Source organism: Marmota monax, unplaced genomic scaffold (genome assembly GCF_021218885.2).
Source record: "Marmota monax isolate L192 unplaced genomic scaffold, Marmota_monax_Labrador192_F-V1.1 WCK01_AAM20220418_F8-fsc00499, whole genome shotgun sequence".
In the NCBI taxonomy this organism is placed as follows: domain Eukaryota; kingdom Metazoa; phylum Chordata; class Mammalia; order Rodentia; family Sciuridae; genus Marmota; species Marmota monax.
Window position 1 is genome coordinate 221,372 of NW_026693013.1, and position 144,179 is coordinate 365,550.

Sequence of the window (144,179 nt, forward strand, 5' to 3'; positions counted from 1 at the left end):
TAGCATCTTCAACAAACAGTGCTGGGAAAACTGGAAATTCATATGCAACAAAATTAAATTAATCCCCTATCTCTCACCATGCACAAAAGTTAACTCAAAATGGATCAAGGACATAGTAATTAAACCAGAAACCCTACATCTAATAGGAAAAAAGTAGGCCTTAATCTCCATCATGCAAGATTAGGCCCCAACTTCCTTAATAAGACTCCTATAGCACAACAATTAAAACCAAGAATCAATAAACGGGATGAAACCAAACTAAAAGTTTCTTCTCAGCAAAAGAAACAATCTGTGAGGTGAAGAGAGAGCCTACATCCTGGGAGCAAATTTTTACCCCTCACACCACACATCAGACAGAGCACTAATCTCTAGGGTATATAAAGAACATAAAAAGCTAAACACCAAAAAAACAAATAACCCAGTAAATACATGGGCCAAGGACCTGAACAGACACTTCTCAGAAGAGGATATTCAATCAATCAACAAATATATGAAAAAATGTTCATCATCTCTAGAAATTAGAGAAATGTAAATCAAAACTACTCTAAGATTTCATCTCATTCCAGTCAGAATGGCAGCTGTTTTGAAGACAAACAACAAGTGTTGGGGAGGATGTGGGGAAAAGGTACACTCATATGTTGCTGGTGGGACTGTAAATTGGTGCAGTCAATTTGGAAAGCAGTATGGAGATTCCTTGGAAAGCTGGGAATGGAACCACCATTTGACCCAGCTATCACTCTCCTGGGTCTATACCTAAAGGACTTAAAAACAGCATACTACAGGGACACAGCCACATCAATGTTTATAGCAGCACAATTCACTTTAGCTAAACTGTGGAGCCAACCTAGATGTCCTTCAATGGATGAATGGATTTAAAAAAAAATGTGACATATACACAGAATGGAATTTTACTCATCAATAAAAGAGAAAAAAGCCATGGCATTTGAAGGTAAATAGCATTGGAGAAGACAATGCTAAGTGAACCAATCCCAGAAAAATAAATGCTGAATGTTTTCTCTAATATAAGAAGGCTGCCTCATAGTGAGGTAGGGAGGGGGAGCATGGGAGGAATGGATGAATTCTAATTAGACAAGAGGGTGGTAGGGAAAGGGAGGGGGCATGGATTAGCAAGGATGGTGGACTGTGATAGTCAATGTTATCCAATGTACATGCATGAAGACATGAATTGGTGTGAATATACTTTACATACAAACAGAGGTATGAAAAATTGTTCCATATGTGTCATAAAAATTGTGATGCATTTTTTGGTCATATATTTAAAAAAATAAAACAGATTTAAAAAAAACACAAATATAAACACACAGGGACACAAAGATTAACACGTGTACTGTGCAGCCTGACCTGAGATAGGTGGGGAGAGAGACATTCCTGACTCCGTAAGAGAAGAGCATGGGATGATCTGAGGCAGAAGAGACCTCCAGATTCTTCATAATTGGATCCAGGGAGATGCTGATCACCTGGAGAGAAACCATCCACTGTCCTATGCTGCTCTGAAGGGGGCACCTGAGGTCCTGTGTGCTGAGTGCCCCCTGCTGGCCCTAGGCGCCCTGCAAGAGGTTTGTGTCTGGGCTTACACTGAGGTCTCCTCACTGTGTCTCTAGTGCAGTAATAGGTGGCTGTGTCCTCAGTTCTCAGACTGCTCATTTGCAGGTACAGTGTGTTCTTGGAGTTCTCTCTGGAGATGGTGAATCGGCCCTTCACAGAGTTGGCATAGTTTGTTGTACCACCACTTGGGTTAATTTCTCCAACCCACTCCAGCCCCTTCCCTGGAGCCTGGCGAACCCAGTGCATCCAGTAGTTACTGAAGGTGAATCCAGAGGTTGCACAGGAGAGTTGCAGGGAACCCCCAGGCTGCACCAGGCCTCCCCCAGACTCCACCAGCTGCACCTCACACTGGACACCTGCAAACACAGAGGCAGCCTGGTCAGGACACTGGCACTCATCCACTCTCTCTCTCACTCCTGTCCACTCACACACTCAGGGTCTCTGGTTCTCCATTCATTACCTTTGAAAACAGCCACTAGGAAGACCCAGCTGAGCACACTCTCCATGGTGAGCAGCTGTGTTCAGTCCTGATCACTGAGTGGGCTGAGCTGGGAGTCCAGGGCTGGGCTCCTGTGCAGAGCTGCAGGGTCAGGGGGGCTGGTTTTCATGAGCAGAGGGAGGCCCTATTTGCATGTCCTCCTGCTATATAGCAGCTCTGGGTGGAGGCCCAGGTACAGCAGCACTGAGAGCAGATGGGAGTGTCATGGGGCAGCATGGTGGGCAGAGGAGAATTCAGGAAGGTACAATTGCTTCTGTTATGATCTTATTGAACATAATCTTAATTTATTTAATATAAATACAAAATCATATGATGGAGGTATCAGTGTTAACACCCTGATGCAAATGTAAAATAATATACAGAAGAATGAGTGCTGGTTCACTGTCCAACAGCTCGTGTGTGACAAGAGTGACCAAGTATCTGGGCTTTTGCTCTCACCCGGGACACAATGGCTCCTCTGACCCTCCTCCAGCTCCCAGATGCACACACCTGGTGAGATCCTCAGAACCGTCCTGCATTGGAAATGTGCTGTGTGTCTTCTCCCCTCTGCTGCCACCTGCTCTCCAGGGAGGCATCCAGCTGAGGGCCTCAGAGGCTCCCTGCAGGGGGAAGGCTGTGCCTCCCTCTGAGGGCCTCCTTCAGCTCAGGAGCATCCAATTGGCACAGAGCCCTCATCTGCACATGCTGCTTCCATCCGTGGTGCGCACAGGGTGCAAGTGTGGGCAGGGAGAAACCCAGTCTCTGTTCTTATTTTCAGTTGTCATGAGCTGTGTCCACAGGGGGCCACATATATGCAACTCTTGTGAGGGACCTGGGAGAAGGACCAGCCAGTGTCTACACAGGCTTGGTCTATCTAATATCTCATCTGTGATCCAGGCCCCCTGTCCTCCTCCTGTGCCCTTAAGACCCAGGGGAAGCAGGGACTCTCTGTCTGGATCAAGTGTCTTGGAATCTTCCTAGAATCACAGCCACATGCCCTCAGTACTGCTGCCCTGTCACTCTTCACATGTCCACATGGTTCCAGAATGCAGAGGACAACTGAAACCCTGGTCCTGGTCACCTGGATTGCCCTAGGGCTGGTAGAGTCTTCCTGACACCCTGAGCCTCAGTGTGACACAGCACCACTCAGGGGGTCCAGCCCCGTCTGCCTCTCTTTGCCTCCTGCCTCCTGCCATGTGGTGCTGCAGCCTCAGGAGCCCTGGTCAGGAGCAGCACCTGGGTCTTTGCACCCTGGTCTCCAGAACTTGCTGCAGCACAGCTCTCTCCTTGTGAACTCTCAGCCTCAGGAGCTGCTCAGAGCAGCACAAACTGGACTCAACCACACTGGTGCTGGGGCCTGAGGTGGTCATAGTGAACATCTAAAGGTGTGGACACAGCCCTGTGACTGGGTAAAGGGTTGGTTTGTGCTTGCTATCATCTGGGACCTGAAGTAGTCACCAAGGAGCTAACCTGGCAGCACCCATGAAGTTCATTCTGCAGGCACACAGGGTGCCAGATTGTGGAGATGGGTCATTCTCCAACTGCATTCCAGGGGATGCCCTGGGTCGGCCTCGGTTAAGGCAGAGCTTTGTAGGTGTGGTCCCTAGAGTCCCCATATGCCATGCTAGTGGAGCCTGGGAGCATGACCTTTAAGGCCCAGCAGTGTTGGTCAGCCAGCTGCAGGGCCAGAGTGGAGAGTAGCAGTCAGGCTGCCCAGCGCCTGTGCAGTGTGGCCTGAGGTCAGCAGAAACATGGTGTGGGTAGCCTGAGGCTTGGGGACAGGACCTCTGCCCAGTGTGCACATTAGGTGGGAAGTGAAGTATATGAAGCCTGCCCTTAACTAAAGTTCCATGTGTTTTGAGGACCTTTTCATGATCACCAAGTTGTCCTTTAAATGAGATGTGGAAAATATGCTGTCCCCAGGGGAAGAATAAAGTTAGACCACAGGAATGGCATCCTGTCCCTACTGGCTCTGGGAATGGCCCTGGAACACATGGACCTAGCTGAAATGGGTAAGGCAGAGGGAGACCATCACCACACCATCACTCCTGTGGGGAAGCTACTGCAGCAGGTCCTGGGAAGAGAGAGGACAGTGGCCTTTGGAGATGGGAAGGTGCAGGGAGGGCGAGGGTGAGGATGGGTGATGAGGGCCACGTGCAGAGAGGGCCTTGTCTTGGGGCTCTGCAGCTCACAGGGCACCTGTGGCCCACAGCCAGGCTGTGCTTCATAGTGACTGGGGCAGAACAGCTGGTGGGCTCCCCTCACCAAGAAGGGACAGGTGATGGACAGCTGGGTGTGCACAGCCTAGGACCCATCATGGCGCCTGGGACCCCTGTGTCAGGGTGTTGTCCTCTGCCTCACTAGAGCTAGGTTTCAGTGTAAGTATGAAAATACAGCTGGAATGACCAGCTGTTGACTGATGGAGAGAGATGCTGACATTCTTAGTGATGTTGGTGATCAAGCACCCTCACATGAGAAAGACAATAGCATACAAGGTATCAGTACTTTTCAGGTCCTTTAAAATGTATTAATGTCTCAAGTCATATGTCTGATTTATATAAGACCAAATATTATACTCAGAAAAGCAGGCTTAAGCAATCAAATATAGTGTGTCTGCAAATGAGGGGCATCATGTTTAGGTAAAGTGATCCTGCACCTACCTGGAGCTGGAAGAAGCTGAGTGAGACCCCCAGGACATAAGTTCTAATGTGTCCTGAAGAAAAGGAGACAGAAACCAAACCATTAGGGAAAATTAACCCATCAGAAAATGCCACCCAAATGCAGAAGCGATATGTTTTTTGTTAATTAAGACACCAACATTTGTACAGTGTACAATTATTAATTAGGCATTTATAAGGACATCATAGCCACACAACAAAGGAAACGCATTGTATTTGCATTTGGTATGACAAAACATATATAATAAATCGAGGAGATGATGACAGGTAGAGAAATTTAAAATATACAAGATACAGAGGAAATATTGCTCTGCTAGAAAATTATGTATGCATCTATAATTACATCAAAACAAACCACAAAAAATTTATTTTTATCATGTACAAATAAAATAATAAAAAATAAAAACATGAAATTATTAATGATAGAAATAGAAGTGACAAACATTGTTACAAAATTTAATATTATGAAATTTCATATCTAAAATCAGTGCCTAGCTCTCATCCAGCACATATTTTTAAAATACTCTCAGTCATTTAATATTCTGAAATGAACCAGGAGTACCTTTGACAACCTGTATATAAACATTGCCACTGCTCATCCTCACCCAGGCTGGAGCTGGACTCAGGACAGTGGGCACTGACATGAGCAGGGAAAAAACCCAGGTGTCCCTCTCTGTGACCCTGCAATGCAGCCACAGTGGCTGGAAACCCAGGCAGGCTCCATGCTGCCTCCCAGATGCTAGGTGTCCTGGGGCTTCTCAGGCTTGGAGGCAACCCACAGCAAGGTGGGGTCACAATGTCCCTGGATACAGTGTGTCTTCAGGGTCCTGAGGCCAGTGGCAGAGCAGACCTACAGTTCCCACAGTCCATGCTTTATCCTGGGTCTTTGCCAAGGGATCCCCTTTCTCCCCAATATCTCACTCAACTCACCCCTGTGCACAGGCCATGTGCAGATGCAGGAAGAGTGGGTACCTTTGACTTTGGGGGCCTGGCTGTGGGGTGTGGATGTCACCGAGCTCATGGTGATGGAGGCAGCTCACACACAACAAATTTTTATTTGTTTTAATTAGTTATACATGACAGTAGAATGCACTTATATACTTTGGTGTATCATACATAGATGGGATATAATTTCTCACTTTTCTGAGTATACATATTGTAGAATCACATTGGTCATACAATCATATACAAACATAAAGTAATAATGTCTGTTTCATTCTACTATCTTTCTTATCCCCAAATCCCCTGCCTTCCCCTCCTTTAACTTCTCTCTACCTAATCGAAGGTAACACTATTCTTTTTTTTTTGTTTGATTTTGCATTACAATTTTAATACACATATATATCACAATTTTTGTATCTCTCTTTATATATAACGGATGTTGACACCCAATTCAAGTCTTCATACATGTACTTTGTATAATGATGTCCATCACATTCCACCATCCTTGCTAATCCCCTGCCCCCTCCCTTTCCCTCCCACCCCTCTTTCCTATCTAGAATTCATCTAATCCTCCCATACTCTCCCTCCCAATCCCACTATGAGTCAACTTCCTTATATCAGAGAAAACATTATGTATTAGTTTTTTAGGGATTGGCTGACTTCACTTAGCATTTTCTTCTCCAACACAATCCATTTACCTGCAAATGCCATGATTTTGTTCTTTTTTAATGCCAAGTAAAATTCCACACATCAGATAGAGCACAATCTCTAGGGCATACAAAGAACTAAAAAAGCTAAACACTGAGAAAACAAATAACCCAATCAATAAATGGGCCAAGGACATGAATAGATACAGGTCACTAAGGGTGAGGGAGGAAGGACAGAAATTTGGTGGAGCCAGGAGTGAAGTAAGCAGATGTGAATGGCCAGTTCTGGACACGTGTGATTCCTGCACATGTAGTGTGTTCCACAGTGAGTTTCTCATGTAGATATGCATACACATAGTGATAATTTAATTAAAAAGTATAAAAATATGGAATAAAACTTAGGGGGGTAAAGTAACTGAGGAGTAATGGAGGAAGGACAGAGGAGGTCCTGGGACAGACCAAGGGCTTTTATATTCAATGAATGAATGTGATAATGTCAAAATGTATCCCAATCAATATATGTAAGATGCACTATTTTATTTACAATATTATTTAAAATAAAACACTATTTTAAAAGAAAAAATCACAGAAACAGGATAATTACCTTCAGACAAATAAAAAATAAGCATAGACCACAAGGCCACAGAGCTCCCCTGGAAAGCTGGTAAACAGAGAGGCCCCCATATGCAGGAAACCAGCCCTCAAACCCACTGTGCTCTTGCTCCTGGCTGACCCTGAGCTCCCTGTGTGCTGTACTCCCCCTGCTGGCCTTGGGTGCCCTGCAGGAGGTTTGTGTCTGGACTCACACTGAGGTCCCCTCACTGTGTCTCTAGCACAGTAATAGGTGGCAGTGTCCTTGGTTCTCAGACTGCTCATTTGCAGGTACAGGGTGTTCTTGGAGTTGTCTCTGGAGATGGTGAGTAGGCCCTTCACAGAGTCAGCATAGTTTATGTAAAGACTACGCTCACTAATGAATGAGATCCACTCCAGCCCCTTCCTTGGAGCATGGCGGACCCAGTGCATCCAGTAGTCACTGAAGGTGAATCCAGAGGCTGCACAGGAGAGTCGAAGGGAGCCCCCAGGGTGCACCAAGCCTCCCCCAGACTCCACCAGCTGCACCTCACACTGGACACCTGCAAACACAGAGGCAGCCTGGTCAGGACACTGGCACTCATCCACTCTTCCTCTCACTCCTGTCCACTCACACACTCAGGATCTCTGGTTCTCCATTCATTATCTTTGAAAACAGCCACCAGGAAAACCCAGCTGAGCACACTCTCCATGGTGAGCAGCTGTGTTCAGTCCTGATCACTGAGTGGGCTGAGCTGGGAGTCCAGGGCTGGGCTCCTGTGCAGAGCTGCAGGGTCAGGTGGGCTGGTTTTCATGAGCAGAGGGGTGCCCTATTTTCATGTCCTCCTGCTCTATAGCAGCTCTGGGTGGAGGCCCAGGTAGGGAAGCTCTGAGAGCAGATGGATGTGTCACGGGCAGCATGGTGGACAGAGGAGCATTTAGGAATTTCTTCAATTTGTTCTTGTTTTCCATTATCTTAATTTATTTACTAAATACAAAAAAAAATCATATGATGGAAGGTTCACTGTTAATTCAATGGTCTAAATGTAAAATTACACACAGAAGCAGGTGTGTTGGTTCAATGTGTCCAGCAGATCATATCTGGCAAGAGCAAGTTGAGTATTTGGGCTTTGCTCTCACTATGAACATGACTGCCCCATGGTGGATACACGTAGTGAGGTCCTCTGACTTCCATTTCATGGATGATCCCACACTTGGTGGGAGCTGGGCTCACTCAGGCTGGAGCAGACTGTGGGCTGGACTATCTCAAGGGCACAGGTGAGGCCCTGGCGTGTGACCCCCTGACTGATGTCAGGCCATGTGCAGGACAGGGAGGGGCAGAGAGGGGCAGTGCAGGCAGAGCTGGGGCTTTGCACTTTGGCCAGGAGAGCAGCACACTTGTGGTGCTGCCCAGGAGCTGTGGCCAGGAGGGGGAGGCCCGAAGCTCCACTGGGAGCAGCCCAGGGCTTTGCACCCAGAGGATGGAGGGTGTTTTCAGGATACAAGGGATCAACAAGGCCCAGCTTCCCCAGCTCAGAGGCAGAGATGAAGACCTGAAAGACCCTCCAGGGCAGGGCCTGTGGGAGAGAGCTCTGGGCTCCTGACCCAGGACTGCCCAGGGCATGGTTTCCCCTGTTCAGCCAGCAAGGGGCCCAGAGGTTCCCAGCCCTGGTTCAAGGGAGGCCAGGACCTGCTCCCTGCTGAGGGTGACCTTGTCCTCAGCCACACCATTCTGGCTTTGCAGGTGGCAGACTGTGAGAGCTACAGGGTCATAGAGGCTTACATGGATACTTGAAAGGAAGGGCTGGGAGGTCAGATGGTGTCAGGGTCAGAGCCCCTGATGGCAGCCCTGGCAAGTAATGCATGGGGCATTGAGATGAAGCCAGTGTTGCTGTGGAGACCCCTGGATCAGAGGAGGCAGCATTGAGCAGCAGTTGCTCAGGAAGTTGCAGGCCAGGCTCACTAAGCAGGAGGCCAGGGGGCTATGTCCAGTTTGGCTGTTTGGTGGGGCTGCTGAGAGCCCTCCATAAAAGTTGGGAGAATGGAAGCCCTCTTTGATTTTAAGGCCTACAGTAGGATTTTCCTGAATCTTTTGGAGTCTGTGGACTGGACTTCTGAGCTAAGCTGAAGTATTTTTTGCCTTTAGGGACTCAAGGATGAGGACTGAATATGTCCTGCATTATGAGATGGACATGAGAGCTTTGTGTCCAGGGAGAGAACAATTAATGTGCATAATTGTCCTCTCAAAATTCCATGTGCTAAGGTTGTTCTTCAGCCCCTTGAGTTTTGGGTAAGTGGGGATCCCTTAGGACATTGGGACTCATGGAATATCTGTCAATCACTGTGAACAGGCCCTGCAAAGGGACTGTCAGACCCCATCTCTGCTTCCCTCCCTTTGGAGTCCTTCAAACTAGGTGAGTGGCTGTATCCACAGTGGGCTCTCTGCATTTCCCCTGGCACACCCAGGAAAGGTGTGAATGCAGTGGACTCCTCTCTTCATGGACTAGAGCATTGGAAGTCAGGAGCCAAAGGAAAGCTCCTCTTCATGTGTTGATGGCCTCAGGCATTTGCCACAGGGGTGCACAGCTGAGGAACCCAATTTAGGTTACAGTGCTAGGAGAAAAGGCCAGGCCTGAAGGACAGACTCTTCCTGGCCTCAGTCTCCTGTCCATGTAAGAAGCTGGCCTCACAGGGCAGATCTGGACAGTGGCTGTGGTGGTGAGCAAGGTCAGGAGAGGGAGGGGCTGAGACAAGAGGCACATGACCATGGCTGACACAGGAGCACTTGTCTGTTGTCACCCAGAGGGTGGCTGTGGGCAGCACGCTCCACCTTCAGACCAGCAGAGCCAGCAGGAGGGATCAGGAGGGCTCTTCTCCCAGGAGGGAGAGTGTGGGATGATGGGTGGACCACGTGTCCTCAGCTGACCAACAGGCCATGCTCAGGCACCCAGACCTCTGCTCCTGCCTCCCCAGGATTGTCCAATGGTGCAGCAGGGGTTGGAAGTCCTCAGACCACGAGGACAGGCATGAGGCCCTCATTCTTAATCAGAGACACAGAGTCCTGCATGCAGCTGTCCCTCTTGATGAGAACACAGCAGACTGAGCTTCAGATGAGGGTAATGACTCTGATGCTTCCATTCTCCAAAGGCCCTTGAGTTGTGCAGACTGCAGTCTACTTTCAATTGTGTACAAGTGGTGTTTGCCTCTCAGAGAGATTCATAAGAATGAGATGAAGAAAACATGTACTTATAAATGCAGGAAAATTTAACAAAGAGTCTGTTCTATGCCAGGGGCTTGGACATTCCCCAGGTCCTCCACAGCAGGTGCATTGCAGGGTCTCTGAGGTTCTATAAGGTAGAGAAGGAGAGGAAACCCCACAGGCCTACAGGAAGCCCCTCACTCCCAGCTTCCTCTGTGCACCTGCTCCTTGGTCCCTTCCTGTCCCTCATGGTTCCCCAGTGCACCTGCTTGTCCTGAGCTCCACCCCTGGTCTGAGTTTCCCAAGTTGCTCCTGATTTTCTGCTACTGATTCTGATTCCCTGATGGTCCTGAGCTCCCTGCTGGTCCTAATGTCCCTGCTTGTTCTTCACTACCAATCAGGGAGGATTGTGCTTAGGTTCACCCTGAAGTACTCTTGAAGTGGTACCTCCTTTCTCCACTGAAAAGTCTTAACTCTACCTCTCCAGAAATCTTCACCTAGACTGATTTTAGGACTGTCAGCAAAAGAGTCTCTGCAAAAGAGTTCTATGTAGATAAACTTCCTATTTTTGTGTCTCCCTGTTTACTTGGCCACTGGCCGAGAAGATATCAGCACTCCAGGTGCTGGATACCTCTTACTAGTTTTTCACAAACATATCCACTATAGTACTTTGAAGAAATGTGCAAACAAGGCCCCTGGCCTTGAGCTGAGCTTCACAGAGATGTCTACACTTTTAAGATAAGAGAAGTTATCAAGTTGGCTCCATGGTAACAGTTGGCAGGGGGAAAATAAAAAGGGGAGAAGAAGCTCCCCCCTTCCCAGGTGTGGTCCTTGAAGAGTTCACTTGCCCAGAACAGTGGGAAAAAAAGCTGCTTTTATGTGAACTTCTGCAAACTGTGAACTTCTGAGCCCCTCCCCTTACACACTGGGTATAAAACTCTGAAACTATCTGAACTCAGGGTTCAGGGGATTGATTGATTACAGCAAAAGCTGTGCCCTCTGAACCTGGCTGCAGCCAAATAAAACTGTTTCCTGCTATCGTCGGTGCCTTGCCTCATTTGTCCCTACAACACCGTCACTGTGGTCCTGCACAGTCATACACAGCCACGTCCTTGTCGGTCACAGATCTCAACTGTAGGGAGAACTGGTCCTTACATGGTCTCTGCACATGGAGACTCCACTCTTCAGGGAGGGGTTATAAGTTGTGCCTCCATTACCATCAGTGAGCCCCATTCACAGCAGCCCCACCCCAGGAGGCTGATGGATGAACCTCCAGCAGTAACCACTGGTGATGGAGAATCCAGAGACATCCAGGTTAGGGACAATGTCTTGGAGAGCTCACCACCTGGGTCCTGTCTCCTGTGGCTGCACCTGGGAGAGGACCCTGGGGACAGAGAACCAGAGTGAGTCATGAACTCAGATGTAGCTGCCCCAGGTCTTCTTCCCTGAATCCCTGAGACCTCACATCTGGGAGCCTCCAGAAAAAGGAAGTAGGACCAGGATGTTCCACGTTCCCCAGAGCATGTTCCCATCCTAGAAAACCCCTTCCAGCTGGAGAAGACCCTGAATGTGAGTGAGCAGGTCTGTGGTTCAACCTGGGGCCTCATTGTGCATCTGCTGTGGGGAGACATGTGTCAAGGATGTGGAGGGAGGGCCAGACACCTTTCTTTGGGGGAGACTGCTGGCTGCACCCTCAGGAAGGTCCATCAACTTCCTGGGGTGCATGTCACCAGGTCCAGGGAGCCCTCATTCTAAAGCGATATGTGGTGGGACTTTCCAGGGAGCAGGATGTATCCACACATGACAGAGGGCTTTGGGACCTGGTGACCAGGCTCACCTCCCAGAGGACATAGGGTAATGGCTGTGTGTGTGTGTGTGTGTGTGTGTGTGTGTGAACAGATCACAGAAATTCAGGCTATACACACCTATATCTTACCCTAAGTTACAGAATTATGATTCTAATACATGTGCAGTCACCATAAGCTCATGTTCAGCTTTGGGGTTCCAGAGTTTGATGGAACATCTGAATGTTGCAATCTATGTCATTCAGAGCAGATTTCCTTAGACCCAAGGCTCATCAGGTGCTGGAAGACTTTGGGTGACTCATGACTGAGCTCCACATTTCTCCATGTACCTTGCTCTGGACTGTGTGGTGACAAGGACGTCCCTGGGAGGGTTGGTGCTCACAAGCTGCACACACTGTGATTCAGTGGGGTGTAGACCCTGCTCACCTGGGTCCACTCCTAGCACTGTGGGCAGAGCACTCAGGCCTGGTTCTTGCCTTTTCCTGTGGAGAGACGAGGTCCTGCAGGGACAGCTGGTCCTGTGGATTCTGCCCTTGGTGGGGAGTCATTCTGTGACTTGCCCTCCATGGCCACATGTCACTGAGTCCTGGATTGTGGTGAGATCTCCTGAGAGTGGTGGTGGCACACAAAGCCCAGCCCAGCCCTCCTCACCATGAGACCCTGAGGAGGTGGACTGCACATGTGACCTCCAGTCTGGAAAGGCACACATTGGGGATTGCACCAGGAACTCTGTGTGTCATCTTTTAGCAGGGAGCTTAGGAATACAATATTGTCCTCTACTTTTACTGCCATGATTCTCTTTTGGACACTTAAATTGTCTCTTTGACCTTCATCAGGGAGCCCACAAGGTCAGCTGCTCTGCTGTTGCCCTGACATGCCACAGCTATCATTTGGGCACAGATGACTGCACAGAACCCCAGCCTGTGCCCTGTCACATGCATCTACTGATATAGGTTCAGGATTCTCTGAAGGTCCCCTTCTGGGCATTTTTTTTAATGAGCCACGTTGGAAGCTGAGTATCAGCTTTAGTTTAGATATGAGGTGCTCCAACCCTCTTGTGTGAGACATTGGAAGAATTTGCAGAGGTGACAGGATCAGATCCTGAAGGTTGGGATAAATCAGTGGATTAATGCACCAACAGGGATTGAGTGGGTTTGGTAAATGTAGACAGTTAGGGTGTGTCTGTAGGATACAGGTCCCTAGAGGCATTTATATTTAGGGGTTTATTTTTGATTACTGGAGTGTTATTTTGATGTGGGGAGTGCTTCTCTCTCTCTCTCTCTCTCTCTCTCTCTCTCTCTCTCTCTCTCTCTCTCTCTCTCCCTCCCTCCCTCTCTCTCTCTCTCACTTTTCAAGACACTGTCCTGAGCAGCTTTTCTTCTCCCAACACCTCTGTCATGATGTTCTGCATTAACTGTGTCCTGAGCAATGGAGTCTTATGGTGGTGCACTGAGTCATTTTTATCCCACACCATGTTCTTGACAGGTATTTTGACCTCAGGAATGCAAATATTCACTAAAATAGAAATAGGAATCTATAAAAGGTGACTCTGCAACTAACCTGGTTGTGTGGTTCAGAAGCTTTTGGAGCTTTTTGGTGTTTGTGGAAGATTATAGAAAGATTTACAAACACTCACTGGAAAAGTGTCAGACCACTGTGTGTGAGTTTGATACAGGGAGGGGCTTATGGTGGGAGCTGAGGAGACCATAATTCTGCCACAGAATTGCCTACTTTCCCCCATGTCCTGATTCCTCTTGTGAAGCTGGTTTAAAGGGATGGACTTGTTAAAATAGCAGAGGGACTTTCAGGACAGCACAGTCTTCAGGCAGAGGCATGGAGAAGGCTGCCTGGTTTTAGCCATTTAGTGTGATAATGATGATGAGGAGGAGCAGAAAGGTGTGGAAATCCTGCAGTACAGCTAGAAATGTGTGAGTGTAACTGAGGCTAAAGAAACTGGGGTTGTTCAAGACCACACTGTCATTAGGGAAATGTTAAATACTCTCCCTGGAAACAAGATAAAAGACGGCTTTACAGCACCTCAGACATTGGCAGGACCACCCCCATCTCAGGCTCAAGGTGAGAAGAGACCATTGGACACTCTGCTTGCACAGGGGGAGTAGAAAGTCGTTTCACCATTCTCAGCCACCCAGGCAGGCAGAGGCCACTGTGGCCATGGTCCCAGGAGGCCAGGTCACTGCTGGAGATGGTGGCAGACCTGGGAGCCAACCACATGGTGCAGGTTCTGCAGGATTGCTGGATACTGGAGTTAGGGACAGGTCTTCCAACAAGACTCCAAGGAAGGTGGGAAGGACAGAGATTGGAGGGTCACTGTCCCTGTGGTCTGCCCCTGAGAGGACGGTGCATGGAGACATGAGGAGAAAGGTGAAACTCCAGGGGCACAGTCCCCAATAAGAGATGCCAGCAACATGGAATTTATGCCAAGGAAACTGTATGAATTCAGCAGAGACCAGCCCCGAGAGAGGCCATGAGGCTGCACCCAGCAAGGTCACTGGAGCTGAGCGGCACAGCGCTGTGGGTAAAGCAGAGGATGCCATGTGCCCCAGGTGCTGGACACGGAGCTACAGGACCTGCTTGTCCAGCTGGACTTTGGTCTAACTTTGCTCCCATCCCTTTATTCTATGCCTCATTTCTAACTTTCAAATTGGAGATGTTGACTCTGCACCTTTATGTATCAGACACCTATAACTTGGTTTTGAACTTTACTCCCACAGTGAGGAGTTTGCCTTGAGCCTCAGAAGAGATTTTTACCAGGACTTTGGGTAACCCTGGGGCTGTTAAGACAGGGGTGACTCTTGAATGTGGCCTCAGTGCATTTTGAAATGTGAGATGGGCCTGAACATTGAGGGCCTGGGGAAAAATACTAAGGTTTAGAAATGGAGTGTCCCGAAGAGATCGTGTGTGGCAATGCAATGATTTGTAGAGATGGAAAGATTAGATCCTGAGCATTGGATCCTAATAAGTGGACTCATGCACTGATGTGGATCATCTGGTTGGCAGCCAAATGTATTGTGTTGGTGGAGGTAGGTCACTGGGGGTGTGATTTTGGAGTTGTAATTGTGTCCCTAGTGAGAAGAGCTCTCTCTAAGCTTCCTTATTACCATATCCTGAGCTGGTTACCCTTCTTCCATGATGGTCTCCCTCACCTAGGACTGGAGCTGTGGAGTCAGCTGACTGTGCACTGAGACCTCTGAAACTGTGAGTCTGAATAAATGATTCCTCTTTGCATGGCCCTTGGCATGCCTATTAGTGACAGCAATGCAAAAGGTGACCCAAACACCACCCAGCACTATTTAAAGAGAGATTTAAACAACAATCAGGCTGCCTTCCTCCAGGACATGGTAGGATGAGAAGCAGCAGAATGAGACAGAAGGACAGTGTGACTGTGCAACATCCTGTTAGGACCTGAGAAGAGGGGAGGGCTGCTGGGGGACAGGGAGGGGAAGGACAGACTCCTCCCTGCAGAACCAGGGGAGCCTGTCACTGACCAGGGCCTTCCTGCCATGAGGGAGCAGCATGAGGTGGTGGCATGAAAAAGAACAAGATTAACCACATTATTTGTGAATCAAAAATATATACATGTGCAAAGCACTTAGGTGTATAATTAATCTGTTTAAAGAGAGATGTTGAAATTCATGAAATATTCTAGAAAAAAAAGAAGGAAATTGAAGGTAACCCAGTGTCCCAGAAGTAGAAATACAAAAATCATGAATGTGTTTTAATTCCCAAATAGATCTATGGTTTTAGTGCACTTCCTATTAAAACGAAATAATAGCCTGTGTTACAGAATTGGCAAAACTATTTTACAATATAGTTTAAATAGAAAGGGATCCTGAATATATAAAGCAGTTTTTTTAAATAAAATATTTTTATTAATTCATCATAAATACACATAATATTGCAATTTATTTGTTTTGTATTTTGGTACTGGGGATTGAACTCAGGGGCCTTGGACCATGAGCTACATCCCCAGCCCTATTTTTCATTTTATTTACAGACAGGGTCTCACTGAGTTGCTTAGTGACTTGCTTTTGCTGAGGCTGGCTATGAACTTGTGATCCTCCTGCCTCAGGCTCCCTGGCTGCTGGGATTACAGACGTGCACCACTGTGTGCAGCATATTTTGATGTTATTATACAAGCTTGGACTCTAACTGGTTCCAATTCAGTCCCCAGCCCTTCCACGGTCCCTCCCCTCCCTCCTCCTGTTCCCTTCCCCTACTCTGCTTACCTTTCTGTTGCAGGTGGGAGGTGGACTGTCCCCCAACCTCCTGTGTTTGGGCAGGAAGATTCAGAGGTGAATGATTAGATAATGAGATCTTAACCTGATATGTGCATCCATCCTAGTTTGATGGACTAGATGGTGGTGATTTCATGCAGGTGGGGCTTGGCTGGAGGAGGGGAGTCACTGGGGTGTGTCCTGGGGAGTTTCCTCTCCACTGTAAACTGTCATTTCCCTTGTGTGTGGCCTCCACGAGGTGAGCACCTTCTTTCCATTGGTGTCCTTCCTCCATGACGCTCTGCCTCCCCTCAGGCTCAGAGCAATGGAGTGGGCCAACCATTGACTGAACTTGTACAACCCGGAGCCAAAACAACATTCACCTCCTCTACATGGGTCTTCTCAGGGGCCGTTCTCACAGGGAGGGAAAGATGATGGTCACAGCAATTATCACCAAGAAAGGGGTCTGTCTGTGACAAACTTCTCCATGAGATCCCAAGGCCTCAGAACTGTTTGTAGGATATAATGTGGAGCAGTCTGAGGATGCAGGATGAAGATGTCTTACAGGTGTAAGTCGGGTTTCATGGGAAATTCTAATAGCAGCTCCTTCCTAGGTCCATATACCCAGTGCCCTCTGTGCACACTGAGACCAAGTGAGCTGAGGGTGTCCAGGACAGTGAGTCAAAGACAATTCACTTTGTGGAATGAACTGAGATGAGGCTTAAGGTGGGCACAGGGTTTCTGAGCCTGGCATAGCTGGCATTTGGGCCCTGAGATTGTGAGGTGGGAGGCAGCAGGGAGCTCTCTACCACCCAGGGCCAGGAGAGGCCCACTGCCCTGCAGACACCCAGACTGACTCCAGACACTGCCATGGTCCCTGGGGTGGAGCCCAGCAGCAGCAGGACCTGTGGACACCACATCCACATGCAGGAGGCCACCTGCCCAGGGAAAGGCTCAGGCAACCCATGAACCAGGGTGGGAGAGGTCACCAGGGAGAGATGAGGAGGAGATGTGGCCAAGGGTGGAGGGCAGCTGTGCAATCACCAGGAGAACCACTGTGTCAAAGGACGTTTCTATGATGACAGCTAAGGACACTGTGTGGTAGGCTGAGTAGCAGACACAGGTCTCCATTGCAAGTGTGAGTGTCTGTGTGTGAGTGTGTGTGCACGTGGGCTGAGGACTCTGGGATCCCATGCTCTGGTCTGGAAGAGGAGGCTGCAGCCTTGGTGTGAACTGACAGCTGCCTGCCCTGGGGAGGGTGAGCCCAGGTCAGTGTGTAAAGAGCACCTGGCAGGGTCAGGGTCATGGCTGCGATGGGTGGAGGTGTCTGAGAGCCTGCTGAGCCTTCCCCATGTGAGTCCTCTGCAGCTGCCCAGGGACTGGCTGCTGGAGCAGAGGGCAGACCTGGAGCTCAGGGACAGCAATGTGACAATGTAGCAGAGTCTGCCTTCCAGGGGTCTCACCCATACTGTGTCACACAGACACACACACACACACACACAGACACACAACACTCCTGCACATACACACATAACATACAGATATATACACACATGGACACACAGACTCACATATGTACTCTGCAGCTTGACCTGAGACAGGTGGAGAAAGACACTCTTGACTCCATAAGAGAACAGCATGGGATGATTTGAGGCAGAAGAGACCTCCAGATTCTCCATGATGGGATCCGGGGAGACACTGATCACTTGGAGAGAAACCATTCACTCTCCTCTGCTGCTCTGAAGGTGGCACCTGAGCTGCTGTGTGCTGAGCGCCCCCTGCTGACCCTGGGCGCCCTGCAGGAGGTTTGTGTCTGGGCTCACACTGAGGTCCCCTCACTGTGGCTCTGGCACAGTAATAGGTGGCCATGTCCTTGGTGGTCAGGGAGCTCAGCTGCAGGGAGAACTAGTTCTTGGATGTGTCTCTGGAGATGGACACTCGGCTCTTGAGGGATGGGTTGTATTTAGTATCACCATCAATACGTATGCCTCCTATCCACTCCAGCCCCTTCCCTGGGGTCTGACGGATCCAGTTCCAGCGGTAACTACTGGTTGTGATGGAGAATCCAGAGACAGCACATGTGAGGGACAGGGTCTGCGAGGGCTTCACCAGGCCAGGTCCCGACTCCTGTAGCTGCACTTGGCCTAGGACATCTGGGGACAAGAACAGTCACACCCTGTCAGTCACTTGTAGTCACAACCTCCCCATGGATCCAGGTCTGACACTGGGGACACTCACCTTGGGGAGCTGTGACCAGGCACAGGACAAGACCCAGCAGCCTCATCTTCTAGATCACACCTGCCTTCCCAGAGACCTCAGCCCTGTCTGAGCAGAGAGCTGGGAGCTCCCACAGCCCAGAGGGCCTTTGAACCCAGAGCAGGAGGAGGGATTTGCATGTGGGTGAGGCTCTTCTGATATATGGAGAGGCTGAGGTCAGGCTGCCCAGGGCCTCTGTGCTCCTGAGATGTGTCCCTGTCTGGAACCCAGGTGGAGCTTTACCTGTGAGAGGAGAGCAGGTGGTTTCAGGGGTGCTGGAAGGCTGTTGGGGGGGGCACCCTCCTGAGCCCAGCCCTGCCTCCTCCAAGCCCTTCCTCCCTGCACCTGTGAGGGTGTCAGAGTGGCATGAACGTGCCCAGCATGCAAGAGGCCCAGGTTCACCTCCCAGCCCTGAAGGAGAAGCCCTCAGTGATGACTGAACAGAGCCCAGGGCTGAGGATGGGGTTCCCCACATCCAGGAGAAGAGCCCCCTTTGTTCTCAGGATGAGTTCTTCTCTTTCATCTCTGTGAGATTTGGGGGCTGCAGACTGAGCAGGAGAGGAGGGAGCAGGGTCTCAGTAGGGCAGGGGCTTCCTTCTGTGTGCCCACTGCCTTCCCCCACCCTCTGCCCTGCTTGTCGTCCTGACTGTCCAGCCAATGCCTGTGGACAGCTGTGGGTGGGAATCTGCCCTGAGCTCTTCCCCTCACCTGTCCTGCCCTCTGGTCTCCACCAGGAGAAGACAGGATGGAGGTGCTGGGCCAGGGGAGAGTCCTGGGAGCAGAGGCAGCTCTCAGCTGCAGCCTGAGGCTGAGAGCCCCTGAGACCCCCAGAGCAGCAGGGCCAGGCTGACAGCAGACAGGATGGCATGCAGGGCAGGCTGGGTGAGGGAGGAGGCCCAGTCCCCTTCCCTGTGCATCATCACTGCAGTGAGACCTGCCTTGCCCACAGCCCAGCATTTGGAGACAACAGTGGACACTGTCTTTAGTGAGGTGGGGTCACTGAGATGGCAGGTGTAGTTGCTGACCTCCTGATGAGGTCCAGGAATTGACCTCCTGCCTAACTGAGTGAGCACAGCACACTAATAAGACATGTGGGCTCCTCTCCTTGTTCCCTGTGTTGTTGACCATGAACTCCCTGAAGACACTGAGCCTGCAGCACCCACCTCCTGGTCCTGGGGTGGCTCAGGTAAGACCTGCTGGTCTCCATGTTTTCACCACCTGCAAGACTATGTGTGCCCCTGGGGGAAGTTTCCAAGTCCTAGCAAATCACCTGATTAGAAAGCTGTTCTTCCAGGTATCTAAGTAGGAGGAATCCTAAGATGACCCCACCTCCTGACCTGGGTATCCTGGAGCCCTCCATGTGACAATCTTCCCCACCTCACCTGTGCCAGGTGTGAGGTCTTCAACACGTCACCTGTTCCAGGGCTTCAGTTTGCTTTCACCATTCAGCACAAAGTGTTCATGAAAATAAGAAAAACGTAGTGGATGTAAGATGTGGCCATAAGGAAACCTCCTAAAAATATATCAGTATTTGACAGCATTTTGTCACTTGACCAAAATTCTGAGAACACAGAGAAGGAAAACTTTCTTTTGGTCGTGACTTAGGAGGTTGGAGTGCAAGGTGGCAAGTCCTTAGCTCTGGTCAGGGAGGGATAACACCATGGCAGAAGGGCGTGGAGGAGGATACCAGCTCAGGAATGGCCACCAGGAAGCATGTGAACTGCACAGAGTGTCCCCCAAAGGCAAACCTCAGTGATCCAAGTATTCCAGCCCACCTCTGCTGCCTACAGTGGCTGCAAGCCAATCCATGTTAGTGGATTAATCCACTTTGGGTTTGAGCTCTGGTAATCTGGTCCTCTCTCCTTTGTCTCACACGTGAGCTTGTGGGCCACCTCATATGTGAACAATGACAGCAAATTCCTGGTCCTGGTAATCCTTCCACCTAGTCAGTTTCCAGGGATTTAATCTCCTCATTTCATATTGACATAAAGATCCCATTGAAATAACTGACTGTGTGAGAGGCTCATGTGCAGGGAGGGGCAAGTTGTGTCCAGGCTTTTGCTGTCCAGCAGCAGCACCATGTCTGCCAAGCCTGTGGTCTGCATGTGGAGCGTGCAGAAAGAACTTCTTGTGTCCACACAGACGCAGGGCACAGAGGATGGGAAGATGTCATGGGCAGGACCATGTTGATGTGTTAAATGGAAGAAGAATTATCCAGGAACAGGGAGTGACTGTGGACAGAGAATGTGGACGTGTCATCCAGGGAAGGCCAGGCCTGAGGGAAAGGCAGCAGGTGTTCTTCCTGGAAGATCACTGCAGAATAGAGCCAGCAACAGCAACAGCAGCCAGATATCCTGGGACAGCTTCTGGGGTGCTCGAGCTTAAGGGTCGGAGCTTGCACATGAAACTGTGGGTCTCTGTGTGGTTGTGCAAAGTGGCCCAGATGTTCTGGGCCATCAATTAATCTATGGCTAGAAATGCCAATAATTGCAAATTTAATGATTTCAAATTACTCTTTGAGGAAATATATTGTATGTTCAGGGACCTTTATAAATTTAGAATTTCTGTACATGAGACATGAAGATATTGCTCTCTGAATATTCATTTGAGGACTAAGGAATTCAAGGTTATGCCACCAACCCTTTTCAATCCATCCCAGTTAATCATTATTTTTTAAATTGATAAACATCTATTGAAGGCCCAGAGGCATAACTGTTGAGGCTTTTCTCAGGAAGTGTGTCACATTTACAGAAAAATGAGAACCACAACTGGAAAAAATCCACTACCCAATCAGCAACTCCTTGCTCCTGAGCGCCCTCTGCTGGCCACAGGTGCCTCCTGAGGGAGGTTTGCGTCTGGCTCACACTGAGGTCCCCTGAGTGACTCTGCACAGTATGAGTTGGCCATGTCATTGGCTGCATTCTGCATTCCTCCTTGGGGGCACTGCAGTGTCCCTAGGGCCTCAGTCCTTTGAGGATGACCTTGTGGAGGCCTCTGCAGGGACTCCCTCCTGCAGGGCTCCTTTCCTGTCCTTGGGGTTTCTGTGTTTTCTGAGGACTGTGTCATGCTGCCATGCCCCACAGATCTTGGACTCTGGCCCTGTCACTGTGAGAAGCACATGGACACCATCTCTTTGCATGCACTGGACCTCTGTAGGGGCAGCCACAGAGGCCCCCAATGCCCCTGGACACACTGAGCCACAGCTGCTGTGACTACATAATAAAACTAGTCATCTGTGGCAAGTAAGAGCCAACACTATGGTCCTGTGGTAGGTGAGTGTCTCCCACGGCAGTTGTTGGTGTCATGCACACTGTGTCCAGTCATACTTCCCTGTGAGGTGAACATCTGAGTCTGCAGAAGAGCCTCTCCAAGTCGTGAAGCTCAGGACTGCAGGAGAAGCCTTGCCTGTGCCCAGGACCAAGGGGACAAGCCCTATGGCAGGGGAGCAGGCACACTGGCTGGGCTCACCTTGGTGCTATCAAGCACAGAGCTGTGGACAGGCCATGACCTCAGAACCCAGTGCCCACTTGGAGAACCAGGGCATCCACGTTCGCCTCACATCTGAGGGGCCCAAGCTCCTGTGGGTTAGACATTAATTTCAGGGACCCATCCTCTGTATCTTGACATACGCCTGAAAGTTCACTGTCAGACTGAACCATCAAAAATTTATTGCTTTTATCTGAAAAACTGTGGACTTCTGTTTCAAATATAAACCTGTAATCCAGTTACTTTCAAGATGTTTACAAAGGATGTTTGCTGTGTGTTTGCGTGTTCTTGAACCAAAAACGTCCACACACTTAGCACATGTGAAATTTGCACTTTAGTTTACACGGCCAGGTCCCTGGGAGGCTGCCTTAGTGGATGAGGGAGTTGCAGAGGGCCCTGCTCTTCTCCCTGCCCATAGGCCTGGGTCAGTCTATGGCCACTGATGCAGGACAGAGCACTGTGGAGGGAGGGTGTGCTCATCCTGACCCACCACACAGAGCACACGAGTGACAGGCAGGACCTCTGCTGAAGCCACCCTCAGTGGGGCCCCTTGTACAGGTGCTGTCTCTGCCCCTATCACACACGCAGCTTTCAATCATCCTTCACCCCTGACAGGGGGCACCTGTGCTGCTGGAGCCACTGAGCCCCCAGCCCTCAGCAAAGTTTGGGAACTTCTGGGAAACAGGCCCCAGCAGTGGTGGGGACAGAGCAGAGCCAGCCTGGGCCCCACACCAGGCTCCACTGCACAGAGTTATGCAGGGACCCCACCCAGGGTCCTGGGAAGCAGCTGGCTGGCTGCTCCCTTCAGCCTCCCTCCCCAGCTGTGTGCTGCACAGGGAGGAACTGTCCATCTACCTGCAGACACAGGATGCAGCTGGCCATAAGTCCACACTTGTACAAAGGGGGGAAGAGCCTTGATCCCTCCCTGAGTGGCAGGGCATGCTGAGAGCAGGGCCAGCTGTAAGGGACACACACCTTTCCCAGGACCCCAGGTGGCATTGCAGGATCCTGTAACCCCTAACAAGGTCCCCAGGGCAGCTGAGCAGGCCCTGAGAAGCCACTGAACAGAGTCCCCCTGGAGGTGCAAAGCCAGCCCTGGGTGCTGAGAGCATCTCGCCCTTGTCCCCAGGTGCTGCCTGCCCTGTGCTGTCCTCTAATCTGACAGCCACCTCTGCACTCATGGGGCCTGCTGCACTGCTGACCTGGGCCTGCTGCAGGGCCACCCCAGGCAGCCCTTGGGGACAGATAGACTGCACCTCTGCTGCTCTGCCAGCAGCCCCTCAGCTGTCCAGGCTGCCAGAGTGGCCCCAGCACAATGCAGCCCCCAGGACTGTGAGGCCCAGCTGCTCCAGGAACACCTGACCAAGGTGCTGTGAATGCACTCCTCAGGTGGAAAGAACAAGGAGCCCATGGGACTCTTCAGCCACCATTTAGCAAAGAATTATTTATGTTATGGGTGACACAGAGGGGGGAGAATGAAAGACATAATACCTGCTCAACCAGGTGTTTCTGAGACCTTAGGAATACAAGTGGTCATGAGGCCACCTCTTTATACTTCCCCGATGGCCGGAGCAGATGCATGCATTTCCAGAACTGTGCACTCTGCCCAGCTGAGCCTAGGAGCAGCAGACAGCTTGAGCAGAGCAGGGACAGACACCCAGGTCACATCATGAGTCCAAACCCAGGAAAGACAAAGCCAAGGCAGATGGCTTCACCAGAGGTGCATATGAATTATTAAGGACAGACAGTGCCACTCTAACTGAATTAGGTAGGGTTAGTTTTATTCATGCAGATGTTATCCACTTGGACAGGCCAAATGGGGATGCTGTAACAGGGATGGGATTACCCACTGTGGAAAGGCAAGCTTGGGGATCAAGTAATACATCAGATAGTATCCACTGGGTACAGGGCCAGTGTGTAGATGGGTTATGAGGCCAGATAGTATCCACTGGGGACAGGACCAACGTGGGGAAGGAGTAAGTGTTCAGATAATATTCACTGGGTACAGGCCAGCATGGGGTAACAGGTCAGGTGTCATCTACTGTGTACTTTCCAGCACGGGGATGGAGGGACAGGTCAGATATTATCCACTAGGGAAAGTCAAGTGTCAGATGGTGTGACAGCTGTGATATCAAGCTCTGTGGACAGGTTTAGCATGCAGAGGCAGCAATATGTTTTATATTATCCACTTGAGATAGAGTGAGCACGGGGTGGAGTAACAGGTCACACAGAATCAACTGAGATGAGAGAGTATGTGGATGGAGGAACCTGTCAGATTTTGTCCCCTGGGGTACGGGCCAACATAGAAATGGAGGAACAGGTCAGATATTATCCACTGGGACAGGTTCAACATGGGGATAAATTAACTTGTAATGCAGGGATTGGGCAGTTGTCTAGGAATCCCCTGAACCATCCTAGCAGTGCCCAGGTGGTTATTCCCTTGTCCAGGGAAGGTCTGTGGACAACTCCCAGAACTGGCATCTCCTGGGCCCAAGATCTCATGGAAAAACGAGGTCTTGAAGGATTTTCCAGGAGAGAAGCAACACTGGCTCTTCAGGAAGAAGATGAAATGGCCAACTTTCCAGCAGAAGCTCTGACGGGCTGCACCCTACAGGGGCTGGTGTAAATGAAGAAAGCTTGGAGTCTGTGCACAGTGGGTCTTCAGCCAGGAAGACAATGGAATAACAGCATTTGCTGGGAAACAGGTGGGACTGGGACCATCAAGCTGATGAGGTAGGCCAGACGCAGAAGCCAAGGGCCAATCTTCTCTCCCAATTTAGGAAGCTGGGGAAGAGGGAGAGGAGAGGAGGGTGATGTGGACAGAGAAGGAGATCAGTGGGTCCAGGAAGGGCCTGCAGGTGGGCAGAGGGGTAAAGGGAGGAAAGCAGAAGGGAACTCACCATCTATGCTGTGAGCTGATGTGAAGGAGCACATTGAACTCCACCTTCATGAACATCCATGAACCTCCAACTCAGACATGTGCAACACATAGAAGAAAGACCACAGAGCCCAGGAGGGGAGCAGGGAGGGAGAAGGGCAGGAAGGGGAAGGGCTGCCCACAGAAATGGGGGTCCTGATCCAGGTCTGAATCACTATGGAAACCAACTCCAGTGCTCTGTTTCCCTACAGTGCACCCACAGTTATAAATACCACAGGAGAGAGTCAGAGGACACAGCCACAGCTGTGGGGCCAGCAGCCCTGCTCCTGCTTCATGGGCCAGAGGTCATGGTGAAGGCCTGGGCCTCTTCCAAGTGCTGAGGATGACCAGGAAGGAGGATGACCAGGAAGGAGGATGACCAGGAAGGAGGATGACCCTCGTCAACATGGACAAGTGATGTGGTCCCTGCTGGCTCTACTTGGGGGATGTGTTACCCTCTGTCCTTCTGATGTATTGACATGGATGGGACCATGTGTGCCCTACGTCTGGCCTCCACTTAAGTGTGGAAGTAGGTAGGTCCTTTTCACTTCCCTGGAAGTTGTACAAATAGCAACAGCAAATTGATTCAGGAGGATTGGTTAGGAGGGAGGCTATGGCCACAGGACCAAGGAGAGGACTTGACTGACCCTAATGGCCCCTGGGGTCTGGAGTCCCCTAGACTGTGTCCTGATTGTCCTGGTGAGGGCTTCCACAGCAGAGAGCTCTTGGCTGTGCTGGTCATGGTGGTGGCTGTTTTCTGGGCCAGAGTCCAGCAGGGCAGCAGTGGAGGACATCTGAGTCACCCTCTTAGCAGCTCCTGGCACAAGGATCATCAGAGTCCTTCCCTGGATGCCCATCAAGTCACCCTCTGCCCCTCCTAGGACTGCTGTGGGGAATTCAGGGCAGGGCCACCTGGAGTCTCAAGGAGGACCTGGGCAGTCAGGCTCCTGTTCTCAGGTGCCAGGTCTGGGGTGGGCAGACATTGGTTAGGACAGGAGTTGCTGAGTGGTCTGGTCAGATGGCCCCCTGCCACTCACTTTTACTGGGCTGCTGTGATGACCCAGCCTGGCTGCCTGTCCCTTGCAGGAACATCACCTGATCGTCAGCACCACACCTTCTATTAACAAGAAGCAAAAGTGCCAGAGGACCAGTGCTGAGACTGAGGGACTTGGGAGTCATGAAGACCATGAGCCTGGGGTTCATCAGATGTCCAGGTCACCCACCCTGAACTGGCTACCTGTTTGCTGTACTAAGAATCCCAAGGACAGCCCTAATGAGGAAAGCCCAGTGATGTCCCTTCTCTGAGTTGATGGAAAAGACTCACCTGTGTCCTCTGAGCTTCCTCAGCCTCTGATGACCACAGAGCTGTCACTTCAGCCTCAATGATGCTTCTCTGCATTTGGTTCATGTGAAAATGCTCCTGCATCCAAGTGTGCAGAGCAGGGACCCCGGGGAATCAGAGTGGGAGAGAGAACACCTTTGTCCTGTCCTGAGCTGAGAGGAACAGTTTCTAGGATGTCTCACTTCAGTATGGGGGTGGCCTTGGGTTTCTCACCTGCAGCCTTTACGAGGTTGAGGTCAGGCCCTTGGATGTCTAGCTTCTCCAGTCCTTTAAACATGAGGGGCGCTGGCCTCCTCAAATGCTGTTCCTGTACCTGTTGATGTGACGGTGTGACCCTTGTCCTCACTTCTGTTTACGTGGTGAATCCCATATTGATATTATTAATCTGTATATGTTGAGCCAACCTTCCAACCTGTGGAGAAACCCACCTGGTCATGGTACCACCTTCTTGTGTGTCCTTCAAGGCTCTGTGTCCATATTCCTGTGTCCAGGAACCTCACATCTATGTTCATCAATGTTATTGGTCTGGAATCTCCTTTCCTGAATGTGTTTTATTTGGCTTTGGGTCAGGGAGTAACTGACTTCACAGAATGATTGATTCAGTGTTTTCTATTTTACATTTCAAGAAATAATATAAGGAGGTGACTTATCTCTTTCTTATGGCTTCTTTAAAGTTCTCTTAGAGTCAACTGGGAATTAATCTTCTTCTGGGCTTTTCAAGCTTGGAAAGTCTTTAATGGCTTTTCAACTTCATTGCTTGAAATTTTTCTATGTAATTTTTTACATTCTTTTGCTTCAATTTCAGCAAGTTTCATTATGTTTATAATTCTTTAAATCTCTTCAAGTTTTTCTAGTTTACTGGAGGATATTTTATATTTATTTATTTTTTAGTTATTGGTGGACACATATCTTTATTTTTTTTTTTATGTGGTGCTGAGGATCGAACCCAGTGCCTCATGCATGCTAGCGGAGCGCTCTGACTCTGAACTGCAATCCCAGCCCCTGGAGGATATTTTTAAAAAACAGTTTTCAATAATTTTCTGGATTTCAGAAGAGCTTGTAGGTATATCTTCTGTTGCATGTAACTTTGTTAATTCTTAGCTTTTGTATTTTATTTTCTATAGTGTGCCAATGGTTTCTCCATCTTCTTTATGTTTTAAAGGAACCATGTCCTTGTGTCTTTGATAGTGTGCATTGTGAACACAGTCCCTACAATCTTCAGTCAGAGCAATCACACCAGAGAAGGAAATTAAAGGATTACAGAGGAAAGACTGAAGTCTGAATATGCTGCTTGCAGATGGTGTAATCCAATGTCTGGAGTAACCAATGTCTCCATCAGAATGCTTCTAGATCTGATGCCGCAGTCTGGCTGGGCACAATCAGGAGCCACTTGTCAAAAGAAACTAACTTTATTTTTAGAACCACACACACCAAACAAAACAGCCTCTCAGGAAAAACCCTCAGAGCCTCAACTGCCAACACCGGCTTTCCACAAGCCTCTCTCTCCCCCACCAGCTTCTCTCCACCTCCCACAATCCTCCTGCTCTTGAGGCCGATTGGCTGGGTCACATGGGCGGAGCCAAAAAAGTCCCCCAATGAGCAGCTCCGTGGTCTGAAAGGGCAGGGAAACAGCCCAATGAGCATCACCACAGAGGAGCCAATCAGCTAGATGTTGCTGGGGCCGAGGAGCCAATCAGCTAGATGTTGCTGGGGCCGCTGTGAGCCATCATCAGCCAGCAGCTGGAAGTTTGCTGGCAGCTGGAAGTTTGCTGGGGCCCCTTCGGCTGTGGCTCTCAACAATCTGATAAAAAAAAAAAAAAAAAAAAAAAAAAAAAACTTTAGCAATGTAGGTAAATACATCATGCATCCATAAATAAACCACTTTTGAATATTTCTAAAACAGGTCTGCTGAGAAATAAATAAGGAAATTGTTCCCATTCTAAATAACTTAAAAAGTAGTTGGAAAGAAATCAACCAAGGAGGTGAAAAATCTCTACAATGGAAACAGTGAGTAACAACACAGAGAAAAACTGAAGACCTTAGAGATGGAAAGAACTGCCAATTTCTGCGATTGTCAGAATGATTATTATCAAATGGCCAAACTACCAAAAATGTCACAGAGATTCAATGAAATCTCCAACAAACACCAAAGACATTCTTCAAACAACCAGAAAAAAAGAATCCTGATATTTGTGTGGAGAAATTAAAAACACAAAATAGCCAAAGTAATTCTAAGCAGGAAGATTGAACCTGAAGTTGTGAAAATATCTGACCTCAAATGATTTGACAGAGCTGCAGTAACAAAACCAGCAGGCACTGACCCCAAAGCAGACATGAAGACCAACGGAATAGAAGGTACAGAGACAAGCCAACATAAGTGCAGTTATTTGGCACTTGACAGAGTTTCCAAAATCCTGTGGGAGACATGACAGTGTTTTCAACCAAGAGAACTGAGAAAATTGAATATCCCAATATGAAAAAGGATGCAATAGATCACTATCTTTCACCCTACAAAAGTCAACTCAAAGTTGATCAGAAATTGAAGAATTAGACAAGACACTCTGCAAGGGCTAGAATCAAATATTGCACCAACCCACCTCTGGACTGACACAGACACCGACTTCCTCAACCAGGTCACTAAAGTGCAAGGATCAAAACCAGGAATCAGTAAGCAGCACAGTATCAAATTAAAGCCTTCAGCACAGCAATGGAATCCAGCCACAGTGTGAGGAGAGAGCCTGGGGAAATGGGACATCATTGTCACCTGCTCCCCAGATAGGGCACAAATACACAGAATATATAGAGAACCCCAAACACTTAATGACCAGACCAAATAGCCCAATAAATAAATGGGAAAGAGCTAAACAGACGTTTATCAAGAGAGGAAATCTAAGTGTCCAACAAATATAAGAAAACATTGTCAATAGTCCTAGAAATCAGGAAATGCACCTTGAAACTGCCTTGAGAATTCATCTCAGTCCAATCAGAAGGCAACCATCAAGAACACAAATAATAAAAAAATGTCAGCAAAGATGTGGGAAAGAGGTGTACGGATGTGTTATTGCTGGGACTTCAAATTAGTGCTGCCATTCTAGAAAGCAGAAAGGACATTTCATGAACACCAGGAATGGAGCCACGATGTGACCCAGCTGCCACTCCTCGGTATTTATCCAAAAGACCCCAAATCAGCACAGCACAGCTATCTAGCCACATCAGTGTTTATACCAGTGGGCCTGAAAAGAGCCATATTACATAACTTTCCCAGATGTCCATCAACAGATGAGCGGATAAAGGGAAGGTGGTGTATACACAGAACAGGGTTTCACTCAGCCACAGGGAAGAGTGGAAATATGGCATTTCCTGGTCAATGGATGGAACTGGAGAGTATCAAGTTTATTAAGCCTGATTCAGAGGGAGAAATGTCACGTGTTTAATCTCAAATGCAAATTGCAGATCACAAAAAGGGAAAAGTTCTGGGAGGAGTCCCCTGGAAACAGAAGAGGGAGCAGGAAGAGAGGAAGGAGATCAAGGGTGAGGTCAGGGAACAGAAATTGGACAAACAGTGGAATGACATTGATGAAGCATTCCTGTGTCCTGTGTGAGGATGGCACAGTGGATGTCCCCTTTATGTGCTCTAAGAGGCACTAATGAAACTAAATTATAGAAAAGATCTGTCAAGAAAATAAAGGGAAAAAGGGTCAGGAGAGACGGGTAAAGAGGAGGGGAGGGAAAGGGAGATGGCAGGGGACAGAGTGGAGAAATTATATCCCATGATTGTGTAGCTGTATCCAATTGAAATGCAATATTATTTATAATTATGGTGCAACAATGAAAAAAGAAAGTATAAATTAAAAACCCAAATTGTTCTCTTCAGAGACATAAGAGATTAGTAAGAAAATTATGCCCAGAGAGCTCTCCTAGAAAGCTGGATCATAAAGAGGAGGGGTCCCAGAGGGAGGAAATCAGCCCCACCCACTCTGCACCTGCTCCTGGCTGACCCTGGGCTCCCTGTGTGCTGAGCACCCCCTGTTGGCACTGGGCACCCTGAAGGGAGGTTTGTGTCTGGGCTCACACTGAGGTCCCCTAACTGTGTCTGTACTACAATAGTAGGTGGCTGTGTCCTCAGTTCTAAGACTGCTCATTTGCAGGTACAGGGTGTTCTTGGCGTCCTCTATGGAGATAGTGAATCGGTCTTTACTGATGCAGCCTATACTGTGCTATAACTATTAGCTTTGTGTTTTATAAGAGCAACCCACTCCAGCCCCTTCCCTGGAGCCTGGCGGAACAAGTAAATCCAGTAGTCACTGAAGGTGAATCCAGAGGCTGCACAGGAGAGTCACAGGGATCCCCCAGGCTGCACCAGGCCTCACCCAGACTCCACCAGCTGCACCTCACACTGGACACCTGCAAACACAGAGGCAGCCTGGTCAGGACACTGGCACTCATCCACTCTCTCTCTCACTCCTGTCCACTCACACACTCAGGATCTCTGGTTCTCCATTCATTACCTTTGAAAACAGCCACCAGGTAACCCAGCTGAGCACACTCTCCATGGTGAGCAGCTGTGTTCAGTCCTGATCACTGAGTGGGCTGAGCTGGGAGTCCAGGGCTGGGCTCCTGTGCAGAGCTGCAGGGTCAGGTGGGCTGGTTTTCATGAGCAGAGGGAGGCCCTGTCTGCATGTCCTCCCACTATATAGCAGCTCTGGGTGGAGGCCTCCTAGAGGAGCATTTAGGGTAGAGGTGAGCATCAGGTGCAGTTAGGAGCACACAGCAGCATTCAAAAAAGTAAAACTGCTTTTGTGTATTTTCTCTTCTGCCTACATCATCCATTAACGTGTTTTCCACATCTACATAATCATGACAGAAGGATCAGGGTGAATTCCATGATGCAGTTCTGAAATCACACAGAAGCTAGACTGGTGATGCTTGTGCCCAACAGCTCATATCTGGCAAGAGCAAGTTGAGTATTTAGGCTTCTTCTCTTACCCTGGACAGGAGTGGTCCCCTGAACCTCCTACAACTCACAGGTGGACACACTTAGTTACGTTATCAGAATATGTTTTGTCGATGATCCCAAAATTGGTGGGAGCTGGGCTCACTCAGGCTGCAGCAGACTGTGGGCTGGACAATCTCAAGGGCACAGGTGAGGCCCTGGTGTGTGACCCCCTGACTGATGTCAGGCCATGTGCAGGACAGGGAGGGGCAGAGAGGGGCAGTGCAGGCAGAGCTGGTGCTTTGTGGTTTGGCCAGGAGAGCAGCACACTTGTGGTGCTGCCCAGGAGCTGTGGCCAGGAGGGGGAGGCCAGCAGCTCCACTGGGAGCAGCCCAGGGCTTTGCACCCAAAGGATGGAGGGTGTTTCAGGATCCCAGGTATCAACAAGGCCCAGCTTCCCCAGCTCAGAGGCAGAGATGAAGATCTGAAAGACCCTCCAGGGCAGGGCCTGTGGGAGAGAGCTCTGGGCTCCTGACCCAGGACTGCCCAGGGCATGGTTTCCCCTGTTCAGCCAGCAAGGGGCCCAGAGGTTCCGAGCCCTGGTTCAAGGGAGGCCAGGACCTGCTCCCTGCTGAGGGTGACCTTGTCCTCAGCCACACCATGCTGGCTTTGCAGGTGGCAGACTGTGAGAGCTACAGGGTCAGGGAGGGGTTACATGAATACTTGAAAGGAAGGGCTGGGAGGTCAGATGGGGGTCAGGGGTCAGAGTCCCTGGTGGCAGCCCTGGCAGGTGATGCATGGGGCTGTGATATGAGGCCAGGGCTGCTTAGGAGACCCCTGGATCAGAGGAGCCAGCAGTGAGTAGCCCTTGCCCAGGAGGCTTCAGGCTGTAGGTCAAGCTCACTGAGAGTGAGACCAGGAGACTGTGTTCACCTGGGCTGTGTGCTGGGCCTGACCAGAGCCCTCACGTCTCTCTCACTACAGTGACCCTCAGAAAAGAATTGGAGCAGTCCAATTCTGAGCTTCAGCAGTCCTGCTGAAGTCCCTCAACATGTCTGTGTTTTTTTTCCTTTTGAAATGGGAATATTCACTCCTTAGCTTAGGAGTATGGAAACCCTCTTTGATTTTAAGGCACAGAATTGATTTCCCTGAATCTTTTGGAGTGTTTGCACTGTACTTCTGAGCTCTGCTGAAGCATTTATGCCTTTAGGGTCTCAAGGATGAGGACTGAATGTGTTCTGCTTTATGAGATGGATGTGAAAGCTTTGTGTCCAGGGATAGAATGATTAGTGTGTATCATTGTCCTCCCCAAATTCCATGTCATAAGGTTGTTCTGAGATCCTTGGGCAGTGGGGGATCCCTTAGGACACGTGGACTCGGGGAATTTATGTCAATCACCATGGACATGCCATGCAAGGGGATTGACAGACCCCATCTCTTCCTCCCTCCCCTTTGATTCCTAGCAACATGGAGAGTGATTTCCCCATAGGGGGCTCTCTGCATTGCCCCTGGCACACCCAGGAAAGGTGTAAATGCAAAGGACTCAGCTGAGCATGGACTGGAGCCTTAATGTCTTCATCCATAATAAAGATCCTGTTTATGTGCTGATGGTCTCAGGTACCTGCTTCAGGGATGCAAAGCTGAGGAGCAGAGTTTTAGGTCCTATGTTAGGAGAAGAGGCTGGGCCTGAAGGACACACTCCAGGTGGTGGCAGATGTCAGACCCCCTCAGTGAGCTTCCCCTGGGGTCCAGCTGGGCCCAGGTCCCTCAGGAGAGCACTGCTGAGCAGAGGACCTTCTGTCTTTATGTTGTGGAGCTTCTCACCTGGGCCTGTCTTGAGAGCCAGGGCCAGTTCAGGTCCTGTCACCAGAGTGAGTGTGAGGCCCAGGTGAAGGCCTGTGTCCATGGAGCTGGGAACATCCAGGGCCCTGGGTCCCTACAGTCAGCTGTCCCTGGTTGGTTTTCTTGCTGACATGTGCTCCTGCCATGGGATTTCCAAGTCCCCTGTCCTTTCCACACTGGAGGGCTGTGGGCTGCTTCTTCTTATGACACACAGGTGGCTGCCATCTGCAGGATGTCCTGTGAGCCTGGGGTCTCCCTGGTCCACAGCAAGTGCCCAGGAAGGCAGCTCCCAGGCCTGAGTGAAGGTCCCCCCTTGGAGGAGAGGTGCAGTCCACTCTGTCCTCCCACAGCTCCCCCCAGCTCCAGGCCCTGCCTCCACCTGCACCTCTCTGTCAGGTTTTCCTGGTGCTCTGAGCAATCCCACCCTGGGAGGAATCTCATGGGTGTGGATTTGGACTGTCCTGGGGGCAGATGAAGGAGAGCTTCTGCTCAGGAGCTGCAGTGTCCTCTTGGGCACTCTCCCCAGCATGTGCAGGTGTGACCCTCTTCTGCTGCTCAGTGGTGAGGCCCTACCCCTGCCCTGCACGGGCTGTTGGTGTGTGGTGCAGATGTTTCCAGGGTCTGACTTCTTCACAGCCATGTGGGGTGAGGTGGTTTCCAACTTAGTGGACCACAGGGATCCTCTCTTCTCCTGACCAGAAGTTCCCTTTTGATGACCTCTGCCTCCTGGTAATGATTTCCTGGTGCCACAATCCACATGCACACCTTGATTTACCTGGTCCCTCCTCATGCTGACCTGGTCACTCTCAGAACCCAGCCCACTGTGGAATGGCAGGAAGGTTCTCCTAACGTTGTGGGCAATTCTGTTTTCATGCCTAAATTTCAACCTAGAGATTCTCATAATGTGTTTCCACATTCCTGCTTTATTAACTCTTTGATAATTAGCTAGTGTTTCAGTTTCTGTTTTATTAAGTTCTTTATAACTTGCTAATGTGGCTGGTTATATGTGCATCTGTCATGGAGCACACACATTCTGCTTCAGCTCTCAGGCTGTCCCCTTCTCTGAGCACCCAGTACTCTCCTGGCCACGAGCCCCATCAGGAGAAAATCCCAGGGATCCCTGGATTCAGGTTTGCACAGTGCCTGCACCAGGCCTGCACAGCGGGGAGACCTTGGACCTGCCACCACCTCATGGGTTATGTCCTCAGTGCCCCTAGGGACACATGTGTCTCTTCTTCACTGCAGGAAGTGGTGTCTGTCTTGCCCTCTTGCATGGGCTCTGACCCCCAATGCCAGTGCAGCTCCTACACAGCAGTTAATGAAGGCACAGCTGGTGCTCAGTGGTGTTCTGCCACTGCATGGGGTTGGAGCCCTGTAGCAGGTGGCCTGTGCATCTGTGTGACCAGGTGCTAGGAACCCTGCATGATGTCCTCATGAATCAGAGCACAACAGGGCACCTGCTTGTGCAGTCCAAGGGACGTGGCCAGTGAATTAGATGAGGAACAGGATTCCAGGGCTCTGAGGCTCCGGGTGGAGAGGGAGACACAGAGGCTGGCCAGAAGGCACTTTCTCCACACTGTCCCCATAGGCAGAGGGGCAGGTCAGAGCTAAGGCCACCTGAGCCCTGTACAGGAAGCCCCAGGCTGTGCCTTTTGTACTGTGAGCACAGTCATGGGGGCTGCATCTGAAGGGTCCAGGCTGGTCACGGTCATGGGGGCTGCATCTGCAGGGTTCAGGCTGGTCATGGTGAAGACCTCCTGGTTGTTGCAGTGGTCCTAGGAGTTTGTGATCCAGCTCCTCAGGGCTGGGTGGACCAAACACTGGCCAGCCCCTGCAGGGCCTTCCCTGGGTGAACACCCAGCCCAGTCTCTGTTAGTAGAGCCCAGTGAGGACCCAGAGTAGGAGCAGGTCAGCCTGTGGTCATGGTGGATCCTCCAGCCCAGGGCCAGATTCCTCCAGGGAGACTGGGGGCAGGTGCTTCATCACCCAGACCATGACTCTTTCAGCTGCACCTGGGAGAGGACCCTGGGACAGAGAAGCAGAGTGAGTCTTGAACTCAGATGCAGCTGCCCCAGGTCTTCCTCCCTGAGTCCCTGAGACCTCACATCTGGGAGCCTCCAGCAAAAGGAAGGAGAAGCATGGAAGGTTTTGTGCTCAAGTTTTTCTGTCAGGTCTGTTCATGACAGTGACCTAAAGCTGACTCAGGGTATGAGCAGACACCCAGAGTCCTGAAGATCCAGGATCTGGATGTGTGGTCACAGGTCAGAGTCTCAGTCCTCTCTTGCCTGTAGCACAAACCCCCAGAGTGGGCAGATGCTAATGTCCCCTGTTGATCTCAGTCTCTGAGGTGAGCAGGCTGAGCACCTGGGGCAGGTGAGCTGTGTGACAAGGGCCAGCTCCCACTGCCCACAGTGCTCGGTGGCTGCAAGCTCCCAGGACAGAAGATGGCCATGGATTCCTGAGATGGCAAAGGCAATGTCAATGTCCTTCCCTCAAGGCCCTCGCTGTGGCCCTCATCCTATACAGGGGTGACAGCCATCCCAGGTTCAATCTGACCCAGGTGAGCACCTCTTAGTGGTACCAGGGGTTTCAAGTGCCAGCACATGAAGGAGAAGAGGTCCCTGCCGTCAAGCCCTGTGGATTCCAGGAACACCCATCCCAATGTGCTAAATGCTCCAATTCCTCCCCAGGGCCACAGGGTTTCACTCACTCCAGCTCCAATTTTGGAGTCTGGGTCCACAGTTTCACCTAGCCCCCATCTGGGACAGGTGTGGGTGTCCCCCAGGTTCATGCTCCTCAGGTTGGAGCTGGGAATCAAACACGTCATGTGCTGCAGACACAGTGCTGGACCTGGCACAGGTCACACTCCATTACCACCATGGAGATTGGACCAGGTCGTCCAATGGCAGCTGGACCAGCATCAACCTCAGGGCCCCAGAAGGCCCTGCTGATGTTACACTGGCCACCCTTCCTCACTGGGCAGGTGCAGGGCTCAGACTCCAGAAGCCCCACCCTGTGCCTTTCTGGGGCAGCCAAGGGGGGTCCCTCCTGCCTGTGATATCCTCCCATCAGCTCCCGCAGCCTGGCTCTGTGTGTTGGTGGCTGTGCAGGCTGGAGTGGGGGAAGGGCCTCCTCACAGCTCCCCTCTGCATTACTCCTGGGGACACTGCACTGTCCCTAGGGCCTCAGTCCTGTTGAGCACAACCTCGTGCAGGACTCCTGCAGGGACTCCCCTCTGCAGGACAGCTTGACCTGTGCTTGGAGATTTCTGGGTTTCCTTTGAGGACTCTGTCATGCTGCCATGCCCCACAGATCTTGAACTCTGTGTCTGTCTCTGTGAGCATCACAGGGACACTGTCAGTATGCATGCACTGGCCCTCTGGAGGAGCAGCCACAGAGGATGACATTGCCCCTGGACACACTGAGCCACAGCTTCTGTGACTACATAATAAAGCTTTTCATATCTGGCAAGAAAAAGGCAATGACAAGGTCCTGTGGTAGGTGATGGTCTCCCATGGACAGTGGTTGGTGCCATGCACACTGTGCCCAGCCATACAGCCCTGTGAGGTGAACATCTAAGTCTGCATGAGAACATTGCCAAGTCCTGAAGTTTAGTACTGGAGGAAAAGCATTGCCTGTGGCCAGGACCAAGGAGACATGCCCTAGGGAATGTAGTAAGAGTGGGGAAGGAGTAATATCTCTGACAATATCCACTGGCAGAGGTCAGATATTACCTACTGTGGACTGACCACCACAGGGATGGAGTAACTGTTCTGATAGTATCCATGGGGGAAAGTCAACCATCAGAATGGAGTAACAGGTCAGATATTATCCACAGGGACAGGGACAGTATTAGGATGGAATAACAGTTCACATGTTGTCAACTGGGGACAGAGAGCATGGGGATGTGGTCACATGTCTGATATTATCCTCTGTGGACAGGCCAGTGTTGGGATGGGGTAAGAGATCAGATATCATCCCCTGTGGGCAGGATTAGCATGTGGATGTAATGACATGTTAGATATTATCCACTGGGGATGGAGTAAGTATGGGGTGGGGTAACAGTTCCAATGGTGTCCCCTGAGGACCTGGCCAACATGGGATATAATATCATGTCAGATATTGTCCACTGGGGACAGGGTCTTCATGGGGATGGAGTGACTGGTCAGATTTTATCCCCTGGGGATAAGTTTTGGAGAGTCTTTAATGGCTTTTCAACTTTATTGTTTGAAATTTTTCTATTTAAATTTTTACATTCTTTTGCTTCAATTTCAGCAAGTTTCATTATGTTTAGAATTTTTTAAATCTCTGCAAGTTTTTCTAGTTTACTGGAGGATTATTTTTATATTGATTTTTTTAGTTGTAGGTGGACACATATCTTTATTTTATTTTATTTTTTTATGTGGTGCTGAGGATCAAACCCAGTGCCTCATGTATGCTAGGGGGGTGCGCTACCTCTGAGCCATAATCCCAGCTCTTGGAGGATATTTTTAAAAAACAGTTTACAATAATTTTCTGGATTTCAGAAGAGCTGAAGACATATCTTCTGTTGCATCTAACTTTGTTAATTTTTGGCTTTTTAAATTTTCTATTCTGTGCCAAGGGCTTCTCCATCTTCTTTATGGTTTATAGGAACCATGTCCTTGTGTCTTTGGTAGTGTGCATTGTGTATATAGTCCCTACAATCTCCAGTCAGAGCAATCAGGCCAGATAAGGAAATTAAAGGATTACAGAGAAAAGACTGAAGTCTGAATATGCTGCTTGCCGGTGGTGTGATCCAATGTCTAGAAGAACAAATGTCTCCATCAGAAAGCTTCTATATCTGATAAAAAAAAAATTAGCAATGTAGGTAAATACATCATGCATCCATAAATAAACCACTTTCAATTACTTCTAAAACAGGTCTGCTGAGAAAGAAATCAGGAAAATGTTCCCATTCTAAATAACTTAAAAAGTAGTTGGAAAGAAATCAACCAAGGAGATGAAAAATCTCTACAATGGAAACAGTGAGTAATAAAACAGGGAAAAAGTGAAGACCTTAGAGATGGAAAGAACTGCCATTTTTTGCTATTGTCAGAATGACTATTATCAAATGGCCAAACTACCAAAAATGTCACAGAGATTCAATGAAATCTCCAACAAACACCAAAGACATTCTTCAAACAACCAGAAAAAAAGAATCCTGATATTTGTGTGGAGAAATTAAAAAACAAATAGCCAAAGTAATTCTAAGCAGGAAGATTGAACCTGAAGTTGTGAAAATATCTGACCTCAAATGATTTGACAGAGCTGCAGTAACAAAACCAGCAGGCACTGACCCCAAAGCAGACATGAAGACCAACGGAATAGAAGGTACAGAGACAAAGCAACATAAGTGCAGTTATTTGGCACTTGACAGAGTTTCCAAAATCCTGTGGGAGACATGACAGTGTTTTCAACCAAGAGAACTGAGAAAATTGAATATCCCAATATGAAAAAGGATGCAATAGATCACTATCTTTCACCCTACAAAAGTCAACTCAAAGTTGATCAGAAATTGAAGAATTACACAAGACACTCTGCAAGGGCTAGAATCAAATATTGCACCAACCCTCCTCTATACAGACACAGACACTGACTTCTTCAACCAGGTCACTAAAGTGCAAGGGTCAAAACCAGGAATCGGTAAGTAGGACAGTATCAAGTTAAAGCCTTCAGCACAGCAATGGGATCAAGCAAGAGTGTGGGAGAGAGGCTTGGGACATCATTGTCACCTGCTCCCCAGATAGGGCACAAATACACAGAATATATAGAGAACCCCAAACTCTTAATAACCAGACCAAATAACCCAATAAATAAATGAGAAAGACCTAAAGGGACATTCCTCAAGAGAGGAAATCTAAGTGGCCAACAAATATAGGAAAACATTCTCAATACTCCTAGAAATCAGGAAATGCAAATTGATACTGCCTTGAGAATTCATCTCAGTCCAATCAGAAGGCGACCATCAAGAACACAAATAATAAAAATTGTCAGCAAAAAATGTGGGAAAGAGGTTGTGGTGAGCCGCTTCTGCCGTTTGTGCAGACTATGGTCACCATTACAAGATGGCGCTGGCTCCGCTGTGGTCTGTGACAAGCAACTCCTTATTTGGGAGAGTTGGCGCATGGTTTTTCACCACCCTATGAGAAAGCTCCACGTAGCAGCTTCGCATTGGGGCTTGAGATGCTTTATTAAGGCTGGGAGGGGCATCCGAGAGAGAGAAGAAGAAATATCAAGGGCCTGAATAAACTGCTGAAAGAAGATTCCTGAGTTGCGTCTTCCTTGTGGGCAAGGGGTCGCGACAAGTGGTGCCGAAACCCGGGAACCAGAACTTTCAGCAGTCAGGGGTGGTGCACCGGTTAGTCCCAGGTAAGTGGGATCCGCGACCAAAGCGGGGCAGCTCCTCTGTAAAGAAAGAGAGAGCATTACATTTTATTGCAGCTGCACTGTGTACTTTCGCTTCTACTTTCGCTTTTGTTTTCTGTGTTTCTTTTGTTGTTGTGTCATGGGTGCCGCATCTTCAAGTCCGCTTCTCCTGGCCCTAGATGGCCTGTTATGTTCCAAGGGCCTGGAAGTGAAATATTACCTGTTATCTGTCTGAGTGTTGGAACGGCTCCTGGACTATGGCAGTGGTTATGAAAATTCCAACTTTTGTCCCGATCCCGGTTACTGCGGATCCAGAGTTATTTCCTATTGTTGAACTGATTAGAGGCCGTAGAGATTTTGGTATTACGGCAGCTATAGTGACAGCTGTGGCCGTGTCTGCTGCTGCAGCAGTTACAGCTGGAGTAGCCATGGCCAACCAGGTTCAAACTGCTGCCACTATTAATCAGGTTATTCAACAAACATCCACCATACTTGAATCTCAAAGTAGAATTAATCAACACATTTTATCTGGGATTCTAGCTGCTAATCAAAGGATAGATCTGCTTCAAGCTCAAGTTGAGGAATTGTCTGACCTAGTACATTTGGGTTGTATTGATCAACGTGCACATTTATGCATAACCTCTGTCAGATTTAATGATTCTAGGAATGCCTCCCGCATCATTGGCGAATATTTGGCCGGAAATTGGTCCATGGCAGCGGAAAACATGATCCAGTCTCAACTAACCCAGATAGCTGTCTTGAACAGTACCGTGTCGATCCCGTGACTTTGGGTCAATTCACCGATTGGATATCTTCTGCTTTTTCCTTCTTCAAAGAGTGGGTGGGGGTAGGCATTTTTGGTGCAATGTGTTGCTTCAGTATGTTCCTCTGTTTGTGGTTTCTCTGTCGCCTTAAGGCCCGCAGTGCTCACGATAAGGCTATGATCATACAAGCTCTTGCAGCTTTAGAAAATGACAACTCACCTCAAGTCTGGCTTGTGCATCTTAAACAGTAAACCTTTGTCATGGTCGTTACACCCCAAGTTATTATAACATTGCACTGGGATCGACATGACTTTCCTTGTTATTCTCTTAGTGTTGGAAAGCCCTTGCACTCTGCCGGTCTTACTGCCATTGCACGCAGATGGGTTTCCACACTAGTGCTTTTCTATCGCCTTAAAGTCCGTGCCTTTCTTTCAGGGTGCTGTCAACTTGTTTGTCGTTATAAACAGCCACAGTTCAGCCTCAGCTATCCCCCTTCGTCCACCATTGTCACGATACAGGATGCGAGGCAAAGCACTGCACTTGAGTGATCCTTGACGTGGACCTCAAGGAGAGCATGTCCTTTTGCATGCGGGTTAGACGCATCCACGCCCCGCCCCACGAAAAAAGGCGTCGGCTGATATGGCCTCAGATCTGGGGAAGGGCCCTCCTTAGGACTGAGCCATACTATGCAGCCACTTCTGCACAGTGGGATAGGACCTCTACTCTCGCCTGTATTGTTTTAAGAAAACAGAAAGGGGGAACTTTGGTGAGCCGCTTCTGCCGTTTGTGCAGACTATGGTCGCCATTACAAGATGGCGCTGGCTCTGCTGTAGTCTGTGACAAACAACTCCTTATTTGGGAGAGTTGGCGCATGGTTTTTCACCACCCTATGAGAAAGCTCCACGTAGCAGCTTCGCATTGGGGCTTGAGATGCTTTATTAAGGCTGGGAGGGGCATCCGAGAGAGAGAAGAAGAAATATCAAGGGCCTGAATAAACTGCTGAAAGAAGATTCCTGAGTTGCGTCTTCCTTGTGGGCAAGGGGTCGCGACAAGAGGTGTACGGATGTGTTATTGCTGAGACTTTAATTTATTGTTGCCATTCTAGAAAGCAGAATGGACATTTCTTGAAGACCAGGAATGGAGCCACAATGTGACCCAGCTACCACTCCTCGGTTTTTGTCCAAAAGACCCAAGATCAGCACAGCACAGCTATCTAGCCACATCAGTGTTTATACCAGTGGGCCTGAAAAGAGCCATATTACATAACTTTCCCAGATGTCCATCAACAGATGAGCAGATAAAGGGAAGGTGGTGTATACACAGGACAGTGTTTCACTCAGCCACAGGGAAGAGGGAAAATATGGCATTTCCTGGTCAATGGATGGAACTGGAGAGTATCAAGTTTATTATTAACCCAGAACCACAGGGAGAAATGTCAAGTGTTTAATCTCAAATGCGAATTTCAGATCACAAAAGGGGAAAAGTCCTGGGAGGAGTCCCCTGGAAACAGAAGAGGGAGCAGGAGGAGAGGAAGGGGATCAGGGTGAGGTAGGGGGACAGAAATGGGACAAGCAGTGGAATGACACTGACGAAGCATTCCTGTGTCCTGTGTGAGGATGGCACAGTGGATGTCCCCTTTATGTGCTCTAAGAGGCACTAATGAGACCAAATTATAGAAAAGATCTGTCAAGAAAAGAAAGGGAAAAAGGGTCAGGAGGAGGGGTATAGAGGAGGGAGGTAAAGGGAGATGGCAGGGGACAGATTTGGAGAAATTATGTCCCATGATTGTGTAGATGTGTCCAATTGAAATGCAGTGTTTATATTTATAATTATGATGCACTAATGAAAAAAATAAGTGTAAATTTAAAAATCAAATTGTTTTCTTCAGAGACATAAAAGATTAGAAGGAACAATATGTCCAGAGAACTCTCCTAGAAAACTGGATCATGGAGAGTAATGGCCCCAGAGGGAGGAAGTCTGCCCCACCCCCTCTTTACCTGTTCCTGGGTGACCCTGAGCTCCCTGTGTTCTGAGCGCCCCCTGCTGGCTCTGGGTGCCCTGCAGGGAGGTTTGTGTCTGGGCTCACACTGAGGTCCCCTCACTGTGTCTCTGGTACAGTAATAGGTGGCCGTGTCCTCGGTTCTCAGACTGCTCATTTGCAGGTACAGTGTGTTCTTGGTGTCCTCTCTGGAGATGGTGAATCAGTCTTTTATAGATGCAGCATATGCTGTGCTGTAACTATTAGCTTTGGTTCTTATGTAACCAACCCATTCCAGCCCCTTCCCTGGGGCCTGGCGGACCCAGTGCATTCTATAGTCACTGAAGGTGAATCCAGAGGCTGCACAGGAGAGTCGCAGGGAACCCCCAGGCTGCACCAGGCCTCACCCAGACTCCACCAGCTGCACCTCACACTGGACACCTGCAAACACAGAGGCAGCCTGGTCAGGACACTGGCACTCATCCACTCTCTCTCTCACTCCTGTCCACTCACACACTCAGGATCTCTGGTTCTCCATTCATTACATTTGAAAACAGCCACCAGAAAAACCCAGCTGAGCACACTCTCCATGGTGAGCAGCTGTGTTCAGTCCTGATCACTGAGTGGGCTGAGCTGGGAGTCCAGGGCTGGGATCCTGTGCAGAGCTGCAGGGTCAGGTGGGCTGGTTTTCATGAGCAGAGGGAGGCCCTATTTGCATGTGCTCCTGCTATATAGCAGCTCTGGGTAGAGGCCCAGGTAGAGCAGTTCTGAGAGCAGATGGGAGTGTCATGGGCAGCATGGTGGACAGAGGAGCATTCAGGAGGGAAGAATTTCTTCTAATTTGATCTTATTTTCCATACTCTTAGTTTATCTAATATAAACACATAATTATATGATGGAGGTGTCTGTGCTAACTCCCTGGTGCAGATGTAAAATCACACAGAAGCATGAGTGCTGGTTCACTGTCCAACAGCTCATGTGGGGCAAGAGTGACTGGTTACCTGGTCTTTTGCTCTCACCCTCGATATGACTGCTGCCCTGACCCTCCTCCAGCTCCCAGGTGCACACATTGGTGAGGTCCTCAGAACCGTCCTGCATTGGAAATGTGCTGTGTGTCTTCTCTCTGCTGCCACCTGCTCTCCAGGGAGGCATCCAGCTGAGGGCCTCAGAGGCTCCTGCAGGAGGAAGGCTGTGCCTCCCTGTGAGGGCCTCCTTCAGCTCAGGAGCATCCAGTTGGCACAGAGCCCTCAGGTCCACATGCTGCTGCCATTTGTGGTTGGCACAGGGCCCTAGTGTGGGCAGGGAGAAACCCAGGCTCTGTCCTCACTTTCAGGTGTCATGTCTGAGTCCACAGGGGGCCACATATGGGGGCGCCCTCTGTTGGGAGGGGCCACATCCCCTTGGACTTGGTGCCATGTCAAGGCACAGTTTTAATTTAGCCTCATTCACTCTCAGCTTCTATCTGTGTATCTATCATCCACCAAACAACTACCATCTCCCACCTATCTATATAAGATCTATTAACAGTTATCTATCTATCTATCTATCCACCCATCCATCTATCTTCTGTGGTCTCAGCCTCCATTTCTCCCATGGGCACTGTAGGCTTGGGGAAGCAGGGTCTCTCTGACTGAAATAACTGTCTTGGTGTCTTTCAGGAAGGACAGCCACCCACCACTAATGCAGCTGCCCTGTCACCCTCAGCATGTCCATGAGGGTGGACAGAATGGAGAGGACAGCTGACACAGTGGAACAGGCCACCTGGATTCCCCCAGGGCTGGTAGAGCCTTCCTGGCACCCTGAGCCCCAGTGGGACCCCAGCACCACTCAGGGGTCCAGCCCCATCTGCCTCTCTTTGCCTCCTGCCTCCTGCCATGTGGTGCTGCAGCCTCAGGAGCCCTGGTCAGGAGCAGCACCTGGGTGTTTGCACCCTGGTCTCCAGAACCTGCTGCAACACAGCTCTCTCCTTGTGAACCCTCAGCCTCAGGAGCTGATCAGAGCAGCACAGACTGGACTCAGCCACACAGGTGCTGGGGCCTGAGGTGGTCATAGTGAGCATCTAAAGAAGTGGACACAGCCCTGGGACTGGGTAAAGGGTTGGTCTGTGCTGGCTCTGATCTGGGTGCTGGATAGTCACTCAGCAGCTAACCTGGCAGCACTCATGGGGTTAACTCTGCAGGCACACAGGGTGCCACAGTGTGGAGGTAGGTCTTCCTCCACCTGGATTGCAGAGGATGCCCTGGGTAGACCTGGGGCTCAGGCACAGCTTTGTCCCAGGTGTGTCCCCTACACAGAGGCCCCCTAGGGCAATGGCTAGTGGATCCTGAGAGTAAGTCCTCCTAAGACAGCAGCACTGTAGGTCTACTAGGAACAAGGCCAGCTTGTAGGGCAGCAGGCAGGAGACCCCACTTTGTGCAGCATGGCCTGAGGCCAGCAGAGACATGGGGGAGGGATAGCCCAAGGCTTGGGGACAGGACTTCTGCCCATTATGCCCAATACTTGAGTCATAGGGCCCAAGAGGCCTGTCCTTAACTCCAGTCTCATGAGTGTCAAAGCAGTTTTCATCATCACAGTGTCCCTTAGTGAATATTTTAAAAATACACTGTCCATAGAGGGAAAGAATGTAATTTAGCAAAAAGCAATGGCATCCTGTCCTTCCTGGCCCTGGGCATGACCCTCGAGCACATGGACCTACCTGAAATGAGTTACGCAGAGGGTGACCATCACCACACCATCACTTATGTGGGAAAATACTGCATCAGGCCCTGGAAAGAGAGAGGACAGTGGCCCCTGGAGATGGGAAGTTGCAAGGAGGGTGAGGGTGAGGGGGGTGGTGAGGGCCATGTGCAGAAAGGGCCTTGTCCTGGGGCTCTGCAGATCACAGGGCACCTGTGGCCCACAGCCAGGCTGTGCTTCACAGTGACTGGGGCAGAGCAGCTGGTGACTGCACACACCCAGGAGGGACAGGTGATGGACAGCTGGGTGTGTACACCCTGGGACCCATCATGGCACCTGGCACCCCTGTGTCAGGGTGCTGTCCTCTGCCTCACTAGAGCTAGGTATTAGTGTAAGTGTGAAAATACAGCTGGAATGGCCAGCTGTTGTCTGATGGAGAGAGATGCTGACATTCTTAGTGATGTTGGTGATCAAACACCCTCACATGAGAATGACAACAAAATACAACATGCTTATTCATGTTTTTAAATTATATATTCAAATGTCAAATCCATAAGTCTAGTTTAAGTATCTAAGTGAATATATTATACTCATAAAAATAAACTTAAGCAATCAAATGCAAGCTTTGTGTTAGTGAGGGGCGTTTTGTATGTTAAAAGTGCTCCCAGCATCTACCAGGCTCAGGGAGGAGCCTAGATCCCCCAGAGCAAGTCCTGAGAGACAGAAACTACACCACTGTGGAAATTCTCTCTTAATTAAAATGCAATATTTCTTTGTTTGCTAAAAACCAAAAAAAGTGTAGAATTATGATTATAGTGAGTTAATTGTAAGGATACTAAGGCAAATCATTGCATTTATATTTTGTGTAAAGTTAGATAATAAATTGAAAGGAGTAAGCCACATATAGAAATGTCAGACACACAGAATACACAGAAGCATTTCCTCTTCACCATCTGTTTATCCTCTATCAACATGTGATAATGAAGCACCATTTTTCTATGATTATGATGCTCAAATAGAATATTAAAAGTGATTAAAACTTGGATTCATTATTAATAAATACATAAGAGGCTTATGGTGATACAGAACATAAAACTTTAACTTAGCAAATTATAAATGTTTTACATAAACTCAGTGCTGTAGCCCTCAAAACATAATTTGAAAATACATAAAATGATTCTACTTAATGGCATGGTCCAGGATAAGCTTAGGACAATCTGGGATGTTAACTTGATAATGCTCATACTCACCCAGACTGGAGCTGGACTCTCAGGACAGGGTGGGCACTGATGTGAGCAGGGACAGAGTCCAGGGTGTCCCTGTCTGTGACACTGCAATGCTGCCACAGTGGCTGGAAACCCAGGCAGTCTCCAAGCTGCCTCTCCCCAGCAGCCAGGTGTCGTGGGTCTTCTGAGGCTCAGGGTCAGCTCCCAGCAGGATGGGATCAGACTGGTCCTGGGCACAGCATGTCTCAGGGTCCTGAGGCCAGTGGCAGAGCCAACCTGCAGCTCCCACAGTCATGCAGAGCTAACCATCCTTGGGTCTGTGCCAAGAGATCCCCTTTTTCTCCAAGACCTTCCTCAGGTCACACCTGTCCACAGGCCACACAGCTGCATGAGGAGTGGGCACCTCTGCCCTTTGGGGCCATGGGTTGGAGTTTTGGTGTCACAGAGCCTCTTCATGAGGTTAGAGCTCACATACGCCAAAGTTCACTCTGAATACACACGCTCTGTGCATTTAGACCAGGTTTAGGGATTCCTGTCGGCATCCCTCAGCTCAGTCCTGCTTATGTTTAGGGACAGAGGAAACCTTGTTGTGCCTGCTGATGGTGGCTTTAGACTATCAGCTGCAGACATGGTCTCTATCACCTAATGGTGACTCAACCGTCTGTTCATTAACCTGTGACAAGACAGACTGTGCCTTGTCATTGTCAAAGGTCCCCTGTGGCTGGATGGCTCAGGAACAATGTGGGCTATGACCTCTACATGTGCCAAGTGCACAGATCAGTCACAGGAAGGCCACTGGGAACACTGGATTGGGAGGGACACCGGGCAGGAGAACATCCAGATCCTTCTGAGAGTGGAGGGAGTTCCCCAAGCCACGAAGTGTCCACACAGCTCACGTGATGGCCCTGAGCAGTGCCTGTCATTGCACAGAAAGCCTCAGCTAGAGAGGAGACTGTGCAGCCGCTGCTGAAGAGGAGCACTCCTGACACACCTCACCTGGAGGGAAATGAGGGGTGTCCAAGGGGAGGAGGCTTCTCTAGGACCTCCATAGCTGGTGCTCTCAGGAGGAGCTGCTTGGTGAGGAGGCTCAGGACTGGGGTCAAGTTCCCTCCACCTCTGCACCTGCTCCTGGGCTGACCTGAGGTCCTTTGTGCTGGGCGCCCCTGCTGGTCCTGGGCGCCCTGCAGGAGGTTTGTGTCTGGGCTCACACTGAGGTCCCCTCACTGTGTCTCTGGCACAGTAATAGGTGGCCGTGTCCTCAGTGGTCAGAGAGCTCAGCTGCAGGGAGAACTGGTTCTTGGACATGTCTCTGGAGATGGACACTCGGCTCTTCAGGGATGGGCTGTAGTAAGTGTTACCATTATACCATATGTTCCCTATCCACTCCAGCCCCTTTCCTGAGGGCTGACGGATCCAGTTCCAGTAGTAATCACTGGTTGTGATGGAGAATCCAGAGACAGCACAGGTGAGGGACAGGGTCTGTGAGGGCTTCACCAGGCCAGGTCCTGACTCCTGCAGCTGCACCTGGCACAGGACACCTGGGGACAAGGACAGTCACACCCTGTCAGTCACCTGCAGTCACAACCTCCCCATGGACCCAGGTCTGACACTGGGGACACTCACCTTGGGGAGCTGTGACCAGGCACAGGACAAGACCCAGCAGCCTCATCTTCTAGACCACACCTGCCTTCCCAGAGACCTCAGCCCTGTCTGAGCAGAGAGCTGGGAGCTCCCACAGCCCAGAGGGCATTTGAACCCATAGCAGGGTGAGGGATTTGCATGTGGGTGAGGCTCTTCTGATATCTGGAGAGGCTGAGGTCAGGCTGCCCAGGGCCTCTGTGCCCCTGAGATGTGTCCCTGTCTTGAACCCAGGTGGAGCTTTACCTGTGAGAGGAGAGCAGGTGGTTTCAGGGGTGCTGGAATGCTGTCAGAGGGGGAGCCCACCCTCCTGAGCCCAGCCCTGCCTCCTCCAAGCCCTTCCTCCCTGAACCTGGGAGGGTGTCAGAGTGGCAGGAACGTGACCAGCATGCAAGAGGCCCAGGTTCACCTCCCAGCCCTGAAGGAGAAGCCCTCAGTGATGACTGAACAGAGCCCAGGGCTGAGGATGGGGTTCCACACATCCAGGAGAAGAACCCCCCTTTGTTCTCAGGACTAGTTCTTCTCTTTCATCTCTGTGAGATTTGGGGGCTGCAGACTGAGCAGGAGAGGAGGGAGCAGGGTCTCAGGAGGGGAGGGGCTTCCTGCTGTGTGCCCACTGCCCTCCCCCACCCTCTGCCCTCATTGTCCTCCTGACTGTCCAGCCAATGCCTGTGGACAGCAGTGGGTGGGAATCTGCCCTGAGCTCCTCTCCTCACCTGTCCTGCCCTCTGGTCTCCACCAGGAGAGGACAGGATGGAGGTGCTGGGCCAGGTGAGAGTCCTGGGAGCAGAGGCAGCACTCAGCTGCAGCCTGAGGCTGAGAGCCCCTGAGTCCCCCAGAGCAGCAGAGCCAGGCTGACAGCAGACAGGACGGCATGCAAGGCAGGCTGGGTGAGGGAGAAGGCCCAGGGACACTTCCCTGTGCAGCATCAGTGCAGTGACACCTGCCTTGCCCACAGTCCAGCATTTGGAGAAAACAGTGGACAGTGTCTTTAGTGAGGTGGGGTCACTGAGAGGGCAGGTGTAGTTGCTGACCTCCTGATGAGGTTCAGGAATTGACCTCCTGCCTAACTGAGTGAGCACAGCACACTAATAAGACATGTGGGCTCCTCTCCTTGTTCCCTGTGGTGTTGACCATGAACTCCCTGCAAACACTGAGCCTGCAGCACCCACCTCCTGGTCCTGGGGTGGCTCAGGTAAGACCTGCTGGTCTCCATGTTTTCACCACCTGCAAATCCAGGTGAGCCCCTGAGTGAAGTTTCCAAGTCCTAGCAAATCATCTGATTAGAAAGCTGTTCTTCCAAGCATCTAAGTAGGAGGCATCCTAAGATGATTCCACCTCCTGACCTGGGGATCCTGAGCCCTCCATGTGACAGTCTTCCCCACCTCACCTGTGCCAGGTGTGAGGTCTTCAACACGTCACCTGTTCCAGGGCTTCAGTTTGCTTTCACCATTCAGCACAAAGTGTTCGTGAAAATCAGAGAAACTTAGTGGATGTATGATGTGGCCATAAGAAAACCTCCTAAAATATATCAATATTTGACAGCATTTTGTCACCTGACCAAAATTCTGAGAACACAGAGGAGGAAAAGCTTTCTTTGGGTCATGACTTAGGAGGTTGTAGTGCAAGTTGGCAAGTTCTTAGCTCTGGCCAGGGAGGGAGAACACCGTGGCAGAAGGGTGTGGAGGAGGAAACCAGTTCAGGACATGGTCACCAAGAAGCAGGTGAACTGCACAGAGTGTCCCCCAAAGGCAAACTTCAGTGATCCATGTATTCCAGCCACCCCCCACCTGCCTACAATGGCTTCAAGTCAGTCTGTGTTAATGGATTAATCCACTGTAGGTTTGAGCTCTGGTAATCTAGTTCTCTCTCCTTTGTCTCACACATGAGCTTGTGGGCCACATCATATGTGAACCATGACAGCGAATTCCTGGTCCTGGTAATCTTTCCACCTGGTCAGTTTTCAGGGGATTTAATCTGCTCATTTCATATTGACATAAAGATCCCAGGGAAATTATCGACTGTGTGAGAGGCTCATGTGCAGGGAGGGGCGAGGTGTGTCCAGGCTGTTGCTGTCCATCACCAGCACCGTGTCTGCCAAGCCTGTGGTCTGCATGTGGAGTGTGCAGAATTCACCTCCTGTGTCCACACTGATGCAGGGCACAGAGGATGGAAAGATGTCACAGGGAGGACCATGTTGATGTGTTGGATGGGAGAAGAATTACCCAGGAACAGGGAGTGACTGTGGACAGAGAATGTGGACGTGTCCTCCAGGGAAGGCCAGGCCTGAGGGAAAGGCAGCAGGTGTTCCTCCTGGAAGCTCACTGCAGAATAGAGCCAGCAACAGCCACAGCAGCCAGATCTCCTGGGAGAGCTTCTGGGGTACTCGAGCCTGAGTGTTGGAGCTTGCTCATGAAACTGTGGGTCTCTGTGTGGTTGTGCAAAGTGGCACAACCAGCTGTAAATGCCAATAATTGTGCCTTTAATGATTTCAAATTACTCTTTGAGGAAGTATATTGTATGTTCAGGGTCCTTTATAAATTTAGAATTTATGTACATGAGACATGAAGATATTGCTCTCTGAACATTCATTTGAGGACTAAGGAATTCAAGGTTATGCCATCAACCCTTTTCAATCCATCCCAGTTAATCATTATTTTTTAAATTGAAAACATCTATTGAAGGCCCTGAGGCATAACTGTGGAGGTCTTTCTCAGGAATTGTGTCACGTTTACTGAAAAATGAGAACCACAACTGGAAAAAATCCACTACTCATTCAGCAACTCCTTGCTCCTGCACGCCCCCTGCTGGCCACAGGTGCCACCTGAGGGAGGTTTGCGTCTGGCTCAAACTGAGGTCCCCTGAGTGACTCTGCACAGTATGAGTTGGCCATGTCATTGGCTGCATTCTGCACTCCTCCTTGGGGGCACTGCAGTGTCCCTAGGGCCTCAGTCCTTTGAGGATGACCTTGTGGAGGCCTCTGCAGGGACTCCCTCCTGCAGGGCTCCTTTCCTGTCCTTGGGGTTTCTGTGTTTTCTGAGGACTGTGTCATGCTGCCATGCCCCACAGATCTTGGACTCTGGCCCTGTCACTGTGAGAAGCACATGGACATCATCTCTATGCATGCACTGGACCTCTGTAGGGGCAGCCACAGAGGCCCCCACTGCCCCTGGACACTCTGAGCCACAGCTGCTGTGACTACATAATAAAACTAGTCATCTGTGGCAAGTAAGAGCCAACACTATGGTCCTGTGGTAGGTGAGGGTCTCCCATGGCAGTGATTGGTGTCATGCACACTGTTTCCAGTCATACTGCCCTGTGAGGTGAACAACCGAGTCTGCAGAAGAACCTCTACAAGTCCTGAAGCTCAGGACTGCAGGAGAAGCCTTGCCTGTGGCCAGGACCAAGGGGACAAGCCCTATGGCAGGGGAGCAGGCACACTGGCTGGGCTCCCCTTGGTGCTATCAAGCACAGAGCTGTGGACAGGGGATGACCTGAGCACCCAGTGCCCACTGGGAGAACCAGGGCATCCATGTTCTCCCTCGCCTCTGATTAGCCCAAGCTCCTGTGGGTTAGACATTAATTTCAGGGACCCGTCCTCTGTATCTTGACATACTCCTGAAAGTTCACTGTCAGACTGAGCCATCAAAAATTTATTGTTTTATCTGAAATGCTGTGGAGTTGTGCTTCAAATGTAAACCTGTAATCCAGTTACTTTCAAGATATTTACAAAGGATGCTTTCTGTATGTTTGCATGTTCTTGAACCAAAAGTGTCCACACACTTAGCACATGTGAAATTTGCACTTTAGTTTACATGGCCAGGTCCCTGGGAGGCTGCCTTAGTGGATGAGGGAGTTGCAGAAGGCCCTGCTCTTCTCCCTGCCCATAGGCCTGGGTCAGTCTATGGCCACTGTGCAGGACAGAGCACTGTGGAGGGCGGGAGTGCTCATCCTGCCCCCACTACACAGAGCACACAGGTGACAGGCAGGACCTCTGCTGAAGCCACCCTCAGTGAGGCCCCTTGTGCAGGTTCTGCCTCTGCCCCTGCCACACAAGGAGCTGTCAATCATCCTTCACCCCTGACAGGGGGCACCTGTGCTGCTGGAGCCACTGAGCCCACAGCCGTCAGCACAGTTTGGAAACTCCTGGGAAACAGGCCCCAGCAGTGGTGGGGACAGAGCAGAGCCAGCCTGGGCTACACACCAGGCTCCATTGCAAAGAGCCATGCAGGGACCCCACCCAGGGTCCTGGGAAGCAGCTGGCTGGCTGCTCTCTTAAGCCTCCCTACCCAGCTGTGTGCTGGTCAGGGAGGAACTGTCCATCCACCTGCAGACACAGGATGCAAATGGCCATAAGTCCACACATGTACAAAGGAGGGAAGAGCCTTGGGCCCTCCCTGAGTGGCAGGGCATGCTGAGAGCAGGGCCAGCTGTAAGGGACACACACCTTTCCCAGGACCCCAGGTGGCATTGCACGAACCTGTAACCCCTAACAAAGTCCCCAGGGCAGCTGAGCAGGCCCTGAGCAGCCACTGCACAGAGTCCCCCTGGAGGTGCAAAGCCAGCCCTGGGTGCTGAGAGCATCTCGCCCTTGTCCCCAGGTGCTGCCTGCCCTGTGCTGTCCTCTAATCTGACAGCCACCTCTGCACTCATGGGGCTTGCTGCACTGCTGACCTGGGCCTGCTGGAGGGCCAGTTCAGGCAGCCCTTGGGAACAGATGGGCTGCACCTCTGCTGCTCTGCCAGCAGCCCCTCAGCTGTCCAGGCTGCCAGAGTGGCCCCAGCACCATGCAGCCCCCAGGACTGGGAGGCCCAGCTGCTCCAGGAACACCTGACCAAGGTGCTGTGAATGCACTCCTCAGGTGGAAAGAACAAGGAGCCCATGGGACTCTTCAGCCACCATTTAGGAAAGAATTATTTATGTTACGGGTGAGACAGAGGGAGGAAAGAATGAAAGACATAATACCTGCTCAACCAGGTGTTTCTGAGACCTTAGGAATACAAGTGGTCATTAGGCCACCTGTATGTATTTCCCCAATAACATGCAGGAGCAGATGCATGCATTTCCAGAACTGTGCACCCTGCCCAGCTGAGCCTAGGAGCAGCAGACAGCTTGAGCAGAGCAGGGACAGACACACAGGTTACATCATGAGTCCAAACCCAGGAAAGACAAGGCCAAGGGCAGATGGCTTCACCAGAGGAGCATATGAATGATTAAGGACAGCCAATGCCACTCTAACTGAATTAGGTAGGGTTAGTTTTATACATGCAGATGTTATCCACTGGGACAGGACAAATGGGGATGCTGTAACAGATCAGGGATTACCACTGTAGAAAGGCAAGCTTGGGGATCAGGTAATACATCAGATAGTATCCACTGGGGAGAGGGCCAGTGTGTAGATGGGTTATGAGGCCAGATAGTATCCACTGGGGACAGGACCAGCGTGGGGAAGGAGTAAGTGTTCAGATAATATCCACTGGGTACAGGCCAGTATGGGGTAACAGGTCAGATGTCATCTACTGTGAACTTACCAGCACGGGGATGGAGGGACAGGTCAGATATTATCCACTGGGGAAAGTCAAGTGTCAGATGGTGTGACAGCTCTGATATCATGCCCTGTGGACAGGTTTAGCATGCAGAGGCAGCAATATGTTATATATTATCCACTTGAGATAGAGTGAGCACGGGGTTGGGTGACAGGTCATACAGAATCAACTGGGATGAGAGAGTATGTGGATGGAGGAACCTGTCAGATGTTGTCCCCTGGGGTATGGGCCAACATAGAAATGGAGGAACAGGTCAGATATTATCTACTGGAAGAGGTTCAACATGGGGATAGATTAACTTTTAATGTGAGGATTGGGCAGTTGTCTAGGAATCCCCTGAACCATCCTAGCAGTGCCCAGGTGGTTATTCCCTTGTCCAGGGAAGGTCTGTGGATAACTCCCAGGGCTGGCATCTCCTGGGCCCAAGATCTCATGGGAAAACAAGGTCTTGAAGGATTTTCCAGGAGAGAAGCAACACTGGCTCTTCATGAAGAAGATGAAATGGTCAACTTTCCAGCAGAAGCTGTGACGGGCTGCACCCTACAGGGGCTGGTGTAGATGAAGAAAGCTTGGAGTCTGTGCACAGTGGGTCTTCAGCCAGGAAGACAATGGAATGACAGCATTTGCTGGGAAACAGGTTGAACTGGGACCATCAAGCTGATGAAGGAGGCCAGACGCAGAAGCCAAGGGCCAATCTTCTCTCCCAATTGAGGAAGCTGGAGAAGAGTGAGAGGAGAGGAGGTGATGTGGACAGAGAAGGAGATCAGTGGGTCCAGGAAGGGCCTTCTGGTGGGCAGAGGGGTGAAGGGAGGAGAGCAGAAGGGAACTCACCATGTATGCTGTGAGCTGATATGAAGAAGCACAGTGAACTCCACCTTCATGAACATCCAACTCAGACATGTGCAACACATAGAAGAAAGACCACAGAGCCCAGGAGGGGAGAAGGGAGGGAGAAGGGCAGGAAGGGGAAGAGCTGCCCACAGAAATGGGGGTCCTGATCCAGGTCTGAATAACTATGGGAAACCAACTCCAGTGCTCTGTTTCCCTACAGTGCACCCACAGTTATAAATACCACAGGAGAGAGTCAGAGGACACAGCCACAGCTGTGGGGCCAGCAGCCCTGCTCCTGCTTCATGGGCCAGAGGTCATGGTGAGGGCCTTGGCCTCTTCCAAGTACTGAGGATGACCAGGAAGGAGGCAGACCCTTGTCAACATGGACAAGTGATGGGATCCATGCGGGCTCAGCTTGGGGGACCTGTTACCCTCTGTCCCTCTGATGTTTTGACATGGATGGGGCCATGTGTGCCCTATGTCTGGCCTACACTTGAGTGTGGAAGCAGGTGGGTCCTTTTCACTTCCCTGGCAGTGGGGCAAATAGCAACAGCAAATTTAATGAGAAGGATTGATTAGGAGGGAGGCTATGGCCACAGGACCAAGGAGAGGTCTTGACTGACTCTAATGGCCCCTGGGGTCTGTAGTCCCCTAGGCTGTGTCCTGATTGCCCTGGGGAGGGCTTCCACAGCAGACAGCTCTTGGCTGTGCTGGTCATGGTGATGGTTGTTTTCTAAGTCAGAGCCCAGCAGGGTAGCAATAGAGGACATCTGAGTCACCCTCTCAGCAGCTCCAGTCACAAGGTTCGTCACACTTCCTTCCTGGATGTCATGAGGCCTCCTCTCTGCCCCACAGAGGGCTGCTGTGGACAATTCAGGGCAGGGCCACCTGGAGTCTCAGGCAGGACATGGGCAGTCAGGCTCCTGTTCTCAGGTGCCAGATCTGGAGTGGGCAGACTTTGGCAAGGACAGGGCCTAGTGAGCAGGCTGGTCAGAGGGCCCCCTGCCACTCACTAGTGCTCAGCTGCTGTCGTAACCCAGCCTGGCTCCCTGTCCCCCTGCAGGAACCTCACCTCATCCTCAGAACCACACCTTCCATCTTCCATTTACAAGCAGCAAAAGTGCCAGAGGACAGTGCTGAGTCTCAGGGACTCCTTGGGGGCCAGGAGGACCATGAGCCTGAGTTTCACCCAGTGTCCATCGTATGAACCCTGGACTATCTCAGTGCTTGCTCTACACAGAATCCTGAGGGTGGTCCTAATCAGTGAATCCCCCTGAAATCTCTCTGAGTTGATGGAAAAGACTCCCCAGGGTCCTCTGAGCTTCCTCACCTCTCTCCCTGGTGACCACAGAGTAGTCACTTGAGCCTCAATAATGCTGCACTGCATGTTGTTCCTGTGACAATGCTCCTGTGTCAAAGTGTGCAGTGCAGGGAGCCCACAGAATCAGAGTTGGAGAGTGGACATCCTTGTCCTGTCCTCAGCTTGGAGGAACTGTTTTGAGGTCCTCTCCATTTAGTATGGTAGTGGCTTTGGGTTTGTCACATGTAGCCTTTATGAGGTTGAGGTAAGGCCCTTGTACCTCTAGTTTCTCCAGTCTTTTAAACACGATGAGGTACTGGACTCTGTCAAATTATTTTTCTGCCTCTCTTGATGTCATGGTGTGACTCTTGTCCTCACTTCTGTTTATGTGGTGACTCACAGATGGATATGACATTATGGATCTGTATGTTGAGCCAACCTCCCGAACCTGTGGAGAAACCCACTGATCATGGTCTCCACCTTCTCGTGTGTCCTTGAGTGCAGGGTGCCAATATTTTATTAAGGAGTCTCTCATCTCTGTTCACCAGTGATGTTAGTCTGAAGTCTCCTCTCTGGATGTCTCTGTGTTTGGTTTTGGTATCTGGGTGTTACCTGCTTGACAGAAGAATTTTTTTCAGTGTTTCCTTCTTTTTCATTTCAGGGAACAACATGAGGAGGTTGGCCTCATCTCTTTGTTAAATTCTCTTAGAATCAACTGCAAATCATTCTGCTTCTGGGCTCTCCTCTTTTGGAAGGTCTTTAATGGCTGTTCAGCTTCATTGCTTCATAGTTTTCTGTTTTACATTTGTAGATTCTTATGCTTCAATTTGTCTAGTTCACATGCATTTAGAATTTTGCCGATTTCTTTACGTTTTCCTAGTTTACTGGATAATATGTTTAAAATAGTTTCTAATTTCTTGATTTCAGTAGAAATATCTTCTGTTTTATCTCTATTGATGGGATCTTTTTCTTTTTGTTTTGTTTACTTTGTTAGAGGATTTTCAATCTTCTTTATGTTTTCTAGAAAACATCTCTTAGTTTATTTTAAAGTTGGTATTGTGTCCATAGTGCCTAAAACCTCTAACCAGAGCCATCAGGCAAGACAAAGAAATTAAACTGTGAGAGAGAAAAGAAAGAAGTCTCAATATGCTGCTTGCTGGTGATGTGATCCAATATCTAGGAGAACCAAAATCTCCACCAGAAGGCTTCTAGATCTGATAAACACCTGTAGCAACAGAACTAAATACATCATGCACAGATAAATAATCCACTTTCCTATATTCCAAAATGAGTCATCTGAAAAAATAAATCAAGGAAATGTTCTCATTCTAAATGACCTTTAAAAACCTTGCGGAAAAATTTCAACTGGGGAGGTGAAAGATCTCTAAAATGGAAATAGTGAATAACTCCACGAGACTTTGAAGAACTTAGAGATGGGAAGGCCCCCCATGTTCTGCTATCATCAGAATCAATAATATCAAGAAAGTATTTCCACACCTTTGATTACCTCAAATGTTGCCGCAGTCTGGCTGGGCACAAATCACGAGCCACTGAATTCCACCAGCACACTCCACACACGCTCCCCGGGAATTCTCCTGAACGCCACACGGCTCGCCCAGGAACCAGCAACTGGAAAATATCCCTCCTCCAGCACTTGCCCAACCAATGGGAACTCTCCAGGAATCCCCACGAGAGCTCAACTGTAACTCAACGGGAACTCCTCGAGTACTCGCTGGCATCACCTCTCAACCACTACTTCTGGCAAAAATGCCATGCGTCATCCAGACTCAGGTGTGGCCCACAACATCTCCCCCCTTATGTTTACTTACACAACAAGCAATGTGGCTTAGGGACTGTGCCTGTTATGCTATCCAATACTACACATGGTCCTTACCCATCTTTGGATGAGCTGATTTCTAGGCGTCAGCCTCCTGTCTTAGGTTGGTACCACTGCAAATGGATCATTATTACTCCATATACTATGGATCAAATTGATGAGTTAGCTAATGAGTTAAATACTTGGGCAATAATCATGTGTAAATCTAATGTTTCATTTGATAATCACTTACCATCTAATCCTTTGTTGTCTTTTTGTTCTTCACATCCTGTAGTTTTTTCCAAAAATGACAAGAAATACCCCTATCATGAATGCTCCAAATGTATTCACTGATGGGTCAAATAATGGTACAGCAGCAGTACTTACCCCTGATCAAACTGTTACACTTTTAGTACCCAAACAATCAGCTCAAAAGGTAGAGCTTAATGCAGTTTTACAAGCTTTTGTGATGTTTAAAGATTCTGTATTAATTTATTTTCTGATAGTCAGTATATAGTTAATGCTATAGTATCCCTTGAAGATGCTGGAAGGATTTCCCCTTCCTCTACTGTTTTCTCTTTGTTTTCTGCTATACAAAGTCTAATCTGGGACAGAAAAGATCCATTCTTTATAGGACATATCAGAGCACATACAGGATTGCCTGGAGCCCTTAGTTTGGGCAACAACTTAGCAGATAAAACTACACATGACATACATATTTTCTCTACACTAGAAGAAGCTACACATTTTCATAAAAGGTTCCATGTCAATGCTAATACTTTACAAAAGCATTTTAAAATAACTAAGGAACAAGCTAGACAAATAATAAAACAATGTCAAAATTGTGTGACCTTTTTACCACAAGTTAATTTTGGAGTCAATCCTAGAGGACTGATACCTAACCATATTTGGCAGATGGATGTCACACATTTGCCAGAATTTGGAAAATTAAAATATTTGCATGTTACAGTTGATACTTCTTCCGGATTTTTGATGGGCTCCCTTCATGCAGGAGAAAAAAACTAAAGATGTTATAGCTCATTGCTTACAAAATTTTGCCACTCTGGGCGTTCCAAAACAGTTAGAAACAGATAATGGTCCTGGTTATACTTCTACCTCTTTTAAACAATTTTGCTCATCCTTTGGCATTACTCATATAACAGGAATCCCATACAATCCTCAGGGACAAGGCATAGTTGAAAGAGCTCATCAAACTATTAAAATGTACTTATTAAAGCAAAAAGAGGGAATTGGAAAGGGGTATATATCACCCAAAGATAAACATAAAATAACCCTTTTTACTCTAAACTTTTTAAATTTGGATTCATCAGGGCTTAGTGCTGTGGAAAGGCATATGTGTCCAAAAAATGTACATAAGCCTAAGGTACTTTGGAAGGATATTCTAACAGGACAATGGAAAGGTCCTGACCCAGTGATTGTCTGGAGTCGTGGTTCTGTTTGTGTTTTTCCACAGGGAGAACAGCAGCTGATTTGGATTCCAGAGAGATTAACTAAAACAATTTCTACAGACCAAAAGCAAGATGATTTGACTCAAATCCATAACAGCTGATATCCAGAACTCCAGTTTGGCTATTCTTACATCTGCGACGGTGATTAACCAGGATGCTTTTTTCAATATTTATTATATTATTTGCCTTTTCCCACATCATAAAGTTCTATTTTATTTTTGAGCTCACACAGACCTAGGTTAATGTTTTTCTGATCAATTTTATTTTTTGACTGTGGAGTTTTTAAGCATTGCAATGGAGATTTCACCTAGGTAAAACTACAAGGCCTTTACTATTGTCTTATGTGTTGTATGTTATGTGTGCACACTTCTGTTTTGTGTTGTATGTCTGTGTGTGCGTATGTCCATATATCATATATGAGGAACGCTCATGAATAAATGGATCCGAATTTTTTTATTCACATGATTTTAATGGTTTAATTTAGATTGGGTAAACAGCTGTTGAAAATTGTTTTAATATGTGAACAAATAAGGAGGTTAACAGATCTGTTTGTTTACTTTCACCTTTCCTTCTCATTATATTTAATAATTCTGTTCAGGATAATGTAAATTCTTCAAAAAATTGTTTTCTTAGTGCCTGTTGGAATGTTACATAATTTTTTCCTTAGCATCATTGCCAGAATTCCTATCTTCATCCCAGTGCAGGTGAAGACAAAGATAAAACCAAACTACAGCTTCTTCGATAGTTATCACAACAAACTGTATAAACTGATGCATCAATGAATAATAACTGAACAAGTAATGCTCAATCAAGGAGTCGATTTACTTTGGGAGGAAATGGACATATTGACAGATCCCTCTGCTTTGAACTGCTTGGAGAACTTTCCTGGACTATGTATCACTTGTATGCATTGTGAACTATCTGTTGGTACAGTGAATTGTGGTAGTGCTGGAGTATTTTTGCTGATGGTGTCATCGGTGGTACAATTTTTCAAAGGAGCCCTCAGTTGGCTTAGTGTCGTGGCATTTTGCATCCTCCTCCCTTCTATTAGTGATGGTCTAAAATTTGGGGGCGAACAGAGGTGAGGCAAAGAACCTCACCCCCCCACTGGCACCAAGGCCAAATTTGGGGGCCAATAGAGGTGAGGCAAAGAACCTCGCCCCCCCACTGGTGCAAAGGCCTATCCACAAGTATGGCTGTATGCTGGACCAGTAGTCAGTGATGGGTATGATCCAATTGCAGTGGTACCAACCTAAGACAGGAGGCTGATGCCTAGAGGTCAGTTCATCTGATGACGGGTAAGGACCATATTTTGAATTGGACTGCCTAACAGGCACGGTCCCTAAGCCACATTGCTTGTTGTTTAATTAAACAAAAAGGGGGAGATGCTGAGAGCCACGACAGAGTCTGTATGGCCCCTGGCATTTTGCCAACAGTATTGATTGACAGGCGAGGCATTACTATCCGCCTCTGCCACTACTTTTGAGTTCTCTCACTATTTTAGAGTTCTTGTGGGTATTTCCCGAGAGTTCCCATTGGTTGGGGAAGTGCAGGAGGAGGGTTTCCGGGAGATATATTTCTGGCTGGGGGTTCCTGGACAAGCCGCGTGGCATATGGGAGGATTCCCCGGGAGCTGTGTGAAGTGTTTTCCTGCAGTTCAAAAATAAAGTTTGTTCCTGTTTCAGTGGCTCGTGATTTGTGCCCAGCCAGACTGCGGCAGATTGACTCCAAGATTAACTTGTGGAAAAAAGGTCACACAATTTTGACATTGTTTTATAATTTGTCTAGCTTGTTCCTTGGTTATTTTTAAATGATTTTGTAAAGAATTAGCATTGACATGGAACCTTTTATGAAAATTTGTAGCTTCTTCTAGTGTAGAGAAAATATGTATGTCATGTGTAGTTTTATCTGCTAAATCATTGCCCAAACTAAGGGCTCCAGGCAATCCTGTATGTGCCCTGATATGTCCTATAAAGAATGGATCTTTTCTGTCCCAGATTAGACTTTGTATAGTGGAAGAAAAAGAGAAAACAGTAGAAGAAGGAGAAATCCTACCAGCATCTTCAAGGGATACTATAGCATTAACTATATACTGACTATCAGAAAATAAATTAAATTCAGAATCTTTAAACATCACAAAAGATTGTAATACTGCATTAAGCTCTACATTTTGAGCTGATTGTATGGGTACTAAAAATGTAAAAGTTTGATCAGGGGTAACTACTGCTGCTGTACCATTATTTGACCCATCAGTGAATATATTTGGAGCATTCATGATAGGTGTTTTTCTTGTCATTTTTGGAAAAACTACAGGATGCGAGGACCAAAAAGACAACAAAGGATTAGATGGTAAGGGATTATCAAATGAAACATTAGATTTACACATGATTATTGCCCAAGTATTTAACTCATTAGCTAACTCATCAATTTGATCCATAGTATATGGAGTAATAATTTTATTGGGAGAAATTCCAAACACTCCCTTTGCTGCTCTTATTCCTTTGAGTATTAATTGTCCTACAGCCTCAGGATACCTAGTAAGAATAGTGTTAGGAGAATAAGATAAATGTATCCACAATAATGGACCTTGTTGCCAAAATACTCCTGTAGGGATATTTTTTGTTGGTATTACAATAAATAATAAAGGCAAACTTATACCAATTCTATTCAAATGCATATTTTCCATGTATGTTTCAATAATTTTTAATGCCTTTCTTGCTTCAGGCATTAACATGTGGGGTGAATTTGGATCTGATGGACCTTTTAGGATATCAAATAAAGGTCCCAACTCTCCTGTTGGTATGCCTCGATAAGGCCTTATCCAATTTATGTTTCCTAATAACTTTTGAAAGTTGTTGAGTGATTTGAGTTGATCTACTCGTATTTGAATTTTTGGTGGACAGACCATGGTTGAGGATAATAGAACTCCTAAATAATTAATTGGAAAATTTAATTGTACTTTATCTATTTCTATCTCTAGATTATAATTTTTTAATAAATTTGTAAGTGTGGCAAAACATTCTAGCAATGTGTTTTTATCTTTGTGTGCTAACAATACATCATCCATAGAGTGAAATATTTGTAGTTCAGGATTTTGATTTCTAAGAGGCTGGATTGCTTTGTTAACATAAATTTGACACATAGTTGGGCTGTTAGCCATCCCTTGAGGGAGTACTTTCCATTCATATCTCTGATCAGGACCTTCATGATTCCGTGCAGGGATAGTAAACGCAAAACCTGGACTATCCTCAGGATTAATTGGAATTGAAAAAAAAAATCTTTAATATCTATAGCTAAAACGTACCAGGTTTTTGGCAAAGCAGACAATTGAGGGATCCCTGATTGAGCAGGTCCCATAATAACCATTTCATTATTAATGGCTCTTAAATCTTGCAATAATCTCCATTTACCAGATTTCTTTTTAATGACAAAAATGGGAGTATTATAGGGATATACGGAAGGTTGTATATGTCCTTCTGCTAATTGTTGTTTGACCAGGTCATGGGCTGCTTGTATCTTTTCTTTACTCAGGGGCCACTGAGGAACACATACTGGTCTATCTGATTTCCAAGTAATTTTTATGGCCTCAGTGACCCCTTCTGAAAATCCAACCCATGTCTGTATGTTCCTTGATCTATTTGTATTGGTGCTGCTCTACCTTGTTCCTGTTCTCCTAATCTTTTTTCTTTCCTGAAACCTTGTCTAGCCCTAATAGTGGGCACATTTAGATTGATGTTATTTGTTAATGTCAAACCTAATTGATGTAGGACATCTCATCCCCATAAATTTACAGGAAGATGATCCAATACATATGGCTGTATAGTTCCTTCACATCCTTCAGGATCCTTCCAATCTAATACCATTGCACTTCTATGGGGATTAGTCGCCACTCCCAGGCCTCAAAGCGTTTGAGTGGCTTGTTGTAATGGCCAATGTTTTGGCCATTCTTGATGAGATATGATGCTAATATATGCACCTGTATCCAGTAGCCCATTAAATTCATGTCCTTGAATATTTAGTTTTAGCATGGGGCGAGAATCTAAATTTAAAGACAGCATAGCCCAATCTACACCTGTGGAGCCTAATCCCCTGGAACCTCTTTCTATACTACTACTGGAAAATTTATCATGTAGGCTGGGTATTATTAATAACTGTGCTATTCTATCTCCTGGTGAAATTACTGATATACCCTTTAGAGAACTAGCTATAATTTTTATTTCACCTTCATAATCAGGATCAATTACCCCAGGACTTATCATAAGTCCTTTTAGAATAGAAGAACTGCGTCCTAACAATAAGCCTGCTGTTCCTTGGGGAAGAGGCCCTTTTACTCCTGTGGGAATGATTTGAACTCCCATCTCTGGAGTTAGTACTGCTCTGGCGGAGGCCCAGATGTCCAACCCTGCCCTCCCTCTGGTTCATCTGATGAGAGATCAGATGGATAATGTGTCCTGGGCACTACCCTGATGGTGTTGCTGGGTTCCTTCATGGTGTTTCTGGGTTCCTCCACTGCCCCGTATATTTGTGGTCATGGGCCCCGGAGCATTGGGCCCCCTTGTCCGTTTTTTGGCAATGGAGCCTGATGCCTTTCTCCATGATATCGTGGGTAAACACCTTGTCCTTGTCCATTTTTTGATAATAGAGTACCCACTATGGTGGTTTGAGAACAGCATTCATTAGCCCAATATCTCCCTCTATGGCATCGTGGGCAAATACCCAGTATTCTAGTACCCCCAGGCTTCAGGCGTTCCCCACACGGGCTACCAAATGCCGCAGTCTGGCTGGGCACAAATCACGAGCCACTGAAGCAGGAACAAACTTTATTTCTGAACTCCACCAGCACACTCCACACACGCTCCCCGGGAATTCTCCCAAACTCCACGTGGCTTGTCCAGGAACCAGCAATCAGAAAATATCCCTCTTCTGGCACTTCCCCAACCAATGGGAACTCTCCAGGAATCCCCGCAAGAGCTCAACTGGAACTCAACGGGAACTCCGCAAGAACTTGCTGGCGTCACCTCTCAACCACTACTTCTGGCAAAAATGCCATGTGTCATCCCGACTCGGCTGTGGCCCTCAACAAAATGTCACACAGATTCAGTGAAATCTCCAACAAATACTAACAACCCTCTTAAAAGAACCAGAAAATGTCCTAGTATTTGTGAGGAGAAGTCACAAACACACAATAGCCAAAGTGATTAAGCAGGAAGAGTGAACCTGAAGATATGACAACATGTGACCTCAAATTACTTGACAGAGCTGCAGTAACTGAACCAGCATGGCACTGACACCAAAGAAGACATGGAGACCAAGGGGACAGGGTAGGAGGTACAGAGACAGTCCAATCTAAGTGCACTGATCTGGTGCTTGACAGAGTTTCCAAAATCATGTTGGAGATATTACAGGCTTTTCAAGAGAGATTGCTGGGAAAACTGAATATCAATATGTAAAAGAATATAATAGGTCAGTATCCCTCACCCTGTAAAATGTCACCTCAAAGTTGATCAGATATTGACTAATTAGACTGGACACTCTGCAATGGCTAGAATCAAATATTGCACCAACCCTCCTCTGTACCGACACAGACACTGACTGCCTCAACCACGTCAGTAAAGTGCAAGGGTCAAAACCAGGAATCAGTAAGTGGGACAGAACACATACCATAGGGTGACAGCAGCCCAGACAGCTGGCCCTGCACTGAACCCACACACAGACCAGAGGGGGACTAGAGGACAGGGTTGGCCCCACACATGCAGTCCACAGGGTTTTGACCAAAACCCCACAAGCACTTGTTGGAAGAAGGTGAATTAGTTACTGAACAGATCTGGGAAAACTGGACAACCACAGGCAGGAGGAGGAACTGGACCCTAACTCTCACCAGTGCAGACTCAGCTCCAAATCAGTGATGGCCTCACAGACAGATCCTGAGATGAGAGAGCCCTGGAAGGAGACCTGGGAGACACTGCATGGAGCTCATACAGGGGAGAGTGTGTGTCAGAACCTGAAATCAAAGGCCATAGAGTCAAAGTGGACACTGGGATTCACCAAGGAGCAGGGTTCCCCACAGCAAAGGAAGCTACAGAGGAGGAGAACAGCCACACAGTAGCAGAAAAGGCATCTGGAAGCCTGTTCCCCCAACAAGTATTAGTTATGCTGATAAAGTGGTAAAATCCAGCAGCTCAGTAGCCAAAGATGACCCAGAGCAAGTACCCGACAGTTGGCAGCTCTTGGACAAGTGACCTGCATATGCATTCCTCAATGAGCACACAGACATGAACAGAAAGAATTCATTAAACTGCTTGAGGGCTGGGGAGATAGCTCATTTGGTAGAGTGTGTGCCTTGTGTGCAAAGGGCCCTGGGTTCAATCCCCAGCACCAAATAAAATACTTGATACCACGAATCCATAAAAATGCCAACAAACCCAAAGGGAGATTCCAACCCTCCCTGGTTGGAAACGTGCCCTGTCCAGGGCAGCAGATGGCAGATGCTCCCAGGGTAGAGCAGGGAGCTCTGGTTGACTGCTGGGAATGCACACTCCACAGTTGCATGGAGAACACTATGCAGATTCCTCAAAAATGAAATTAGGACTTCCCATGATGTAGCCATCCAGGGACTGAATAATTATCCATAGGAGAAAATCTGTACATCAAGAATATATTTGCACACCCTTGATTATTGAAGAACCATTCACAATCAACCAATGAGTCCATCAGGGATAGCTAGACGAAGAACATGTATTGTTCATAGACTAGGAAATATTATATAGCCCCAAACAGTGGCAAGCTCTCCCTGCTGGCCCTGAGAATGGCCCTGGGTCACATGGACCTAGCGGGAATGGGTCAGGCAAAGGGAGACCATCACCACACCATCACTCATGTGGGGAAGCTACTGCATCAGGTCCAAAGAGAGAGGACAGTGGCCCCTGGAGATGGGAAGGTGCGGAGAGGGCGAGGGTGAGTGTGGGTGGTGAGGGCCACATGCAGAGAGGGCCTTGTCCTGAGGCTCTGCAGCTCACAGGGCACCTGTGGCCCACAGCCAGGCTCTGCTTCACAGTGACTGGGGTAGAGCAGCTGGTGGACTCCCCACACCCAGGAGGGACAGGTGATGGACAGCTGGGTGTGCACAGCCTGGGACCCATCATGGCGCCTGGCACCCGTGTGTCAGGGTGCTGTCCTCTGCCTCACTAGGACTAGGTGACAGTGTAAGTGTGAAAATACAGCTGGAATGGCCAGCTGTTGTCTGATGGAGAGATGCTGACATTCCTAGTGATGTTGATGATCAAGCACCCTCACATGAGAAAGACAACAGCATACAAGACATCAGTACTTTTTCAGGCCCTTTAAAATGTATTAATATCTCAAGTCATATGTCTACTTTATATAAGATCAAATATTATACTCAGAAAAGCAGGCTTAAGCAATCAAATATAGTGTGTCTGCAAATGAGGGGCATCATGTTTAGTAAAGTGATCCTGCATCTACCTGGGGCTGGAAGGAGCTGAGTGAGACCCCCAGGGCAAGTTCTAAAGTGTCCTGAGGAAAAGGAGACAGAAACCAAACCATTGGGGAAAATTAACCCCTCAGAAAATGCCATCCGAATCAGAAGCAATAGGTTTTTTGTGAATTAAGACACCAACATTTGTACAGTGTACAATTATTAGGTATTTATAAGGACATCATAGCCATACAACAAAGGAAACTCATTGTATATAATCAATCGAGGAGATGATGACAGGTAGGGAAATTTAAGATATACAAGATACAGAGGAAATATTGTTCTGCTAGAAAATTATGTATGCATCTATAATTACATCAAAACAAACCACAAAATTTTACTTTTATCATGCACAAATAAAATAATAAAAATAAAAACATGAAATTATTAATGATAGAAATAGAAGTGACAAGCTTTGTTACAAAATTTAGTACTATGGATTTTAGGCACTTCCAAATTTCATATCTAAAATCAGTGCCTAGCTCTCAACCAGCACATATTTTTAAAATACTCTCAGTGATTTAATATTCTGAGATGAACCAGAAGTACCTTAGACCACCTGTATATAAACACTGCCACTGCTCATCCTCACCCAGGCTGGAGCTGGACTCAGGACGGTGGGCACTGACGTGAGCAGGGACAAAGCCCAGGTGTCCCTCTCTGTGACCCTGCAATGCAACCACAGTGGCTGGAAACCCAGGCAGGCTCCATGCTGCCTCCCCAGATGCCAGGTGTCCTGGGGCTTCTCAGACTTGGAGGCAACCCACAGCAAGATGGGGTCACAATGTCCCTGGACACAGTGTGTCTTCAGGTTCCTGAGGCCAGTGGCAGAGCAGACCTGCAGCTCCCACAGTCCATGCTTTATCCTGGGTCTTTGCCAAGGGATCCCTCTTCTCCCCAATATCTCACTCAGCTCACCCCTGTGCACAGGCCATGCACACATGCAAGAGGAGTGGGTACCTCTGACTTTGGGGGCCTGGCTATGGGGTGTGATGTCACAGAACTCATGGTGATGGAGACAGCTCATACGCAACAAGAACTCTGATGGTACATTTCTTTTTTTAAAATTTTTTATTTGTTTTAATTAGTTATACATGACAGTAGAATACACTTATATACTTTGATGTATCATACATAGGTGGAATATAATTTCTCACTTTTCTGAGTATACATATTGTAGAATCACATTGGTCATACAGTCACATACAAACATAAGGTAATAATGTGTGTTTCATTCTACTATCTTTATCCCCACATCCCATGTCTTCCCCTCCTTTCACATCAAACACAGATATGTGGCTCCTTCACTGTGAGTACAGCAAATAAGGAGAAGGAATCAGAGAGTATTTAAATTCCTCAGCCTTATTGGGATAGTCATTAAGGCTCAGGACTTAAGGTCAATATTCAGAAATATGTTAAGCACAACAAGAATTTGAATCTAGACTAGGAAAACAGAATATTATTTACTGAACATATAATTGTGAAAAAATTAAGACAGAATGCTGGAAGAATTGCTGAGTTTTATAGGGAAACTACAATACATAAAGCAATCCCACCCAGGACACTTCTCTATCTTCTCCTGGGGCTGAGATGTGAGGCTGGTGGTCCTGAGCTTCCCCTGCTGATCCCAAATGTCTCTGCTGGTCCTCACTCTATGTGCTGAGCCTGAGCTCCCTCCTGACCCTAAGGGGCTCTGGTGGTCTTGATCCCACTGCAGGTCTTGAGCTCCCCCTGCTGGTCCTCAGCTCCCTGCTGGTCCTCAGCTCCCTGCTGGTCCTCAGCTCCCCCTGCTGTCCTCAGCTCCCTGATGGTCCTCAGCGCCCCCTGCTGGTCCTCAGCCCCCTGCTGGTCCTCAGGTCCCCCTGCTGGTCCTCAGCTCCCTGCTGCTCCTCAGCTCCCCCTGCTGGTCCTCAGCTCCCCCTGCTGGTCCTCAGTGCCCCCTGCAGGTCCTCAGCGCCCCCTGCAGGCAGGTGAGTGACTGGGCTCACACTGAGTTCCCTCACTGGGTGTCTCCCACTGGAATACACAGCCATATCCTCAGGTTTCACCCTGTTGAGTGCTTATGAAACTTGGCTCTTGGAAGTGTCCCTGGTGAATCTGACTATCTACCAGGCAGGTCCCAACCCCTGCAGCTGCAGTAGGCCAAGGACACCTGGAGGAAGGGACCAGCATGTGCTCAACTCCATCAAGGAGCACTGAGGACCAGCAGGGACATTCCACGTGTGGAATGGGACCTGCTTCCACCACCATCCATCCTTCTAACCCAATCCAGGCCCCTCCCTGAAGCCTGGTGGGTCCAGCTCACACCATGGCTGGGTAGAGAGAATCAGAGTCAGCACAGGTGAGGGACAGGGTGGGCAGGGGCTTCACCAGGCCTGGCCCCAACTTCTGGACCTACACCTTGGTGGGCACATGAGGGGAAGAGCAGCCTCACTTTCAGTAAATCACACCAGAACTGCATGCCCACACCCTGCTCCTGAAATCCCTGGACATTCACACAGGGTGCTGTCCCCAGGCCGAGGAGCAGTGTCAGGACCTCAATGCTACAATGAAGGCCCCATGAGGAGGAGACAGGGCTGCTCAGTCAGGGCTGCACTTTCAGCCTGAGACTGAAGACGAGGATAAAGTGGGGAGCACAGGGCAGAACCCCGCCCTTCCTAGATAGGTGTTTGTCTCCTGCTGCTCAGAGGCACTGGGGGCTGGGGTGGGGGGAACTGGGGGCTCCTTCCTGCTGGTCCTCCTCCTGCCAGCCATCCAGGAATGGGGAGGCCCAGTGGTCAGGGGTGGCAGCACCACACAGAGGGGGTGTTCCCTGCAGGGGTGCACAGCCATGCAGAGGGAGGACACAGGGGGTGGCCTCCTGAGGGCCTTTGCTCTGCTCTGTCAGCGACACAGGAAGGTTCTAGATGGGTGGTGTGGTGTGCTTGTGGGGCTCTTGCAGATGCTGGGGACAGCATGGTCAAGGGACAGCTCACATCCTTGTTCCCCCATGGTCAGTGGGTCACTGTATTCTGCAGCACTCCTGCTTAAACCCCTAATGATAGGATGTAGGGAAAAAGGCACACTCATACATTGCTGGTGGGACTGCAAATTGGTGCAGCCAATATGGAAAGAAGTATGGAGATTCCTTGGAAATCTTGGGATGGGACCACCATTTGACCCAGCTATCCCTCTCCTTGGTATATACCCAAAGGACGTAAAATCAGCATACTACAGGGACACAGACACATCAATGTTTATAGCAGCACAATTCACAATAGCTAAACTGTGGAACAAGCCTAAATGCCCTTCAGTGGATGAATGGATTAAAAAATGTGGCATATATACACAATGGAATATTACTCAGCAATAAAACAGAAAAAAAATCATGGCATTTGCAGGTAAATGGATGCAGTTGAAGAATATAATGCTAAGTGAAGTCAGCCAATCCCCAAAAAACAAATGGTGAATGTTTTCTCTGGTGTGAGGTGACTGACTCATAGTAGGGTAGGGAGAGGGAGCATGGGAGGAACAGATAAACTCTAGATAGGGCAGAGAGGTGGGAGGGGAAGAGAGGGGGCAGGGGATTAGCTATGATGGAGGAATGTGATGGACATCATTATACAAAGTATATGTATGAAGACATGAATTGGTTGAGCATATATTATACACAACCAGAGATAGGAAAAATTGTGTTCTATGTGTGTAATAAGAATAGTGATGCATTCCACTGTCATGTATTTAAAAAATTAAAGCAATTAAAGAGATAAACTCCTCGAGGTGAAGCTGCTCACACCCCTGGGATTCCTGAGATTCTCAAGTTCTCAGAGGATGTCTGAGACCTGCCTGTGTCTGTGCCTGCACAGCTGCACCACAGGGACTCTGGGCCTGGGGTCACCTCCTACCTTTCTCTCCCCCAGTCTCTCTACCTCTCTCCCCCAGAGCACATAACACAACAGGAGTTACTTAATGTCATCATCTGGTCAGTCAGGGGTAGGGTGGAAATCAGGGATTTTAGACTCTTCTAAGAGTGGCCAGGGGAGAGCTGGCTCTGCTGAGGTGGCCAGTGCAGAAGGGGAGCACTGAGCAAGACTTTGGGCCCACACAGAGACCCCTGTGGTGGCTGCCATTAGAGCACCAGCAGGGAGAGAGTCTGAGGTCATCAGCTGTGGTGCAGGACCTGGCCTGGGCTCCTGAGGCTGCAGAACCCCCTGTGGATGGTGAAGGGCTGTTGGCACAGAGAAGAGGCTGAGGAGGCTCCATCTGGGCAGAGGGCACCACAGGAGGAGAGCTAAGTGAGAACCCTCAGCACCCCATGCTGTGCCCTGGGGAGCAATACTTAAAAGAGGAGGATGGGGTCACAGCCTTGAGCAGCTACAGAACCACCTGTGGGAGAGGCCTGGAGAGCAGGGAGGTGGGAAGGACTTTCAGCCAGCTCAAGTGTGTTCAGGGACCAGGGACTCACCAGAGGGCAGCCTCCAGGGAGCACTGAGAGTGCAGGGGCCTCTCACAGGGTAAAGGCACCAGGAATGGAGAGCACGTGGGCAGCTGCTCACCATCAGTCCAGCCTTTCACACTCCAGATAGATCCCACTGGACAGGACACCCAGGTGTAGTGAATGTGGAAAGTCTTCAGCAGAAATGCCAATCACATTGCACACCTAAGCGTTCACACTGGAGGCCAGCCTTTCCCATGCAGTGAATGTGGGGAGGGTTTCAGGCAAATCCCACACCTGCCCAGCACCACAGGCTCCATGGTGGAGAGAGGCCTGTGAGTGCAGTGATGTGGGAAACCCCTCAGCCAGCACTGACCTTCATCCAGCAGCAGAGTCCACATGAGAGAAACGTCCAGATGCTTCATATCTGGGAAGTCCTTCACCACACCCACCACCTTTTCACAACCTGGAGAGGACGGGAGCTCACAGGCATTGAGAGAGCAGTGAGTGTGGAGAAGACTCTAACCACTGCTCTGCTCTGACTCAGCTGCACAAACGTCACAGCCTGAACAGGCCCTGGGAGGTCAGTGAATGGACAGAGGCCTCAGCCAGTGGGGCCCCCTGTTCCACACCAGGACGTTCATGCTGCAGAGAGGCCCTAGGTGGGACCTGACTCAACTGTCAAATTCTGAGTCACCTTCATGGTGGAGCCAGGACTGGCCCTCAGTCCTGCACACGGCACAGAGACCACAGGGAGGAACTGCTGCTGCCCTCCTCCTCCCAAGAAGGTGGCCCTGTGCCTGGGCTCCAGGAGGGGAAGCCCATGTCCTGGGACACACTAGGGACATCTCCATCCAGGGGAGCTGGAGTCAGGCAGGAGCCCAGTGGTCATGGTTAAGGAAGACTGACTCTTGCTCTTCACACTGAATGTAAGATTTCCCTAAATAAGTATTTCATTTGCTACAAAAATTTTTCTTCTACGAAATTATAACATGTAATCAGGACTGAAAATCAGTGATTAAGGCAAAATTAGGTGATAATTAAAGTAAAGCAGAAAACCCATCTGGGGTTGGGAAGGGGGACAGGAGACATAGCATGGACAGTCCCTCCCTGCAGGTGATGGCCACTGTTGAAGGTCAGGACTGCTGGGAACCCAGGGAGCCTCTTCAACCTTAGCCAGCAGAGCAGGCACAAGAACACCCAGAGCCAAGCATGACCCTGGCCTGCCGCAGTCTGGTTGGGCACAAAATCAGGAGCCACTCACAGCCTTGTAGATTCAAACAGCAATTCTTTATTCCCGAACTCACACCAGCACTCTACACACAGGTTCTGGGGAAATCCACACCTCCACTGGGCTCTGTATCCCAAAATACTCTCTGAATCCCAGGAGATATCAACTGGAACTCAAGGAGTGGGCGCGCCTGAGGCAGCAGGATACGCCCTATTCCCAGCAGGGTACATCTTAAACCTGGAACCGCCCTAAACCCAAGGAGCTGGATACTCCCTATTCCAAGCAGGATACACCCTAAACCTGGATCCACCCTGGTCCTTGAGCAAGGTCATCTTTCATGCAAAGTCACTGCAAATGATCTGAGTCCACAATGGAGAGTCCTTCCTCTAATCAACATGGGGTAGGCTGACAAAGAAATTGCCATGCATCATTCCTACTTGGCAATGGCTCTTAGCATCTCCCCCCTTCTGATTAATTAAACAACAAGCAATGTGGCTTAAGGACCGTGCCTGGTAGGTTGTCCAATTCAACTTATGGTTCTTACCCATCATGGGAAAAACTGACCTCTAGGCTTCAGCCTCCTGTCTTAGGTTGATACAACTGCAATTGGATCATACCCGTCACTGACTACCGGTCCAGCATACAGCCATACTTGTCGATAGGCCTATGCACCAGTGGGGGGGGTGAGGTTCTTGCCTCACCTCTGTTGGCCCCCAAATTTGGCCTTGGTGACAGTGGGGGGATGAGGTTCTTTGCCTCACCTCTGTTGGCCCCCAAATTTTAGACCATCACTAGCAGAAGGGAGGAGGATACAGAAATGCCACGACACCAAGCCAATTAACAGCTCCTTTGGAAAAATTGTATCACCGGTGACACCATCAGCAAAGATATGCCAGCACTACCACAATTTGCTGCACCAAATGATAGTTCATAATGTATACAAGTGACACATAGTCCAGGCAAGTTCTACAAGCAGTTCAAAGCAGAGGAGTCTATCAATAAGTCCATTTCCTCCCAAAGTAAATCGAGTCCATGATTGAGCATTACTTGTTGAGTTATATTCATTGATGCATCAGTTTATACAGTTTACTGTGATAGCTATCAAAGAAGCTCTAGTTTGGCTTTATCTTTGTCTTCACCGGCACTGGGATGGAGATAGGAATTCTGGCAATGATGCTAAAAAGAAATTATGTAACATTACATTATCCTGAACAGAATTATTAAATATAATGAAAAGGAAAGGTGAAAGTAAACAAACAGATCTGTTAACTATCTTTAAAACAATCCTTAACAGCTGTTTACCAAATTTAAATTAAACGATTTAAATCACGTGGATAATAAAAAAAAATTCGGATCCATTTTTTCATGAGCGCTCCTCTTATATGAAATATGGACATATGCACAAACAGACATACAACACAAAACACAAGAGTGCACACAAAAGTACAACACATAAGACAAAAGTAAAGGCCTTGTAGCTTTACACAGGTGAAATCTCCATTGCAATGTTTAAAAACTCCACAGTCAAAAATAAAACTGATCAGAAAAACATTGACCTAGGTCTGTGTGAGCTCAAAAATAAAATAGAACTTTATGATGTGGAAAAATGCAATAATAAAATAGATATTGAAAAAAGCATCCTGGTTAATCACTGTCGCAGATGTAAGAATAGCCAAGCTGGAGCTCTGGATATCAGCTGTTATGGATTTGAGTCAAATCATCTTCTTTTTGGTCTGTAGAAATTGCTTTGGTTAGTCTCTCTGGAATCCAAATTGGCTGCTGTTCTCCCTGTGGAAACACACAAACAGAACCCCGACTCCAGACAATCACTGGGTCAGGACCTTTCCATTGTCCTGTTAGAATATCTTTCCAAAGTACCTTAGGCTTATGTACATTTTTTTGGATACATATGTCTTTCCGCAGCACTAAGCCCTGATGAATCCAAATTTAAAAAGTTTAGAGTAAAAAGCGTTATTTTAAGTTTATCTTTGGGGGATATATACCCCTTTCCAATTCCCTCTTTTTGTTTTAATAAGTACATTTTAATAGTTTGATGAGCTCTTTCAACTATGCCTTATCCCAGTGGATTGTATGGGATTTCTGTTAAGTAAAACATTAACTGATTTTTCCTCAGGGATGATGTTCCAAAATATCCTATATGTATCCTTTGGAAATTTAAAAATCCTTTTAAGTTCAAGTCTTCCAAAAGCATTTTGCCTTAGTTTTTAGAATTACTTTAGTTCTTTTAATTTTTTGATGTGGTTTTAAACCAATTTCCTTTTAGTTTAATGTTTTCTAAATTGGCTCTTGTCTATAAATTTTAACATCCTCATCTGAGACTTCTAATTTCTGCACCAGCAGAAATTAAAGTTGATGGGATTTTTGAAAAAAAAATTACTAATAATCTCCTTGTTCTTCTATTTTATCCAATATTTGCCTTTAAACTTCTCTCTTCTACCTATTTCTATCTTGAATGTCTGTATCTAATAATTGTCTTAGCTTTTTGTATTTTTTATCTGAAATACCTTTATTTGACATTTTTAACCATTTTTTTAATCTTGTTTCTATCTTCTAGTTTTCTTCTAAGGTTTGTACATTCACCCTTAGTTGCTTTTTTCCTCCTGGTTTTCTTTTGTTTCCTATTTTGTGGGTTTAAAATTCTTGTCTTCCTACATCTTTTCTATCTTCCTACATCTTTTCTATCTTTTTTTTCACCTTCCTGTACTTCTGTCTTCAAAGTTTTTCACTTCAAATTTCTAATATTCTTTCTCCAAATTGCTTTTATCCTATTATCTTCCCATTTTCATGGTTTTTTTAAGTAATGCTTTTAAGATTAACTAGGCTTTGAATGACGCAATCTTTCCTCCGTCATGAAGGCATCTTAACCACCTTCAATTTAACCTTTTAAAGCCTTTTGCAACTTACTTAGACATTTTACAACTTTTTACTTTACCACACAAAGATTATCTCATCTAGAAACATTTCTTTTTCTTTTAACCTTCCATATTAAAATATATTTCCACATCTTGAATCTTTTTATATCTCTTTTTTTCTTTTTTCCATCATGAAGGTATCTCAACCACCTTCAATTTAACCTTTTAAAGCCTTCCAATTATCATCTATACTGTACTTTTAAATGTACTTTTTCACCACCTACAGCTTCACTCTTTTAAACGAGGCTTATATTCTGTTTAAATTGCTTAATGCTAGTTTACATGGCTGCCCTTCAACTAAAGGCTTCTTTTTTTTTTACTCCATTAAGAAGCTTTGTCTCAATCTGCCATGTACAAATACCTTTTTCTTCTTTCTTCCTTTCTCAAGCTTTTAAAGTAAGTCTAGTTTCCTCAAAATCTTTTTAAATGGCATTTTACAACTTTTTACTTTACCACACAGAGATTATCTCATCTAGAAACATTTCTTTTTCTTTTAACCTTTCATATTAAAATATATTTTAACATCTTTAATCTTTTAATATCTCTTTTATAGCCATTAACCCTTTTAATAAATTCACATTCTGAAACAACTCTTATAAAATTTCTGATTTAGACAAATTACTCCACTTTAATAAGATTAAATACTTTCATGTTTTTTATGGTACTATAATATTATAATTGAAACCCAACTGAAACTTCTTATACTCTTTGTATATAAATTACACATGATAGAATCTTAACTGTTAGTATCCTTGTTTTAGCAAAGACACAGACACAAGCAATATTAAACCTTTTTTCCATTTACCAATTTATGAAAACACACATCCTGTTTAAATATATTACCTTATGGAACTTAATAAGTAAAGAGTACTTGATTTTATATTTAGTGGTTGATGTTTTAACACTTTAGCTTTGTAAATTAATCAGATCTTTGTAAAAACCAAGATCTTAGACAAATGTAGTAAACAGAACTAGCCCTCTCTTTCTTGTTGAAGAAAAATCCTTCTACAGGATACCATGATGGTCCCATTGATATACTTAATAACTCGTCTTTTAAAAGCCATGGGTTACATTTTTGTTTTGTATCAACATACGTCCTAACTGTTCTTGGTCTTACTAGGACACCTCCTTCTTCTAACAATTTCTCCTTCTCGGAGGCAAACAACTTCAAACCTTGAGTAAACCATTTTCCCCAGTTTGCCAGAGAAAGTTCTAGGAACAGGCAACTTGAAACAAAAACAAAATAAATCAAAACAAGAACACATTGTTTTTTGAAATGGTCACCCATTCTCTCGCCTTCCCTCAGGGGCAAGCAATTTCAATTACCTCCAAGCTTCAGACATGCCCCGTCCAGGCCACCAAATGCCGCAGTCTGGATGGGCACAAAATCACGAGCCACTCACAGCATTGTAGATTCAAAGAGCAATTATTTATTCCCGAACTCACACCAGCGCTCTACACACATGTTCTGGGGAAATCCACACCTCCACTAGGCTCAGTATCCCAAAATACTCTCTGAATCCTGGGAGAACTCAAGGGGAACTCAAGGAGAGGGTGCGCCTGAGGCAGCAGGATATGCCCTATTCCCAGCAGGGTACACCTTAAACCTGGAACCGCCCTAAACCCAAGGAGCTGGATACTCCCTATTCCAAGCAGGATACACCCTAAACCTGGATCCGCCCTGGTCCTTGAGCAAGGTCACCATTCATGCAAAGTCACTGCAAATGATCTGAATCCACAATGGAGAGTCCTTCCTCTAAGCAACATGGGGTAGGCTGACAAAGAAATTGCCATGCATCATTCCTACTTGGCAATGGCTCTCAGCACTGGCCACACTGGACATCACCTGGGGATGCTGAGGGATGGTCAGGTCTGTGTGTTCCTGCCAGCCCTGCTGGGTGGTCTGGGCCCACCTACTGCACTGGTGCAGGTGCAGGGCTCCTGGGCTTGCTGTGTGGAAAAGGAGAAGACCTGTGTCCTCCACTTGTCCACCTCTGGCTGCCCTGCCCACTTGCCAGGACGACCTTGCACAGTGGGTGTGAAGTGTGGCCATATGAGGGCCCCTCCTGCAGGAGTGCACAGTGAGCGTGTCCAGGCTGGGCTGCTGGGTGTCCATCCTGCTCTCCAGCACAAGGGACCTCTTGTGGGGGTCCCTGGAGCATGTCTGGATGGCCTGAGGTCTCAGGTGGCAATGGAGGAGACGCCCTAACTAATGGAGACAGACCTCACATGTGGAGTCTGATGGGTGCCCATCACCATGTCAGAACTACTCCTCTGCTCCTCCCATCTCTGGAGATCCCAGGAGGGAGGAGGGTTTTTCAGACATTATGCTGAATGAGTCTCCTCTTGGGTTTGTCTGATGCTGTCCTCATGGCGAGACTGAGGTGTGGGAGGGACTTCACAAGAGCCTCATTTCCATCTCATCAGGGAACATTCTAGAATGACCTTCACTGAGGAGATTTGCCCTGTCCTCTCCATCACCTGCTATGGAGGGGTGTGGCAGGACTCTGCACCTCTTGCTACTCTGCTCCCCTCTCTATGGAGCTCCCGAGAAGGAGGTTCCTAAGTGCAGGACCCATCAAGGGAGGGCAGTCAAGGAGAGTCTGTGGAAACTGCTTGTCATTCTCCTGGGCTGCAGAGGGGTGTCCACCCTGGTATTTGCTAAATCGTGTATTTAGGTCAGGGTGAGCTCCAGAGAGCTCATTTGTATCTTGGTGAAAATGCCTGTTGTGTTCTACACGTTGTGGTCAATTTTCAAGCTTTATTCTGTGGTCCACCTTCCAGCAAGGACTGCCATCTCTTCATGTATCCTACCTGTCCTGGTCAGGGTGCTGAGTCAACCAGGCCAGAGTACAATCTCCAGGAAGGTGACTGAGTATTGGTTGTTCTGTGTGCGCATGGCATCCCATGACCACAGAATGGCAGTGATCAAGAATACATGTAATAACAGGTGCTGGAGGAAACCTGGGGAGAGGACACTCACACCTTGTTGATGGCACAGCAGATGAGAACCACCCTGAGGAGAGCAAGGTGCACACACCTCAGAACAACAGGGATTAAGCCACAGTGGGACACAGCTCTCCTGCTGCTTGGTATTTACCCTAAAGACCCAAGTCAGCACAGTGCAGGGACACGGCCACTGCAGGGTTTATACAGTGCAATTCCCAAGACCAGGTTATGCAACCAGCCCAGGTGCCCTTCCCTAGTGGATGGATAAAGGAAATGTGGGTCATGTACCAACACTGCAGCTCTGCTCAGCCAATAGGAGGAGTGAGACGATGGTGAGTGGACGGAGCTGGAGGACATTAGGGAAGAGGAATGAGAGAGGCTTGGGGAGTCAGGGTGAGTGTTGGCTGTCCTCTGTGGGAGCTGCCACAAATAAGGGAGATAATGGAAGGGGAACCCCAAGAAGACAGAAGAGGTGAGTGGGGATCAGGAGGTGACTAAGGGTGAGGTAGGAGGGACAGGAGAAGGGAGGGGCCAGGAGTGAGCTGAGCAGATATTATTGGTCAATTCTGCACACCTGTGAGTCCTGCACCTGTGGGAGTGACCCACTATGAGTTACACACACACACACACACACACACACACACACACAAATAGTGTAAATTTAATGAAAATTAGAAAGTCGTGGAAGAAAAGTCAGTAGGTTAAATAATGGGAAGTAGGAGGAAAATGTAAAAGGAGGTGCTGTGAGAGCAAAAGAGATTTTATAGACAATGAATATATGTGACTATGTCAAAATGAAAACCTATAATAAATATATGTAAGGTGCACTATTTCAAAAAAAAAAAAAAAGAACATGACAAAAACAGAATAATTATCTTCAGACACATCAGAGATAAGTAGAGACCACAAGGCCACAGAGACCCCCTGGGAAGCTGGTACATGGACAGGCCACCAGATGGAGGAAACCTGCCCCAACTCACATCTGCAGCTGCTTCTGGGATGACCTGACTCCTGTGTGCTGAGCGCCCTCTGCTGGCCCTGGGTGAGCAGCAGAGAGGTTTGTGTCTGGGCTCACACTGAGGTCCCCTCACTGTGTCTCTGGCACAGTAATAGGTGGCCATGTCCTCTGTGGTCAGGGAGCTCAGCTGCAGGGAGAACTGGTTCTTGGACGTGTCTCTGGAGATGGACACTCGGCTCTTGAGGGATGGGCTGTAGTTAGTGCTACCATCATAACTTATGTACCTTATCCACTCCAGCCCCTTCCCTGGGGACTGACGGATCCAGCTCCAGTAGTTGTAACCACTGGTGATGGAGTTACCAGAGACAGCACAGGTCAGAGACAGGGTCTGCGATGGCTTCACCAGGCCAGGTCCTGACTCCTGCAGCTGCACCTGGCACAGGACACCTGGGGACAAAGACAGTCACACCCTGTCAGTCACCTGCAGCCACAACCTCCCCATGGACCCAGGTCTGACACTGGGAACACTCACCTTGGGGAGCTGTGACCAGGCACAGGACAAGACCCAGCAGCCTCATCTTCTAGACCACACCTGCCTTCCCAGAGACCTCAGCCCTGTCTGAGCAGAGAGCTGGGAGCTCCCACAGCCCAGAGGGCCTTTGAACCCAGAGCAGGGTGAGGGATTTGCATGTGGGTGAGGCTCTTCTGATATCTGGAGAGGCTGAAGTCAGGCTGCCCAGGTCCTCTGTGCTCCTGAGATGTGTCCCTGTCTTGAACCCAGGTGGAGCTTTACCTGTGAGAGGAGAGCAGGTGGTTTCAGGGGTGCTGGAAGGCTGTCAGAGGAGGAGCCCACCCTCCTGAGCCCAGCCCTGCCTCCTCCAAGCCCTTCCTCCCTGCTCCTGGGAGGGTCTCAGAGTGGCAGGAACGTGCCCAGCATGCAAGAGGCCCAGGTCCACCTCCCAGCCCTGAAGGAGAAGCCCTCAGTGATGACTGAACAGAGCCCAGGGCTGAGGATGGGGTTCCCCACATCCAGGAGAAGAGCCCCCTTTGTTCTCAGGATGAGTTCTTCTCTTTCATCTCTGTGAGATTTGGGGGCTACAGACTGAGCAGGAGAGGAGGGAGCAGGGTCTCAGGAGGGCAGGGGCTTCCTGCTGTGTGCCCACTGCCCTCCCCACCCTCTGCCCTGCTTGTCCTCCTGACTGTCCAGCCAATGCCTGTGGACAGCAGTGGGTGGGAATCTGCCCTGAGCTCTTTGCCTCACCTGTCCTGCCCTCTGGTCTCCACCAGGAGAGGACAGGATGGAGGTGCTGGGCCAGGGGAGAGTCCTGGGGGCAGAGGCAGCACTCAGCTGCAGCCTGAGGCTGAGAGCCCCTGAGTCCCCCAGAGCAGCAGGGCCAGGCTGACAGCAGACAGGATGGCATGCAGGGCAGGCTGGGTGAGGGAGGAGGCCCAGGTCCCTTCCCTGTGCAGCATCTCTGCAGTGAGACCTGCCTTGCCCACAGCCCAGCATTTGGAGAGAACAGTGGACACTGTCTTTAGTGAGGTGGGGTCACTGAAATGGCAGGTGTAGTTGCTGACCTCCTGATGATGTTCAGGAATTGACTTCCTGCCTAACTGAGTGAGCACAGCCCACTAATAAGACATGTGGGCTCCTCTCCTTGTTCCCTGTGGTGTTGACCATGAACTCCCTGCAAACACTGAGCCTGCAGCACCCACCTCCTGGTCCTGGGGTGGCTCAGGTAAGAACTGCTGGTCTCCATGTTTTCACCACCTGCAAATCCAGGTGAGCCACTGAGTGAAGTTCCAAGTCCTATCAAATAATCTGATTAGAAAGCTGTTCTTCCAGGTATCTAAGTAGGAGGCATCTTAAGATGACCCCCCTCCTGACCTGGGGATCCTGGAGCCCTCCACGTGACAGTCTTCCCCACCTCACCTGTGCCAGGTGTGGGGTCTTCAACACCTCACCTGTTCCAGGGCTTCAATTTGCTTTCACCATTCAGCACAAAGTTTTCATGAAAATCAGAGAAACGTAGTGGATGTATGATGTGGCATAAGAAAACCTCCTAAAAATATATCAATATTTTACATTGTTTTGTCACTTGACCAAAATTCTGACAACAGAGAAGAGGAAAATCTTCCTTTGGGTCATGACTTAGGAGGTTGTAGTGCAAGGTGGCAAGTCCTTAGCTCTGGCCAGGGAGGGAGAACTCCATGGCACAAGGGCGTGGAGGAGGAAACCAGCTCAGGACATGGCCACCAGGAAGCAGGTGAGCTACACAGAGTGTCCCCCAAAGGCACACCGCAGTGATCCAAGTATTCCATCCACCCCCACCTGCCTACAGTTGATGAAAGTCAATCCATGTTAGTGGATTAATCCACTTTAGATTTGAGCTCTGGTAATCTAGTCCTCTCTTCTCTGTCTCACACGTGAGCTTGTGGGCCACCTCATATATGAACCATGACAGCAAATTCCTGGTCCTGGTAATCCTTCCACCTGGTCAGTTTCCACGGGATTTAATCTCCTCATTTCATATTTACATAAATATCCCATTGAAATAACTGACTGTGTGAGAGGCTCATGTGCAGGTAGGGGCGAGGCGTGTCCAGGCTGTTGCTGTCCATCACCAGCACCATGTCTGCCAAGCCTGTGGTCTTCATGTGGAGTGTGCAGAATGCACCTCCTGTGTCCACACAGATGCAGGGCACAGAGAATGGGAAGACGTCACAGGCAGGACCATGTTGATGTGTTGGATGGGAGAAGAATTACCCAGGAACAGGTAGCCTGAGACTGGGAGCTTGCACATGAAACTGTGGGTCTCTGCGTGTTTGTGCAAAGTGGCCCAGATGTTCTGGGCCATCAATTAATCTTCTGCTATAAATGTCAATAATTGTAATGCCTTAATGATTTCAAATTACTCTTTGAGGATGTACATTGTATGTTCAGGGACCTTTATAAATTTAGAATTTAGGGACAGGAGACATGAAGATATTGCCCTCTGAAAATTCATTTGTGGATCAAGGAATTCAAGTTTACACAATCAACCAGTTAATCATTATTTTTTAAATTGATAAACATCTCTTGAAGGCCCAGAGGCATAACTGTGGAGGCCTTTTCAGGAAGTGTGTGACGTTTACAGAAAAATGAGAATCACAACTGGAAAAAATCCACTACCCAATCAGCAACTCCTTTCTCCTGAGTGTGCCCTGCTGGCCACAGGTGCCTCCTGAGGGAGGTGTCTGGCTCACACTGAGGTCCCCTGAGTGACTAGGCACAGTATGAGTTGGCCATGTCATTGGCTGCATTCTGCACTCCTCCTTGGGGGCACTGCAGTGTCCCTAGGGCCTCAGTCCTTTGAGGATGACCTTGTGGAGGCCTCTGCAGGGACTCCCTCCTGCAGGGCTCCTTTCCTGTCCTTGGGGTTTCTGTGTTTTCTGAGGACTGTGTCATGCTGCCATGCCCCACAGATCTTGGACTCTGGCCCTGTCACTGTGAGAAGCACATGGACACCATCTCTATGCATGCACTGGACCTCTGTAGGGGCAGCCACAGAGGCCCCCAGTGCCCCTGGACACACTGAGCCACAGCTGCTGTGACTACATAATAAAACTAGTCATCTGTGGCAAGTAAGAGCCAACACTATGGTCCTGTGGTAGGTGAGGGACTCCCATGGCAGTTGTTGGTGTCATGCACACTGTGTCCAGTCATACTGCCCTGTGAGGTGAACCTCCGAGTCTGCAGAAGAACCTCTCCAAGTCCTAAGCTCAGGACAGCAGGGGAAGCCTTGCCTGTGGCCAGGACCAAGGGGACAAGCCCTATGGCAGGGGAGCAGGCACACTGGCTGGGCTCACCTTGGTGCTATGAAGCACAGAGCTGGACAGGCCATGACCTGAGCACCCAGTGCCCACTGGGAGAACCAGGGCATCCATGTTCTCCCTCTCCTCTGAGTGGCCCAAGCTCCAGTGGGTTAGACATTAATTTCAGGGACCCATCCTCTGTATCTTGACATACACCTGAAAGTTCGCTGTCAGACTGAACCATCAAAAATTTATTGCTTTTATCTGAAAATCTGTGGACTTGTGCTTCAAATTTAAACCTGTAATCCAGTTACTTTCTAGATGTTTACAAAGGATGCTTTCTGTGTGTTTGCGTGTTCTTGAACCAAAACGTCCACACACTTAGCACATGTGAAATTTGCACTTTAGTTTACATGGCCAGGTCCCTGGGAGGCTGCCTTAGTGGATGAGGGAGCTGCAGAAGGCCCTGCTCTTCTCCCTGCCCATAGGCCTGGGTCAGTCTATGGCCACTGGTGCAGGACAGAGCACTGTGCACGGAAGGAGTGATCATCCTGCCCCACCACACAGAGCACACGAGTGACAGGCAGGACCTCTGCTGAAGCCACCCTCAGGTGGGGCCCCTTGTGCAGGTTCTGCCTCTGCCCCTGCCACACAAGGAGCTGTCAATCATCCTTCACCCCTGACAGGGGGCACCTGTGCTGCTGGAGCCACTGAGCCCACAGCCCTCAGCAAAGTTTGGGAACTTCTGGGAAACAGGCCCCAGCAGTGGTGGGGACAGAGCAGAGCCAGCCTGGGCTACACACCAGGCTCCACTGCACAGAACCATGTAGGGACCCCACCCAGGGTCCTGAGAAGCAGCTGGCTGGCTGCTCCCTTCAGCCTCCCTCCCCAGCTATGTGCTGGTCAGGGAGGAACTGTCCATCCACCTGCAGACACAGGATGCAGCTGGCCATAAGTCCACACTTGTACAAAGGAGGGAATAGACCTGGGCCCTCCCTGAGTGGCAGGGCATGCTGAGAGCAGGGCCAGCTGTAAGGGACACACACCTTTCCCAGGACCCCAGGTGGCATTGCACGAACCTGTAACCCCTAACAAGGTCCCCAGGGCAGCTGAGCAGGCCCTGAGCAGCCACTGCACAGAGTCCCCCTGGAGGTGCAAAGCCAGCCCTGGGTGCCGAGAGCATCTCATCCTTGTCCCCAGGTGCTGCCTGCCCTGTGCTGTCCTCTAATCTGACAGCCACCTCTGCACTCATGGGGCTTGCTGCACTGCTGACCTGGGCCTGCTGCAGGGCCACCCCAGGCAGCCCTTGGGGACAGACGGGCTGCACCTCTGCTGCTCTGCCAGCAGCCCCTCAGCTGTCCAGGCTGCCAGAGTGGCCCCAACACCATGCAGCCCCCAGGACTGTGATGCCCAGCTGCTCCAGGAACACCTTACCAAGGTGCTGTGAATGCACTCCTCAGGTGGAAAGAACAAGGAGCCCATGGGACTCTTCAGACACCATTTAAGAAAGAATTATTTATGTTATGGGTGACACAGAGGGGAGAGAATGAAAGACATAATACCTTCTCAACCAGGTGTTTCTGAGCCCTTAGAAATAGAAGTGGTCATGAGGCCACCTGTTTGTGTTTCCCCAATAACATGCAGGAGCAGATGCATGCATTTCCAGAACTGTGCACCCTGCCCAGCTGAGCCTAAGAGCAGCAGGCAGCCTGAACAGAGCAGGGACACACACACAGGTCACATCATGTGTCAAATCCCAGGAAACACAAGGCCAAGGGTAGACGGCTTCACCAGAGGAGCATATGAATTATTAAGGATAGAGAATGCCACATTAACTGAATTAGGTAGGGTTAGTTTTATACATGCAGATGTTATCCACTGGGACAGGCCAAATGGGGATGCTGTAATGGACCAGGGATTACCACTGTAGAAAGGCAAGCTTGGGGATCGAGTAACACATCAGATAGTATCCACTGGGGACAGGGCCAGAGTGTAGATAGGTTATGAGGCCAGATAGTATCCACTGTGGACAGGACCAGCGTGGAGAAGGAGTAAGTGTTCAGATAATATCCACTGGGTACAGGCCAGCATGGGGTAACAGGTCAGATGTCATCTACTGTGGACTTACCAGCACAGGGATGGAGGGACAGGTCAGATATTATCCACTGGGGACAGGGCATCAGGGTAATAGAGTAACAGTTAGATATTTTCCTCTGGGGACAGTCAAGTGTCAGATGGTGTGACAGCGCTGATATCATGCCCTGTGGACAGGTTTAGCATGCAGAGGCAGCAATATGTTATATATTATCCACTTGAGATAGAGTGAGCATGGGGGGGGGGGTCACAGGTCACACAGAATCCATTGGGATGAGAAAGCATGGGGATGGATGGAGGAACCTGTCAGATGTTGTCCTCTGGGGTCTGGGCCAACATAGGGTTGGAGGAACAGGTCAGATATTATCCACTGGGACAGATTCAACATGGGGATGGAGTAACCTGTAATGCAGGGATTGAGCAGTTTTCTAGGAATCCCCTGAACCATCCTAGCAGTGCCTGAGAGGTTATGCCCTTGTCCAGGGAAGGTCTGTGGACAACTCCCAGGGCTGGCATTTCCTGGGCCCAAGATCTCATGGGAAAACAAGGTCTTGAAGGATTTTTCCAGGAGAGAAGCAACACTGGCTCTTCATGAAGAAGATGAAATGGTCAACTTTCCAGCAGAAGCTCTGACGGGCTGCACCCTACAGGGGCTGGTGTAGATGAAGAAAGCTTGGAGTCTGTGCACAGTGGGTCTTCAGCCAGGAATACAATGGAATGACAGCATTTGCTGGGAAACAGGTTGAACTGGGACCATCAAGCTGATGAAGGAGGCCAGACGCAGAAGACCAGGGCCCATCTTCTCTCCCAATTGTGGAAGCTGGAGAAGAGGGAGAGGAGAGGAGGGTGATTTGGACAGAGAAGGAGATCAGTGGGTCCAGGAAGGGCCTGCAGGTGGGCAGAGGGGTAAAGGGAGGAAAGCAGAAGGGAACTCACCATCTATGCTGTGAGCTGATGTGAAGGAGCACATTGAACTCCACCTTCATGAACATCCATGAACCTCCAACTCAGACATGTGCAACACATAGAAGAAAGACCACAGAGCCCAGGAGGGGAGCAGGGAGGGAGAAGGGCAGGAAGGGGAAGGGCTGCCCACAGAAATGGGGGTCCTGATCCAGGTCTGAATCACTATGGAAACCAACTCCAGTGCTTTGTTTCCCTACAGTGCACCCACAGTTATAAATACCACAGGAGAGAGTCAGAGGACACAGCCACAGCTGTGGGGCCAGCAGCCCTGCTCCTGCTTCATGGGCCAGAGGTCATGGTGAGGGCCCGGGCCTCTTCCAAGTGCTGAGGATGACCAGGAAGGAGGGTGACCAGGAGGGAGGCAGACCCTCAAGGAGGCAGACACTTGTCAACATGGACAAGTGATGGGGTCCCTGCTGGCTCAGCTTGGGGGACCTGTTACCCTCTGTCCTTCTGATGTATTGACATGGAGGGGGCCATGTGTGCCCTATGCCTGGCCTCCACTTGAGTGTGGATGCAGGTAGGTCCTATTCACTTCCCTGGCAGTTGTACAAATAGCAACTTCAAATTTAATGAGAAGGATTGATTAGGAGGGAGACCATGGCCACAGGACCAAGGAGAGAACTTGACTCTGACCCTAAGGGCCCCTGGGGTCTGGAGTCCCCTAGACTGTGTCCTGATTGCCCTGGGGAGGGCTTCCACAGCAGAGTGCTCTTGGCTGTGCTGGTCATGGTGGTGGCTGTTTTCTAAACCAGAGCCCAGCAGGGCAGCAGTGGAGGACATCTGAGTCACCCTCTCAGCAGCTCCAGTCACAATCTGCATGTTGAGCCAACCTCCTGACCCTGTGGAGAAACCCACTGATCATGGTCCCCACCTTCTCATGTGTCCTTGAGTGCAGGGTGTCAATATTTTATTAAGGAGTCTCTCATCTCTGTTCACCAGTGATGTTGGTCTGAAGTCTTCTCTCTGGATGTCTCTATGTCTGGTTTTGGTATCCGGGTGTTACTGGCTTCACAGAACGATTTTTTTGGTGTTTCCTTCTTTTACATTTCATGGAACACCATGAGGAAGTTGGCCTCATCTCTTTGTTAAAGTCTCTTAGAATCAACTGCAAATCATTCTGCTTCTGGGCTCTCCTCTTGTGGAAGGTCTTTAATGGCTGTTCACCTTCATTGCTTCATGGTTTTCTGTTTTACATTTGTAGATTCTTGTGCTTCAATTTGTCTAGTTCACATGCATTTAGAATTTTGCCGATTTCTTCACGTTTTCCTAGTTTACTGGAGGATATTTTTAAAAATGTTTTCTAATTTCATGATTTCAGTAGCAATATCTTCTGTTTTACCTCTATTGATTGGATCTTCTTCTTTTTGTTTTGTTTAGTTTGTCAGGGGCTTTTCAATCTTCTTTAAATTTTCTAAAAAACATCTCTTAGTTTATTAGAAAGTTTGTTTTGTGTCCATTGTCCCTAAAACCTCTAACCAGAGCCATCAGGCAAGACAAAGAAATTAAACTGTTACAAAGAAAGAAAGAAGTCTCAATATGCTGCTTGCTGGTGATGTGATCCAATATCTAGGAGAACCAAAATCTCCACCAGAAGGCTTCTAGCTCTGATAAGCAACTATAGCAATAGAGCTAAATACATCATGCACAGATAAATAATCCACTTTCCTGTATTCCAAAATGAGTCATCTGAAAAAAATAAATCAAGTAAATGGTCTCATTCTAAATGCCCTTTAAAAAAACTTGGGGAAAAATTCAACTGGGGAGGTGAAAGATCTCTACAATGGAAATACTGAATAACTCCAGGAGACTTTGAATAACTTAGAGATGGAAAGGCCCCCCATGTTCTGCTATCATCAGAATCAATAATATCAAGAAAGTATTTGCACATCCCTCATTACCTCAAATGCCACACAGATTCAGTGAAATCACCAACAAATACCATCAGCCTTTTTAAAAGAACCAGACAAGTGTGCTAGTATTTGTGTGGAGAAGTCACAACACACAGTAGGCAAAGTGATTAAGCAGGAAAAGTGAACCTGGAGATATGACAACATGTGACCTCTAATTACTTGACAGAGCTGCAGTAACTGAACCAGCATGGCACTGTCACCAAAGCAGACATGGAGACCAAGGGGACAGAGTAGGAGGTACAGAGACAGACCAACCTAAGTGCACTTATCTGGTGTTTGACAGAGTTTCCAAAATCATGTTGCAGAAATGACAGGCTTTTCAAGAGAGAGTGCTGGGAAAACTGAATATCAATATGTAAAAGAATATAATAGGCCACTATCCCTCACCCTGTAAAATGTCAAGTTAAAGTTGATCAGATATTGACTAATTAGACTGGACACTCTGAAAGGGCTAGAATCAAATATTGCACCAAACTCGTCTGTACTGACACAGACACTGACTTCCTCAACCAGGTTCCTAAAGTGCAAGGGTCAAAACCAGGAATCAGTAAGTGGGACAGAACACATACCACAGGTGACAGCAGCCCAGACAGCTGGCCCTGCACTGAACCCACACACAGACCAGAGGGGGACTAGAGGTCAGGGTTGGCCCACACATGCAGTCCACCGGGTTTTGACCAAAATCCCACAAGCACTTATTGGGAGAAGGTGAATTCTTTACTGAACAGATCTGGGAAAACTGGATGACCACAGGCAGGAGGAGGAACTGGATCCTGACTCTCACCAGTGCAGACTTCAGCTCCAAATCAGTGATGGCCTCACAGACAGCTCCTGAGATGAGACAGCCCTGGAAGGAGACCTGGAAGACACTGCATGGAGCTCATACAGGGGAGAGTTTGGGTCAGAACCTGAAATCAAAGGCCATAGAGTCAAAGTGGACACTGGGATTCACCAAGGAGCAGGGTTCCCCACAGCAAAGGAAGCTACAGAGGAGGAGAACAGCCACACAGTAGCAGAAAAGGCATCTGGAAGCCTGTTCCCCCAACAAGTATTAGTTATGCTGATTAAGTGGGAAAAACCAGCAACTCAGTAGCCAAAGATGACCCAGAGCAAGTACCCGACAGTTGGCAGCTATTGGACAAGTGACCTGCATATGCATTCCTCAATGAGCACAGACATGAACAGAGAGAATTCATTAAACTACTTGAGGGCTGGGGAGATAGCTCAGTTGGTAGAGTGTGTGCCTTGCATGCAAAGGGCCCTGGGTTCAATCCCCAGCACCAAATAAATACTTGATACCACGAATTCATAAAAATGCTGACAAACCCACAGGGAGATTCCAACTCTCCCTGGTGGAAAGGCTCCCTGTCCAGGGCAGCAGATGGCAGATGCTCCCAGGGTAGGGCAGGGAGCTCGGGTTGACTGCTGGGAATGAACACTCCACAGCTGCATGGAGAACACTGTGCAGCTTCCTCAAAAATGAAATCAGGACTTCCCATGATGTAGCCACCCAGGAAATGAATAATTATCCATAGGAGAGAATCTGTATGTCAATAAAGTATTTGCACACCCTTGAATATTGAAGAACCTTTCACAATCAACCAATAAGACCATCAGGGATAGCTAGATGAAGAACATGTATTGTTCATAGACTAAGAAATAGTATAAAGCCCCAAACAGTGGCAAGCTCTCTCTCCTGGCACTGAGCATGGCCCTGGAGCACATGGACCTAGTGGGAATGGGTCAGGCAGAGGGAGGCCATCACCACACCATCCCTCATGTGGGGAAGCTACTGCATCAGGTCCAAAGAGAGAGGACAGTGGCTCCTGGAGATGTGAAGGTGCAGGGAGGGCAGCCGTGAGGGTGGGTGGTGAGGGCCACATGCAGAGAGGGCCATGTCCTGGGGCTCTGCAGCTCACAGGGCACCTGTGGCCCACAGCCAGGCTGTGCTTCACAGTGACTGGGGCAGAGCAGCTGGTGGGTTCCCCACACCCAGGAGGGACAGGTGATGGACAGCTGGGTGTGCACAGCCTGGGACCCATCATGGTGCCTGGCACCCCTGTGTCAGTGTGCTGTCCTCTGCCTCACTAGAGCTAGGTTTCAGTGTAAGTGTGAAAATACAGCTGGAATGGCCAGCTGTTGTCTGATGGAGAGAGATGCTGACATTCTTAGTGATGTTGGTGATCAAACACCCTCACATGAGAAAGATCACAACATACAACACCTCATTGCTTATTCATGAATTTAAAAATATATTCAAATATCAAATCCATAAGTCTAGTTTATGTATCTAAGTGAATATATTATACTCATAAAAACAGGCTTAAGCAATCAAATACAGAATCTTTGCTATTGAGGGGTGTTTTGTATGTTAAAAGTGCTCCTAGCAACTACCAGGACTCAGGGAGAAGCCTAGTGATCCCCCAGAGCAAGTCCCAAGAGACAGAAACCTCACCACTGTGGAAAGTCTCTCTTACTTAAAATGCAATATTATTTTTGTTTGCTAAGAAACAAAAAAGTGTAGAATTATGATTATAGTGAGTTAATTGTAAGGCTACAAAGGACTTAAAAACAAAGGCAAATCATTGCATTTATATTTTGTGTAAAGAAAGATAATGAATTGAAAGGAGTAAGCCCCATACAGAAATGTCAGACACACAGAATACACAGAAGCATTTCCTCTTCACCATCTGTTTATCCTCTATCAACGTGTGATAATGAAGCACCCATTTTTCTATGATTATGATGCTCAAATAAAATATTAAAAGTGATTAAAACTTGGATTTATTATTAATAAAAACATAAGAGGCTTATGGTGATACAGAATATAAAACTTTAACTTAGCAAATTATAAATGTTTTACATAAAATCAGTGCTGTAGCTTCAAACCATAATTTGAAAATACATAAAGTGATTCTATTTCATGGCATGTTCCAGGACAGGCTTAGGACAATCAGGGATGTAAACATTGATGATGCTCATCCTCACCCAGAGTGGAGCTGGGCTCTAGGACAGGGTGGGCACTGACCTGAGCAGGAACGGCATCCAGGGTGTCCCTGTCTGTGATCCTGCAATGCTGCTACAGTGGCTGGAAACCCACTTCCCTGGGGGCTGACGGATCCAGCTCCAGCAGTAACCAGGCTCCAGGTTGCCTCCCCCCAGCAGCCAGGTGTCCTGGGGATTCTCAGGCACAGGGTCAGCTCCCAACCCTGTTGGGGTCAGAGTGGTCCTGGTCACAGCATGTCTCAGGGTCCTGAGGTCAGTGCAGAGCCAACCTGCAGCTGCCACAGTCCATGCACAGCTGACCACCCTCCTGGGAGTCTGTGCCAAGGGAGCCCCTTTCCCTCCAAGACCTTCCTCAGGTCACCCCTGTGCACAGGCCACACAGCTGCATGAGGAGGGGGCACCTCTGCCCTTTGGGACTATGGGTTTTGGTGTCACAGAGTCTCATCATGAGGTTAGAGCTCACATACACCAAAGTTCACTCTGAATACACAAGTTCTGTGCATTTAGACCAGGTTCAGGGCTTCCTGTCGTCATCCCTCAGCTCACTCCTTCTTATGTTTGGGGACAGAGGAAACCTTGTTGTGCCTGCTGAGGGTGGGTTTACACTATCAGCTGCATCCATGGTCTCTATCACCTACATGGTGGCTCGACCGTCTGTTCTTTAACCTGTGACAAAACAGACTGTGCCTTGTCATTGTCAAAGGTCCCCTGTGGCTGGATGGCTCAGGAGCAATGTGGGCTATGACCTCTACATGTGCCAAGTGCACAGATCAGTCACAGGAAGGCCACTGGGAACACTGGATTGGGAGGGACACTGGGCAGGAGAACATCCAGACCCTCTGAGAGTGGAGGGAGTTCCCCAAGCCATGAAGTGTCCACACAGCTCACGTGATGGCCCTGAGCAGTGCCTATCATTGCACAGAAAGCCTCAGCTAGAGAGGAGACTGTGCAGCCGCTGCTGAATAGGAGCACTCCTGACACACCTCACCTGGAGGGAAATGAGGGGTGTCCAAGGGGAGGAGGCTTCTCTAGGACCCCCATAGCTGGTGCTCTCAGGAGGAGCTGCTTGGTGAGGAGGCTCAGGACTGGGGTCAAGTTCCCTCCTCCTCTGCACCTGCTCCTTGGCTGACCTGAGCTCCTGTGTGCTGAGCGCCCCCTGCTGGCCCTGGGCACCCTGCAGGAGGTTTGTGTCTGGGCTCACACTGAGGTCCCCTCACTGTGTCTCTGGCACAGTAATAGGTGGCCGTGTCCTCAGAGGTCAGGGAGCTCAGCTGCAGGGAGAACTGGTTCTTGGACGTGTCTCTGGAGATGGACACTTGGCTCTTGAGGGATGGACTGTAGTAAGTGTTACCAATATAACATATGTCCCCTATCCACTCCAGCCCCTTCCCTGGGGGCTGATGGATCCAGTTCCAGCAGTAACCACTGGTGATGGAGTAACCAGAGACAGCACAGGTGAGGGACAGGGTCTGCGAGGGCTTCACCAGGCCAGGTCCTGACTCCTGCAGCTGCACCTGGCACAGGACACCTGGGGACAAGGACAGTCACATCCTGTCAGTCACCAGCAGTCAAAAGCTCCCCATGGATCCACATTGACACTGGGGACACTCACCTTGGGGAGCTGTGACCAGGCACAGGACAAGACCCAGCAGCCTCATCTTCTAGACCACACCTGCCTTCCCAGAGACCTCAGCCCTGTCTGAGCAGAGAGCTGGGAGCTCCCACAGCCCAGAGGGCATTTGAACCCATAGCAGGGTGAGGGATTTGCATGTGGGTGAGGCTCTTCTGATATCTGGAGAGGCTGAGGTCAGGCTGCCCAGGTCCTCTGTGGTCCTGAGATGTGTCCCTGTCTTGAACCCAGGTGGAGCTTTACCTGTGAGAGGAGAGCAGGTGGTTTCAGGGGTGCTGGAAGGCTGTCAGAGGGGGAGCCCACCCTCCTGAGCCCAGCCCCTTCCTCAGGACCCTGCTCCCTTCCTGGTGCCCAGTCTCACTCACCACACCCTCTCAGGCTCTGCGTGCTGAGTGCTCAGTTCTGAGTCCAGCACACTGCTTTCTCTCCCACTGTCTGCTACTGTGACATGGTCCTTCTGCTCTTGGACAACATGTGACACTGTCATGTTGGTTGTGTGACATAGTTGTAACCTTCCTCATCTTCTAATGTCCTGTAATCCAGGACACATCAGCAGCAGCAGGGAGACTGGATGAAACGTGCAATGGAGAGCATTTGGGAAGAGGAAGAGACAGACTGTCTATGTGGCTGTCCCCAGAGGAGCTGTGCAACTGACATGTGACTCCCTCTCTATGTCCAGCTCCCTCTTCATCTGCAGAGGCTTCCCTGGATTCCAAGGGATCAGCTCAGCGTATGTCCCAGGTGAGGGAGCCATTAGTGAGGGAAGCCACCCTTGATGAACCTCCTTAAGTCCTCATGCTCCAGGTTTGAACAGTTATTGCATTCAGTCGGGCAGGGTAGTGCCAGTTCCAGTAACTTGGGTGCTCCCCCAGCTGGGATACCAGGGCGTGGCTCCAGGAGTAGGTGTCACCTGCTGGGGTTGAGTCACACTCACCTGTTCCTTTGTAATCCTGCCCCTTCTGCCTTTTTCAGATAGAAAATTCTAAGAAACAGCATCACCCAAAATAAAAGCCCACTTCTGAACATGCCCCCTCTCTCCTGTCAGCCTCTCTGACCTTCTTGTGTCCCCCTTTTGGGGACCCTGAGGCTGGGATATGGAGAAAGCCATCATGAAGCTTATGAAAGGTATTCTGTGTCTGTGTGGTACTTTGTGTCACCCCAAATTCACACAGTGACTTCAGTTCAGCTGCCTGTGCTGGACGGGGGTGGCAGTGTAGAGCAGCCCAGGCCCAGGATGCTGCTGTCTGAACCATCAGCAGTGACAGCCACCTGCCTGTCAGGTTCCAGCCCCATCCTCCCCACACGTCTCACTGGGAAATGTGTCTGCAGACCCAGAGGCCAGCCATGCTCTGGTCCCAGGAGCAGTGCCCATTCTCCATCATCATCAGGAGGGAGGGTGGAGGGAAAGATGGGCGGCACAGCTGAGCTGTCAAAATGCTGCCAACAAAACGTAGGGTCCCTCTCAGCAGTGGGCTTAGGAGAAGACCCTGCTCTTTGGAGTAAGGGAACGTCTGACCAGCCGCAGTGCCCAGTCCTTGCCTTATCTCTGCACATCTCCATGGTACCTGTGGGGTCCTTTCCTGAGCAGCATGAGCCATGCTCCTGGTGCCCAGCCCGTTCCTGGGCAGAGCTCAGTGTGCTGCCTGAGGAGGTTCCTCCTGCAGGTGGGCACCCACCTGGGGCCTGTCCTCTCCTGAGCCCCAGGTGCAGCCCTCTGCTGGCTCTCCTGTGAGGTCAGGGTCCATCAAGGGAAACCAGTCCTCATGTGCTCAGTGCAGAGACTGAGCCAGGCCCCGAGGTGCTGTGTCTGTTCCCCTCATCAGTTCCCGCAGCGCCCCACAACCCAGGCACCACCTCAGTGCTTCCTGATGGTATTACTAGGACACCGTGAGTCATGACCTTAAGGGGCATGTCAGAATCCTTAAGTCCTTTCTCAGCAGTAGGAGGGACACCTTCCCACCAGGCCTGGAGAAGCAGGGTCAGTAACAGACCTCAGCCCAGCAGACATTGACCTCAGGGGAGCTGGGCTGTGCTTACCAGGGAAAGCCCAGGGTCCCTGGCTGGAGAGGTCCTGCAACCCCCATGCAGTACTTGACCTTCCCAGCAGAGGTGCCAGAGCTGGGAGGGGCTGGAGTTGAAGGGACTCAATGGGCAGGCATGGACACCCTCCAGGGCACCTCTGCTCACACACTTCACTTCAGAATCCCCTCCACTCTCCCCTTCTTATTATTTCTCCTGCACAGGAGGACGTGCTTTTGAGTGTCCAAGACTGGACAGCCACTTAGGTGCACTCTTCACTGGGTCCTCGGAGCCCAGCCCCAGCCCCTTTCTGGGAGTAGGAGAGACACTGGGTCCTGGCTGGAGGTCTATGTGTGGATAAGATCAACGGGCACTTCCATCTGAATGGACAGACTGACCTGTGGGAGACAGAGTGTGATGGACGGGGCTGGGGAGTGCATCTCAGGAGGATTGGAGGGAGTGATATCCCAGCACTCTGCCCCAAAGCACAGCACAGGGACAGGGACTCCCAGAAGGAGGGGGTTCAAGCCACATCTCTACACACGACACAGGTGCAGGTGGTGGTCAGTTGTCCTTGCAGACCCACAGTCTCACCCTGGTGCAGCTGAGCCACTGTGAAGGAGAAAGGCATTTCCCCACCCTCCAGGACAGGTGGTCAGAGAAGGGGATCCAGCTGTGTGTGGACCAACTCAGAAGCTGAGTGGCACTAAATAGAGAAGATAAATAAATAAATACCAGAAAACTAGGAGAGAAGAGGGAGGGGCGGGGGAGGGGAGGGTGGAGGAAGGAGGAAGCCCTGGGGAAAGAGTGCAGCCACCATGTCCCACCTGCTGTGACCATGCCAGAGGAGCCCCACTGTCCTGTGTGACCATTGGCACTGGGAGTCCTCAGGAAGAGACCCAGGGAGTGTCAAGAAAAACCAATGTATCACAACAGCAGTGGGAGTGTGTGGGGCTGGGTTGAGGCCCAGTGCAGAGCCCTTGTGGGAGGCCTGGTCTGATCCTCAGCACCTGGGAAACAAACCAGTAAAATAAGGCATTGTGCCCACCTACAGCTAAAAGTGTATTAAAATGAAAAGTAAAACACCAGTGTGCTGACTGATGGTGTCAGTGCTGAAATCAAAGGGGACTCGTGGTTTCATGTCTTCCCACAGCTGCTGTGTTCTTAGGACCATCTGGGATGTAAACATTGCCACTGCTCATCCTCACCCAGACTGGAGCAGACCCTCAGGACAGGGTGGGCACTGATGTGAGCAGGGACAGAGCCCAGGTGTCCCTGTCTGTCACCCTGCAATGCAGCCACAGGGGCTGGAAACCCAGGCAGGCTCCACGCTGCCTCTCCCCAGCAGCCAGGTGTCCTGGGGCTTCTCAGGCTCAGGGTCAGCTCATAGTGAGATGGGGTCCGTGTGGTCCTGGGCACAGTGTGTCTTCAGGGTTCTGAGGCCAGTGGCTGAGCTGACCTGAATAGCAGACCATCCTTCCAACTGGGTCCTTGCCCAGGGTGCCCCTTTCTCTTGAAGACCTTTCTTAGGTCACCCCTGTCCACAGACCATGCACAGCTGCATGAGGAGTTGGTGTGTACACCATATGGAGCCCTGGGTTTGAGGTGTGGTGTCACAGAGCCTCATCATGAGGGATAGACAGCTCACACACACCGAGGTTCACTCTGAATACACACATTTCTGTACATTTCAATAAAGTTTATGGTTTTCTGTCACCCTTTTTCTGTGTAGTCCATATATATTCATGTCAGGTAATTCCTTGCTGTGGGAGCTGTCCTGTGATGGTTGGAGGTATGGCAGCCTCATTGGTCAATAAAAACTAGAAGCCAGGAAAATCCCTACTTCACATGTGAAAACAACTCCCTCCAGACATTGGAAATGGGTGGAAAGTTCTGGCAGTAGGTGGGCTCCAGTGAGAACTGTGTTCTGTGACCTGATCCAGCACAGGAAGGTCACTGGGTGGAGGGGGAAAGGGAAGGAATCATGGGAAGGGGACTGGGAATCACCTGAACAGGCAGGGAGTGAGACATGGCGTCAGAAGTGTGTAAAGTTCAGCAGGTGTGGGGAGCTCACCTGTAGCCCCAGGGACACTTTGGGCTGAGGGAGGAGAATCATAACTTCAAGGTCAGCCTGGGCATCTTTGGGAGAACCTGTCTCCAAATAAGACACATAAAACCTAGAATGGACGTCAAGGGTGGAGCACCCTGGATTCAATCCCCAATAAGGAAATGAAAGATCCATACAGTTCACTTTAAAGGTGCTGTTCAGGAAATGTCCCTGAAAACTCATCTCCATCTGCAAAATTGCCTGGTCTGTGCTGAGAGAATTCCAGACAAGCAAGACCTAGAGAAGAATCACCTCACAGAGGGTCTGGCAGAGGAGGGACCTTGAGTATCTGCAGGCAAGGTGGAGTCAGGAGGTGCTGGTGGGCAGGGACCTCAGGGCCTGAGCTGAGCTGCTCCCTCCTCCCTCTGCACCTGCTCCTGAGTGACCTGAGCTCCTGTGTGCTGAGCGCCCCCTGCTGGACCTGGCCACCCTGCAGGAGGTTTGTGTCTGGGCTCACACTGAGGTCCCCTCACTGTGTCTCTAGTACAGTAATAGGTGGCCGTGTCCTCAGTTCTCAGATTGCCCATTTGCAGGTAAAGGGTGTTCTTGGAGTTGTCTCTGGAGATGGTGAATCAGCCCTTCACCAGTGCATGCTATAGTCACTGAAGGTGAATCCAGAGGCTACACAGGAGAGTCGCAGGGAACCCCCAGGCTGCACCAGGCCTCCCCCAGACTCCACCAGCTGCACCTCACACTGGACACCTGCAAACACAGAGGCAGCCTGGTCAGGACACTGGCACTCATCCACTCTCCCTCTCACTCCTGTCCACCCACACACTAAGGATCTCTGGTTCTCCATTCATTACCTTTGAAAACAGCCACCAGGAAAACCCAGCTGAGCACACTCTCCATGGTGAGCAGCTGTGTTCAGTCCTGGTCACTGAGTGGGCTGAGCTGGGAGTCCAGGGCTGGGCTCCTGTGCAGAGCTGCAGGGTCAGGTGGGCTGGTTTTCATGAGCAGAGGGAGGCCCTATTTGCATGTCCTCCTGCTCTATAGCAGCTCTGGGTAGAAGCCCAGGTAGAGCAGCTCTGAGACCAGGTGGGAGTGTCATGGGTTAGAATGGTGTAGATAGTAGGGTTAAGAGAATATGATTACTTTTGCCAATTTTTCTGCTTGGCATTTATCACCCATTAATTTCATTAACACATGTACAAAATCATGATCCAGGACAGTGTTAACCCCATGGTACAAATGTAAAATCTCACACAGCAGCATGAGTGGTGGTCACTGTGTCCAACAGCAAGTATCTGGCAAAAGTTAGAGGAGTATTTGTGCTTTGCTCTCACCTTGGACATGACTGCCCCACAGACCTTCCTCCAACTCCCAGGCAGACACTCCTGGTGACAACCTCAGAGCCGCATTTTGTGCATGATCCCACACTTGGTCGGAGCTGGGCTCACTCAGGCTGGAGCAGACTGTGGGCTGGACAATCTCAAGGGCACAGGTGAGGCCCTGGCGTGTGACCTCCTGACTGATGTCAGGCCATGTGCAGGACAGGGAGGGGCAGAGAGGGGCAGTGCAGGCAGAGCTGGGGCTTTGCACTTTGGCCAGGAGAGCAGCACACTTGTGGTGCTGCCCAGGAGCTGTGGCCAGGAGGGGGAGGCCAGCAGCTCCACTGGGAGCAGCCCAGGGCTTTGCACCCAGAGGATGGAGGGTGTTTCAGGATCCCAGGGATCAACAAGGCCCAGCTTCCCCAGCTCAGAGGCAGAGATGAAGATCTGAAAGACCCTCCAGGGCAGGGCCTGTGGGAGAGAGCTCTGGGCTCCTGACCCAGGACTGCCCAGGGCATGGTTTCCCCTGTTCAGCCAGCAAGGGGCCCAGAGGTTCCCAGCCCTGGTTCAAGGGAGGCCAGGACCTGCTCCCTGCTGAGGGTGACCTTGTCCTCAGCCACACCATGCTGGCTTTGCAGGTGGCAGACTGTGAGAGCTACAGGGTCAGGGAGGGTTACATGAATACTTGAATGGAAGGGCTGGGAGGTCAGATGGGGGTCAGGGGTCAGAGTCCCTGCTGGCAGCCCTGGCAGGTGATGATGGGGCTGTGAGATGGAGCCAGGGCTGCTAAGGAGACCCCAGGATCAGAGGAGTCAGCAGTGAGCAGCACTTGCCCAGGAAGCTGCAGACCAAGCTCACTAAGAGGGAGTCCAGAGGGTATGTCCATCTGGGCTATGTGGTGGGATTGCTGAGAGCCCTCCATAAAGCTTGGGAGAATGAAAGCCCTCTTTGATCTTAAGGCCCACTGTAGGGTTTTCCTGAATCGTTTTTTCTTTGCACTGGACTCCTGGGTTCTGCTAATGTATTTGTGCCTTGATGAATTTGAGGATGAAGACTGAATGTGTCTGCATTATGAGAAGGACATGAGAGTTTTATTTCCAGGGATAGAATGATTAGGTGTGCATTATTGTCCTGCAGAATTACATGTGATAAGGTTGTTCTGCAGCTCCTTGGGCTGTGGGGGAGTGAGGACCCCTTAGGACTTGGGGATTCATGGAATTTATGCCAATCACTGTGGACATGCCCTGCAAGGGGACTGTCAGACCCCATCTCTTCTTCCCTCCCTTTGGAGTCCTTCAAACTAGGTGAGTGGCTGTCCCACAGTGGGCTCTCTGCATTGCCCCTGGCACACCCAGGAAAGGTGTGAATGCAGTGGACTCCTCTCTTCATGGACTAGAGCACTGGAATTCAGGAGCCAAAGGAAAGCTCCTCTTCATGTGTTGATGGCCTCAGGCACTTGCCACAGGGGTGCACAGCTGAGGAGCCCAATTTAGGTTACAGTGCTAGGAGAAAAGGCCAGGCCTGAAGGACAGCCTCTTCCTGGCCTCATTCTCCTGTCCATGTAAGAAGCTGGCCTCACAGGGGCAGACCTGGACAGTGGCTGTGGTGGTGAGCAAGGTCAGGAGAGGGAGGGGCTGAGACAAGAGGCACATGGCCATGGCTGACACAGGAGCACTTGCCTGTCCTCACCCAGAGGGTGGCTGTGGGCAGCACGCTCACCCTGCAGACCCAGCAGAGCCAGCAGAAGGGATCAGGAAGGCTCTCCTCCCAGGAGGGAGAGTGTGGGGTGATGGGTGGACCACGTGTCCTGAGCTGACCACAGGCCATGCTCAGGCACCTGGACCTCTGCTCCTGTCTCCCCACGATGTGCAGCTGGTTTTTACAATCTAAAATGACAGGATTAGCCTCTTAATACAAACACTCCTCTGGATGTTTCTTGACCTTCTCCTGGACCAGAGCGCCCCTTGATGGCCCTGAGGTGGCAGCTGCTCCTGAGGTTTCTACTGGTCTGGAGCCCCCTGGTGGTCCTGAGCCTCCAGCTGGACCTGAGCTCCCCCTCCTTGTCCTGAACTCCCAAAGTGTCCTGCTGATTCTGAGATTCCCTGCTGCTCCTCAGCGCCCCCTGCTGGTCCTCAGCTCCCTGCTGGTCCTCAGTGCCCCTGCTGGTCCTCAGCTCCCCCTGCTGGTCCTCAGCGCCCCCTGCTGGTCCTCAGCTCCCTGCTGGTCCTCAGTGCCCCTGCTGGTCCTCAGCGCCCCCTGCTGGTCCTCAGCTCCCTGCTGGTCCTCAGTACCCCCTGCTGGTCCTCAGCTTCCTGCTGGTCCTCAGTGCCCCCTGCAGGCAGGTGAGTGACTGCTCACACTGAGTTCCCTCACTGGGTGTCTCCCCCTGGAATACACAGCCATATCCTCAGGTTTCATCGTATTGAGTGCTAATGAAACCTGGCTCTTGGAAGTGTCCCTGGTATGCTGACTGTATACCAGTGCAGGGTCCCAACCCCAGCAGCTGCAATTGGCAAAGACACCTAAGTAAAAGCACCACACAAAGGGGGTGTTCCCTGCAGGAATGCACAACCATGCACAGGGAGGACACAGGGGATGGCCTCCTGAGGGCCTTTGCTCTGCTCTGACAGCATAAGCTCAGGACCATCAGGGAGCACTGATGACCAGTAAGGGACTCAAGGCCAGGTTAATGGTGTGTGCTTCAGCCAACATCCATCCTTCTAACCCACTCCAGGCCGTTCCCTGGAGCCTGGCAGGTCCAGCTCACACATAGATGTGTAATGAGGATCCAGAGACAGCACAGGTGAGGGGCACATGTGCAACGCCTTTACTCAGCCAGGTCCTGTCTCCAGGATTTCCATCTGGGACAGGACACCTGGGGACAAGGAGCATCGCCTTGTGTGAATCACAACAGAAACTGCATATCCACATTGCTCTTCTGAAACTCCTGGACATTCACACAGGGGGTGGCCTCCTGTCCATCCTAGAGAGAATGTCTGCCTTGTGATTCTAAGAACACTGGGTAGGACCCTAAAGGACTCCTTCCTGCTTCCTGCTGGTCCTCCTCCTGCCAGCCATCCAGGAATGGGGAGGCCCAGTGGTCAGGGGTGGCAGCATCACACAGAGGGGGTGTTCCCTGCAGGAGTGCACAGCCCTGGAGAGGAAGGACACAGGGGGTGGCCTCATGAGGGCCTTTTCTATGCTCTGTCAGCCACAGAAAGGTTCTGGATTGGTGGGGTGGTGTGCCTCTGTGGCTCTTGTAGGTGCTGGGGACAGCATGGTCAAGACACAGCTCACATCCTTGTTCCCGAGGGTCAGTGGGGTCAGTGTACTCTGCAGCACTCCTGCTTAAACCCCTCAGGATGAAGCTGCTCACCCCCTGGGATCCCTGAGATTTTCAAGTTCTCAGAGGACGTCTGAGGCCTCCTGTGTCTGTGCCTGCACAGCTGCTCCACGGGGACTCTGGGCCTGGGGTCACCTCCTACCTTTCTCTCCCCCAGCCTCTCCCCCTCTCTCCCAGAGCACTTAACACAACAGGAGTTACTTAATGTCCTCATCTGGTCAGTCAGGGGTAGGGTGGAAATCAGGGATTTTAGACTCTTCTAAGAGTGACCAGGGTAGAGCTGGCTCTGCTGAGGTGGCATGGGCAGGAGGGCAGCACTGAGCAGGACTTTGTGCCCACACAGAGACCAGATGTCTGTGGTGGCTGCTGTGACAGCACCAGCAGGGAGAGAGTCTGAGGTCATCAGCTGTGGTGCAGGACCTGGCCTGGGCTCCTGAGGCTGCAGAACCCCCTGTGGATGGTGAAGGGCTGTTGGCACAGAGCAGAGGCTGTGGAGGCTCCATCTGGGCAGAGGTACCCACAGGAGGAGAGCTAAGTGGGAACCCTCAGCACCCCATGCTGTGCCCTGGGGAGCAACACTTAAAAGAGGAGGACGGGGTCCCAGCCTTGAGCAGCTGCAGAACCACCTGTGGGAGAGGCCTGGAGAGCAGGGAGGTGGGAAGGACGTTCAGCCAGCTCAAGTGTGTACAGGGACCAGGGGACTCACCAGAGGGCAGCCTCCAGGGAGCACTGAGAGTGCAGCGGCCTCTCACAGGGGAAAGGCCCCAGGAATGGAGAGCATGTGGGCAGCTGCTCACCATCAGTCCAGCCTTTCACACTCCAGATAGATCCCACTGGACAGGACACCCAGGTGCAGTGAATGTGGACAGTCTTCAGCAGAAATGCCAATCACATTGCACACCTAAGCGTTCACACTGGAGACCAGCCTTTCCCATGCAGTGAATGTGGGGAGGGTTTCAGGCAAATCCCACACCTGCTCAGCACCACAGGCTCCATGGTGGAGAGAGGCCTGTGAGTGCAGTGATGTGGGAAACCCCTCAGCCAGCACTGACCTTCATCCAGCAGCAGAGTCCACATGAGAGAAACGTCCAGGTGCTTCATATCTGGGAAGTCCTTCACCACACCCACCACCTTTTCACAACCTGGAGAGGACGGGAGCTCACAGGCATTGAGAGAGCAGTGAGTGTGGAGAAGACTCTAACCACTGCTCTGCTCTGACTCAGCTGCACAAACGTCACAGCCTGAACAGGCCCTGGGAGGTCAGTGAGTGGACAGAGGCCTCAGCCAGTGGGGCCCCCTGTTCCACACCAGGACGTTCATGCTGCAGAGAGGCCCTAGGTGGGACCTGACTCAACTGTCAAATTCTGAGTCACCTTCATGGTGGAGCCAGGACTGGCCCTCAGTCCTGCACACGGCACAGAGACCACAGGGAGGAACTGCTGCTGCCCTCCTCCTCCCAAGAAGGTGGCCCTGTGCCTGGGCTCCAGGAGGGGAAGCCCATGTCCTGGGACACACTAGGGACATCTCCATCCAGGGGAGCTGGAGTCAGGCAGGAGCCCAGTGGTCATGGTTAAGGAAGACTGACTCTTGCTCTTCACACTGAATGTAAGATTTCCCTAAATAAGTATTTCATTTGCTACAAAATTTTTTTCTTCTACGAAATTATAACACATAATCAGGACTGAAAATCAGTGATTAATGCAAAATTAAGTGATAATTAAAGTAAAGCAGAAAACCCATCTGGGGTTGGGAAGGGGGACAGGAGACTTAGCATGGACAGTCCCTCCCTGCAGGTGATGGCCACTGTTGGAGGTCAGGACTGCTGGGAACTTAAGGAGCCTCTCCAACCTTAGCCAGCAGAGCAGGCACAAGAACACCCAGAGCCAAGCTTGACCCTGGCCACACTGGACAGCACCTGGGGATGCTGAGGGATGCTCAGGTCTGTGTGGTCCTGCCAGCCCTGCTGGGTGGTATGGGCCCACCTACTGCACTGGTGTGGTCCAGGGCTCCTGGGCTTGCTGTGTGGACAAAGAGAAGACCTGTGTCCTCCACTTGTCCATCTCGGGATGCCCTGCCCACTTACCAGGACCACCTTGCACAGTGGGTCTGAGGTGTGGTCATATGAGGGCCCCTCCTGCAGGAGTGCACAGTGAGTGTGTCCAGGCTGGGCTGCTGAGGTCCATCCTGCTCCCCAGCACAAGGGACCTCTTGTGGGGGTCCCTGGAGCATGTCTGGATGGCCTGAGGTCTCAGGTGACAGTGGAGGAGACGCCCTAACTAATGGAGACAGACCTCACATGTGGAGTCTGATGGGTGCCCGTCACCATGTCAGAACTACTCCTCTGTTCCTCCCATCTCTGGAGATCCCAGGAGGGAGGAGGGTTTTTCAGACATTATGCTGAATGAGTCTCCTCTTGGGTTTGTCTGATGCTGTCCTCATGGCGAGACTGAGGTGTGGGAGGGACTTCACAAGAGCCTCATTTCCATCTCATCAGGGAACATTCTAGAATGCCCTTCACTGAGGAGTTTTGCCCCATCCTCTTCATCACCTGCTATGGAGGGGTGTGGCAGGACTCTGCACCTCTTGCTACTCTGCTCCCCTCTCCATGGAGCTCCCGAGAAGGAGGTTCCTAAGTGCAGGACCCATCAAGGGAGGGCAGTCAAGTGAAGTCTGTGGAAACTGCTTGTCATTCTCCTGGGCTGCAGAGGGGTGTCCACCCTGGTATTTGCTAAATTGTGTATTTAGGTCAGGGTGAGCTCCAGAGAGCTCATTTGTATCTTGGTGAAAATACTTGCTGTGTTCTGCACGTTGTGGTCAATTTTCAAGCTTTATTCTGTGGTCCACCTTCCAGCAAGTTCTGCCATCTCTTCATGTGTCCCTGCCCTGGACAGGGTGCTGAGTCAACCAGGCCAGATTACAATCTCCAGGAAGGTGACTGAGTATTGGTTATCCTGTGTGCGCATGGCATCCCATGACCACAGAATGGCAGTGATCAAGAATACATGTAATAACAGGTGCTGGAGGAAACCTGGGGAGAGGACCCTCACACCTTGTTGGTGGGACAGCAGATGAGAACCACCCTGAGGAGAGCAGGTGGACACCCCTCAGAACAACAGGGAGGAAGCCACAGTGGGACCCAGCTCTCCTGCTGCTTGGGTTTACCCCCAAAGACCCAAGACAGCACAGTGCAGGGACATGGCCACTGCAGGGTTTATACAGTGCAATTCCCAAGACCAGGTTATGCAACCAGCCCAGGAGCCCTTCACTAGTGGATGGATAAAGGAAATGTGGGTCATGTACCAACACTGCAGCTCTGCTCAGCCAATAGGAGGAGTGAGACGATGGTGAGTGGATGGAGCTGGAGGACATTAGGGAAGAGGAATAAGAGAGCCTCAGGGAGTCATGTGAGTGTTGGCTGTCCTCTGTGGGAGCTGCCACAAATAAGGGAGATAAAGGAAGGGGAACCCCAAGAGCATAGAAGAGGTGAGTGGGGATCAGGAGGTGACTAAGGGTGAGGGAGGAGGGACAGAAGAAGGGAGGGGCCAGGAGTGAGCTGAGCAGATATTATTGGCCAATTCTGCACACGTGGTAGTCCTGCAATTGTGGGAGTGAACCAATGTGAGTTTCATACACACACACACACACACACACACACACACACACAAATAGTGTAAAATTTAATGAAAATTAGAAACTCATGGAAGAAAGATCAGTTAAATAATGGGAAGTAGGAGGAAAATTTAAAAGGAGATGTTGTGAGAGCAACAGAGATTTTATAGACAATGAATATATGTGACTATGTCAAAATGAAAACCTATAATAAATATATGTAAGATGCACTATTTCAAAAGAAAAAGAACATCACAAAAACAGAGTGATTATCTTCAGACACATCAGAGATAAGTAGAGACCACAAGGCCACAGAAAACCCCTGGGAAGCTGGTACATGGACAGGCCTCCAGATGGAGGAAACCTGCCCCAACTCACATCTGCAGCTGCTTCTGGAATGACCTGACTCCTGTGTGCTGAGCACCCCCTGCTGGCCCTGGGTGAGCAGCAGAGAGGTTTGTGTCTGGGCTCACACTGAGGTCCCCTCACTGTGTCTCTGGCACAGTAATAGGTGGCCGTGTCCTCAGAGGTCAGGGAGCTCAGCTGCAGGGAGAACTGGTTCTTGGACGTGTCTCTGGAGATGGACACTCGGCTCTTGAGGGATGGACTGTAGTAAGTGTTACCACTATAACATATGTCCCCTATCCACTCCAGCCCCTTCCCTGGGGGCTGATGGATCCAGTTCCAGCAGTAACCACTGGTGATGGAGTAACCAGAGACAGCACAGGTGAGGGACAGGGTCTGCGAGGGCTTCACCAGGCCAGGTCCTGACTCCTGCAGCTGCACCTGGCACAGGACACCTGGGGACAAGGACAGTCACATCCTGTCAGTCACCAGCAGTCAAAATCTCCCCATGGATCCACATTGACACTGGGGACACTCACCTTGGGGAGCTGTGACCAGGCACAGGACAAGACCCAGCAGCCTCATCTTCTAGACCACACCTGCCTTCCCAGAGACTTCTGCCCTGTCTTAGAGAGACCTGGGAGCTCCCACAGCCCAGAGGGCATTTGAACCCAGAGCAGGGTGAGGGATTTGCATGTGGGTGAGGCCCTTCTGATATCTGGAGAGGCTGAGGTCAGGCTGCCCAGGTCCTCTGTGCTCCTGAGATGTGTCCCTGTCTAGAACCCAGGTGGAGCTTTACCTGTGAGAGGAGAGCAGGTGGTTTCAGGGGTGCAGGAAGGCTGTCAGAGGGGGAGCCCACCCTCCTGATCCCAGCCCTGCCTCCTCCAAGCCCTTCCTCCCTGCTCCTGGGAGGGTCTCAGAGTGGCAGGAATGTGCCCAGCATGCAAGAGGCCCAGGTTCACCTCCCAGCCCTGAAGGAGAAGCCCTCAGTGATGACTGAACAGAGCCCAGGGCTGAGGATGGGGTTCCCCACATCCAGGAGAAGAGCCCCCCTTTGTTCTCAGGACTAGTTCTTCTCTTTCATCTCTGTGAGATTTGGGGGCTACAGACTGAGCAGGAGAGGAGGGAGCAGGGTCTCAGGAGGGGAGGGGCTTCCTGCTGTGTGCCCACTGCCCTCCCCACCCTGTGCCCTGCTTGTCCTCCTGACTGTCCAGCCAATGCCTGTGGACAGCAGTGGGTGGGAATCTGCCCTGAGCTCCTCCCCTCACCTGTCCTGCCCTCTGGTCTCCACCAGGAGAGGACAGGATGGAGGTGCTGGGCCAGGGGAGAGTCCTGGGAGCAGAAGCAGCCCTCAGCTGTAGCTTGAGGCTAAGGACCACTGAGTTCACTCAAGCAGCACAGCTTGGCATCAGACAGAGCAGGCATGCAGGGAAGTCTGGGGTGAGGGAGGGAGCCCCAGTCCCCTTCCCTGTGCAGCATCCCTGCAGTGAGACCTGCCTTGCCCACAGCCCAGCATTTTGAGAAAACAGTGGACACTGTCTTTAGTGAGGTGTGGTCACTGAGAGGACAGGTGCAGTTGCTGATCTCTTGATGAGGATTCAGGAATTTGTCTCCTGCCTAACTGAGTGAACATGACATATTAATAAGACATATAGGCTCCTCTCCCTATTCACTCTGGTGTTAATTATAAATTCACTGAAAACACTGACCCCTGGTCCTGGGTGACTCAGGTAAGACCTTGCTCATCTCCTTAATTTTACCACCTAAATTCATGAGTGCCATCTGGTGAAGTTTCCATGTCCTGGAAAATCTTCTAACTTAAAAAGCTATTCTTCCAGGCATACCAAAGGTGAGACATCTTCAGATGATCTTAGCGCCTGACCTGGGGAATTTGGAGTCTTCTTTATGATTCTCATTCCCACTTCACCTGTGCAATGTGTAAGACGGTAGACTCCATCCTGCCAGGGCTTCATATGGCCCTGCTTGAGGTAACATTTCCATCCAGTCTCACTTAGGCTGAGCTCCGCATTTCGGTTAGGATCAAGGTTCATGGATTCAATGTCTTGACTCTCATTTCTCTTCCATGAGTTCTGCAGCCAGGACTCATGTTGCTTTGGAACTTTTCTGAGTGGCCTCCTTTTCAGCTCAGATGATTCTACTCTAGTTTGTGAACATTGAGAGTGCTGACTAATTAAGACAGGATCCATTGCCAAGATCACTGTGAGTTATAGCTGAAGAAAAATTTCTTGTAACTCACTTGCTTTCTGTCAGCTTATTTCATCCTTCTTGCCCCTGGGAAATTCTTTATGATGAATGCAAATAACCAAATCAAAATTCACAGACATTGCAGGGAATGTGGCCCTCCAATGTGGTCAGAAGAAATGTTGTTCTTAACAGAAGGCAGTAAAACAGGATACAGTGAAGGATCCTCCTGGGATTTGGGTGTGGGTGGGAAATGCTTTCTCAGGCAGCTCATGTTATGGAAAACTGCAAAACTACAAGAGCTTCAAATGTGAGTTTGACCTGCCTCCTAGGGCTGAACAAGTCTGACTTGGCCTCCAAAGCTGAAACACTCTTGCTTTAGAAGTCTGGAGCAAGGCAAGCCTCATGTTCTCATGTTCCTATGATGCTGCTTCAAATCTTCAGGTGTCCCTCTTCCTCTGTGTGCACAGCAAATAAGGAGAAGGAATCACACAATATTTAAAATTATTTATCCTTACTGGTATAGTTATCAAGGCTGAGAATTTAATGTTGAAATTCATGAATATGTTGAACCTCACAAGTACATGGGCCCAGAGTAGGAAAACAGAATATTATTTACTGATAATAGCATTTAACAATTAAGAGCTGCAATCAGACAGAGAAATTGGGATTTGTATAATTAGACAAAATATTTTAATACAAACACTCCTCTGGACATTTCTTTACCTTATCCTGGGGCAGAGCTACCCTTGATAGCCCTGAGCTCCCCCTCCTTGTCCTGAGATCCCTGAGTCCCCTGAGTCCCCTGCTGATTCTGAGATCCCCCTGCTGGTCCTCAGATCCTTGCTGGTTCTCAGCTCCACCTGGTGGTCCTTAGATCCCCATGGTGGTCTTGAGCTTCCCCTGCAGGCAGGTGAGTAACTGGGCTCACACTGAGTTCCCTCACTGGGTGTCTCCCACTGGAATACACAGCCATATCCTCAGGTTTTAAGCTGTTGAGTTCTAATGATAACTGGCTCTTGGAAATGTCCCTGGTGATGTTGACTCTCAACAGTATTGATTTCAACCCCTGCAGGTGCAATTGGGAAGGACATCTGGGGAAAAGAACCAGCATATGCTCAGGTCCATCAGGGAGTCCTCAGGACCAGCAGGGGGTTCAGGAACAGGTGTGTAGTGGCATCTGCTTCCACCACTAAATGTTCTTCTAGCATACTCCAGGCCCTTCCCAGGATCTTGGCAGATCCAACTCAGACCATAGGTGGGAAGTAAGAATCCAGTGATAGCACAGGTGAGGGACAGGGTGTGCAAGAGCTTCACCAGGCCAGGTCTCAACTCCTCGGCTGCACTTGGGACATGACACCTGGGTACAAGAAACATCACCTCTTGTTAATCACACTAGCACCTGCATAACCACAACCTTCTCATGAAATCCTTGTACATTCTCAAAGTGAGGTGTCACCAGGCAGAGGAGCAGCACCAGAACCTCCAGGCTGCAATGAAGAACTAATGAGAAGGAGACGGGGGCTGCTCAGCCAAGGCTCCGCTTTCAGCTTGAGATTAGGAGCTGCTTTGCATGAGGGAGGCCTAGGGTACACGTAGGGAGCAGACGGCAGTGCCGCCATCTTTCCCATGAAGAGTGTTTGCCTTATGCTGCTCAGAGGCACTGGGAGTGAATCTGGGGAGTTCTTTCCTGCTTCCTGCTGGTCCTCCTCCTGCCAGCCATCCAGAAATGGGGAGGCCCAGTGTTCAGGGATTGCTAGCATCACACCAATAGGGGGTGATTCCTGCAGGAGTGCACAGCCATGCAGAGGTGAGATGCAGCCACACAGGAAGGTTCTGGATGAGTGGTGTGGTGTGCTTGTGGGGCTCTTGCAGGTGCAAGGGCAGCATGGTCAAGGGTCAGCTCCCATCCTTGTTCCCCCAGGATCAGTGGGGTCACTGTATTCTGCAGCACTCCTGTTTAAACCCCTCGTGATGAAGCTGCTCATACCCCTGTGATGCCTGAGATTCTCAAGTTCTCAGAGGACATCTGGGACCTGCCTGTATCTGTGCCTGCACAGCTGCACCACAATGAGGACGCCGGGCCTGAAGGTCAGCCTCCGACATTTCTTCCAGTCTGTCCTTTTCTTATAGAGCACATAACAAAAAAGGAGATACTTAATGTCCTCATTTGTTTAGTCAGGGGTAGAGTTGAAAAATCATATATTTTAAAGACATTCTAAGAGTGACCAGAACAAGAGGGCAACACAGAAGAGGATTTTGTTCCCATGCAGAGACCGATGCCTCTGGTTGCTGCTGTGACATCACCAGTAGGAAGAGAGTCTGAGGTCATCAGCTGTGGGGCAGGAATTAAGCTTGATTCCTGAGGCTGCAGAACCCCCTGTGGATGGTGAAGGGCTCTTGGCACAGAGCAGAGGCTGTGGAGGATCCACCTGGGCAGAGGGCACCCTCAGGAGGAGAGCTAAGTGGGAACCCTCAGCACCCCATGCTGTGCCCTGGGGAGCAACACTTAAAAGAGGAGGACGGGGTTGCAGCCTTGAGCAGCTACAGAACCACCTGTGGGAGAGGCCTGGAGAGCAGGGAGGTGGGAAGGACGTTCAGCCAGCTCAAGTGTGTTCAGGGACCAGGGGACTCACCAGAGGGCAGCCTCCAGGGAGCACTGAAAGTGCAGGGGCCTCCCACAGGGAAAAGGCACTAGGAATGGAGTGAATGTGAGAAGATATTCACCATCAGTCCAGCCTTTTATACACCAGATAGATTCTACTGGAACAAGATATCAGGGGTGTAGTAAAAGTCAAAAATCTTTAGAAGAAATGCCAATCACATTGCACACCTAAGTGTCAACACTGGAGAAAAGCCTTTCACATGCAGTGAATGTGGAGATGGTTTTAGGCAAATTCCACACCTGCTCAGCATCACAGGCTCTGTGGTACAGAAAGTATTTTTGTGTGTGTGCAATGATTATGGTAAGGTCTATAGCCACAAGTCCAGTCTGATTTTTCATGTGTTCTCACCCTAATCAGGGTGGTGAGTCAGCCTGCCCACACTACAATCTCCAGGTACGTGACTGAAGAGTAACCAAACCCATTTTAACAGCCATGGTAAACTAGGTGCTAGAACGCTTCAGAAAAGTCCTGGCAAGCTGCAAACTGAAGGGCAGAGCACAGTAAGTGATCCACACCTGTCAGGTGGGCCTGGGATGCCTGGACAGATAAAGGAGCAGTTCACTGTGATTCCTTCCTCAGCACAACAGAGGCCAACATTACGAGGGTATCTGCACAAGCACAGAACCCATCACTGGATGAAATCCAGCACTTTCTAAGATCAAAGCAACATGAAAGTTACACAGGAGGAACACAACAGTGAAGTGAATCCTGCTTCAGTGGGAGACCGTGAGGGCTTTCCCCTGAGACTAGGGCAAGAAAGCCCCCCTCAACTTTCCTGTTCCACAAAAGTCTGGGACCCTGACAAAGGGATAAGCCAGTAAGAAATCATCCAAGTCAGAAAAGATGAAACTAACCATGAATGTTGGCTAATTATGTGAACACATGGGTAAGAGTCTTAAAAAATAAACCAACCAACAACATTATAAAGTGAAAAAAAAATCAAGATCAGTCAATGAGGATGGCGACAATTTCAGAAGGTTCTGTACAGCACAAAAGAAATGTATATGCATAGAGAGAGAGCCTAGAGATTTGGTGAACACCTCTGCTCTGCTCCTCAGTGAGGGATTAGTACCCAGAATATATAAAGAACTCAAAACCTCAACCGTCAAAAACAAATAATTCAATAGCTTATGGGCAAATAACAGACACTTTTCAAAAGCACAAATACAACACACTAAAAATATTTTTTTTAATTTGTATTTCTAGCAATCAGAGAAATGCCAATGAGAATGACAATTAGATTCCTTCTCACTTCAATCAGAATGGTAGTTATGAAAATACAAATAAAATTATGTGCTGTAGAAAACATGGGGAAAGGTACACGCTCACATTGGTGGAACTGCAGATGAGAGATACCCTGAGGGAAGCAGGGTGAAGATCTCTCAAAATAGCATGGATGAAGCCACATTGTGACCCAGCTCTCCTGCTACTTGATATTTATCCAAAAGACCTAAAGTCAGCAAACTACAGTGACACAGCCACTTCTGGGTTTACACAGTGCAATTCCCAAGAGCAAGGTTATGCAACCAGCCCACATGCCCATCAATAATGGATGCATAAAGGAAATGTGGGTTATATACTAATAATGCAGCTCTGCTCAGTCATTAGAAAGCATGAAATTATGATGAATGAGTGGAGATGGAGAACATTAGGGCAAGAAAGTCATGGTACAGTGTTTTCTCTCATATTTGGAAGCTAGAACAAATAAGGAAAATAAAGGCAGGTGGAATCCCAAGAAAATACAAGAGATCAGTGGAGAGGATGAAGGTGGCTAAGGGTGAGTAAGAATGGACAGGAAATAGGAGGAACCAGGAGGGAACTAAGCATATGTGGATGACCAGTTCTACACATGTATGAACCTTGCATATGTAGGAATGCACCACAGTGAATTTCTCATATATGTATGTATATATATATATATATATATATATATATATATATAGAGAGAGAGAGAGAGAGAGAGAGAGAGAGACAGAGACAGAGACAGAGACAGAGAGAGAGAGAGAGAGAGAGGGAGAGAGAGAGAGAGACATGTGTGTGTGTGTAAACATATACCTGGTGTTTATTTAAATAAACGGAAAAAACATGGAAGAAAAATCAGTAAAGTAATTGGGGAATTTGAGGAGAAGGAAAGAGGAGTCACTAGGGCAGAAAAAAGCGTTTATATTCAATGAATTATATAATCATGTCAAAATGAATCCCAATGTCATTGTTTGAATGTGAAGTGTCCCCAAAAACTCATGTGTGAGTCAATACAAGAAGGTTTGGAGGAGAAATTATTGGGTTATAGCTTTAACCTAATTAGTGAATCAATCCCTGATGGGATTAACTGGGTGGTAACTGGAGGAAGGTGGTGTGTGGCTGGAGACAGTTGTTCACTGAGGTGTGGTTTGGGGTATATATTTGTATCTGGCAAGTGGAGACCTCTCTCTGCTTCTGATCCCCATGTGAGCTGCTTCTTTTTGCCACACTCGTCTGCATGATTTTCTGCCTCAGCTTGAGTCCCAAGGAATGGAGTCAGCCTTCTATAGATCAAGACCTCTGAAACAGAGAGCCCTCAAATCAACTTTTATTTACCTAAAATTGTTTTGGTTATATCCTTTAATGGCAAGGTCAAACAGCTGGCTGAAATACCAAATAAGTACAACAATGATGCACTATTTTAAAAGGGGAAATGCATAAGAAAAACAGAATAATTATCTTAAGAGATGTCCAGAATTAGTATAGGCAAACCCACAAATCTCCCCTGGGAAGCTGATACATGGAGAGGCCCAGATGCAGGAAATCAACCTCCAACCCTCATCTGTACCTGCTCCTTTCCTGGTAGTGATCTCCTGTGTGCTTAGTGCCCCCTGCTGGCCCTGGGTACCCTGCAGGGAGGTTTGTGTCTTGGCTCACACTGAAGTCCCCTCAATGTGTGTCTAGCACAGTAATAGTTGGCTGTGTCCTTGGCTCTCAGCTGGCTCATTTAGAGGTAGAACCTGTTCTCAGAGTTGTCTTGAGATGATGAATCGGTCCTTTACCAGGTGCATAGTTGATGATCCCTCTACTATTGCTAATGTATAAGATCTATTCCAGCCCCTTCCCTGGAGCCTGGTTGACTCAACTCATCCAGTAGCTACTGAAGGTGAACCCAGAGGCTGCCCAAGAGAGTCACAGGGGCCTCACAGGCTGCACCAGGCCTCCCCCAGACCCCATCAGCTGTATGTCACACTGGGGAATCATCATGCTCCACTTAATCTTTGGTCTCTCTGACAGAAAGACCAGAGAGTCTAATCTCTTGTGGCCTGTGGAGTGGCCCTCATCAATAGCACTGTAGACCTGGCCCTTGGTCACCTGGCTATTATCACAGGTGGTGGCCATGATGGTCTTTCCATGTTGGAGGCAGTGACAGAAACACAGCCCCTGCTGGTGCAGACAGTGCATGCTGCCCCTGTGACCCCTTGTGATTTGGCCATGGTTGGGAAATGTGTACCTGAGAGTGAGATGGAGCAGGAGAGGCCCTGGCTGTGGGCTTGTGGTGAGTGATAAAGGCTGCAGCCCTGGGAGAATTCAGTCCTCTCAATGGTTCCCATTCTTTATGCCCAGAATTTCCTCCTCTAGTCCAGCAAATGTGCTGATGGAGACTGACTACAATGCCAAGTGGCCACAGTTAGGAAGGCTTTTAAATTGTGTCAGTGTTCCTGTACAATTACGGACATGAGACCAATTATTGCTATCTGTGTCTATTTATCATCTATCTTTTAATCTCTCTCTGTTTCATTATCTATCATCGATTATATTTATATTCTCTATAATCATCTTATTATATTTCTGCCACATATAATCTATTAAATAGTTATCTATCTATATCTATAAACTATCTTATATAGTTGTTATCTGTGTATGAATTTATTTATCTGTAATCTATGTGTCTACCTGGTGTCTCTCTGTGTCTCTATCTATCTACCTTTCAATATCATCATCATCATCTGTGATTCATACCTCAGTTTTTTGTCCTTGAACTGTAGGATTTGGGGGAATAGTCTCTCTGTATGGAACAACTATTTTGAGATCCTCCTGAAAACACAGTCACCTGTCCAAGAACACCTGAACATTGTTACAGATGGTTCCTATGATGTTTTTACTTAGACTTGGTTTCAATAACAGTAAAGTAGATGCTCTCTTTCACCCTGCAATTATTTGGAGCAAAGTGAATGAAAGAGGTAGAATTAGACTAGAATATCTGCAATTGTTAGAATAAACTGTCGACTCCATAGATCAACACATTTGCCAAAAACTAAATTTCTAAACAGGTTTCCAAATATAAAAGAAATAAAACCAAGAATCAATAAGTGTATATCAACATAGAAAGCCTCTCTGCACAGCACTGAAACCAATTAAGGGTATGAAGACAGAACCTACAGAATGTGAAAATACATTTGCCAGTTTGTCCCCCAACATAGGATTAGCATCCAGAAACACAGAAAGACCAGAAAAACACTTAACACCCCAAAATAAATAACTCAATTAGTAAATGGGCAACAAATGTAAGAATACTGATTCTGAGGTCACCTGCAATGAGGCTAGTGAGGTTGCAGGTAGATATGGAAATCCTCCTGGACCCTGGCCTGGAGACCACCTCTGCTACACCACAGCAAAGAACTTGTACCATTTTGTGCATGATGTGGCACTTGGTGGGAGCTGGGCTCACTCAGGCTGGAGCAGACTGTGGGCTGGACAATCTCAAGGACCCAGGTGATGCTGTGGCATGTAACCTCTTGACTGATGTCAGGTCATGTGCAGGACAAGGAGGGGCAGAGAGGGGCAGTGCAGGCAGAGCTGGGGCTTTGCACTTTGGCCAGGAGAGCAGCACACTTGTGGTGCTGCCCAGGAGCTGTGGCCAGGAGAGTGTGGCCAGCAGCTCCACTGGGAGCAGCCCAGGGCTTTGCACCCAGAGGATGGAGGGTGGTTTCAGGATCCCAGGAATCAACAAGTCCCTGTTTCCCCAGCTCAGAGGCAGAGATGAAGACCTGAAAGACCCTCCAGGGCAGGGCCTGTGGGAGAGAGCTCTGGGCTCCTGACCCAGGACTGCCCAGGGCATGGTTTCCCCTGTTCAGCCAGCAAGGGGCTCAGAGGTTCCCAGCCCTGGCTCAAGGGAGGCCAGGTGCTGGGAGCCATTAGCCAAGTAGGTATGACAATTTCCTTGCCAGCGTACCCCATGTTGCTGACATTTTGCAGTGACATTGAATGTAGGTGACCTTGCTCAAGGACCAGGGCGGATTAGGGTGTTCCCGGTTTAAGATAATCGGGTTTAGGGCATTCCCAGTTTAGGTTCCAGGTTTAAGGTTTAAGATTATTCCTGCTGGGAATAGGGCATATCCTGCTGCCTGAGTTCCCCTTGAGTTCTCAGGGGATTTAGACAGTATATTTTGGAGATAGAAGCCCAGTGGATGTGATTTGGGCAGAGAACGTGGATTTCCCCAGAACGTGTTTGTAGATGGCTGGTGTGAGTTTGGGAATAAAGAGTTGCTGTTTGAATCTACAAGCTGTGTGGTGGCTCCTGATTGTGTGCCCAGCCAGACTGCAGCAGCCAGGACCTGATTTCTGTTGTGGACAACCTTGTCTTCATCCAGGAACAATTATACACATTATAGAAGAAATTTTAGGAGGACTCTGCCACAGCCATAGAGGCTAGCACTACTGCTCCTGCATCCATTAGTCAAGGGTCACAGCTGAGAGCCTGCGGCCACTTCCAGGTGTCCAGGATGACCCATTAAGGAGGCAAACCCTTTGCAACATGAAGAAGTAATAAGAGTCCCTGCTGTCTCTGGCCTGGGGAACCTGCTACCTTCCTGTCTTCCTGACATATTGATGTGGAAGGAACCATGTGTGTCCTACATCTGTCCTCCCACTTGAGTGTGGAAGCAGGTAGGTCCTGTTCACTTCCCTGGCAGTTGTACAAATAGCAACAGCAAATTGGTTCAGGAGGATTGATTAGGAGGGAGACTATAGCAACAAGGCCAAGGGGAGATTGATTAGTAAATGGGCAACATTTACTAATCAATCTGATTCTAATGGCCCTTTGGTCTGCAGTCTCCTAGACTCTCCTGATTGTCCTAGTGAGGGCTTCCACAGCAGAGAGCTTTTGGCTGGGTTGGGAATGGTGGTGGATATTTCCTGGGCCAGAACTGAGCACTGCAGTAATGAAGGGACTTCAGAGTCACCCATTCATCAGCTACTGGCACAGATGTCATTACACTTGCTCTCCTGGGAAGACAAGTCCCTGGATGTCCCTCAGGTCTCTCCTCTGCCCCTCTAAGCATACTGTGAACAATTCAGGTGCAGGGCCACCTGGAATCTTAGGCAGGATCTGGGCAGTCAGGCTCCTGTTCTCAGGTACAAAGTCTGGCAAATCAATCCCAAGCAGAAAGAGCAGTGGTGGAGATATGACAGAATTTCACCTCAATTTTTTTTGACAGAGCTATAGTAATAAAACCGGCATGGTGCTGGGGCCAAAGCAGAAATTAATACCAATGAAATAAAATAAAGGATACAGAGACAAAACACATAAGTGCAGTCATCTGGTACTTGACAAAGTTTCCAAAATTTTGGAGAAATGACAGCCTTTTTAACAGATGGTATTGGGAAAACTGAATATCAATATGTAAAAGAATGTAATAGGTCACTGTCTCTTACTTTACAAAACTTCAACTCAGAATCAGAAATCTAAGAATTAGACCAGAAACATTGCAAGTGCTAGAAACAAATATTGCATCAACCCTCCTGTGTACTGGCACAGGCACTGATTTCCTTAACCAGGTTACTAAAGTGCAAGAGACAAAACCAAGAATCAACAAGTAGGACAGTATCAAATTAAAAGCTTCTGTACAGCAATGGAAGCAGTCAGGAATGTGAGGACAGAGCTTCAAAAGGGAGATCTTTGCCACCTACTCCCCAAGTAGGGCATTAATATCCAGAATATATAAAGAACCTAACACACTTAATGATAAGACCCAAATAACCAAATAAATGAATCGGAAAAAACTCAACAGACACTTCTCAAAAAAATAAAATAAAATAAACACATGTGGCCAAAAAATATAGGAAAACATAATATTTCTAGCAATCAAGAAATGCAAATCAAAACTACATTGAGAATTCATCTCACTCCAATTAGAAGGCAATCATCAAGAACACAAATAATAACATATGTTGGCAAAGATGCAAGAAAGAGATCACAGATGTATTGTTGGTGGGACTTCCAATTAGTGCTGCCATTCAAGAAAGCAGAATGGACATTTTATGAAAGACCAGGAATGGAGCCACAATAGGACCCAGCTATCCACTCCTCAGTATTTATCCAAAAGAAATAAATATACAGCATATCATAGCTGTATAGCCAAATCAATGTTTATACCAGTGGATCTGACAACAGCTATATTATCTAATCATAATGTATTCCCAACAACAGATGAATGGATAAAGAGAAGGTGGTGTATATACAGAACAGTGTTTCACTCAGCAAAAAGGAAGATGGAAATTATGGTATTTACTGATCAATGGATAGAACTGGAGTATGTACCGCTAAGTTTAAAAGGCAGATTCAGAAGGTGAAATGTCAACTGTTTACTCTTGAATGCAAATTCCAGACCAAAAAAGAGAAAAAGTGCTGGGAGGAATCCCATGGAAATAGAAAGAGATGAGGGACAAGAGTAAGGGGATTAAGTGTGAAGTATGAGGAACAGAAATGGGAGGAGCAGTGGAAGGAAATTGGACAAAATATCCTGTGTACCCGTATGAGGACACCACAGTGAATTTCCCTTTTATGTACTCTAAGAAGCACTAACAAACAAAATTATTTTTTTTAATAAAGTCTGTTGATAACAGAAAGGGGAAAAGAGTAAGGATGGAGGGGTAAAGGGGAGGGGAGGAAAAGGGAAATGACAGGGGACTGAAGTGGAGTAAATTATATTTCATGATTTCATGTCAAATCAAAATGCAAAAATATTTTACTTATGATGCATTAATCAAAAGGGAAATATGGATTGAAAACCAGAATTGTTCTCTTCAGAGACATAACATATTACTAGAGACCAAAATTCCAGAGCTACCTAGGGAACCTCGTTCAAGCTGAGGAAAACCAGATGCAAGAATCCAGCCATCAATCTCTATTTGCACATGCTCTTGAACTGAGCCTTAGGTCCCTGTGTGCTGAGCGCCCCCTGCTGGTCATGGGTGGTCTGCAAGGAGGTTTGTTTCTGGGCTCACAGTGGGGTCCCCCACAGTAATAGGTGGCTGTGTCCTCAGATCTCAGACTGCTCATTTGCAAGTACAGCATGTTCTTCCTGTTATCTCTGGAGATGGTAATTTTTTTTGTACACATTCATTGTGTTCCATGATATCACTATTAGCTTTGTTTCATGTAAGAGCAAACCACTCCAGCCCCTTCCCTGGAGCCTGGTGGACCCAGTTCATGTAGTGATCACTGAATGTGAATCCAGAGGCTGCACAGGAGAGTCACAGGGAACCCCCAGGCTGCACCAGGCCTCACCCAGACTCCACCAGATGCACCTCACACTGGACACGTGCAAACACAGAGGCAGCCTGGTCAGGACACTGTCACTATTCACTCTTTCTCTCACTCTTGTCCACTCACACACTCAGGATCTATTGTTCTTCATTAATTACCTTTTTTAAAAGCCACAAGGAAAAACCCAGCTAAACCACAAGGAAAACTCCATGGTCAGCAGGCTATGTTTAGCTCTGATCACTGAATGGGATAAGCTGGGAGTCCAGGGCTAGACTCCTCTGCAGAGCTGCAGGGTCAGGTGGGCTGGTTTTCATGAGCAGAAGGAGGCTCTATTTGCATGGGCTTCTGCTATACAGCAGCACTGGGTGGAAGCCTCAGTTAGAGTAGCACTGAGAGCATATGGGAGTTTCATGGAAAGCATGGTGGACAGAATAACATTCAAGGTAGAATTTTTAATTTTGATCTGTTATTTTAATTTATTTAATATAAACATAAAAACATACAATGAAAGTATCACTGTTAACTTCATTGTGCAAAAGCAAAATCACACAGAGAAGCATGAATGGTGGTTCACTGTGTCCTACAGTTCATGTGTGGCAAGAGTGACTGAATATTTGGGGTTTTGGTCTTTTCCTGGACATGAATGCTGCCCTGACCCTCCTCCAGCCCCCAGGCGCATACACCAGGTGAGATGCTCAGAACCGTCCTGCATTGGAAATGTGCTGTGTGTCTTCTCCCCTCTGCTGCCACCTGCTCTCCAGGGAGGCGTCCAGCAGAGGGCCTCAGAGGCTCCCTGCAGTGGGAAGGCTGTGCCTCCCTGTGAGGGTCTCCTTCAGCTCAGAAGAGTCCATTTGGCACAGAGCCCTCAGGTCCACATGCTGCTGCCATCTGTGGTGGGCACAGGGCACAAGTGTAGACAGGGAGAAATTTAGCCTCCGTCCTCACTTTTAGTCATCATGAGCTGAGTCCACAGGGGTCCACATGTAGACCCCTTTTGTGAAAGCATGGACGAAGGACAAGCCAGCATCCCTATGGACCTGGTGCTGTGTTCAGGGTCTGGATTAATATACTTTATTTCACTATCTATTTAGTTTCTAGGTCTCTCTCTCTCTCTCTCTCTCTCTCTCTCTCTCTCTCTCTCTCTCTCTCTCTCTCCATCTATCACCTATTGAACAACAAGCACCAATAATCTATCTACATATATTCTATCATCAGTCATTCTCTATCTATCTATCATCTATCATGTGCGATCTAGGCATTATCTCTTCCTCCTGTGCATTGTAGACCTGGGGCAAACAGGGTCTAGGTGACTAAAAAAAATGTCTTGGGATTCTCTTCAAAGATCCATCCCAAAACAGCTACCTTGTCTCCCTCAGCATGTTCATGATATACCAAAATGGAAAAAACAACTGACACCCTGGGCCAGGCCTCCTAGATTCCCTGAGGGCTGGTAGAGTGAGTTCCCAGCATCCTGAGCCCCCAGGGTGACCCCAGCACCACTCAGGGGTTCCAGCCCTGTCTGCATCTCTTTGCCTCCTGCCTCCTGCCATGCAGTGGTGCAGCCTCAGGAAGGCTCTGGTCAGGAGCACCTCCTTGATGTTTGAATCCTGGTCTCCAGAATCTACTGCAGCACAGTCCTCTAATTATAAATCACCAGCCTCGGGAGCTGCTCAGAGCTGCAGAGACTGAACTCAGTATTGGGGACCAAGGTGGTCCTATTAAACATCTAAAGATGTAGACACAGCCCTGTGATGGGTAAACTGTTGTTCTGTGCCAACTCTGATCTGGGTGCTGGATAGTCACTCAGCAGCTAACTTGGCAGCACCCATGGGGCTAACTCTGCAGGCACACAGGGTGCCAGAGTGTGAAGGTGGTCTTCCTCCACTTGCATTCCAGAAGATGAACTGAATAGCCCCGTCTCAGGCTGAGCTTTGTCTGCAGTGTGCCCCCTACACAGCATCCCACTAGGGTGATGTTTAGTAAAGCCTGGGCAAGACCTCTAAGGCCCCAGTACTTTAGGTCTACCATTAGCAGGGCCAGCTTGGAAGGCAACAGACAGGAGACCCTACCATGTGCAGCATGGCCTTATGCCAGCAGAGACATGTGGTGGGACAGACTGAGGCTTTGGAACAGGAACTCTGTCCAGTGTGCACACAGGTGAAGCTTGATGTCCAACAGGTCTGTTCTTAACTCTAGTTTCATGATCAAAAAATGAGTCCTTCATAGGGTAGATGATGAATGAACAAGTGCCATTTGTAGAGCACTCCTGGGATGTGACTCCAATGCTGAGAAGCTCCAGGACACCTGGACACTGGGGAGAGGCAGCTTGGAGCCTGCCTGGGTTTCCAGCCACTGTGGCTGGATTGAAGGATCACACACAGGGACACCCTGGGCTCTGTTCCTGCTCATGTCAGTGCCCACCCTGTTGCTGAGAGTCTAGCTCCAGTCTGGGTGATGATGAGTATTGGCAATGTTTATATCCAGATTTCCTTAAGGTACTCTTAGTTCATTTCAGAAAATTAAATCATCTGTGTATTTTCAAAATTTGTGTTTAGAGCTATAGCATTGAATTGTATAATAAATTTGTAAGTTTGCAAGGTAAATTATTATGTTTTATAACAAATGTTGCCTCTTCTATTTCTATCAAGAAAACTTCCAAGTTTTCTTCATTTGAATATTTTAATTGTGCTGTATAATTGTGCAAAATTGTGTGGTTTATTTTGACATATTCACAAATATATAAGCAAAATTTTGTAGCAGAGATATTGCTTCCTGCCTATATTTTCTACCTGAAATTTTTCTATATGGTATCGTTTCTATTTATTATTTAAGGTCTCTTCATATAAATTACAAATTCAATGATGTTCCTTTGTTGTGTGTCTCTGCTGGCCAGAGAAATACCTGAATAATAATTTAACACTGTACAATATGTTGTGATTTAGTGAACAAAATGGATGTTGTATCTAAATAAAGAGAGAATACTCCAATGTTTTATTTTTCTCGGTGGTTTAGATTCTGTCTCTTTTGCCTCATTGAAACCTCAGGACTTGCTCTGGGGGCCTCACTCAGCTCCATCCTTAGTCCAGGTCAGTGCTGGAGTCTCTTTCCCTAATCATGATGCCACTTACTTGCAGATAGTCTGTATTTGATTGCTTAAGACTGGTTTTCTGGTTAAAATGTTTAGATTTAGTTATGGAAGTCAGATTCAGGGATTGAAAGTTCGATATATTTTGAAAAAAACCTGAATAAACATTAATGTGTTGTATTTTGTTTTATTTTACAAGTGATGGTGTTTATTACCAACATTGCTAAGAATGTAAGTATCTCTCTCCATCAGACACACAGCTGGCCATTCCAGCTTTATTTTCATAGTTAAACTGAAATGTAGTTCTGTTGAGGCAGAGGACAGCACCTGACACATGGGTGCCAGGCACCACAATGGATCTCAGGCTGTGCACACCCAGCTGTCCATCACCTGTCCCTCCTTGGTGGTGGGAACCCATCAGCTGCTCTGCACCAGTCACTGTGAAGAAGAGCCTGGTTGTGGGCCACAGGTGCCCTGTGAGCTGCAGAGCCCCAGGACAAGGCCCCCCTTTGCATATGGTCCTCAACCCTCATTCTTACCCTCACACTCCCTGCACCTTCCCATCTCCAGGGACCATGGTCCTCTCTCTTCCCAGGATATTGATGCAGTAACTTCCCCACATGAGTGATGGTGTGGTGATGGTGATGGTTTTTCTCTGCCTGACTCATTTCAGCTAGGTTCATGTATTATCTTACCCAAGAGAAAGGTTATGCAACCAGCCATCATGCTCATCAATAATGGATGAATAATTGAAATGTGAATCACATACCAACAATGCAGCTCTACTCAAGCATTAGGAAGAATGAAATTATGGTGAATGGACAGAACTGGATGACATCATGGCAAGTAAAATAAGAAAGGCTCAGAGGGTTACAGATGAGTGTTTTCTATCATACGTGGAAGCTAGAACAAATAAGGAAAATAAAGACAGGTGGAATCCCAAGATAATAGAAGACATCAGTGGAGAAGTCAAAGGTGACCAAGGGTGAGGAAGGAGAGACAGGAAAAGGGAGGACAGGGAGAGAACTGAGCAGATGTGAATGGCCAATTCTGCACACATGTGAATACTGCACATGTAGAAATGTACCACAGTAAGGTTCTCATATATAAATGTGTACATGCAAAGTTAACTCAAAGAAAACTATAAAAACTCAGAAGGAAAATCAGTGGAGTAAAGGATATGGGGAGGAAGGAAAGAGGAGCTACTGGGGCAGAAATGGAGCTTTTATATTCAATTAATGTATATGACTAAGTTAATGGAATGTCAATAATAAGGATAACTATGATGTACTAATATTAAAAATAAACAAAATATATCACAAAAACCAGGATTCATATTTTCAGAGGGACCAAAGATAGTCCAGGTGGCTCCCTGGGAAGCTAGTTCATGGAGAGAAATCCATATCTAGGAAACCAGCCCTCTCCCCAACCCTACACCTGCTCCTATGTGACCCTGAGTTTCCTGTGTGCTGAATGTCCCCTTACTGGCCTTGTCTCTGGCACAGCAGTAGGTGTCAGGCTTGTCTGAATTTCCACTGTCAGAATAGACCACTAAACAATATTTTCTGATTAAAATTTTCTGACATTTCCCACATAGTGACATTTATATGAATGTTATAAACTTGTCTTCTCAGTATCAGGGATGGAACACAAGATGTGATAACCGTGACCTCCAACCCAGCCCTGTTTATGTCTTAGTTTGAGGCAGGTTCTCCCTAAGAAACCCGGGACTGGCTTTGAACTAGTTGTCCTCCTGCCTTAGCCTTCTGAGTACCTGGGGTACATGAGCTCCATCATGGCTGGGTAAATTTTCTGAACTTCTGATGCCATATCTTCTCCACTCAAGCTCATTTGGGTTCCCTGTCCCCTTCCAATGACTCTTTCCCATTCCCATTCATCATACGCATGTCATTCTAGAACTCATAATGAAGGAAACTTCCACCCTTGGGGACATTTGGCAATGTCTGGAGTCATTTTATTTCTCCCATGTTAAGAAAGTGATAGTCCAATTCAAAGACCATTGTGGCTGCTAAACCTCCAGCTATCAGCCTAGCACCTGCAGCAAGGAATTAACGGACCCAAATGTTCATAAACCAAGCAGAGGAATGCTGACAGGAGGCCCTAAACCTTATTAAATTCCACATAAATGTGTATGTTCAGAGTGATCGTTGGTGTATATGAAATGTCTATTCCTCATGATGAGGCTATGTGACATTCATATCCCACACCCAGGGCTCCAAAGGGCAGAAGAAATGAATAAAGAACAAGAGACCCTGAGTGTGTGAGTGATCAGGAGTGAGAGAAAGAGTAGATAGTTGACAGTGTCCTGACCAGGCTGCCTGTATATTTGCAGGTGTCCAGTGTTATGTGCACCTGGTGGAGTCTGGGGGAGGCCTGGTGCAGCCTGGGGGTTCCCTGCGACTCTCAGGTAGAGCCTCTGGATTCACCTTCAGTAGCTACTGGATGAACTGGTCTGCCATTTTCCAGGGAAAGGGCTGGAGTGTGTTGGAGATATTAATAAGAATGGTGGTACAATAAACTATGCCAACTCTGCGAAGGGCCAATTCACTATCTCCAGAGACAACACCAAGAATATGATGTGCCTGAAAGTGAGGAGTCTGAGTGCTGAGGACATGGTCACCTATTGCTGTGCCAGATAGGGGAGCAATCCATTGTATCACCCTTGGCTCTGACAGGGCACATCAGAAGTTGACGATCACACCTGTAACAGGTCATTAGGCTTTGGGTATATATTTGTATCTGGAAACTGGAGACTTCTCTTTCTCTCTGCTTCCTGATTACTATGCAATCTGCTTCTGTCTGCAACACTCTTCATCATGATGTTCTGCCTCACCTCCCGCCCAAGGAATAGAGCCAGCCTTATATGGATTAAGACTTCTGAAACCATGAGCCCTCAAATAAACTTTTTCTCCTTTAAAATTATCCTGGTTAGAACCCTTGTCACAACAGCAAAAAAGTTGACTAACGCAGGGACCAACAATTCATACCCCTACTTTTCAGATGAAGAGCCTGATTCATGTTGGAAAGAGATGGTTTCCAAGTATCATAGTTGCAATTTAAGACAGCCACGTTCCCATGCTGTCTTCCCATACATTCACTCACATGCACTGACACACTCATACACATACACAAAACTGGTTTTTACTAGTTTTCTCTAATGACAAGAACTTAGAATGTGGCCATTTTGGACTGTAATCAATTCCACTAATTTGGAAGTTAAGGCTGGCAGAGAGTAATGCACAGCATTTCAGACAGCAATTGAAGTCGAGTCTGGGCAATATCTAGGTGTCTTGACCCCTGGTCTCATGTTCAGTTCACACCTCTCTTTCTCTGTGAAAAACTGTCCCAGTCAGACACAGGATGCTTTTATAATCAAAATGTCACTATCACGACTTAAAGTGCTGGCTAAGCCCTCTACTGGGGCAGCGTGCTGAGGCTGGGTGGGAGGTGGAGGGCTGTGGGCTCAGCTTCATCTCTGGTACTGTGCATCTCAGTGAGTCCAGGAGAAAAGCAGAAGCCAGGTGGACAGCACTGAAGGCCACTTGTGAGGCAGAGGGCCACTCCCATTGCTTCCACATGGAATCCCATCAAGCTTGAATAGATGGGTGCCATGTAAACGTGAAGGCTGACTTAAGAACAACCTATGGCAAGGACACTATCAGAGGGAGGGAGAGGGAGGATCAGCAGCCACAGCAGGAAGACTTGAGTCTCCCACCTCCAGAGGCACTTCACAGAGTGTCTGGTCCCAAGAGAGGCCACTATCATCTACAGACTCCAGGTGCTTTCCACAGAGTCCCCATAAACCTGAGGCCAGCTCCTGATGGCCCCTAAGTCTCCAGACTGCAGAGGCCACCTTTTCTTTCAATGTTTAGGACAAGCTGCCTTGAAAGTTTGCCGTAAGTCAGGAAACTCAGAGGGCTTCTCAGGTCTCCAAGGACTCTTAATATGCTCAGAATTCTTCTAATCACTCTTGGCTCTGAGTTTCTTCTTCTGAAAGATTTATTTGATATGATCTTGAATTTCACAATGAAAATTGGCAATCAGATAAAAATGAATAGAGATAATCAATCACATATCAGCTTCAACAACAAATGATTCACAGTGTAATATTTCAATAAATATCCCCACGTTTTTACCAAAACTGGGTGGTTTCAAAAAGCCCCAGACAAGCCCTGTGCACTGGTGCACACCTGTAAAGAAAGCTGTTCAGGAGGCTGAGGTGGAGGACAGCAATTTCCTGGCCAGCCTCAGCAACATAGTGAGGTCTTATCTCAGAATAAAATATTAATAAGGTCTGGGAGTGTAGCTCTGTGAGAGAGGATCTTTGGATTCAATCCAAAGTCATATACAAACACTTTCACATATTCTCACACAACACACACACTCATACATGCCGCAGTCTGGCTGGGCACAAATGCCAGTGTCTGGTTGGACACACAATCACGAGCCACCACACAGCTTGTAGATTCAAACAGCAACTCTTTATTCCTGAACTCACACCAGCCATCTACAATCACGTTCTGAGGAAATCCACGTTCTCTGCCCAAATCCACGTCCACTGGGCTTCTCTCTCCCAAAAAATACTGTCTGAATCCCGTGAGAACTCAAGGGGAACTCAGGCAGCAGTATACCCCCTATTCCCAGCAGGAATAATCTTAAATCTGGAATGCCCTAAACCCAATTATCCTAAACCGGGAACACCCTAATCCGCCCTGGTCCTTGAGCAAGGTCATCTACATTCAGTGTCACTGCAAAATGTCCTATTTCCACGAGTCCTTCCACTAAGCAACATGGGGTACGCTGGCAAGGAAATTGTCATACCTACTTGGCTAATGGCTCCCAGCACATACACATCTCACAAACACACAACCCTGACACGTGCAAAACCACAAACACAGTGACACTCACATACTGACACACTTGTGCATACTCTCACAAACACACATACTCACACTCTCACACACTCGTACACATTCACATACACACATTCACACACCCTAACACTTTTACACTCTCACACACTCACAAGCACACACTCACATGGACATGCACAAATATACACTCACAAACACTAATACACACAAATGCACAAACTCATGCACTCACACACACCCACTAGTGCACTCACATACACACACACACACACCTTATGAACTCAAATGCACACACCCACTCACAATGCACTAACACACTCACACATTCTCACACTCTCATGCACAATCACATATTCACACCATACACTAATAAATACATATACACTCAGACATGTACACTCACACTAACACACATTTGGCATACACACACATTCATGTACATTCACTCACATGCACTCATATACATACACATGCACTCACACACTCATATACTCACATACACACAAGCACACTCACACTCACATGCACACACATGCACTAACACACATTTTCACACACCATCCTACAAGGTGCCCCATGGTCCCCATTTCCTGGTGCACATATCCTGGTGTAATAGGGGCAGGGTGTGTGATTTACTTGTGGGCAAGGTATGTGACTTACTTGTGACCGACACAACACAGCAAACATGACAGAATGTATCTGTTAAATAATGTGAGACTGTCATAGCCATCTTTGTGGTAGACTAAAGCCCTAGGCTGTGAAAAACAGGCTGTCATGATGTAGGTATCCCAACATGGCATGGAATCCAGAGCTTGCAGCCTCCAGCTGGCTACCAGCAAACAAAGCACAGCGCGGGAGCTGGCCAAAAACTAAATTCTCACTCCACGGCATAAAAATGGAAGTGCACACTTCTTCAGGTAGCCTGGGATGAGCCCCAGCCCTGGGGACACCCTTGTCATAGCCTCAGACAGACTCAGCTGAAACATGTACAGACAGTAGTAGATGGTGCTGTCCTCAGCCTCCAGGTTGGCTGTGTGTTACCTAATGCAGACCATAGATGGGTGCTGTCCTCAGCCTCCAGGTTGGCTGTGTGTTACCTAATGCAGACCATAGATGGGTGCTGTTCTCAGCCTCCAGGTTGGCTGTGTGTTACCTAATACAGACCATAGATGGGTGCTGTTTTCAGCCTCCAGGTTGGCTGTGTGTTACATAATACAGACCATAGATGGGTACTGTTTTCAGCCTCCAGGTTGGCTGTGTGTTACATAATACAGACCATAGATGGGTGCTGTTTTCAGCCTCCAGGTTGGCTGTGTGTTACCTAATACAGACCATAGATGGGTGCTGTCCTCAGCCTCCAGGTTGGCTGTGTGTTACCTAATACAGACCATAGATGGGTGCTGTTTTCAGCCTCCAGGTTGGCTGTGTGTTACCTAATGCAGACCATAGATGGGTGCTGTTCTCAGCCTCCAGGTTGGCTGTGTGTTACCTAATACAGACCATAGATGGGTGCTGTTTTCAGCCTCCAGGTTGGCTGTGTGTTACTAATGCAGACCATATATGGGTGCTGTTCTTAGTCTCCAGGTTGGCTGTGTGTTACTAATGGAGACCATAGGTGGGTGCTGTTCTTAGTCTCCAAGTTGGCTGTGTGTTACATAATACAAACTGTAGATGGGCGTTCTTCTCAGCCTCCAAGTTGGCTGTTTGTTACACAGCATTGGTTGACTAATATAGTACAAGTTATTGTCTATTTTAGGTGTCAACTTGATCAGATAAAGGAAACTAGTTACCAAACCATTGTTTTGGGGTGTGTCTATGATGCTGCTTGCAGAGGATATTGGTGCGTTCATTATTCATCAGACTGGGTAAGGATATCTTCCCTTAATGTGGGGGAGCACCTTCAATTAGCTGGTAGATAGAAAGATAGACCAATAGGATAGAACAGTAGTGGGAAAATGAATCACCCTCTTTCCTGGAACTTGGCCCCTCTTCTCCATTCCTGGACATCAGCTCTGCAGCCCTTGCACCAACCCCACCCCAGCATTCCTGGGCCTCCAGAGTTGGATTAAGTGCTTCCCCAGTGGCTTTCCTGGTTCTCAGCCTGTGGTAGTGAAATGAGATTTGCCCTGCTTCTCTGAGTATCCACCTGGCAGATGGCCCATTGTGGAACTTTTCAGCCCCATCACCACACAAGCCAATTCTCTTAATAAATCCCTTCCATCTCTCTACCCATTCTTTTCATTGGGATACTCACACCACAGTGACCTTCTTCTCTAATGTCAGCAAGAGTATCCTAGAAAGATGGCTAGATAATCTTCTATTATTTAATATATAGTATAGGTTCTGTCCTGAATCCTGACTGATAAATATAATATGTATCAATAAAGATTTAAAAAACATTACCATTATCACCTGTGGAGAGTGGTGACAGTGAATGGTAGAGCAGTGCCTGAGATTGGGGTCCCTTATGACTTCATGGCTGTGGCATACTTGGTGCCTAGGAAAGTTTCTGTGCAAAGGTGCAGGATGCTGGTTGCTATGATAATTCCCTCAATGAGGAGGCTCTGTGCTAGAGTCTTATCAGCCTCAACATTGATCTCAGGCACACAACTCTTGAGAATAAAGAAACCCTTTTGCTAGACAACCACAATGTTTCACTGGCTCTGCAGCTCCTGAAACTTCTCCCCTAACAGTAACTTTAAACAATAAACTTTCTTGAGAGCTACACAAGCCTCCCAACATTGCACATTGCAATTGTAGAATGTAACTGAGGAATAAGCTGCACAGTGTTGCAAACTCTGTAAATTTGATGAATTCAAAGAATAATGATTGCATAGACTTTAGTCTGATTAATGAGACAGATATAATAAAGATTGCTGGTATAATTCTTTAGACCTGCTTCTACATCAGAGAGCTGCTGTTATCTTTAAAATTTATATACATGAGTCTTTATTCTTCTAATCTTCCATTGTCCCTCACAGGAACCTGCTAGTTTGGCCACATCTGTCTTGGCAGTAGCCTGGCATGGTGGCACATATCTATAATCCCAGCAGTTCGTGAGGTTGAGCAGGAGGATTACAAGTACAAAACCAGCCTGAGCAAAGGCAAAAGCAAGGTTCTAAGCCACTCAGTGAAACCCTGTCTCTAAATAAAATTTAAAAAATAGGGCTAGGGATATGGCTCAGTGATCCAGTGTCCCCGAGTTTAATCCCCAGTAAAACAAAACAAAACAAAACAAAACAAAACAAAAACATTACCATGGTACAATTACCACATCTAAAAATAATATAATTCTTTCATGTCATCAAATACCAAATAGTTCTCCAAATTTCCATGCTTATAATTTTCTTTTACAGTTGATTAGTGCTAGTGCCAGTTTAGAATGTAAGTCCACACACAGTCTTCACTTTTAATATCTCCATATCCCTCTCAATTTTGTGAGTACCTCTTCCTCCTTTCTTTAACGTTTGTTTACTGGATAATTGGGTCATGTATTTTATATGTGAGTTGGAAGGCTCTCTACCTCCCAATTCTATAGTCCCACTGATTCTCAGTGGGATTGTCTGACTTGGCCTGCAAGCCCCTGTGTGTCTGTTAACCTGCTAGATCATGAGGACTGATCAGATGCTGATCTTTTGGAAGGTGGGGATTGCTTCCCAGATGTCTGTGCAGCCCTGACAGCACCACATGTGGAGACTGCTGATATCCGGGTGCCGTTTCCGGATGCTAACATGGATCTCTGGGTCTGGGTGCTGTCAGCATCACTGACTAGAATGAGGTTTCCTGTTGAGCTTTCACTCAGGGAGCGACACTGATGATCACCTAGTTCCATTATTTTATCACAGTTGCACAATGGTGGGCAACGTCATTGCCTATGACCCAGCTCCTCTTCCATGGTCTGCTCTGTGGACACCATCCCTGAGCCTTAGCATCCCACGCCACTGTCTCAGGGTTGTGCATGTGTCAGGCTTCTGTGGTGGTTCAGACATGGGGGGATTCTGAAGCTGCAGAGCAGTAAGGCCCACAGTGCCAGCTTCACGCTGGGTGTCTCCTCCTTTCCTGCTGTGCTGCTGGGGTCACTAGCCTGTTGCAGCCTGCCTGAGGTTAGCCTGAAAACCCTTGCTCCTTAGTGGATCTTTCTTCATGTTGACGACATTCTCTCCTGTGACTCATTTTCCTGCCTGCACTATTTATACTCAACTCCTCAAACCTTCATAGGGCAATTTGTCCTCTCCACACTCCTACCCATTAGAGTTGTGTCCAGAGGCCTCATCTTCCAATGAGTCACCTCCATAATGCCCTGCTCAAATATCCATGCTCAGCTCAAAAAATGAGAGTCTATCATATTCCCTCTAAGTTCAAGGTCACTGTGAAAGAGGGCTTTTGTATTCTCTTCTTACACATGAGAAAACTAATGCAGGAAACATGGGGAGAAGTGAGAACAACTGAGGTTTCCAAGAGAGGTGGACACCTAGGTGTAAAAGAGGGAGGCCAGAGTGGGACCAAATGGGAAGGGAGGCTGGGTGTGTTCTGCCCTGCAAGGCCGAGTCCACCCACAGACAACCAAACCTCCACTGACACTTTTAATTATGAAAAGGACACAATTGATTTGTGTTTTGGGTTGGAGGAAAACTGGAGGTAGAACACTCTGAGGAGACTTGGAGTTAAGAAGCCAGGCGAATGCTCTTCTAGGATTTGCCCCTTTGCATTTCACTGGTGCTACACATCCAGCTGCAGGAAAGTCAGTCAGCATCAGAACATCCTCTTCACCCTCCTTGGGAGGCTGCACAGATGGGTCTTCACACCTCCATGAGTTCTTATATGGGCCAGCACCAGGCTGCCTTCCAGGGAATGCTCTTGGCTTGTGTCATGTCCTTGTGGTACATCCAGGAGAAGGCCACCTGCCTGAGGAAGGAGCAAGCTGGAGTCACAAAATGGAGGCCCAGGCCCACTCCCAAGTCATCTTCTCTGGCCTCTGCCTGGCAGGGTGTTTGGAAGCAGACTCACACGCTATCAATAGGCAGTGTGCCCACCAGGCAAGGGATCCTGAGGATGGAACAAAGCTGGCAAGGAGGCCTGTGCTCACCTCCTGCATCTAGCGTGCTGCACAGTCACCACACAATCTCCATGGTGAGGGGAGGGAGTGATACCAGGGACTTAGACACCTCCAACATCATCGCCATTTTGCTGAGGTGCAAGCAAAGGTGTATAATGACTCATCCTTGGCTGTGAACATGAGGGTGGCAGAGCTGGGAAGCTGGCTCAGGCCTCCTGAGACCCAGCATTTGTTCTACAAGAATGCAGTGCAGTGTGCTCCTCTCTTCCTCATCGGATGTGAGAAGAAGAGTCAGATCAGGGTTCCCAGCACAGCTGGCACTCACGCCCCCGAGAGGCTTTGCTTCTTGCTTGTGGCCCAACTCCTCAAGCCACTAGCGAGTTGGTCACTCTGCTGCAGACATTCCTGGTAGAGAGATCCTTACTTCACACACAACACACACATTACCGGGCTGTCTTCTTCAGAAAATGTCTTCATCCATTAAACAAAATTCTGTTGCCACTGTCACACTGTAATACCTGACGGAAGATGCCAGAGTTATGAGTGAATCTCAGGTGAGTCACAGATGTGTGCAAACAGGAGCCTGCACTTCCCACAGCAGAGGCAGCCTGGTGGGTGGTCAGGCACCTGGGCACTGAGAGTGTTAACCAGGCACCTGGGCACTGAGAGTGTTAACCAGGCACCTGCTTCAAATCCCACCACAGTTGCAGCTGTGACCTTTGATGGGTTACTGAAGCTCTCTGCCCTTCAGTTTCTGTATCTTATTCAACGGAATGGTTTTCTTAATTGCCCATTTTAACTAAGATAATCCATTCAAGACCCAGTGGACAGAGTCTGACATACACTGAGCACTCAAACCAAGAGAGTTCTTTTTGAAATTAAAAAACAAAAGAAAAAAACAAAAGTTCAGCCTCTCTCTAATAAGGGTGAGAATAAGACCAAGCTTCCATAAAACATTTTGGAGGAGGAGAAAAGATGTCATGATATTATGGTGTAGATGTGTGGTGTCTCCAAAGCTCATGTGTGGGACAATGCAAGAAAGTTTGGAAGTAAAATTCTTGGGTTATAGGCTCCTAACCTGCTTTAGTCCACTAGATTACTGGGTGGTGACTATAGCTGGTAAGATGTGACTGAAGGAGGGGTCACTGGGGCATGACTTTGGGGTTTATATTTCGTCCTTGCTGAGCTAAGCAGTCTTTCTCTGCTTCCTGGTGCCATGTTCTGAGCTGCTCTCCTTCACTGTGCTCTTCTGCCATGATGTTCTGCCTCACCTCAGCCCCAGGGCAGTACCATTGGCTATCTAGGGACTGAGACCTCTGAAACTATGAGCCCCAAGTAAACTTTTCCTCCTCTAAAATTGTTCTTGTCAAGTCTTTTAGGTACAGTGCCAAAAAATCTAACACAAACATATGGCAAGAGTTAATATGTTTTAATTTAAAGTGGAAAATTGTGCAGGGAGAACAGACTTATCTTCCAGAGGTTAGTCCCAAAGCTCACATTTTTCAAGTACTTTATCTCCAAAGCTTACCTAGAATGTGAAGGATATCTGCATCTGGATTCAGCAGCTTACCCATCATTACCATGGTGACATTCTGGATTCAGCAGCCTCATCCATGTTTACCATGGTGACATACTGGATTCAGTAGTTAACCTGTTGTTACTATGGTGACATTCTGGATTAAGTAGTGTCACCCATTGTTACCATGGTGACATTATGGATTCAGCAGCTAATTCTTCACCATCATAGTGACATTCTGGATTCAGCAACCTGCCCATTGTTACCATGGTGACAATATGGGCAATTACTTGAACTTGAGTCATGACAGCTAAAAGAAAGAGGAATGAATTTGGAAATCATTAAAATTCATAGAGTTTAAGGCTGAAATTTATAGCTACTTAAAATTCAAACACAAGTTCTGGTATATTTAGGAATCAGGATATATCTTCCAAAAGAATATTTCAAAATTTTTTAAAAAAATAAAATTAAAATCTACCCATTTTATCTTTCTTGGACAAATACTCTTCTGGTGATGAGAAAAACAATACACCAGAGACTGGAAAAAGAAATACAGGCTGAATCAACCAACTGCTGCCTGCATTGCTTCTGCCATTGCTGCTGCCTCTGATTCCACTGCTGCCAACCTGAGATCTCCTGGAGGTCTTCTTTCTGGGTGCTGCTGCCACAGAAGACACTACTGCCCCAGATGCAACTGAAGCCGATACTGCTGCTGACCCCTGGAGATTGTCTGGTGACGCTGTCCCCACAGCTGCAATTGCAGCTGCTGCTGCAACTGTCACTGGGGATGACCCCTTACCTGATGCCAACAACCACTATCACTACCACTGCTGCCACCACCTAGAGGACTGCTTCAGGGGAGACTCTAGGTTTGGTTGCACATGGCTACACCATTTTGGAACACCAGCCTAGCCTGGAGCCTGGATGTCAGCAAGTTTACCACCACAAGAGCCTCTGTCTGGGGACCCCAGATGGAACTGCCAGGTCCAGTGTGGGGGTGCCTGCAGGTTTGGAGGAGCCTGGGGTCTTCCTGGTGAAAGTGCTGGTGGCCCTTGTCTTCCTGCTGCATCTCGGGGTTGCCACTTAGCATGAGTGTATCCCTGGTGGTCTCTCTGCAAATAGGAGCAGCATTGAGATCTTGAGACTGCAGCATGACAGAGCCTGAGGTAGCTGAAGCCTAGATCAGTGGGACAGAAACTGGGTTTGTGAGGCTGATCTGGGTTTGGTGATCTCATGGGATGTCAGAGACAGAAATGAGAAACTGTTGAACACTGAGGGAGACAGTTTGACCTTCCAGCAAGATATATTTTATTTTTTAATTTACTAATCTCACTACCGTATTTGGAACAGGATGTTTTTATGAATTACTGTGTGGAGGACAATGATATATGAATGGTGTTTTGCATTTTTGTTGTATTCTTGTCTTTATCTATTTTTTGTTTGTTTTTTCATATTCTTCCTCTCTCATCTATTTTCTTGGATTTTCTTTCCAACTTTTCTCCAACCAACAGCCAATCTCTGTTGGCTCCTCTTCCACTCTTCTTGTGAATTTTTACTTCTAGCTCCTCTCTTCCTCTCTTGCAAATATCACATACTACACTACCTCTGTTCTTTCATGTACCATTTTAAGTTGTAAATCATTTTAACAAATTTTCTGTTTGCACTATAGGTAGTTATTGAACCCATCATTTTGGTTTAATATGAGAAAGCAGTAGACACCTTAGTAGATGCCTAATAAAGTTTAAGGCTATATATTGTAGTATGCTGGGTGCTGTTGATATTGGTCTCACCATGAAAGGTGAAGCACTGGAAACCTTTAGGGACACTATAGGTCTGCATGGTAGAATTTATCCTGCCTTAGATCCATACCTCTAGATGGGAAAATACACTAATAACATGGAAAAAACAAGGGAATAAAGCACCCCAAACAAACCAAGATGCTTCAACAAAAGAAGCCACTGATAACAGAGTAGAAGAAATTTCCAAAAAGGCATTCAGATTTCAGATTGTATATAGTTAAATTGATTTGTGAAGTAAAGGTTAGTAGAAAGAGTGAAATCAAAGAAAAAATACACGAAATGAAAGACCACTTCAATAAAGAGTTAGAGATCATGAAAAAAGCAGAAAACCTCAAAATGAAGGAAACAGTAAACCAAATTATAAGTTCAATATAAACATCACCAACAGACTAGACCACTTGGAAGATAGAACCTTAGACAATAAAGACAAAATATATAATCTTGAAAGTAGAGTTGACTATGCAGAGAAGGTGGTCAGAAACCATGAACAGAACATCCAAAAATTATTGGATAACATGAAAAAAATGAATTTAAGAGTTATCAAAATAGATGAAGGATCAGAGATACAAACAAAAGGAATTCATAATCTGTTCAATAATATAATAGCATAAAATTTCCCAAACCTAAATAATGGAATGGGGGCTGGGGTTGTGGCTCAGCAGTAGAGCACTTGCCTAGCACATGTGAGGCACTGGTTTCAATCCTCAGTACCACATAAAAATAAATAAATAAAATAAAGATATTGTGTCCAACTACAACTAATTTTTTTTTTAAAAAAAAGAATTACTGGAATGGAAGATCAAATACAAGAAGCTTACAGGACCCCAAATGTACAAAATTATAGCAGACTCACATTATAATGAGAATGACTAACACAGAGAATAAAGATAAAATTTTAAAGGCTGTGAGAGAGAATAAAATCAAATTACTTATAGGGAAAACCAATTTGGATCTTAACTGATTTCTCAACCCAGATGCTTGAAGTTAGAAGGTTCTGAAATAATATATTTCAAGCTCTGAAAGAAAATGGCTGCCAACCAAGATTTTATATCCAGCAAAATAAAAATTAAGTTTCAGATTTTCCATGATAAACAAAAATTTAAAGAATTCACAACTAGAAAGCCTACACAACAGAGCACTCTTGACAAAATATTCCATGATATAAAGTAAAAACCAGCAAAGGGAGGATCGACACTAAAGGGACACTCAACCAAATGAGAAACTAAGACAAATCAAAAACCACAAATAAATCCAAATAACAGGGAATACAAATCATACCTCAATGAGGAACTTAAATTTTAATGCCCCAACTCATCAATCAAAAGACGTAGACTGGCAGGTTGGATTAAAAAGAAAGACCCAACAAGGTCTTCAGGGAAAAGTCCAAGAAGGGCAATAGCTGGGTCAAATGGTGGTTCCATTCCCAGCTTTCCCAGGAATCTCCATACTGCTTTCCAGATTGGCCGCACCAGTTTGCAGTCCCACCAGCAATGTACAAGAGTACCCTTTTCCCCACATCCTCGCCAGCACTTGTTGTTGTTTGACTTCATAATGGCTGCCAATGTTACTGGAGTGAGATGGTATCTTAGGGTGGTTTTGATTTGCATTTCTCTGACTGCTAGAGATGGTGAGCATTTTTTCATGTACTTGTTGATTGATTGTATGTCCTCCAACAATATGCTGTCTTCAAGAGACTCACCTCATGGGCAAAGACATCCACAGGCCAAGTGAAAGGATGGGAAATGACTTATCACTCATATGAATTGAGTAAACAAGCATGGGTTTCCATTCTCAGATTAAGTAGACTTCAAACCAAAGTTTATCAGAAGAAACAAAAGAACTTTTCATACTTCTCAAGGGAAGCATATAAGCAGGACCTAACAATTATATATACTTATGCCCCAAACAATAGAGCATCTATGTACATCAAACAAACCTTTCTAAATTTCAAGAGTCAAATAGACCACAATACAATAATACTGGGTGACTTTAACACACCTCTCTCACTACTGGACAGATCTTCCAAACAAAAACTAAATAAGGAAACTATAGAACTAAATAATGCAATCAATTATTTAGACTTAACAGACATATAGAATATTTCATCCATCAATGAGCAAATATACTTTCTTCTGAGCAGCACATGGCCCCTTCTCTAAAATAGACCATACCTTATGCCACAAAGGAACTCTTAGTAAGTACAAAAATCAGTCTATCAGACCACAATGAAATGAAATTGTAATCAACAATAAAATTAAAAAATACAAGCTACTGTAACAAATGGAGATTAAATAACACACTATTGAATGCTGAAAGGATATTAGAAGAAATCAGGGATGAAATTAAAAAATTCTTAGAGATAAATGAGAACACTGATACAACATATCAAAATCTCTGGGACACTAAGAGAAAAATTTGTTGCAGTGAGTGCCTTCATTGAAAGAATAAAAAGTCAATAAACAAATGACCTAACACTACATCTCAAAGCCCTAGGAAAAGAAGAACAAAGCAACAGCAAAAGCAGTAGAAGACAGGAAATGATTAAAATCAGAGCTGAAGTCAATGAATTCAAAACAAAAGAAACAATTGAAAAAATTGACAAAACAAAAGTTGGTTCTTTGAAAAAAATAAGTAAAATAGATAAACCCCTGAACATGCTAATGAAGAGAAAAAGTTACTAAAAATTACTAAAATACAAGATGAAGAAGGAAATATCACAACAGACATGTCTGAAATGCCAAAGATAATTAGAAACTATTTTGAAAATTTATACTCCAATAAAATAAAAAATATTGAATACATCAACAAATTTCTAGAGACATATGACCTACCTAACCTGAATGAGGAGGTCATAAATAATTTAAACAGATCAATTTCAAGTAATGAAATAGAAAACACCATCAAAATCTACCAACAAAGAAAAGCCCAGGACCAGATGGATTCTCAGCCAAGTTCTACAAGATTTTGAAAGAAGAATTGACACCAATACTCCTCAAAGTATTCCATGAAATAGAAAAGGAAGAAACCCTTCCAAACTCATTCTATGAGGCAAATATCAACTTGATATCAAAATCAGACAAAGACACATCAAGGAAAGAAAACTTCACACCAATATCCCTGATGAACATAGATGCAAAAATCTCAATAAAATTCTGGCAAATTGCATACAAAAATATATTTCAAAAATAGTGCATCACAATCAAGTGGGGCTCATCCCAAAGATGCAGGGTTGGTTCAACATATGGAAATCAATAAATATAATCCATCATATTAATAGACTTAAAAACAAGAGTCATCTGATCATCTCAATAGATGCAGAAAAAGCATTCGACAACATACAGCACACCTTCATGATCAAAACACTAGAAAAACTAGGGATAGTAGGAACATACCTCAACATTGTAATAGCTATATATGCTAAACCCAAGGCCAGCATCATTCTAAATGGAGAAAAATGGAAAGCATTTCTGATAAAAACTGGAACAAGAAAAGGATGTGCTCTTTCACCACTTCTAGTCAATATCATCCTTGAAACTCTAGCCAGAGCGATTAGACAAAAGAAATAATTTAAAAGACACACATAGGTAATGAAGAACTCAAACTATCACTATTTGCTGATGACATGATTCTATATGAAGATGATCTAAAAAATTCCACTTCTAGAACTAATAAATGAATTCAGCAAAGTAGCAGGATATAAAATCAATACCCATAAATCAAACACACTCCTATACATCAGTGATCCACTGAAAAAGAAATTAGGAAAACTATCCCATTCACAATAGCCTCAAAAAAAAAAAAAATAAATAAACCTCCTGGGAATATGTCTAACAAAAGAAGTGAAAGACCTCTACAATGAAAACTACAGAATACTAAAGAAACTAGTTGAAGAAAACCTCAGAAGATGGAAAGATCTCCCATGCTCTTGGATAGGCAGAATTAACATTGTCAAAATGGCCATACTACCAAAAGCGTTATACAGATTTAATGAAATTCCTATTAAAATCCCAATGACACTCTTACCAGAAATAGAAAAAGTAATCATTAAATTTATTTGGAAGAATTAGGGACCCAGAATAGCTAAAGCAATCCTTAGCAAGAAAAGTGAAGCAGGAGGCATCACAATACCAGGCCTTAAACTATAATACAGAGCTATAGTAACAAAAATGGCATGGTATTGGCACCAAAATAGACTTGTAGACCAATGGTACAGAATAGAGGACACAGAGACAAACCCAATAAACAATAGTGCCAAAAACATACATGGGAGAAAAGATAGCCTATTCAATAAATGGTCCTGGGAAAACAAGAGTCATCTGATCATCTCAATAAATGCAGAAAAAGCATTTGACAACATATAGCACACCTTCATGTTCAAAACATTAGAAAACTAGGGATAGTAGGAACATACCTCAACATATATAGTAAAATCAAACTAAACCTCTATCCTTCACCCTGCACAAAAATTAACTCAAAGTGGATTGAAGACTTAGGCACTAGAACAGATACCCTCTACCTAACAGAAAAAAAATAGGCCCAAATCTTCACTATGTCACCATAGGATCTGACTTCCTTAACAAGACTCCTAAAGCATACGCAGTAAAATCAAGAGTCAATAAATGGGATGGATTCAAACTAAAAAGCTTCTTCTCAGCAAAGGAAACAATCAATAATATGAGGAGAGAGCCTACAGATTGGGAGAAAATCTTTAATACATCCACCTCCAATAAAGCATTAATAAAGCATATAAAGAACTCAAAAAACTTAACACCAAAAACAAATAACCCAATCAATAAATGGACTAAGGAACTGAACAGACACTTCACAGAAGAAGAAATACAATCCATCAACACGTATATGAAAAAGTGTTCAACATCTCTAGCAATTAGAAAAATGCCAATCAAAACTACTATAAGATTTCATCTCACTCCTGTCAGATTGGCAATGATCAAGAACACAGGCAACAATAAATGATGGTGAGGATGGGGGGAAAAAGGTTCACTCTTACATTGCTAGTGGGACTGCAAATTGGTGCAATGACTATGGAAAGCAGTATGAAGATTCCTCAGAAAACTCAGAATAAAATCATCATTTGACCCTGCTATCCCACTCTTTGGTTTATACCCAAAGGACTTAAAATCAGCATACTACCGTAATGCAATCACGTCAATGTTTATAGCAGCTCAATTCACAATAGCTAAACTATGAAATCAACCTAAGTGTCTCTCAATAGATGAATAGATAAAGAAAATGAGGTATTTATGCTCAATGAATATTACTCAGCTTTAAAGAAGAGTGAAATTATGGTATTCACCAGTAAGTGGATGTAGTTGGACAATATCAAGCTAAGCAAAAAAAAGCCAATCTCACAAAACCAAAGGCCAAATAGTTTCTCTAATGTGTGGATGCTAACTCACAATAAGGTGGGGGGCACTAGAGAAGAATAACATTACCTTAGATTAGGTAGAAAGAAGTAATGGGAGGGGAGGGGAGGGAATATGGGGATAGGAAATGCAAATCAAAACATGTACACTCAGAAAAATGAGAAATTATATCCCGTCTATGTATATCAAAGTGCATAAATGCATTCTACTGTCATGTATAATTAACTAAAACAAATAAAAAAAATAATAAAAGGCTGAATTTCATGTAGTCAATGGGTAAAACTGACTTGTAATGAGCCTCAAACATATTTTTCATTAAAACAAGGCAAATGTACCCATTTTAAAGTTGAAAATATTGATCCAGTATATTTCTATTTCTGCAATATTACAGATGTCATAATTGTTGAATGTTAAAGTTGGAAGAAATTCTCCAATGTGACTTTGCAGACTTGACAAAGGACATGAAGGGCAATGTGGTGTGACTGTGGTTGCAGCGCCCATGAGGACGCAGGTGAGGTTGGTCCTGTGCGTGCCGCCACCCTTCCCTGGCTCTCCACTCACTGGACAGCCCTTGTCAGGAATCTGGTGATTCATCATGTTAAACTTCAACAAAACTTTCCTATCTGGTGAGGAAGTGGAAGAGATTACTGAATTGTTTTCTAGCTGCCCTACTTCCCAGGAGGAAAAGGAAGTGATGCGTGGGAATTGACAGCCTCTGGAAGTTTCCCAAGATGCTCATGATCCGAGGAGACCACAGTCCTGGTAATCTCCCACTCCATGGTCTATTTACATTCTGCAGTTATTTTTATCCATCTTGTAACTTCCACTGGAAGGGCCATCCATTTTCCCTCATTAAAGTCTCTCCAAACTTTTCAAACATCTTGTCAGGGATGCTGGCCAAGACATCCTGCTAATCAAAAGAGGTTGCTGGGCCCACCCAACTCCAGGCTTCTCTGAGGCTGAGTCCCAGTAAGGGGCCCTCAGGGAGGAGCAGCCAAGAGGTGCAGAAATCCTCAGGACCTCATCCTTGATGCTTCTTACTTAGTTCTGCAAACCTTCCTCTCTGGAGGCCACTGTTCTTTTGAGATTCTGTGAGGGTGGCAAGCAAGTAGAAAAGGGCCGGCTCCACTCCCCCCTCTCCCCATGGCTGCCTGTCCTGTGGCTTTACTTCTCACACCTGCACCTACAAGGGTCCCAACATCCTTGCTGTCCCTCCACCTGTCCTGTGCTCACTGTGCCTCTGTTTCTGATCCACCATCTCACTGCACAGAGGGTGTCCTCATCCTACCTGGGTCTCAGTCTTCTCCCCCACCCCCATCCCTACAATGTCCCTCTATGACCTGGATGGAATCCAAACTCCATCACTTTGGGACATGCCCTCCTCTCAACCTGCCCTTCTCACCTGCTTTTCCTTCTGCTTGGTTCACTACATGCCCTTGTGCCTCTCCTACCTCCAGCAACATGCTTCCTTCCTCCGTTGCCTGCTGAGCGCTCCTATCCCCACACCAGGAAGGAGCCTCAGCTGCCCTGTCCTGCCAGCCCAGTGTAAGATGTACAGTGCATCCACAGCCTGCCCTGCACTCCACCCCACTGGGTCCCAGCAGCTGAGTGCAGCTGCAGGCAGCCACCCAGTCATTGTGTCTTGGCACCTGGGACTCAGCCCTGTCCCTGTCCCTGACCTCCTGCCCTGCTTCTTGCTCTTGGAGGAAGATGCTGGGCTGACAAGCTCAAGTGCCCCACTCCTGCCTGTCCCTGGACTTCAGCGATGCCTGGGCTCTGCTGCTGTGGACTGCTGTCCACTCACGGCCCTGCATACGCAGTCCCACCTGCCTCAGGGTCTTAGCCAAAGCTATTTGATGTAAATAAATGGCTTCTATCCATTATACCAATTCAGTAAACTTTTATTTGTCATGTTCTAAAATTCTGACTTTTCATTTTATCCTACAGTTTTGTGTTTTTACTTATTCATTTTATGTTTTATATGTTTTTATTATATCATCCTTGCTGAGTATTTTATTAAACATCTTACTTAAATTCCATATAACCCTAATCAGAATATTAATCTTTGAGTTCTTCATAAGAGGAAATTGATGCCCAGAGAGGTCAAGGACTTGCTCAAGGCCACAGGAGGTCCTGTGAGTCACAATGGTCTCATGAGACTGCCCTGAGAGACACTAAGCTCAACTCTGCTTGGTGCTGTAGCTCATAGAACTACTGGGATGTGCCTCAGCCCTTGAAGAACCTCAAGGGCAAGCATCTTTTCAAAACAAAATAATGTTAATTTCTCAAAAGGACAGAAGACGTTCTGTAGAAAACAGCATGACTGACTCATCTACCTCCATGCACACACCTGGCGTGTGCAAGCAGGGACCAGCCAGGTGTCCCGGATCTGATTCATTCTCATTATCATAGCCCAGCAATGCCAGGTCCTCGCTCCCTGGGGGACGGGGCCACCCCTCCAGAATAGCCCTGCATCCCATCCAGCTGCTGACTAAGTGAGAGCAGCACTCTGGGCTCACAGGCAGGCACTCGGGGTTTCCAACAAGCCTCTGCCATGGGCAGGCATCCCCATCACCAGCAAAGGGAGGAGAGGAGCTGCTGACAATGAAGTGATTCATTCAGAGCATTCAGTGAGAAAGGGGTAGAGTCCCTACTCAGAGCCAAACCCACTGCCTCACCCTGTCACTTTTCTGGCACCAAGGGCTCAACAATGCAGCTCCAGATAGAGGAGGGAAACCAGAAGTTTCTGCTTCTAGAGATAAACTGGTGCCAACTTTGTAGAAAGTGCGACTGAGCCTGACCTACCATGACCTCGATGGAAAGGTCTCATTACTCAGCAGCTTCCTGAGGCTTTTGTCCTGTGGCATGTGTCCCTGCCTCTCATTGTCCCCTGGGTCTCAGGACCACAGCGAGCCATGGGTGACTGAGGCACAGTGCAGCTGTGTTGATTCAAATGTTCACAGACATCGTCTAATTTTAGTCACTCTGGGGTCTGACGTGCTTCGGGTTTGGTTGCCTGGCCTGTGGTTCTTGTTAATTAGCAGGTTGGCTTAAAGGTCATGTGGGTGGTCAGCCTCATCCACTGGCTGCAGGAAGGGCTGGGGCACTGAGAGTGACCTGAGCTCTGGCTCGTGACTAGAAACTGCACCTCCACTACAGACAGAAGCTGCATGTGTTTCAATGGCAGCGCCTCCTTTCTGGGCACCATCAGAAACAGAGGAAACTGTTTTGTCACTTGCAGAAGGGGTGAGTGTGTCTCCTCTCACACCACAAATACCCCTTCCCTTCACATTAGTCACTTCTTGTCTGTCTCTGGTCCTCATGATATTTGGAAAGTGACCTTCTTCTACAACCAGAGACCAGAATGGTAGTGCTGGGGTAATCTCTACCACTGGGGAGGGCTCCTCCATAAACTCACCTTTGCCCCTAGAGAAGACTCCCCAGGAGGGAGCGTACAGTGAGGAGGAGGAAAGCGTCCCCAGGACAACACCCCACCAGCAGAAGTGAGACAGACATGCAGGGAGCACAAAGCCAGCCCAGGAGCAGGAGCCTGTTGACATATAGGGTTAACTCCTGGGTGTGTGCTAGGAACCCTCCAGCCAGCAAGAAAGCACAAAGGAATCAGCCATGGTCTCTGTCTCTGCAGACGACATGGCAATGGAAATGCAGACCCACACCTAAAGATGGTCATAGCTTGAGAGCAGAGAAGCAAGAACCATCAACTCCATGCAGGAGTTGGAAGTTTCTGTGGAGAGCAGGTCACCTGAACTGGCACCCAATGGCTAACAAAACTGATCCAGCACAGAATAGCTCAGGGAGAGGACAGCCCAAGGGAGGAAAGCATGAGAAAGACAAGGGTCAGAGCAGTGTCTGGCTGGGGACAAGAGCTACTGCAGAAGTGCTTCGGCCAGCAGTGCTTCAAGCAGTGGCACAGTCAGACTTGTGTTGAGAAAGGGGATTCTGACAGTGTGTGGGCAGGAGGCCATGTCTGAGCAGGAAGCCCATGTAGAAGATGCATAAGAGGACAAAGACCTTGAGGATGAGAGCAGGGGTCCCTGCCTCATGCAGACATGGCACACCAAGGGAGAGAGATCAAATCCTATCCTCAAAACAAACCCAGTGCGTGTGCTTGGAGACAACAAAGCACATTCCTTCTGACTCTGATATCAGCCATGTCCAAATCCTAGAGAGGTTGGCAGTGCATCAACAGCCTGCCCTGCACCCCTGTCTAAGGATGCCATTTTGTGAAAAGTGCTCAGAAGAAATGGAAATAAAAACAAATGAATGGAGGGGTCACCCAGAGCACAGGAGGTTCCCCAAGGACCAACCATCCTGCAGGGCACAGGCAGGGTGCCTGGGGCAGCAGATATGGGCTTCAGGAGAGAAGAGAAGGTCCCTCTAAGACCAGCCAGCCTTCTGGCTACAGGCTAGAGGAGGCACCTTGGGGAGAAGATGTGGG

At 48.1% G+C, this 144,179-nt stretch overlaps 6 gene segments (V, D, J or C); all 6 read right to left on the bottom strand.

Annotated features, from left to right (window-relative positions):
* Nucleotides 1-1,559: 1,559 nt before the first annotated feature.
* LOC124098429 (immunoglobulin heavy variable 3-74-like) lies at nt 1,560-2,155 on the bottom strand. The segment is given in 3 exon segments: nt 1,560-1,568; nt 1,612-1,922; nt 2,027-2,155. Coding segments are annotated over 3 exon segments (366 nt in total).
* Nucleotides 2,156-17,995: 15,840 nt separating this feature from the next.
* LOC124098430 (immunoglobulin heavy variable 4-39-like) lies at nt 17,996-18,446 on the bottom strand. The segment is given in 2 exon segments: nt 17,996-18,273; nt 18,359-18,446. Coding segments are annotated over 2 exon segments (294 nt in total).
* Nucleotides 18,447-47,148: 28,702 nt separating this feature from the next.
* Nucleotides 47,149-47,665, bottom strand: LOC124098435 (immunoglobulin heavy variable 4-30-4-like; the record flags this gene model as incomplete). The annotated part of the segment is given in 2 exon segments: nt 47,149-47,465; nt 47,551-47,665. Coding segments are annotated over 2 exon segments (363 nt in total), but the record flags the coding sequence as incomplete, so codon positions are not given.
* A 142-nt stretch (nt 47,666-47,807) lies between these two features.
* Nucleotides 47,808-79,158, bottom strand: LOC124098431 (immunoglobulin heavy variable 4-61-like). The segment is given in 5 exon segments: nt 47,808-47,811; nt 70,467-70,593; nt 70,813-70,902; nt 78,625-78,954; nt 79,040-79,158. Coding segments are annotated over 5 exon segments (597 nt in total).
* A 6,483-nt stretch (nt 79,159-85,641) lies between these two features.
* Nucleotides 85,642-92,004, bottom strand: LOC124098432 (immunoglobulin heavy variable 4-38-2-like). The segment is given in 4 exon segments: nt 85,642-85,686; nt 87,997-88,122; nt 91,499-91,809; nt 91,894-92,004. Coding segments are annotated over 4 exon segments (528 nt in total).
* A 5,023-nt stretch (nt 92,005-97,027) lies between these two features.
* LOC124098433 (immunoglobulin heavy variable 4-38-2-like) lies at nt 97,028-105,226 on the bottom strand. The segment is given in 4 exon segments: nt 97,028-97,065; nt 101,704-101,793; nt 104,734-105,060; nt 105,145-105,226. Coding segments are annotated over 4 exon segments (501 nt in total).
* Nucleotides 105,227-144,179: the final 38,953 nt, after the last annotated feature.